The sequence below is a fragment of the Jaculus jaculus genome, chromosome 13, assembly GCF_020740685.1.
Source record: "Jaculus jaculus isolate mJacJac1 chromosome 13, mJacJac1.mat.Y.cur, whole genome shotgun sequence".
Taxonomy (NCBI): Eukaryota; Metazoa; Chordata; class Mammalia; order Rodentia; family Dipodidae; genus Jaculus; species Jaculus jaculus.
Window position 1 is genome coordinate 72923374 of NC_059114.1, and position 143869 is coordinate 73067242.

The window sequence follows — 143869 nt, forward strand, 5'->3', positions numbered from 1 at the left end:
AGGCACTTGCCTGTGAAGTCTAAGGACCCAGGTTGGATTCCCCAGGACCTACATAAGCCAGATGCACAAGGTAGCACATGTGTCTGGAGTTTGTTTGCAGTGGCTATTCTCAGTGTCTGCCTCTCTCTCTTTCTCTCTCTAATAAATAAATAAATAAATAAACTATTTAAAAATAGTATGAAAAGCCAGGTGTGGTGGAGCATACCTTTAATCCCAGCACTCGGGAGGCAGAGGTGGGAGGATCGTCGTGAGTTCAAGGCCACCCTGAGACTCCATAGTGAATTCCAGGTCAGCCTGGGCTACAGTGAGACCCTACCTCAAAAAACAAACAAACAAAAAAACAAGTATGAAAGCCAGCCCTTGTGGTGTAGGCCTGTCATCCCATCTTCTCTGCAGGTTGAGGTGGTGGTGGTGGTGGGGTCACAAGTTCAAAGCCTGTCTGGGCAATTTATCAAGACTCCATCCCAACTATACTATAAAAAGCAAAAACAAGGAGGCTGGAAATGTAGCTCAATTGTAAATCATTTATATGTGCAAGGCCCTAGGTTCAATACCCAGCACCACAAAAAAAGGGGAAAAAAATGTAGCCCATAATGAAATATGCAAATTCTAAGGATGTAGCCAGAATTGATAAATGATTATCTAGTATAAGATACTGTGCTTTTCCAGGATCTATGATATTGTTAAGAGTACAGTTTTTTGCTGGAAAGCTGGCTTAGCTCTTAAGGCAGTTGTCTGCAAAGCCAAAGGACCTAGGGTTTGATTCCCTAGGATCCATATAAGCCAAATGCACAAGGTGTCTCATGTGTCTGGAATTCGTTTGCCTTGCTACGACTGGAGGCCCTGGCATGCCATCTCTCTCTATCTGCCAAAAAAATTTAAAAATGGGCTATGGAACTAAATACAGAATTCTTAAAAGAAGAAATACAGATGGCATATGAACATCTAAACAAATGTTCTACATCCTTAGCCACCAAGGAAATGCAAATTAAAACTACTTTTAGATTCCATCTCACTTCTGTCAGAACAGTTATTATCAAGAAAACAAATGACAATAAATGCTGGGGAGGATGTGGAAAAAGAAGAACCCTTCTACACTGTTGGTGGGAATGTAATCTGGTCCAGCCATTATGGAAATCAGTGTGGAGGTTCTGGAGATAGCTAAAAGTAGATTTGCCATATGACCCAGTGATAGCACTCATAGACACATATCCTAAGGAGTCATCTCACTACTTTAGAGATACTTGCTCAACCATGTTTATTGCTGCTCTATTCACAATAGCTAGAAAATGGAACCAGCCTAAATGTCCCTCAACTGATGAGTGCATAATAAAGACGCAGTACATTTATACAGTAGAGTTCTATTCAGTGAAGAAAAATGAAATTATGAAATTTGCAGGGAAATGGATGGGCCTGGAAAGGATTTTCAGCGCCAGAGATGGGATACCTTCCAGTGAGTTATTGGCCAGGGAGGTCACTGACACCCCAAAATATTACACGCCATTGCCGAGGGCCTTGGTTTCCTAACAGGAATAGATGATAAGACCCTATTGCTGAAGACTCCACATACTTGGCCTGCAAGGTCATTGAGAAATCCTGCTGGAGCTGAGCTGAAAATGTCCTCTGTGTAGACCAGCTGACAGAAAACTGGAAAAGCTACACTGCATGCAGTTCAATAAGAGAGAAAGAGAGAGAGAGGGGGGGGGGGGAGAGGGAGAGAGAGAGAGAGAAATCACCAGTGTAGATAAACAATAGTGGACACTGCAAGCCTTGAGTTTGGCCAAGCAGGCCATATGCGCCAACAAGTACAATGGTGACATGTCTATTATGGGGGAAACCAACTGTTCTCTAATTGGATTGGAGGCCTGCCCCATGGGAGGGAATACATGCCTGATACTGAAAACCTACAACAGGGGTAGTCATGAGCCCTAGGGGTGTAACATCTGCTGGTATCTGGCTAAATGTATATTCTATACTCACCAAACTTCCCAGTAAGCACTTCTGTTACTGTTCATGCTCATATATTAATGCTACTCTCACTTTTGCTTAGAGAAGCTTTTCTTTTCAGATGGCAGTGACCTTGGGATGACTCGGAAGGCACCATAGCGCTGATAAGAAGTGACAGAGGAGTGCTCAGCACTGAAACATCTCTATCACACCTTCCAAGGCTCAGGGTCCACTGCAGAAGAGGTGGTGGAAAGAATGTAAGAGACAAAGGAAGGGTAGGACTCCTTACAATGTGCTCCTCCAGACACAAATTAGCCTGAATATCTATGACCTCACAGTGCCTGACACTACCTACACAAGACCATCAGAATAGGAGGAAAAGACCATGACATCAAAATAAAAGAGAGACTGATTGATGGGGGGAGGGTTATGATGGAGAGTGGAGTTTCAAAGGGGAAAGTGTGGGGGGGATTACCATGGTTTATTATCTATAATTATGGAAGTTGTCAATAAAAAACATAACAATAAGTAAATAAAAAAATCTATAAAAATAAAGTGGGTGGGCTGGGTATTTGTGAGTTTTAATATTTTTTAGAGTTGCCATTACATTCACAACTCAAAACTATAATTGTCCATAGGTTCTATGGCTGACAGATCTTAATTTTTGAAGTTATCTCTTTTAGCCTGGGATGAGCACCACTTTCTCCAATGTTCTTTTAAAACTATTTATCTGATTGGGCTGGAGAGATGGCTTAGCAGTTAAGCGCTTGCCTGTGAAGCCTGAGGACCCTGGTTGGCTCTATTCCCCAGGACCCATGCTAGCCAGATGCACAAGGGGGTGCACACATCTGGAGTTCGTTTGCAGTGGCTAGAAGCCCTGGCACACCCATTCTTTCTCTCTCTCTCTTATCTGCCTCTTTCTCTCTGTCTGTTGCTCTCAAATAAATAAAAATAAAAAAATTTAAAAAATAAAAAAACTATCTGATTCTCTCTTTCTGTTAAATAAATAAATAAAAATATTTTTTAAAAAACTGGAGAGATGGCTTAGAAGTTAAGTGCTTGCCTGTGAAGCCTACAGACCCTACTTCGAGGCTCGATTCCCCAGGACCCAGATGCATAAGGGGGCACATGTGTCTGGAGTTCATTTGCAGTGGCATGCCCATTTTCTCCCTCTCCCTCTTTCTCTGTCAAATAAATAAATAGATAAAAATATTTTTTTTTAAAAAAAAACCTATTTCTCTGGTGTATCTAGGGTGGATCCCAAACTAATGAAATTGAAATAGCTAAGATAATGACATTCTGTCCTAACTAGGCCTTGACTTGACTTAGCTAAGATGGCACGTTTGTGCCTGCCAGGGCACCTTCAGTTACAAACTCCCTAACTCCCTGGGAGGGCCATGTCTGCATTGATAACACTTTCATGATTCCCCACTGTCTCAAGCATGGTCTAGATGTGTAAACAAGCTAGCTCCCGGATGTCTGAGTGAGACAACTGCAGTTCCAAGGTTGCCCTGACCTGCATCTGACACTGATATCATCATCATCATCATCATCATCATTTTTGGGTTTTCGAGGTAGGGTTTCACTCTGGCCCAGGCTGACCTTGGGATTCACTATGTAGTCTCAGGGTGGCCTTGAACTCACAGTGATCCTCCTACTTCTGCCTCCAGAGTGCTGGGATTAAAGGTGTGCACCACCATACCCAGCTTTTGATATAATTCTTTTTTATGGTCTTTTGACTTTAAATAATGCTGTACCCCTGAGCACCTGCACTGAGAGTGAAGCTAACCCTCATAGTCGCTGGCTTAGTAAAAAGGACTCTCAAGTGGCTTGAAAAAGCATGGAAGTCTGTAATTCTCTTGCATGGGCTATAACATTTGGAGGTCCCAGTGACATTCCCCATACCCACGGGACTCAGGCTAGCTCCAGACTTCCCTGGGCAGGGGGAGGTTACAGAAGAGATGCTGCCTGAAGATGTTCCAGGGCTCTGTGACTCACACTGAGTCCAGGGAGGTCTGGAATGACTGCTGTTTTCCAAGAGATAAGAATGGACTGGGTCCTTCTACATTCTCCTAGGAGGTAAGTTTGTACACTGATGTCAGTTCTGGTTTGAGGGAAACAAGGACAGACTTTGTGGGGAACCTTCCTGTGAGCTGTGAAGGATAGACCCTATGGGGAACCTTCTTAAGGGCAGGAGAGGAAACACCTAATGAAGGTGTTCCATTGTCCTCTAGCATTATATTGGGACACCAGTAGTGGAGGACCCAGATATCTGGTTCTGCCTCTCAAGATAGACCCCATGGGTTTGGTTCTGTTTGTGCATGGTGTTGTAGCCAGCTTCAGTTGCTAAGACGAACTTCCAGACCCAACACAGCTTAAGGGAGAAATGGAAGCCTATAGATCCAGGGGAAGTTCCCTAATGGCAGAAGCTGGCATCCTTTGCACAGATCCACACAGAGAGAGAAAAGCAAACTCCATCACAACCATAAGCAATAAGACTCCAGAATCCCCAGCAGAGCCCAGGCACTTGGCATACCTTCAGACTCGAATGCCAGGTCAGCCCCATATCTTAGGGCTAGACCCTAGGATCTACCCACAGTGACGTCAAGTTACAAGCTTTAATAAAACTCCTGAGTCTATTGGGGGGACATCCATTCAAACTACCACACATGGCTAGTCAAATTACTATATGAGAGATAGATAAGATCTTTTAGAGCTAAGATATTGTACCTGCTCTCATGGAATGACTGTTCTTGTGAGTTTGAGTGTATGTATGGGCAGTCCAATTGACCAGTCTTCTGGTCACAAAGTGGACTGCCAGCTCCACAACTCGGATTGGGATGCTAATGATAGTTACAGGGTTTGATTGGTCCTAAACGAGCTGTAGTCACTTAATATAGCTTAGTGGTAGCAGTTCAGAATCCACCTATGCTAAGAAGCACTAAATCCCCTCACACCTTGGGGCCAGGAGACAAATCTGAGGATGAAGTGAGTTCTGCCCAAGACAGTGTCTGTCCTGGGGGGGGGGGGGGGGTCTTGTCCTGTGCTGTTACTCTGTATTCTCTTTTTGTCTGTCTTGAGGACAGGTGAGCTGGACTATCCTCTGAACTCACTTTGGCTTAATGGTGACCAGAAGCTCACCCAGAGTACTCACCTCTTCCTTGAGGGAGAGCTCCACTGCCCTTGTTGCCTGTGCTATGTCAGCAGTGCTATTCCCTGTTTGAAACTGCATTGGCAGTTCCAGTAAGATACTCCCTTGAGTTTGCCTATTGCTTGTTCTGCCCTTTTTCAAGAGAGTCCCAAGTTGTCTCCTTTCCCTCCTGGGTTCACCGCCCCTAGCTGGGAATTTGTGGCAGTCGTTGTAACTGCTCAGTTAGGTCACCTCAGGGGGAAATGACCGTCTGGAGTCTGCATGGAAAGTGTACTTTGTATGAGTGTGTGTGTACGTGTGTGTATGTGGCTCACAGCCCTGAGGCTGCAGAGTGACTTCTGTCACTGGGCAGCGCGTGCCCAGGAAGGCCTTGTCTTTGGGTCTGTTCTGCAGCACCAATACAGTGGGATATTCACTGTGGGGAAGTCCTTCACCAAGCCCACTGTCCTGGACTACAAGATCAAAAACATCCTTAAAAGAGGAGACTTAGGAGATTATGATACTAAGATAACACTAGGAAATTTCAAGCCCTCTGTGAGTTAGGATGGTCAGCTTTTAATGTTGAATAGCACCGAGAGGAAACCCTGAATGTAACTAAGATTATACACAAAGGAAATACAAGATTCTCCTATTCTTAAAAAAAGTTGTAAAATGACAAGGTCAGAGACATGTCCTGTAGCCCCGAGAGAAACCCAAAACTCTCCCTGGAATTTAAACAACTCAACACAGCTCAGCTGGAGTCAGGTCAGAAGCTTCAAGACCAGAGATTGCCACCCCTTCCCCCCCCCCCCCCACCACATACAGCTGCTCTAAACTTACTCTCCAGTAATGACGTACTGACAGACAAGCCTTGAGAATGGTTAGGCCCAAGTTTACATAAAAGGGGTAGAAGACATTATACAAAAATAATCAGAAAAACCCACTTCAGAGAGAGGGAAAAAGCTTTTATTGAAGTTTTACACGGAAGTCCCGAACCCTGATTGTGTTGGAGTTTTACCTTTTAAAATCTTTTGTTTAAATTCTCCTCACTGTAGGGGGGGGGGGGAATTTATGGTCTGTGCTTATAGAGCTATCATTCCTTTCTGTCAAATCACATTAACTACAAATTGTTATCTCCCAAGAAACAGTAGTCAGATATTGTCTAGAAGGGGTCAAGCCAAGAGTCAGTTCCTGTTTCACTTTCACTGTATGATCACATTTTTTTTTAAATCTCTTAGTATATTGACCTTTATAATAAAAAAATGACCCAAAAGTTTCCATCTCAAAACTTCTAAAAGTGATTTAATTGCTTCAGTAAAGTGACAGGATACAAAATCAACAAACAAAAACCAGTAGCCTTTCTATATGAAAAGTACAAATATACAGAGAAAGAAATTAGCAAGGCTGTCCCATTTTCAGTAAAAACAAAAAATTGAAATACCTTGGAATAATACAAACCAAGAATGTGAAAGACCTACATAATGGAAACATAAAAAAAGTTAAGAAATCAAGGAGGGCTTGAGAAGATAGAAAGATTTACCATGCTCCTAGGTAGGTAGAATTAATATTGTAAAAATGGCAATTCTACCAAAAGCAATATGCAGATCTTATGCAATACCAATAAAAACTCTAGCATCATTCCTCAGAGAGACAGAAAAAAATGATCTCAAAATTCATATGGAATGGCATCAGGCCTCAGATATTCAAATATGTCCTCAGCAAAAACAACAACAAAAACCTCTAGAGGACTCACCATACATGATCTAAAGCTACATTACAAAGCCATAGTATCAAAAACAGCATGGCACTGACATAAAAACAGAAATATAGACCAATGGAACAGAATTAAAGAACCAGACCTTAAATCAAGTGACATTTACTTCTCCACAATTATTGCAGTCCATCACTGAAGTTCTATTCACAAGGGGTGCCTTTTGGGAGCCTCAGCTTTTGGTTCCCCAATTGCCCACCTTCACTTTTCACTTTGTGCTCATGGCAGGCTGTTGTCCCATGTGGCCAAGAGGCTTTTTCTTATAGTCTTACAGATGACACAGGCATGAAGGCAACTCTTCAGGAGAGATTATTTATCAGAACCATTAGGAAAGAACCTCCTAGATCATCTAAAACCCATTAGCTATTATGATCGGGTCACCATCTATGTATGTATTTTCTTGTATGTGACATGACATTTACAGGTGATATGAATATTATACCTAAGGTTGAAAAATAACAGTTTGCAGGTAAGAAAACAAGGGTGATTATTAACCATATATATAAGCCAAAGTCAACTGGAAACCTCAGAGCTAAAAGGATAACCAACATTTCAGTTCCTGCTCTCGGGTCAAAAGGGCACAGGAGATGATGGGACACTTCTAGCTTCTGGTAAGTTATCTATCTTCTTCTTCTTTTTTTTTTTTTTTTGTTTGTTTTGGTTTTTCAAGGTAGGGTTTCACTCTAGCTCAGGCTGACCTGGAATTTACTCTGCATTCTTAGGGTGGCCTCGAACTCATGGCGATCCTCCTACCTCTGCCTCCCAAGTGCTAGGATTAAAGGCATGCGCCACCACGCCCGGCTCCTATCTTCTTGATAAAGGAGGACATGGACAGCCAGAAATGCTGTATCAGGAGAGTCACATCAGAGTAAAACCATTCCTCTAGGCTTCCCAAGAGAGGAAGGGCCACTTGGTCAGCACAGCCTTGACTTATCCTAGCAGATGACACCGTGCTGAGAGTCACAGAACTCCTCACAGGTCCCTAAAAGTCTCTTCTGCAGAGTCACAATGGACCTCTAAAGTATAACATATAGTTATTTTGGCTGCCTACATGGTCTTAAAACACCCAGTAAGAGAATAGAATCACAAAATATTACAATCTAAATAAATATCCAGACTAATAGCCTCTCTTGTCTGACACTGGCTTACAGTCCTAAGATCTTGCATTAATTCATGTTTTCTTCTACCTCTGTCAGGTCCTGATTAGTCAGCCACTTCTTTTCCTTTAAATAAAAAAAAAAATCAAAAATTGTCCTTACTGTTTATGTTGATCTGATAGTTATTTATTTGTATTAGTTGGATTTCTCCTTGATATGCACTTGTTAAAAAGTGGTATATCACTAAGGGAAGATCTCAGAGCCTAGCCCTAAGGTACATTTGGGTCAAAACTGGAGCCCAACCCTAAGACATAAAAACTGTTCTGTTTGTACTTGCTAATGTTCTTGGTTCTGGTTGTTTGATGGTGTCTCTTTATTTAGGTGTATAGAGGTAAGCCAGATTCTCCTGCCATTGATGATACTTTCTTAGTAACAAAATGGGCTGGAGAGATGGCTTAGGGGTTAAGGCGCTTGCCTGTGAAGTGTAAGGAACCAGGTTCAAGTCTCCAGGTCCCACGTGAGCCAGATACACAGGTGGTGCATGCCTCTGGAGCTCTTTTGCAGTCACTAGAGGCCCTGACATGTCTATTCTCTCTCTCTCCCCCTCCCTTTTTGTCTTAAATAAATAAATAAATAATTGTAACACAAGGGGACCCATATACCCTTATGGAATTGAGCCCATACCCTTCAGCCAAGAGATATAAATTCAGCACACCAGAGTCAAGAAGAAAGTGTCCTCAGCCAATTGTGGCAGTTAACAGGTCACCAGGGACCCAGCAGGTCCTCTCAAGGTCAAGCTCTGGAGGATTCCTGCCCCTGGCAAGGAGACTATGGGCCTGCTCCAGTCACTCCAGAAGCTGACTAGTCTACCCACGGCAGATGCCTAAGGAATTCAACATGGGATACCAGGAAAAATGGACACAATCCACCAGTCCTGCGGGTGTGTACTGTGTCTGGTTAAAAAAAGAAAATCATCTGCTTCTTAGAGCAGTGTGTATCCTGATAACCACTGTAAGTTGGAGATCAGCAGACACATGGTAAGGATGCTAACTCTCTCTGCTTGCTGGCCCCTCCTGACACTCCTCATGGTCCTTCGGATGGGCTCTTACATTCCTAATATAAAAAGACCAACTTCACCTCTAGGGACACCTTACGACTTTGCTCACTGGCCTAGCTGCAACCCCGCCCCCACTTGTAGTGGGGTCCTATCCTCAGAATTCAGTATATAGCCCTCAACCACCGTCAAGGATTTGAAGGTCCCTAAAAGAACTGGGGTTATGCCCATAGCTAAGATAACACTTAGGGCACCTTTCAGTTGTAAAGTCCCTAACAAGATAACTCCAGGCTATGTGAATGAAAAAACTGCAGTTCCAAGGTTGTCCAGACCTGCACTTGACACTGATCTCATTATTTCTTATGTTCTTTTGCTTTATTTTTAATTTTTTTACGTTATTTTTGTTTGTTTGTTCCTTTTTTTTTTCTTTCTTGAGGTAGGGTCTTACTCTAGCTCAGGCTGACCTGACTTTTTTTACGTTCTTTAAAAAAACGCTCTATTCCTGAGTTTCTCATTAAGTGTACTTTCAGGCCGGCTTAATACAAAAGGCTTGAAAAAGCATGGTGGTCTGTAAATTCTCTCCCGTGGACTGTAACACAAACCTTTGGGTAAGTTTAGGGGCAATGTAGGAGACAACCTGGAAAGGCAGTGCCCTTCCATTATTTTTAGCTGCTTCAATAGCAGGCCCATGACAAGCAGGAGCTCTCAAGGTCGTGACTACAATTCAGAACTGGAAGGCAGGAGCAAAGGCCTGCAAGCATTGGGAGCTGCGGACCAGGACCCAGGGAGCAAAGGGGAAGTGCGCAGACTCACCAGCCCTGCGCGCCAGAAGGAGGGGAGGGCGGGGGGAGGAGGGGGCGGGGCCTGAGATGCTACGGACCAGGAGCTGGATAGGCAGGGCGGGGCCGGAGGAAAGTGCACAGGGAGCGAGGTTGGGTGGGCGGAGCTAGGGGGTGCGTAGGGCGTGACGTTGGGTGGGCGGAGCTAGGGGGTGCGTAGGGCGTGACGTTGGGTGGGCGGAGCTAGGGGGTGCGTAGGGCGTGACGTTGGGTGGGCGGAGCTAGGGGGTGCGTAGGGCGGGACGCTGGGTGGGGGGGGCTAGGGGGTGCGTGGGGCGGGACGCTGGGTGGGCGGGGCTAGGGGGTGCGTAGGGCGGGACGCTGGGTGGGCGGGGCTAGGGGGTGCGTAGGGCGGGACGCTGGGTGGGCGGAGCTAGGGGTGGGCGGAGCGGGACGCCGGGTGGGTGGAGCCAGAGGTGCATAAGGCGGGACGCCGGATGGGCGGGCCACGCTTGTAGGCGGGGCTAGATCAGGGTGCCGAGAGGGTTCCAAGGGGCGCCTAGCTGGCTCTTGGGTGCACTCGGCTCCTGGCTGGCGGTGTCCAGTCTCGGCCCAGGCCCTGGTCAGGTCCCGGAGTTGCTCAGTTGGGCGCCCGAGGGGCGCGATGGCTCTGCGCGGCGTCAGGGTGCTGGAGCTGGCCGGCCTGGCCCCGGGGCCGTTCTGCGGCATGGTCCTGGCGGACTTTGGCGCTCAGGTGGTGCGCGTGGACCGCCCGGGCGCCCCCGGCGACGTCAGCCACCTGTCCCGGGGCAAGCGCTCGCTCGTGCTGGACCTGAAGCGGCCGCGGGGGGCCGCGGTGCTGCGGCGTCTGTGCGCGCGCGCCGACGTGCTGCTGGAGCCCTTCCGCGCCGGTGAGCCGGGCTCCGAACCTGCGGCCGGCCGCGCCTGCTGCCGCCGACGGGGCCGCCCCGAGCCCGCCGCTGGCTCTGTGTGTGTGGGGAGGGGGTGTGTGCGCGCGTGCGTGCAACGGACGTGTCTGCATTTGCCTCCCGTGATTTCTTGGTTGTCTTGAACTCTCAAAATCTAATGATTCCATTTACCAATTGGGAAGTCTTGTACCCTCCAAAGCTATCCTCACACCAGAGTTCCTTAAATGCTGGTGTTCCCAAGCTCTAACTTTACTTTGGGCTCTGAAAGAAAAATAAACAAAAAAAGAAACAACAATAATAACAACAAAAACCCATTATCTTTGGTTTTATAGATTTAATGCTGTCCAAATCTGTAACTATCTGGCTCTTCTAGAGTGTAGGCCTTCACCTGGCTGTCCCACAGGCCCTGCAAGCGCCACAAATCCCAAATCAAGCCTTTGCCCTTTCCTTTTAAAATGGCATTTCCTTGAGTGTTGTCAACAAATGGAGTCAATATCCACCTAATGTGGTTTTTATCTGATTAGCTATTCCTCCTCTTTAACCAAGAACTGGGGATTCCTTTACTTGGCTACACCTGTTGCCACTGAAGATAAACTCTAGACTTGTGCACAGCTTGGTGCATCTGGTTTAGGTTGGGTACTGGGGAATATAACTCAGTCTGTCAGGTTTTGCAAGCAAACACCTTTAACAGCTGAGCCATCTCTCCAGACCCATGATCCTTTTTAAAATTTTTATTTATTTATTTGAGAGAGTGGAGGAGAGAGAAAGAGGCAGATAGAGAAAAAGCGTGCGCGCTCCAGGCCACAGAGGAACCCCAGACACATGTATGTCTGGCTTAGGTGGCTCCTGGGGAATTGAACCTGGGTTCTTTGACTGTGTAGGCAAGAGTTTTAACTGCTAAGCCATCTCTCCAGCTCCCATGATCTTTTTAAAAAACTCTTGTTTGGGTTCCGTCCGTTCTCAGTTTTGGAGTAATCAATTACAAGTCCAAAGCATTGTCTGGAAGGTAACGAGAAGTCTGTAAATTTGGTGAATAGAATGTGAGTGGGATAGCAGACATATTTAACTGTAACTTATTTAGTCATATTTGAAAACGGTGACAATATTTGGAATTACATAATAATGTAATAAGCCCCCAATTGAAGATGAGGATGGGTCAACATGGAGAGGTAATTTGCTCAATGTCTCCAAGTGACTCCATTTTAGCTGGCACACCCACAACAAATATTGTTAGTGGTATTACTCGCAAGAGTGCTGTCTCAGCTGGTTGTGGTGGTGCACGCCTTTAATCCCAGCACTTGGGAGGCCGAGGTAGGAGGATCACCATGAGTTCAAGGCCACCCTGAGACTACAGAGTGAATTCCAAGTCAGCCTGGGCTAGAGTGACCCTACCTCGAAAAACAAAAACAACCAAAAAAAAAAAAAAAAAAGTGCTGTCTCATGTTCATCACAGACAAGTGATTCTCCATTACGCTCTCTTGAAAAATGATTCTCTCTCTTAAGGTGTGATGGAGAAACTCCAGCTTGGGCCAGAAACTCTCCTGCAGGAGAATCCGAAGCTCATCTATGCCAGGCTCAGTGGATTTGGTCATTCAGGAAGATTCTCCCATGTGGCTGGCCATGACATCAACTATTTGGCTTTGTCAGGTATGTGGAAAAAAAAAAAATTGTTGTTCACCTCAGATTTGTTCCCAATCAGGATTGCAGTTACATTGATTAAAAGGAATTGACAGATTGGTTTGGATTCTTACAATGGGCATTCTTGAGTTTTTCTCTCCATCTTAACACATTTGAGGGGTCTAATAATCTCACTGGGAACACTCATTTACAGCTGTGAAGTCAGCTTTCAGAGAAGCCTCCCTTCCCCTCCCCCCAAGGAGGTGAGAAAGCTGGTGGGGGTGGGGTAGGTCACTCTGCACCTTGGGAACTTTGACTTAGCTAGATTCTGAGGGTCCGTAACTAAGATCATTTCCTAAGTCTTCATCTCAGAATATAAAAAATGCTTGAGATGTTCAGGTCCCGCTATCACTTAATGAGAATTTTTGACTGTGAGAACCCATTTATGGCCTGATTATGTATTTCTAAGAACTATGAATTATTGACTAAAAGAAATCTCAGATTTTCTGTGAGTACACATTTAAAGACCAAAGAAAAAGTAAATATAAACTTTGCTTTTCAAATCAATTTATTATTTCATCCCTTTTCTTTTTTCTCTCTTTTTCTCCTCCCCCTCCTTTCCCCTCTTCTCTTTCCTTCCTAGCAGAAAATGTATGTCAGCCTAAGATGAAAAAGTCAATTACTGATTAATTTGCATAAAAAGTTGAAAGTAAAATACACTTGCTAAGGTCATTTGGATATAAAGGAAGAAGAGAAATTTGAATAATGGAAATTTACTCTGACCTTTCTACTTGTTGAAAGTAACTTCCATAAAGACATTGCAAATCCAGTGAGGATAAAATTATTTGTATTATATCAGTATTAAAATCTCTAATACATAAAAAATAGTTATTATAGTGGTAGAAAGCTGAAACTAGGTGTTGTATGAGTTTGTTTCTTTTTCATGTACTATGAAGAAATACGTTGTGTTTATCACTCCGGACAGAAAGGCACTGATAGATATATCAGAAGCACCCCATCCAATCTAAATTGTTGAATCATAAGGTTATTTTGTTAGTGACAGGAACACAAAGTGGCTCAAAGACAGCTAGAACCCTTGAGGTGTTGTCTGGTCAATTTACTCCGAGCTAAACTACCAGTGAGTCCCACCCAGTCAAGTATTTGCCTCTTGTATAACTTCGGGAAAGAGCCAGAGGACCTGTGACCCTTAGGAGTCTCCTCTTCTGCTTTAAGGGATTTCTAAACAGACTCTTGCAAGAGAACATAGCTGCTCTTTTTCAAGACAAGGTTTTTTTTTTTTAATTTAATTTAATTTTATTTTATTTTATGAGGTAGTGTCTCACTCTAGCCCAGGCTGACCTGAAATTCACTATGTATTCTCAGGGTGGCCTTGAACCAACATGGCGATCCTCCTACCTCTGCCTCCTGAGTGCCGGGATTAAAGGCGTGTGCACCCGGCAAGACAAGTTTGTTCACCTAAAAAGAGAAATATTCACTGAACCTGTTACTAATGTGGTGTGAGTCATATTGCATATCAATTCATTTGTGGAAGTTAACCTAGAAAATGAAGGAGATCTGTCACCTCACCAGGGAAGTTCATCTTAAAGGATGATACAGTGCAATCAACAGTAATCTGAAAAGACATCCTTGTTCTTATCCATAGAACCAGCAAATGTGACATTATGCCATGAAAAGAGTCATTACAGACAAAATTCTTCACATGTGGAAATAATCTTCATTTACTCAGATAAACTCAAGTAAAATAGCACTGCATTTGTTTTCAATAAAAAATGGAGCTACAGGGCTGGAGAGATGGCTTAGCGGTTAAGCGCTTGCCTGAGAAGCCTAAGGACCCCGGTTCGAGGCTCCGTTCCCCAGATCCCACGTTAGCCAGATGCACAAGGGGGCGCACGCATCTGGAGTTCGTTTGCAGAGGCTGGAAGCCCTGGCGCGCCCATTCTCTCTCTCTCCCTCTATCTGACTTTCTCTCTCTGTCTGTCGCTCTCAAATAAATAAATAAAAAATTTAAAAAAAAATGGAGCTACATTATACTGTTTAAGAGTCACAAATAAATTGACAGTAATTATTTTTCCCATAACTTAGTGAAAATTTAACAAAATTTTGAACATGTCAGTTATAATAAGGGTTTTAATTTTGTTATTTTTATTTGTGCAGACTGGGTTTCATTATATAGCTCAAGCTCACCTGGAGTTTGAGGTCCTCCTGCCTCAGTCTTTTAAAAAATATTTTATTTTGCCAGGGTGTGGTCGTGCACGCCTTTAATCCCAGCACTTGGGAGGCAGAGGTAGGAGGATCGCCGAGATTTCAAGGCCACCCTGAGACTATGTAGTGAATTCCAGGTCAGCCTGAGCCAGAGTGAGAACCTACCTTGAAAAACCAAATATATGTATGTATGTATGTATGTGTGTGTGTGGGCGTGTGTATGTATGTATATGTATATATATGTATATGTATATATATATTTTTTTTTTTTAATTTTTTTACTTTATTTATTTGAGAGAGAAAGAGGCAGAGTGAGGGAGAGAGAGAATGGGTGCGCTAGGGCCTCCAGCCACTACAAATGAACGCCAGATGCATGTGTCCCCTTGTGCAGCTAGCTTACGTGGGTCCTGGGATGTTGAACCAGGGTCCATTGGCTTTGCAGGCAAATGCCTTGACCACTAAGCCATCCCTCCAGCCTTCAGTCTTTTGAGTGCTGGGATTACAGGTGTGTGCCACAAAACATGGAACCTGTATTGAAGGATAGTTGTTTGTAAGAAGGCTGCATGGGTTCAGGTTTTTCTTTTTTTATTTGTTTGTTTGTTTGTTTTGAGAGAGAGAGAGAGAGAGAGAGAGAGAGAGAGAGAGAGAGAGAGAGAGGGGGGGGGGGAGGATTGACACCAGGGCTTCAGCCACTGAAGTAGAACTCCAGATGCTTGTGCCACCTAGTGGGCATGTGAAACCTTGCATGTGCCTCACCTTTGTGCATCTGGCTTACATGGGATCTGGAGAGTTGAACATGGGTCCTTAGGCTTCAGGCAAGTGTCTTAACTGCTGCGCCATCTTTCCAGTCCCTCCTTTTTTTTTTTTTTTTTTTTTGAGCTAGGGTTTCCCTCTAGCTCAGGCTGACCTGGAATTCGCTATGTAGTCTCAGGGTGGCCTTGAACTCACAAGGATCCTCCTACCTCTGCCTCCTGGGTGCTGGGATTAAAGGCATCTGCCACCATGCCCGGCCCCTCCCTTTTTTAAGGTATGGTTTTATTCTAGTCTAGTTTCACCTGGAATGCACACTGTAGCCCAGGCTGGTGATTCTTCTACCTCTACCTCCCAAGTGAGTGCTGGGATTCATGTCCAGCTTGGGTTTAGATTTTGAAAAACATTGTGTACTAGTTTTTATTAAGGTTAGTGACTAGAGAGATTGTTTATTTATTTAAGATATTTGTGCATGTAAAAACATTTTTATTTTCGTGTGTGTGTGTGTGTGTGTGTGTGTGTGTGTGTGTGTGCATGTGCATGATGGTTTCTTGCCACTGCAAGTATATGTCTACCTGGTTTTATGTGAGTGGTTTGGGAATTGAGCCCAGACAGGCAGGTTTTGCAAGCAAGTGCCTTTAACCACTGGGCCATCTCTCCAGCCCTTGTTTGTGTATTTATTTAAAAGAGACATCAGGGCTAGAGAAGTGGCTTAGCAGTTAAGGCACTTGCCTGCAAAGCCAAAGGACCCAAGTTCAGTTCCCCAGGACCCATGTAAACCAGATGTACAAGGTGGCAAATGCGTCTGGAGTTTGTTTGCAGTGGCTGGAGACCCTGGCGCACCCATTCTCTCTCTGCCTCTTTCTCTCTCAAATAAATAAATTAAAGAAAAGAAACTTAAAAAAATAAAATAAAGAGACATTAACTTTGTGTTTACTGTCGTAGGTGTCCTGTCAAAGATGGGCCCAAGTGGTGAGAACCCGTATCCTCCGCTGAACCTCCTGGCTGACTTTGGCGGCGGCGGTCTCATGTGCGCGCTGGGCATTGTGCTGGCTCTCTTCGCCCGCACACATTCGGGCAAAGGTCAGGTCGTTGATGCAAACATGGTGAGTGTTCCTCAGATGATGGCCCTGCCACTCTTTCCCAGTTATGACATATGGGTGCCTCCATTTTTTCTGAACAAGATGAGAAGAAATAAGTGTAATTTAGCGTTCAAATCCTAGTAACCAAGGATGTTCTTGACTTTAAAATAGCTTCGCCCTGTGTACACGACATGGAACCATCTGTGGCCTCAAATCTCTTGACTTTTTGCTTGTGTGTTGTGCAGTGTGGTGTATGTACATGTATGTGTCCTTGCACGGCTACGTGCTCACGTGCGGCAGGAGGCCCTCACCTACGGTTACTGGAGCATGGTGTCAGTTCTCTGGATCCATGGCTCTTCCGCCTGCTCACACAGTCCCTTGTGTCCCACTTTGAAGGACATCTTGGGAGGTGGATGTAGGATTTAATTTTTAATCCCAGCTCCTGGCCCAGACATGGCACAGCCTCAGCATGAGCCGACAGCAAGAGAAGCATCCACTGTACCACGAAGTGTGGGCACCGTGCCTCCCTGTGCCTCTCCTGCACTGGGCAAACAGCTTTCCGGGAGAGGTGGCCACTGCTGTTTGCTATTGAAGAGTTGAAGGCTCCAGAGGTTATGTGCCTCCTTCTGAAGCAGGTGTCTAGAAAGAGTCAGAAATTCCACCCCAGGCAATTGGACCCTATAAATCAGGGCTTTCAATTGCTCCCTTCTGCTGCCCTCTCTGGGGACAGCCTGTGCCATCCTAAGGAAACCAACTGAGGGGCTGGAGGGATGGCTTAGCGGTTAAGGCGTTTGCCTGCAAAGCCAAAGGATCCCGGTTTGAGTCTCCAGGACCCACATAGGTCAGATGCACAAGGGGGCGCATGCGTCTGGAGTTCGTTTGCAGTGGCTGGAGTTCCTGGCATGCCCATTCTCCCTCTCTCTCTCTCTCTCTCTCTCTCTCTCTCTGCTTCTTTCTCTCTCCTCTCTCTCTCAAATAAATAAATAAAATATATTGAAAAAAAAAAGAAATCAACTGACAACAAATGAGGTGCTGGGGGTTTAAGAAATATTTATTTTTTTATTTATGTATTTTTGAGTAGACACTTTGTGTGGACACACCATATGTTACTACCATCATTTCCCTCCTCCCTGCATCCATTCCACTGAAGACCCTCCTCAGTGGGGTTGCTGGTACTGACCATGCCATGCTGGTTATGGGTTGGGAATGCAGCAGCCAGTCATTGTGGGGGAGGCAATGCCTCTGTATATTCTCTTCCATCCTGTGGCTCTTACAATCTTTCCACCCCCTCTTCTACAACTTCTCTGAGCCGTGGTGGGTGGGTTTAAGTCTACTTTAGTGGTGTGCTCTTAGCAACTTCTGGATTTCTGCTCTGGTACATTCTGAGTATGCTCAGTGTCTGTCTCCTCCACCCTGGTGCCGGTTATCAGGCTCACTGTGGAAGAGCAGCACTCTTGCTCATTTCGCCAATTCTGCTGTGGTTTCATCTGGGCCCTGGCTGATGTGCTCCTTCCACGGAGTCAGCCATCTAAAACTTTAAAAATATTTTTATTATTTATTTTCAAGGAGAGAGAGAGAATAAATGAACTCCAGATGCATGCACCACTTTGTGCATCCGGTTTTATGTGTGTATTGCGGAATTGAACTTGGGTTGTTAGGCTTTGCAGGCAAGTGCCTTAACCCCTAAGCCATCTCTCTAGCCTAGAAATTATAATTAATAAATACATGTGGTTATTTATTGTCAAATATGAATAAACTAGGATTTCTGGTTTTTTATATTTTATTTTATTTATTAGAGAAAGAGGCAAAGAGAGAGAGAATGAATATGGGTATGCCAGGGCCTCTAGCCACTGTAAACAAGCTCCAGACACATGTGCCACCTTGTGCATCTGGCTTATGTGGGTCCTGGGGAATCAAATCTGGGTCCTTTGGCTTCACAGTCAAGTGCTTTAACCACTGAGCCAACTTTCCAGCCCAGATTTCTGTTTTCATCTGAAGTTACCTAATTAGCTTTACTCAGTGATTAGAAGATAAAAATGTTTAAGTGTATGTGAAAGCATAAACTTTCTTCAGGGTTCGTGCTTTCCTTAGGAGATCATCACTCATACGAACAGGATCAGTAAGTCACGTTCCTCACTTCTTATCACTGTGAGCCCTTGCAGAAGCTGACTGGGGGAGGTAGATGCCTCCTTCTTATAGACCACTAGCTTTGTGTCCTTTTTGCAACAGAATCCTTGGCCCAGGCTAGTCTGAAATGAGATGGACCCTGTCTTTTCACAGTGCTGTTTCCTTAGAAACCATGGAGTTAAGGTAACTGTGGAGTGGAGAGTATGTTTTGTTATATTTTCTCCACTGTAGGTTGTGAGTGCTCATGACCTGGGGTTCTGGGAATTGTGAGCCACCCAATGACATGACAGAAAGGGCGTAAGAAGTTGCTGGGAAAGCCAGGCTGTGTGCACAGTGAATGGGTGAGGGAAACATGCTGGCGTAGCCCCTGCTAAGCCCCAAGATGAGGTCAGGATGTTTCCTGCTTTTCGTCTGTTCCCACAACCTCCTGCCATGCTCAGTGCATTCCACTGGCCACAAAACACAGCACAAGCACTTTGTTTCAAGGCTTGCTCAGCACACAGTCCTGAAACTATTCACACTCGAAATGGGCTCAGCACAGTCCTGAAACTATTCACACTCGAGATGGGCTCAGCACACAGTACTGAAACTGCTCACACTCGAGATGGGCTCAGCACACAGTTCTGAAACTGTTCACACTTGAGATGGGCTCAGCACACAGTCCTGAAACTGTTCACACTCGAGATGGGCTCAGCACACAGGCCTAAAACTGTTCACACTCGAGATGGGCTCAGCACACAGGCCTGAAACTGTTCACACTCGAGATGGGCTCAATACACAGTCCTGAAACTGCTCACACTCAAGATGGGCTCAGCACACAGTCCTGAAACTGCTCACATTCGAGATGGGCTCAGCACATAGTCCTGAAACTGCTCACACTCGAGATGGGCTCAGCACACAGTCTTGAAACTGTTCACACGAGATGGCCTCAGTACACAGTCCTGAAACTGTTCACACTCGAGATGGGCTCAGCACACAGTCTTGAAACTGTTCACATTCTTTGGCAGAATAAGAAAGTCAGGTCATTGGTGTTCAGAATATTTCTCCATGCAAACTGTACATTTCACTGTGGAGTGTCCTGATCTCCTGTGGGTCCACTTTGGGTTCCTTTGTTGACTGTTCGTGCCAAGGATGAAGCCTGAGTAGAAAGCAAGCCCTTGCTTATAGTATGTGCTGACTTGTTGTATTTTGCATGAGCAAGCCCAGATGTAGATCCCTATTGAACAATAATTTTTTTGATAGTGGTTCAATAGCAAGGTAAAACTAATGCAGAATTGGAGAGAACAGCTTTAAAGTTTAGAAGTGAGTGTGAATAAGTTCAATCTCTGATTTGGAAGAATTTTATATGGGGCATATGTCATTATATAAATGTACACTATAAAGCATAAAGGTTAAATTTAAACAGTGTGCATTTTATGTGTATATATATACACACACACACACATACATATACATATATATATATGCATGCATGTATGTATGTATATGATGCATGTTTATACATGTGTGGAAATAAGTATAGCAGTTATTCTTTTATTTCCAGAACAAAACATCTGACTGGAAGCAGCTTATGAAAGGAGAGGGTTTATACTGGCTTACAGTTTCAAGGGGGAGTTTCGCCATGGCAGGAGAAGGAAGGTGTCTCACAATGTCATTTACCAGTAGGGCAGATGCAGCAAGGGTGAGCTTCTTGGCATTGGCAAGGGTGGGCTGGACTACTAAATCCCACGGCCCAGCCTGCAGTGACACACTGTCTCCCACAGGGCTCCTCTTCCCAAAGGCTTCAGCTGGGGATTATCCATGGGACTTAATCACAAACACACAAGGCTATGGGAGACATTGCTACGTGCTCACTCTTGGAAAGGGACTCTATGGTACGGTGGCCTCTTCCATTAGATCACTGGAGTCCTTAGAACTATACAACTTTCAGGAATGGGAAGTTTTCTACATTGGACAGCCCAGTCAGTGCCTTTGACCTTCAACTTTGAGTTTGTGGTATTGACTCCCGTGCACATGAGTCCACTCTTGTTACTTGGGGACTCAGTGGTAGTGTGGCATTCCCAAACGAATGTGCCTAAACTTAGAAAACCCATAAGCCTGCCACCCACATGGTTATAATTATTTTGTGACTTACTGGTGATCATTAAAGATAAGGGGTTGGAGCGAGTTACCTTTAAAATGTGATCATTTCATGTTCCTATGTTGTTCATAGGTATTGCAATTATGTGTGGACTTTTACAATCCCTGTGCTTTGTTTTAACTTTCTGTCCCAGCAGTTCTTAACATGCATAAAAGTAGAAGGACTCCTTTGTACCTTTATTCAACTTCAGAAATCATCAACATTTTGTCAGTGTCATTTCCAAGAAAGAACATTAGCAGCTCTTTGCAAGTCTTACAGTATTTCCTGAACTGAACAACACAGCCAATTTTATTCTACTGGAAATCTTTCTTAATTTGCATAAATACCAAAGCAGATGTTTAGCCAAATATCATTTTTGTGTACTCGAACATAAGCAATTTGACAGGCAGATATTCATCCCGGTTTTGCGCTCTGGGTTCATCATGGGCTCTGCTTCCTCAAAGGTGGAAGGAGCAGCATATTTAAGTTCTTTCCTGTGGAAAACTCAAGGAGAGGGACTGTGGGATCAGCCTCGAGGACAGAACCTGTTGGATGGAGGGGCGCCGTTCTATACGACGTACCGGACGGCAGATGCGGAGTTCATGGCCGTTGGAGCCATTGAGTCCCAGTTCTATCAGCTGCTCCTCGACGGTGAGTAACCGTCTGTAACTTCCCACATCCCCCTTTGCTGTGCTTTTTAGCTTCTCTGTTGGGACCTTTAGAATTTCATGATGTCTTGTAGATCCAGCTTTACAATTAATATAACTGTAGCCATCAGTATATTAAGGGACATTTCCCTATCTGTTAACAGGTCATTTTACCACTCTAGAATATAAAATAAGTCAGGGTTTAAAAACTGTAACTATCTCTTTTTCACTTTGATTACATTTCATACACTATGGATGTTTACCTTTTTATTTTTGGTTTTTCGAGGTAGGGTCTCTCTCTAGCTCAGGATGATCTGGAATTCACTATGTAGTCTCAGAGTGGCCTGGAACTCATGGTGATCCTCTGCCTCCCAAGTGCTGGGATTAAACGCGTGCGTCACCACGCCTGGCTTGGATATTTATCTTGCTGTTTTCTCTGTGCGTGAGGCATACTCCCCTGCTGGTTTGCATGCCTCACACTTGTTGGAGTTGGGCGTTTTGCACAGTGAAGGCAATAACTCTGGAAATCTGGTCATCCCTTCTCTCCCTCAGTGCCTCATCCAAGACCTGATGATGTTTTGCTGTTTGTTTCTGAAATGATTTTCCTCCACTAAGTCTGTACTTCTTGGCATGTGTAGCCTCCGAAATCTGCCCATTGAACTTAGTATTTAATGATTGTACAGATAGCCTTAAATGTCTTAATCCAGTAACACTTCCATCCTTTTCTCTAATGGTATGTGCGCCTTTTCCCTTGTGTGGAGCCTCAAGGTCAGCCCGCGGTGAGCAGTTCAGGCCTTCCTCAGCCTGTGGGTACTCTGTCATGTGTTCGTAGCTTTTCTGTCTGTCTTTCTAAGTCTTTTTACATTCTCTTTAGTATGTTAGTTTTTTTTCTTTTCTCTAGTCTTCTTTGGATATGCCATTCCAGTTTTTCTCTTGAAGATTTATGGTCTTCTTAATCCCAGCAGGTGACATTATCTCTGACACTTGTGATGCTCAACAGTGACCACTTGGCTTGTTTTCTAAAATGGCCTTGGCAGACTGGATTGCGAGAGTTTTTTGTGTGAAGTTGGCTTTTAGTAAAATTTGTTAAAAGTATTTTCAAGGCTGGAGAAATAGCTCAATGGTTAAGGCACTTGCCTGCAAAGCCCAGTGACCCGGCTTTGACCTTTTCATGAAGTTGTCAGCTGGGCTAAATAGACCAGTTCTCTGGGGACGGGGTTTTGGGAGCTGCCATTTCACTTGATTCCTGTGGTGGCTTTACCCTGCTGGTTCTCAAGACTGCCCAGAGCTGGGGGGACAGGAATGACCTTAGGAGTTGGACCACCAAGTACCTTGCTCTTACGGAAACTCAGCTGCCTTGAAGTCCTTGGGTCGTGGCAGACTTGGAGTCCACTTCCAGAGTTAGGGAAGAGGTGGTTCCGACGGCCGTTGTGAGTGTTCATGTCGCTTTGATGTGGGAGCAGACGCGGCAGGGCCTGACTTTGCCAGTGCAGGGTCTAGCCCCCTCTCGGATCTGTCTTCCTGCTCTTGACAACATCTGCATCTGGAAGACCTTTCAGATGTGGGCGCTGCCCCTCGGGGAACGAGCCACTGTCGGTACAGGAAGCGAAACAAGGCTATTTTAGTCTTTGTGTTCTCCAGACCCCCACTCCTGCCTCCCGCCTTGTGGGTTGTCTCATCTGAGCCTAACCTCTGTAACCCTCTTGATGGTGTAGCTACCTTCCCCTTGGCTCCCCTAGCCTTTTGAGGTGCCCTGAAACTCTTCTGTCCTCAAAGTTCATCTGAAACCTCAACTGACAGGCAGCACCTGATTTTACATAATTGCCAGTGCCTGTGTAAAGGCCTCAGTCCTTTCTTCCTTTCACAGTATTTTAAAAAATAATTATTTATTTATTTTTATTTATTTATTTGCAAGCAGAGAGAGAGAGAAAGAGAAAGAAGAAGAAGAGAGAGAGAGAAGAGAAGAGAGACAGACAGACAGAGAGAGAATGGGTGCACCAGGGCCTATAGCCACTGCAAACAAACTCTAGATGCATGTGCCTCCTGTGCATCTGGCTTACATGGGTCCTGGGGAATCGAACCTGGGTCCTTTGGCTTCTTAGGCAAACACCTTAACTGCTAAGCCATCTCTCCAGCTCCTACTTGCTCATTTTATAAGCTTTTTTAATCACAGAATTTGGAGCAATCAAGAAAAAAGAAGCAAACAATACACAAAGGCTCCCCCAGATTGTAGTGATACCTAAAGCTGGGGCTGCAGTCTGTCTTGGTATTGAATGGGACAAGTAACTACACAGAAAAAAAAGCTACTTAAATCTGCACAGGTGGCTAGTCATGGTTGTTCAGAACTGTATGAGGTCTTTCTCTTTTTTACAGATTATTATTATTTTTTTGCGAGAAAGAGGCAGAGAGAGAGAGAGAAAGGGAGAAAGGGAGCGAGAGAGAGAGAGAGAGAGAGGGAGGGAGGGAGGGAGGGAGGGAGGGAGGGAGGGAGGGAGGGAGAGGGAGAGAATGAGCATTCCAGGGCTTTTACCTACTACAACAAACGAACTCCAGACACATGCACCACCTTGTGCATCTGGCTTACGTGGGCCCTGGGGAATTGAACCTGAGTCCTTTGGCTTTGCAGGCAAACACCTTAACTGCTAAGCCATCCCTCCAGCCCCTGCATGAGTTCTTTGTATTGCCAGTATCCTCCCAAGCCCTAGGAAGAGCCATGGTTTTCATAGTTCTATAAGGACCTTTGGGGTTTTCTGAAGCACTTACATTAGCCACTGCTCTTCAGCCCAGCAGAGAACAACAGGATGCTAAAAGTCAAATTAGCTTGTTGATTGGTCTAACTAAACTTTACAAAAAATATTCCTGGGGCAAGGAGCCTTTAATTATTATTATACTCTTAAATAGTCACATGTAGGAAACCTTATATGAAAGACGAAAAGTGATGTTTATACCAAATCCCAGTAAAGCGGTCCTTCATGTATGCAAATGCTCCTGGACTTATGATGGTGTTACAGCCATCCAGGTAAATCCATCATCAAGTTGAGAACATTGAGAGTACATGTAATAATATCTCTAGTGTACAGAGCAACATAAAGGAGTGTGCTCTGAGCATTTCTATTAGACTGCAATCGGGGAGAGTCATCTAACACAAAGCCTGTTTTATAAAAAGCTGATGACTATTCCATGTAATTTATTGAATACCAACAATGAAAGACAATAGCTGTGTGGATACACTTTCATACCAATGTGAAGTCAGAACTCTTGGCTAGTCTTTGTGCCTTTGTTCCTGGTTCAAATCCCTTCAAGTTCTTATTTAACTGAAAATGAGAAATGAGTATTTTAAAGGTGCATTCTAGCACTTGAGGCTTCTTTCTTGACAATTGAGATAGTCATGTATGCAATTGTTAAATGTTAAATGTTATTTTCTATGGAGTTTGGGTCTATTACCTGCATTTATTTTAGTTCAACAAGGCAATAGCATCCATTTTTGAAAACCTACACAGGAAAAAGAAATCAATTTCTGGAAAGGAGACCATTCAAAGCAGACTTCTTTTACTGAAATGTTAGTGACAAGCCTGTTTTTTAAATTTAATTAATTAATTAATTTATGATACAGAAGGGCAGAGAGGTAGAGGGAGGGGGGAGGGAGGGAGAGAGGGGGGAGGGAGGGAGAGAACGGGTACACCAGGGCCCCTAGCCACTGCAAACCAAACTCCAGATGCATGTGCCACGATGTACATCTGGCTAACATGGGACCTGGAGAATCAAACCTGGGTCCTTAGGCTTCATAGGCAAGTGCCTTAGCTGCTAAGCCATCTCTCCAGCCCAAGCCTGCTTTTTAAAAATATTATTTACTTATTTGAGAGAGAATGAGGGAGAGGAGGAAGAAGAGGGAGAGAATGGGTGCACCAGGGCCTCCAGCCAGTGCAATCGAACTCGAGATGCATGCACCCTCTGGTGCATTTGGCTTACGTGGGTCCTGAAGAGTCGAACCGGGATCCTCTGGCTTTGCAGGAAAATGTCCCAACTGCTAAGTCATCTCTCCAACCCCAACAAGCCTGTTTTGAATTATGTTAGCACTTCCACCCCTGCCTCTACAGCCATTGGCTCCAACTTGAAGCGACTGATTTTTTTCTTCTTTCTCTCAAATCATTTCAGAAGCCCTATAGAACATGTTACTTGGGATGGTATCACAGACTCAAAAGTCATTTACTTTGATTTTAGTCACTCTTCTTGAAGCATAGTAATTTAAGAAATTGCAATCTCCCCCCCCCCCCACAGGACTTGGACTCAAGTCTGATGAACTCCCAAGCCAGATGAGTGTGAAAGACTGGCCAGAAATGAAGAAGAAATTTGCAGATGTGTTTGCAAAGAAGACCAAGGCAGAGTGGTGTCGGATCTTTGATGGCACAGATGCATGTGTGACCCCGGTGCTGACCTTTGAAGAGGCACCCCACCATGGTCACAACAGAGATCAGGGCTCATTCATCACTGATGAGGAGCAGTGTTGGAGCCCCCGCCCAGCGCCTCGCCTGTCTGGCACGTCTGCCATCCCGTCTGCTAAAAGGGATCCTTTTACAGGAGAACACTCTGAAGAGATACTTAGAGAATTCGGGTTCAGTGAAGAAGAGATTCATCAGCTGCGCGCAGAGAAAATCATTGAAAGCAAGAAGCCCAAAGCAAACCTCTAACTTCTAAGCTCACAGCACAAGGGGATTTGAATGCTGCATTTCACACACTGTGTTATGGAGGTGTGGCAGAGCATTAATGAGGTGTCCGACTAATCAAGGAACATCGAAAGACTGATTACATACTGATGATTGCACTCTGAAAAATGATTATCAGAGCATCTGATTTAGGAAAGTTTTGTGTACTTGTAGTAGTTTCTGGCAAGTTTTCTGCCTTCAGATTTACTTGACAAAATACATTTGTTGTTAAAATGCTTATATAGCTATAATATATCTTAAATGAATTAAGATAAAACATTGTTTATCAAATAAAGGCGTTTTCCGTGTATACTGTGCTTTTAAGTTTGTCAACACTTGGCTGGACCTATAGCTCAGTTCATAGAATGCTTATCTGGCATGCATGGGGTCATGAGTTTGATCCCCAGCACTATAGAAACTGAGCATGGTGGCACACGCCTGTCTTCCCCGTACTTGGGAGGTAGGAGTGGCACAATTAGGAGTTCAGGGTCGAGTTTGACTACATAGCCCAGGCTACCTGAGACTCACACACTTTCATCTGTGAAAGCTCTCAAGAAAGCTCTTTGAGCACACCATATGTATATGGCACTTTCTGATATACTGAAATATTTTGGCCTCTACTGTTTGCAAGGTGAATGCCATTATAGAAATCTGACCTGGGGGTTGGAGAGATGGCTTAGCGGTTAAACGTTTGCCTGTGAAGTCTAAGGACCCCAGTTCGAGGCTTGATTTCCCTGGGACCCACATTAGCCAGATGCACAAGGGGGCGCATGTGTCTGGAGTTCTTTTGCAGTGGCTGGAAGCCTTGGCATGCCCATTCTCTCTCTCTCTGACTTTTTCTCTGTCTCTCTCAAATAAATAAAAATAAACAAAACATTAATAAAATAAAAATAACATAAAACAAAAAAATCTGACCTGGCGTTTGCAGCTTAGTAAAGACATCCTTGTGTCCGCGTCTTGGGTTCACATGTTCGTAGTGGTCTGAGGTTTCCTTCAGATGCCTTTGCGCCCAGGCCAGTCTGCTAGATGCTGAACATCATAGCAGCTGGCCTGTAGGCCTACTCACATTACCTGACTGTAGCCCTTTTCTCAGTGGCTTATGCTATCATCCAGTTGTCTGTCGGGCTCCTCCTCCTCCATATCCTGCTTCCATTCCTGCCATGAGTCCCCTGTGCTTTAAATATAAAATACATATAAATATATTTATTTACTATATTTAAATATAGTAGTCCCTCAGCTTATCCTTCGAAAATCATAGTGAAAATGTTTAAAAGAGTATCTCAAGGGAGCCAGAAGGCTGTTGGGGGAGCAGAATTAATGTCTGGGAATGTGAACTCTTACACTGGGCAGGGGAAGATGTGAACCTCTGACCTGAGGTCAAGGCTGGTCAAGCCATTAACATCTGTTGGGGCTGTGGCGGCGACTCTGCCACAGACGTTGGGCCTGTTTGTCACTGAGATCGTCCCAGCTGTCAGGCAGGTTACTCACTGATGTGCAGCTCAGTGTTGGGATAGTTTCTCAGCACCGGTCATTTCATTTCTTTTTTTTGTTTGTTTGTTTGGTTTTTGAGGTAGGGTCTCACTCTAGCTCAGGCTGACCTGGAATTCACTATGGAGTCTCAGGGTGGCCTCGAACTCACTGCGATCTTCCCGAGTGCTGGGATTAAAGGTGTGCACCACCACGCCCGGCCAGCACCAGTCATTTCTATTTACGTGTGACTTGTGGAATTTCCCTCGTCCTCACGGTCCTTCCCTTTTACAAACCTGCCACCATCTGCTTCCTGAGGGTGGTCACTCACAGCTGACCGTATCTTAGTTCACAGCTTGTAGTTCTGACACCAAAGAAAGTCCCTTTGCTGACCTCGTTTCACTTGGGCTCTCTCTTAACGTCACTGTGCGGCGAGCCCTCTCCTGACCCGTCTAAGATGCAGCCACCCCTTCTATCCCATCACTGCTTTATTATTATTTTAGGCGTTCTTCACATGTCAAACTGCTACTAATGTATTAATACACATTTACAAGAATGGAGCTTTATGAAGGATTTTGAAAATGGTATTTGTTAAATTTCTAGTTTCTGAAATAGTGCCCAAATCCATCGTTGAAACTTAATATTTATTTATTTGAGAGCAATGTATAGAGAGAGAGGGCAGGAGAGAGAATGGGTGCATCAGAGCCTCCAGCCACTGCAAACGAACTCCAGATACATGCACCACCTTGTGCATCTGGCTTACGCAAGTCTGGGGAATTCAGCCTCGAACCTGGGTCTTTAGGCTTCACAGGCAAGCGCTTGACTGCTAAGCCATCTCTCGAGCCCCGGAACTTAGTACTTATTAAGTGACTGAGTCTCAGTGGAAAAGTACTGTCAGGTCGGCCTTAGCCCTTGTTTCTAGCCCCTCTGCACACCTGTGCATGTTTTGTTCAGGCCCAAGGATGACTGGGCCATTTCCCTACCTATCTTGGTGTCTAATATCACTACTTCCATTTGTTTTCCCTGCCATGATACTTATGGGTAACCTTTTTGACACCAAACTGATATTTTTATTTATTTATTTATTTGCTTATTTATTTAAGAGAGTCGGGGAGAGAGAGAGAGAGAGAGAGAGACAGAGACAGAGACAGAGAGAATGGTTAGCCCAGGGCCTCCAGCCACTGCAAACGAACTCCAGACACATATGTCCCCTTGTGCATTTGGCTAACATGGGTCCTGAGGAATTGAACTAAGGTCCTTTGGCTTTGCAGGCAAACGCCTTAACCACTAAGCCATTCTTTCAGCCCCAAACTCATATTTTTAAATTCTGTAAATTCTTTAGTGGTGCTTTTTTTCCATATAGAATAAAACACAAGCTTACAAGACATATAGCTTTTTACAACAAAATTTCTACCCAGGTGGTTCATTCCATCCTGAACTCCTGTTCTCCGGCACCTTGAAATTTCTACACATGCCATGGCCTCTCTTGCTGCTTTTCCCATATACAAAATCATATTTAGCACTAAGAATGCCACTTTTGCTCCAGCCAGCAAAGTGTATCCAGCAAACTTGGACGTGGCTCAAACACAGCCTTCTGCATTAAATTTCCTGCTCTTCTCAACCTTAGGGTGGCTTTACACAGTGAGTGTGGACTTTGGAGCCCAGAAGGCCTTGGGTGGGGTTTATATCTCACTGTATTGTTGTGATACTGCATTCAAAGCTTGTGACGTGCCCAAAGACATCCTGAAAGCTACTAATTGTGCGTTCCTTCTCTTTGAACCCTTCCTAGGGTGAAGTTTGTTCAGATGTCCAAGGACATATTTGCCTTCACTGGTTTATAAAACTTCACTAGGCTATAAGCTTATAGAGTTGTGGTTGTAGTATATAGATCTAATTATGCCTGGGCCAAACTCTCAGAAGTTTGAATGCATTGAGTCTAGGTTAAGATCCATAAATTTCTATAGTTTCAGGGTGCTTATACTGTTCCCAGTTCAAAGATTGCACTGTGGGCTGGAGAAATGGTTCAGTGGTTAAAGGCATTTGCCTGCAAAGCCCATTGATGCGGGTTTGATTGCCCAGTATCCACGTAAAGCCAGATGCACAAAGTGGTGCGTGTATCTGGAGTTCCTTTGCAGTGGCTAGAGCTTCTGGCACCTCCAAATTCTCCCCCTCTCTCTGTCCTCTTTGCTTGCAAATAACTACATTTTTTAAAAAAAAATTGCACCTTGGTTAGATTAGTGTTTCTATGTTAGTTCTGTCATTGTTGGGATAAAATTCTTGACAATAGTAACTTAAGAGTATAACAATTGACTTTCACTCACAGTTTCAGAGGTTTCAGTCTATCATGGCAAGGGGGGAGGGCATGCCAGAGCAGAGCAGTTCCCATCACGACAGACTGGAAGCAGAGGGGAGCAGTGACAGAGAGAGTCTAGTGTAACATCTAGCCTCCAGTTACATAGCTGTGACCTCCTCAAGGCTCTACTTTCTACAGCTTCCCCGCCTCCCAAGAGTCTGTTCAAAATCTGAATCCACCAATGAATCAAACCACTCACTAAACTAGATCCATCATTATTTAATGATTTAACTGCCCTGACACACCAAGGGACATGCTTCACTAATCTCCCAGCTGCTTCTAGATCCAATCCCTCTCAACCATCATAAGTAGCATTGTTCTAACAGATGGATTAGTTTCTTTTTTTTACTATGGTTAATGTTATCTTAAGCGCTCAGAAAAATATCTATTGAATGGATTGATGAAAGAAAAGACAAATGTAAGTTGGCAAAAATCTTTGTATAGTGACAGTAATTCAAAGAATATTCAAGATGAGTCATTTTATAGGAAAACTTGAAATTCCCTAAGAAACCCAGAGTTCATATGTGAATGTATTCAGACACTAGTCTTCTGAACTTAATAATATTCAAAGGTTTTTTAAACATTCTTAGGAATAATGGTTTGTACATTTAATATAAAAGTGTTTGGACTTTCAAAAATTTAAATACAACTTTTTAAACCAACAGAGGATATATAAATTTTACTTTATCCTTAAAATAATGACACTAAAACAATTGTCTTGTGACAGATAAAAAGGATGCATCCAAGCAAAATATTTGTAAACAATTTAAAAATATGTCTAAAAATTTTTGAATTTTATGATTTATGATATTTGCAACTTAGTGTTATGACATTTGAAATTCTCACTAAACACTTATTATCTTGCTTTGTTTTCATTATCACCTTGTGTTATTTTCTGAAGAAGGATTTCAAACTGTTTAGCTTTCAGGTTATTTAAAGCCTGAATCTACCTTTTTTTTTTTTTTCGAGGTAAGGTCTCACCCTAGCTCAGGCTGACCTGGAATTCACTATGTAGTCTCAGGGTGGCCTCGAACTCATGGCAATCCTCCTACCTCTGCCTCCTGAGTGCTGGGATTAAAGGTGTGTGCCATCATGCCTTTAGAGCACAATCTTATGCTGAAAATGCAAAGTCCCTCACCAGTAGCTCCCGGGCTATTCGGTGGATGCCAAGTTTCAGTGTGGTTACTTTGTTCAATGGAGACCCAACAGCCAAGGCTGTCTGGTGGAAGGTGGATTCACAATGGTGATGTAGTCACTGCCACTGGCACCTCTGAATGAAGAGAACTGGACAATTCTCTGACTTCTTCCCTGCCACCCCAGGCTTCTCACCAATGCCTCTCATTAGCTAAGCCTACTCAGAAGCTGTAGAGCAAAGGAACCTGGGAAATGTAGTCTCTTAAGATACAGAGTATGGGAGAGAATAGATGTGAGCAAACAAGGCAGTGATTGGCACTACACAACCCAGTGCAAATACCGATTTGTTAGTGAATATTTATTAGGGACCGATGAGGTGCTAGATACTGGAGATACTATCATAAGCAAAGTAGACCCAAATCTCCGCTCTGAGGGACAGCAAAGACTAAAGGAAATGGAAGAAACCCAGACCTATTTCATTATCAAATCCACTAAGTGCAGTGAAGGAAAATGCGAGGAAGTTATGGGACAGCTAATGACTTAGAGGAAGGAGGAGGTCTCCTGCTGTTTTCAGTCTACTTACTTGGCTTGTGAGCTGTGTGTGTAGAAAACGTGTAGTCAGGAAGAAAAGAATTCCAGATCTACAAAACTAAGTTAATGGAGACATTGGCTTGTTTACATTTTGATCAGTGTGTCATAAGGCTTTTAAAAAAAAAATTCACAGCTATATGAAGGATGAGTATAATGAAAAAGAGAGAATTCCTTCAGAAAAGTATTTCAGCATGCTGGGGAGCCCAAGGGCCCACGGCACTAATCTCCTTCATACTTTCCAGTGCCAACACCCCCTTTTGCTTCTCATCCTAACTTGTGATCTTAGAGGCGTGAAAGAATTTCAGCCCCTCCCCCAGCCTGGTCATCTCTGCTGCTTGCCTAGCTCAGCCGGCCTCCATGTCAAATCCAGTTTGGAGTACAAGCTGAGAAGCACGCAGAAAGGTCTCGCTTACCCGGTAGTCATGGGTGGCGATGGTGATCCAGGTGGCACCCACGCCTACCAAGCTCTAGCCGATGAGGATTGTCCCTTTGACCCCATGGAGCCACCCAGGAGGCCCACGGGGAAACTCATCATGCATAGCATGGCCATGTTCGGGCGGGAGTTCTGCTATGCGGTGGAGGCAGCGTATGTGACCCCGGTGTTGCTCAGCGTGGGCTTACCCAAGAGTCTGTACAGCATGGTGTGGTTGCTCAGCCCCATCCTGGGATTCCTGCTGCAACCTGTGGTGGGATCAATCAGCGACCACTGCCGGGCCAGGTGGGGCCGCCGGAGACCCTACATCCTTGCACTGGGCATCATGATGCTTCTTGGCATGGCCCTGTACCTCAACGGAGATGCTGTGGTGTCAGGTGAGTGGATTACATGAGCTCGATTGTCTAACTCTGTTGGAGGAAAATGTGCTGTTCTTTAATGTCTCACAGAAGCTGGTGAGAACTTGTGATCTCTCCTGGGATGCAGTGAACTTCTGCTTTAGAGTGCCCGCTAGTCTGTGGCCGAGGAGCCCTTACTTCTATAGACGTTACCATGCATTGTCTTTCATTGTTGTGAGCATTTGAAAATGGGATTGATTTTTTAAATCAATTTCACCAACTTAAATATTTTGCATATTTATCAGTTGAGGTGTTATTGAACCCTTTATGCCCTAAAGGATACTTTGTCAGATTGCCCAGCTGATGAATAGCTCCAGAACCATTTGCAATAAATCACCTGTGATGTACAAATAAGGGTTAATTCTGCTCAGGAAAGCACTCTTGCTAGCCACAAGTCAGTGCCAATTAATTGGTTCTCAGTGGCAGTACATTAATAAAAGGAACATTAAATTGTAAAGAATGGGATATAGTTTTAGACCATTACCTCTGGGGCCAGCAGGATGGGTGCTATGAAACAGGATAAGCAGGTTTCATTTCTGTATATTTAAGAAGAGGCATCAGTGCATAAATGTAGGGTGTTTCTATAAGAAAGGACAAAGAAACTGCTATGAATAGTTACATTTAAGCATTGGAAGTAAGAAAGAAAGGGTGGGCTTCCTTTCCACTTGTCCATTTGTGCTGGAGTGTTTAAAGGGGTGCACATATTGCATGATCTGCGTAAGTAAACTGTAAAAAAGGAAACAACAATGCATTCCTTGTGCCATATTGGTGAGTGAATGGAGCATACAGATAAAATGAACCATACTTAGCTTTTAAGGGCGATGAGGTGACTTCTTTAACTGAAAGGATCCAGAGAAAGTTGGCCAAGGAAGGAAATGTACGTATTCCATGGTCTCATTCACCAGATCTCTTCCAAATTGTAGCTGGCTGGCCTGCAGTGTCTACATCACTAAGAGGAGGAATGCACACTCTCAGGTGTTCCTCAGGTGTATTGAATAGGAATCTTGGGAACTGGGGCCAGCAACTTGTGTTCTTACAAAACTGTTCAAATGATAGTTAAACATTCCAGACTTTGAGAAGCATTGCATTTGGGTAGGTGTGTGCATAAAGGAATATCTCAGAGGACAGCCATCCTCGGGACTGTGATTTAGAGGATTATTGTTATTCTATTTATTTTTAATCTAAAGACATACATCACATCTCAGAATTTCAGATAAAGCATACAATCCAGTGCTTTTCATAATATTCACAAGGCTGAGCATCCATTACTACTCTGTATTTCTAGAATATTTTCATCACTTCTCCCCTTGCAAAGAACCCAATTCCCATTAGCAGTCACTTTCTTGTAGTCATCATGTGTTAGGTGCCCACTAACTTACTTTGTTTATATATTTGTCTTTCCTGTGTATTCAGTTGTATTATTATTTTTAAATCTTGAAAAAAATAATGAAGCCATATTTATATAAAAAATGAAAATGAAGTCAAAGGCAGATGATTTGATGATAAAAAAAAATAATGTGGACCACTCTAAATGGGATTTAGGAGACCGATGCTTATTTCTCTTTTAGCTTTGGTTGCTAACCCAAGGAGGAAGCTGGTATGGGCCATAAGCACCACCATGACGGGTGTGGTTCTCTTTGACTTTGCTGCCGACTTCATTGACGGGCCCATCAAAGCCTACTTGTTTGATGTCTGTTCCCACAAGGACAAGGAGAAGGGGCTCCACTATCATGCTCTCTTCACAGGTAGGGGAGAGTCCCAGAAGCCTCCCAGGCTCTGCGGGCAGGGAGATGCTTCTGTGGAAGGCATCCAGGGTCTCTGCACATGGAGACTTTTGAATGAATGGATCAGTTGATGGGATGATCCTATCACGTGGACCCCTAACTCTCAGTGCGTTTCTCTGAATAAAGTCAGCTCGTGACTCAGGGAGGAAGAGTTTTTCAAAAAGGAAGTTCATGGCAAGAGCTTTCTTTGGCAATCTTTGTGGAGGCTCATAAAACCGCAATGAAAGAAGCCTTGTGCGCTGTGCTTTGTTTGTAAGCAGCAGATCTCAGATATCAGTAATGCGGGGTCAACTTTCCTTGGGCACTTGTTGGGGGGCCCTCCTCCAGTTATGCCGATCTGATGGGTCTGAGGTAGGGGCCTAGACAGTTACATATTCTAACAGGGACCCCAGATGATGTTGAGGCAAGTGTCGTTTGAGCTACATTTTAAAACAAACATAGAAATAATCTAAGCAAGCAAAACCCTAACATCTTGAGATCTCTTATTTATCTAAAGAAATCAACCTGTTAGTTTGAAGACATCCATGCCAGGCAGAGAGTGGTGGTTCTTTCCATCCCTTTGGGCTGTTGGCAGCCTTGCTTTGTTGCCAGTACGTCGTTTGTTTAGAGCAGAGCTAATGAAGGACACCAGTTAGCAATGTTGCTAGACTAGGTGTTGGCACATTAAATGAAGGCAGGATTCTAGGCCAGGAGCATTTTTTTAATATCTAGGGGGTGGACTCTGCCAGATCACCCTAATTTATTATCTTCCTAGCCAACCACGTGTACTTCCATAGCCGTGTAAGGCCTCATCTCCAGAGCCGAGAGGAGTCCTGCACATGAACTGGGTTCCACTTTTGCCGTTTGGGCAACATTTGAATGGTCAAAATGCAAAAGAGAAGCTTCTCCAGCAGAGCAAGCAGTTTTGGACCCCTTTAGTGACAGGCAAGGGGGAGAACGAAGCTCAGCCCCATCCGTCGCTGGCCCCCACCCTCCGCGTGTGCAGGGAGGTAAAAGTCCCCGGAATGTCATCAGGGTTGGAGATCTTTCCTCACCTGTCCTCTGCCCCACAACCTCAGTGCCTCACTTGGGCTTCCAGTGCCTTGCAATTTCTCACCTTTGACTCTTACTCACCTGTGCCTTCCACCTGCATGGGCTTTACCCTACCTGGTCTACCTGGCGGTCAGCCAGTGTATTTCAAATGTCTTCACTTATGATTTTCTTCTGGTCTATACATATAAAACTTTCATGAAATTGTTAACACATTGGAACATGGAATTTGGAGTAACCAAAAATCTGTATTCCCTGGGCCATAGTCCCTCATATTTGGCTCCAGAATAATCTCTTATTCCCTTTGAGGTGAGAGATGGGTCTTTTACGTGTACAGCTTTCTATACGTAAGATTAAAAAATCTAGAAATTCTCCAGTGGCTTTGTTATGATTAACTATAGCACATTATAATAAAACAAGGATTTGGAGGGTACACATTAGGGGAGTCAAGTTCGAATCTCTATTCTTTCACCTAGCTATACAGAACATATTTAATCCATTAAACCTCTACCCTGTCACCTGTAGGACCTTGGGTAAGTATTTAAGCATTGATTATACAAGAAAAAAAAAACCGATTAGTTTTAAGTTTTCTCGATTTCTGCAGTTTCAGCATTCACAACAAGACACCAATGCAAAGTCAACAAGTTAAGATCTTAAAAATGCATCAACTGGAGGCTGGAGAGATGGCTTAGTAGTTAAGCGCTTGCCTGTGAAGCCTAAGGACCCCAGTTCAAGGCTCAATTCCCCAGGACCCACGTTAGCCAGATGCACAAGGGGGCACACGTGTCTGGAGTTCGTTTGCAGTGGCTGGAGGCCCTGGCGTGCCCATTCTCTCTCTGTCTCTCTCTGCCTCTTTCTTTCTCTGTCACTTTCGAATAAATAAATAAAAAGAACTTTAAAAAATGCATCAACTGGTTCTCACAAGCTAACACCAGCATGGTCTAGTAACCACTGCTTCCAAGGATCAGCTTTCACATCGAAGAGTAGGAAGCACATCACCTCTTCATACCTGAGCTGGGATAAGTGAAGATGTCTCATCCAGGCCTGATGACATGTGCAAATTATTTGAAAATTTCTGTTCCTTGTTTATCGAGCACCCGTACTATGCAGCACACACTGCTCCAAGGACTGTTTGCTGTAAAAGTGTGGGACGAGGTAGCTACCACTTCCCAACTTTCCAACTTTATGGCCAAATGACCTCTGTTCTGTTATTTCTGATATTAGAATAGAGATCTCTTGAGCCAGGCGTGGTGGTGCATGCCTTTAATCCCAGCACTTGGGAGGCAGAGGTAGGAGAATTGCCATGAGTCTGAGGCCACCCTGAGACTACATAGTGAGTTTCAGGTCAGCCTGGGCTAGAGTAAAACCCTACCTTGAAAAACCAAAAAAAAAAAAAAAAAAAAAAAGAATAGAGACCTCTTTATTGCTGGAACTGTCCCAATGCTTACGCAAGACTGTACTTTTGTGAGTTTTTAGCAATGGGTCTATTCTGATGTGTTCTGCTGACATTAGCATGTGGTATGGTATCTGTGAATCATGGAGTTTGGCTATGTCTTGCTTCTGGCTCTTACTATAACTTGTCTAAATTCTGGAATTTAGTTCTTAGTTGGTTTTCTAGTCTCTCATTTCTTCCCATTCCAAAGGAAGCGAGTGGCAGCTTCCAGATTCATCTTCTTAAAAGCTAATTATCACCAGGCCACACTCTTGCTTCTTGACCAGTCATGGCTTCCTCTTTGCATCATGAATAAAGAACATTTTTCCTATACAGGACTCAAAGCTCCCACACACATATTCACCCTGTGCTTCAGACTTTACTCCCCATAACTCCCTCCATATTTTCCAGGCCCTGAAAAGTCTCTCAATGCATTCCGAGGGCAGAAGTCAGGTCTGTGTAGCTCAGTGCATCCATGGGTCTTCTATCATCATCAGCCACCTTGTAGATGTCAAACTTAATACTAATGCGACTCACCAAGATCCTGCCCATTTCTTCTCTAGGTTCTGGTTTTTTTTTGTTTGTTTGTTTGTTTTTTTGTTTTTGTTTTTGTTTTGTTTTTGAGGTAGGGTTTCACTCCAGTCCAGGCTGACCTGGAATTCACTGTGTAGTCTTAGGCTGGCCTCGAACTCATGGCGATCCTCCTACCTCTGCCTCCTGAGTGCTAGGATTAAAGGCGTGCACCACCATGCCTGGGTTTTTGCTCACTTGGGAAGTCCCTTTTACATTCTTTGCCCGTGGAGATCCAAACTGCTCTGGAATTTCTAGCTACTTCCCAGGGTCACTCTTCTAAATTGCAGTTACACTGTACATCTCAGTTGGCCTTGAACTTGATCCTCAAAACAATCAAAGCACAAGTTGATTGAGTAGGTGAACATAAAGTGGGTCTGTGGGTGGCTGACTCAAGCAGAAGACAGGGTGTATGTAGTTGCACATTCTGAAACTGCACCATTTCTGGAGGCTGTGGGTTGGCCCAGTGTGACATGCTACACTGCTGGCTGGCCAGCGTGAACAGCAGGGATGTGGATTTCACAGCTGTGGAGGGTGGAAATCCTAGATCAAGGCATAGACAAGGTTGGTCCCTGGCAAAGCTTACCTTCCTGTCTTGCAGACAGCCGCCTTCTTGTTGTTCCCGCTCCTCTGGTCTCCACCCTGGCAGCCCCAGCATTTGTTCTTCTAAGAAAACCAGGCCTTCACAGAAAAGCAATGCCAAACACCTTCCTCTCCTAGAGCAGCCCAGGGGACTCTCACCTGTTTTAGGCTTTGGCATACGTAGCATGCACTGTGGGATCACTCGTAAGCTGCAGGATTCCTTGTTGTGTATATAAACTTCACATATATGGAGTAAAAAAATAACACGCAGTCTGTTACCCTGCCTTGCATGCACGAGAACCCCTTTGAATATACGTGCACTTAGCAAACAGGTGACTGTGGCTTTCTCTCCTCAAAACCAGCATTTTCTGACACAGGCATCCTCAGTGTCAGGGCCCATTTTGATTTCCATTAATGACAAGGTAGCATGCACCCCAGGCATCCAATCATCCCAGTAACTTGAAATTCTTTTCATTTGCTTCAGAGATGTACTTGTGGCCCAACATTTCTAAACGCTTTGCAAATTATTGTCCAAGGGCTCATTGCAAAACGATTTCCCAGTATACTTTGGACATCTCTCTGTCTGCTAAAGAAAACATTCTACTGGCTCCCAGGGAGCTGTTTTATTCCAGTTTTTGTCTCTCCCACTGAAAGGTAACGCTGTCCATCCACGGCGCAGCAGGAGCCATTGTGGGGCCGATGGATCTACTCCTGTCCTCTCAGGAAACAGTGCTGGGCTCAGCTGAGGCTATGGAACCCACTGGGCCAACAAACCCATGTTCATTGTCAACACAGTTCTCTTTGTGCAAAGAGCTTCTAGGCTAGCATCTTTCTACTCAGTGGAACCTAACACTTTAACGTCATTAACAATGAGCCCCACCCGTTGTAGAAGGCTTGCGTGAGGCATGATGGGAAATCCTAGCTCCTCCCATTAACTGCAGATCAAACCTTAGAATTTGGGGATATTGTTTCCCTCAAGGCTTGAGTCTCTACAAAATGATGATCAAGAATCTGACAAAAGGTCACAGGTTCAGTGAGGAACTATACAGTGTATCAAATACCATATTTTATATTCAATTTTTTTCTTCCCTAGGCCTGCAAAAATTGTATTTCTATTGATGTTTCAGTGAGAAACTTGCCTCCTGTAAGTCTTTGGAAGAAGCGTGGGAAGCTTGGAAGACTTAGCTTCTTTTTTCTTTAAAAAAAGTTCCAAGTATGTACAAAAATACTAACATGTAATGCTCTGCTTGGAAAATAATAAAAAAAATACTGAAAGTAAAGAGTGTTAAAATTGAAGTTTGAGACATTGCTCTTTTGACTAAACCTTTTTATTTTTTGTTTTTATTTTAGAGAGAGAGAGAGAGAAATTGTCAGGGCCTGAGCCACTGCAATGGAACTCCAGATGCTTGTGCCACCTACTGGGCACATGCGACCTTGTGTGTGCCTCATCTTTGTGTGTCTGGTTTATGTGGGATCTGGAGAGTCAAACATGGGTCCATAGGCTTTGCAGGCAAGCACTTTAACTGCTAATCCATCTCTCCAGTTCTTGACTAAACCTTTTACACAGTGAAAAGGAGCCCCTTTCATGTTTGAAGTTATTTTAACTTTTTCTCATTCATGAATAATTGCTGGATGAATGGTTTTCTTTCATCAACTAGGTTCTCTTTGAAGTTTCTCTCTGAGGGAAGAAGCTTTCATGTTCTCATTCAGGAAGCTTGGAAAGGGCACAATGAGGGCAGAAACCAAGGGTTCAGAAAGTTCATCTTGTGAGTGATAAGGCTGACTTAAGCCAGCATGATGAATGTCTCCAAGCTATCATCATCATTTTTTTCCATTTTAACGTGGCCAATACAACTCCTAAGGAACCTCAAAGACACATTAGAGAAGACATCCCTACAGGACACTTTTCTCCTTTTGGTTTATTTCTTTTAGTTTCTGGAGTCAACACTCATTTGTACTTACCTATATGTTCCAGTGATATAATGTATTAAGTACATGTATGCAGTGTGCAATGATCAAATCAGGGGAATTATCACTTCTGTCTTTTCAAATGTTATCATCTCAATATATTGGGAGCCAGACAACAAGTTGTTCTAGACTCTGGTTGCCCCACAGTTCCACAGATTAGGACTAATTCCTTTGAGCTCACTTAGTTTGGAACCCACTATCAAGCCTCCATCCCCCCTCACCTCTCCTGACTGCTACTCTACTTTTTACTTGTAAGTGGCCAATTTTATTTGAGCTCCAACAAAGGAATGAGAATTCACAGTATTTCTATTTCTGGGCCTGGCTTGTTTCACCTAACATAATGTCCTTAGGAGGATTTGCTCTTACCTTTCTCTGCTGGAAATTACAGTGACTGTGAGCATAACTTGCTCCCTGCTTTGTTATAATCTTGGATTACAGAGTGTGTGTGTGGGGGGGGTCGAATAGATGGCCTCCAATATATTCAGCTTTTTATTTGTTTGTAGTTTGCATCTGCAGCCACCTGGCTGGAGGCAGTGCCAGTGGATAGATCTTAAGGTGTAGTGGTAGGTTTCAGATTTCAATCTAAAGATATGCAAAGTGTGCCTAGCTAGAGTTCCTGAAGTGTGTTGTGGCTTTTGGCTTTTAGGTTTGTGCTTTTCTCTCTGCTTGGTCCTGTGAAAGCAGGCCAGCTTCTTCTGCCATTTATAGAACTTTCCCTGGATCTGTAAGCTTCAATAAATCCCTTCCTCCATAACTGTGCTTGGTTTGGAAGTTCATCTCACTGAACCTGAAACTGTCTACCACACAGAGTCTCTGCTCACAAATGCTCTAATCATTACTTCAAATCATATTATTTATCCACTATTGTTGTCTGCTTCTACATCCCTGACTGGCAGGACCATTGTCTTTCTTGTTCATTCCTCTGTTACCAGTGTTGTGAGTAGTGCCTGGAGTTTGAAAGGCGCTCAGTAAATATTGATGGGATGAATGTTGTATTGTAGCATCCTCTTTTTGTTTTTTAAACAGATGATTAAGTTTGTGTTGCTGGGAGGTAAAGTGACAACCCAAGCTCACACAGCTGGCTGGGATGGTAAGTGAGGGGTCAAATCCAGCCAACCATCTATCCAAAGATGTAGCTTCTATCTTGGTTTGCAGTCCTCCAAAAGTTGATCCTCAAAGATGTCTGGACACAGTTTATTTGGGAAGCGAGTCCAGAGAATAAGAGAAAGAAGACTTTGTGCAACAGACCAGTGAGGCATGATGCAGTTAACTTCTACTCCGGGTGACTGCCCTCCACTCTAGGACCCCGAGGAACTGTATGCAGTGCATCTCAGCACTCTCCATCTAAGGAGAGAAGATCAGGACATACTGCACCACCACTGATGCAGGGTTGTTCTGTGGGATGTGTGTTGTTGAGCCGCCGCCTGTGTGTGAGGTGAGATGTGGCCTAGCAGTCCTGTCCGCAGAAGCTGCCAGTGTAGGGGGGAAGACAGCTGAGGTGTGCAGTAGCTCACGAGGGGTTTCCTCCCTTCAGTTCATGATAATAGCCACTCTGGAGCTTTGATTCTCGCCTGCGGTAGTGCTCCGTTCTTCCTGGATACCACCAGGAGGAGCTAAAAGCATTTTGCAAAGTACTCCATTCACCTTATGGGTGCAATGAGCTGTTGTTAGAGCTAGATATAATAAATAGTTCTGGGCTGGAGAGATGGCTTAGTGGTTAAGCGCCTGCCTGTGAAGCCTAAGGACCCCGGTTCGAGGCTCAGTTCCCAGGTCCCATGTTAGCCAGATGCACAAGAGGGTGCACGCGTCTGGAGTTCGTTTGCTGTGGCTGGATGCCCTGGCGCGCCCATTCTCTCTCTCTCCCTCTATCTGTCTTTCTCTCTGTGTCTGTCGTTCTCAAATACATAAATAAAAAATGAACAAAAAATATTAAAAAAAAATAAATAGTTCTATGCAATTAAAGAACTAATTCCAGTTAGCTCCAAAATGGTCCCAGAATCAGGGAAATCATTAGATGATATGGACATTCATTTCGAATCCTTAAGCAAGAAAAGAAACAGGACTCACATTTTTATGTGGATTGTCAGAAAAATGGAAAGTTTCTGAACTGGGTTTGCGATAGTTAGTGTTATGCTCCAGTTAAGAAACCTATTTTGAGAAAAATGATGACATGATTACAGTGAATGCTTTAGTGTGAACCATTATTACATTAGGCACATTAGCACAAATTAGAAACTTTCAGCAGGAGCCAAAATTTTAATCTCAGGGCACATGCTATCGATATTTATTTGTTAAAGTAAGAACTGTATGATTGTAGCATCGGCTTACTGCAAATGTTCTAGCCTGTAGCACAGGTAACCAGTAAAAGACAATGGTGAATGAACACATCTGTATGTGACTATGTCTGGATGTGAATTCCAGAATCCAAACTTAATTGAATTGCTTCGATATTGACACCCTTGACACAGGATAGTGACACTTGGCCTCAACAAGTAACAAATGTTCTCTTTCCCCAGAGGAGGCATCCAAGCTCAGGGAGGTTGGAGTGTAGAGGTTTGGTTGGAAGGATCTAGGTGGACTGTTATCTCTACACACTGGCATTTATCTGGGTCCCTATTGTCTCACCATAGCTCTCTGGTCAGGTTGAACTATCACAACTATCACATTCTCATCTCCAAGGCTCCCTAAGGACTAGGAATTCTCAGCTCCCTCCATGACATCAGCTCTTCCCACACATACCCGGTGACAGCCGGAGATCATCTCTGTGAGCCGCAGATTCTCTGTGTGACTGAGTGCCCTAGTGCCCAACGAAAGGATGCAAATACAGTTGATGTTCCTTATGGTTGAAGTCCATATGCACAAGATTTCCCACTCCAAAATTGTATTTGCAATGCCAAGTCAGTAGTTGTATTGTTTGTGGTTCTTTTTAAAAAAATATTTATTTATTTGACAGAGAAAGAGGGAGAGAAAGAGAGAGAGAGACAGAGAGAAATGAGCATGCCAGGGCCTCCAGCCACTGCAAATGAACTCCAGATACCTGTGGCTCCTTGTGCATCTGGCTAGTGTGAGTCCTGGGGAATCAAACCTGGGTCCTTTGGCTTTGTGGGCAAACACCTTAACCACTAAGCCATCTCTCCAGCCCAGCTTGTGGTTCTTTAAGGAGGCATATTTGAATCACCTAACATGCACATTCCCAGGTGACGTGACACTCTGCTTTCTTGTTTCGATCTTCATAGTCTATAAACAAATATTCTTACGTGGCACATTTACTGCCATGACTTTTGTATTTTTGTGTTCTTTATTGGAGACTTCATTTTATGAAATGGCTCTGAATAGCCAGGTGTGGTGGGGCAGGCTTGTCATCTCAGGACTCAGAAGTAAGAGACAAGAGGATTGCCAGTTCAAGGCCAGGCTAGGTTATATTGTGAGACCCTGTAGCAAAGAAAAATTTATAACGGCTTATTTATTCATTATAAATTTATAATTTATAATGAATATGGTGCTGAAATGTTTTTTAATGTTCCTAAGACCAACAAGGCTGTGATGTACTTTGTGGAGAAAATAATGTGTTAGATAAGGTAAATTCACACACAACTTATAGAGCCATGGGTCATGTGATCAACATGAGCGCAAATTAGAAATAAATATAGTAAAAAAAAAAGTCTTTGAACAGAACACACAAAACAAGCTTCTGTGTTGACCAGTCACACGTGTTCAAAGGCTCACAGGAATTTCACCTTTTATCCTCCCTGTGAACAGCAGTGCACTATTTTCTGTGGTTCCTGGCCGCCCTGGGGCCACTGGGCATTGGTTTCCCTGGGGCATCCAGGCGGCTGCAGAGCAAGGTCTTGAGTGGCCGTGAGTATGACCGGAAGAAACACCTGGGAGACTGTGTCAGAGGACAGCTCGCTAATTTGTCAGTGGAATGGACTGATAAGTGTTCATGTAGTGGCCGGAAAAGGAACGGAGTATGGGTCACAGGGGAATTGGCTGTGTGGGGGCTGCTGGCTGCTACCTCATTAACATACAGGGTTAGGGTGGGGCAGGATCACAGGGGGATTGGCTGTGTGAGGGCTGCTGGCTGCTACCTCATTAACATATAGAGTTAGGGTGGGGTCGGATCACAGGGGGATTGGCTGTGTGAGGGCTGCTGGCTGATACCTCATTAACATACAGGGTTAGGGTGGGGCAGGATCACAGGGGGATTGGCTGTGTGAGGGCTGCTGGCTGATACCTCATTAACGTATAGGGACCTTCCAAGTGAGTGGTAAAAGGTCATATGGCCACCAGGAAACCAAAACTAAGTCTTAGCAGGATGTCCAGGTGCCCCAGGCAGGCGGAAGGGAGTGGCCTCACACCTGCCAGTCTTGAGGCAGATTATCTGGGTCTAGGCTTGCTGCAGCCTCCTGTGGCCTGGGCCTCTTAGCCAGGCCTGACAACTCAGGCCTGGTTAAACCTCCAGTGGCCTGGGACCCTCAATTGTGCCCAACAATTTTCTACTTCATTATTGGTGGCAATTTCATTAAAAAAAAATAACTAATGTGAGTAACGAGCAGCACTTTCCTCAAAGGGCCATCTTAAGGACTGAATGTGTCAGTATGTGACAAATGCTTAGAATGGAGCTGGACACACAATAAGTTTATATGTCTGAAGTCACTGCATAGCCAGTAAGATTCTTTTTAATATTCATTATTGCATGCGCTTAATTTTCTGTTCAGTGTCTTCTTCCCCTCCTCTGCTTCATAGCTCCTCTCCCCTACCCTGTGTTTATCCTCCCACACCCCAAATTCCCCTGTGACTTTCAATCTGCTGCTACCATCTCCATCCTTCTCTCTTGAAACCCCTTTGCCCCTTCTCATAGGGCCCCTTTTAGTTTCCTGGTCCCTACATGCTCTGTTCTTGGCAATAGCTATTCATTCTTTAGTTGAAAGACATCAGTCTGATTCCATTTCCTTGTTACTAGGAAGAGTGCAGCAATAACACTGATGCTGATGAGCAGTTCTCTTTGTAGTGAAGTGTAGGGTGATCTGGGTAAATGATGAGAAGTGGTGCAGCTGGGTCACATGGTAATTCTAGTTTAGCTTGTTTGAGAAATCTCAGTGCTGATTTTTCACAGTATCTGCGCCAGTTTTCATTCCCATCAAGAGTGAAGAAGGCGAGCCGGGCGTGGTGGCGCACGCCTTTAATCCCAGCACTCGGGAGGCAGAGGTAGGAGGATCGCCATGAGTTCGAGCCCACCCTGAGACTCCATAGTGAATTCCAGGTCAGCCAGGGCTAGAGTGAGACCCTTCCTCAAAAAACCAAAAACGAAAAAAAGAGTGAAGAAGGCTTCCTCGTACATCACATCCTTTGTAGCTTTAGTTATTATCTCTCTTCTGGATGAAAGTCATTCTGCCAGGTTGAGATATTATCTCAAAATAGTTTTCATCTGCATTTTCATGGTGGTGAAAGGTGTTGAACACTTGAAAATATTTACTGGCCATTTGTTTTTCTTCTTTTGTGAACTTTCTGTGTCATTCTTTAGCCACCCCCACCTTTGTTTTGATTGGGCTATTTGTTTTGGCACTGTTGAGTTTGTTGACTTCTTTGTGTAGTCTAGATTTTAATCCCCTATCACATATATATATCTGGCCCTGTTCTGCGGGCTGTCTTTTCACTTGGTCAATTGTTTCCTTTGCTGAACAGAAACTTTGTAATTTCATGATGTTCTTTTTGTCAGCTATTGACTTTATTTCCTGGGCAGCTGGAGTCCTGTTCAGAAAGTTCTTAGTCTTATATCATGAAGAGTTTTCCCTACTTTTTGCTCTAGAAGTTTCAGAGTTTCAGACCTCATGTAAGGTCTTTGATCCATTTTAAATTGATTTTTTTTTTTAATGCAGAGTGAGAGATATGAGTCTAGTTTCATTATTCTGTGTGGGAATATCTAGTTTTCCTGGTACCATTTGTTAAAGAGGCTGTTTTTTCGTCAATAACTTTTTTTTTTTGCATTTGTGTGTGTAAATGTCAGGATCTTCTGTTATGTTCTACTGATCTGCTGGTTTTGTTACTATGGCTAGTAATACAGCTTGAAATCAGGTATGATAATAACTCACTGTATTTTTTTCTAAGAACTGCTTTGATTATCTAAGGTCTTTAGTGCATCTGAATGGATTTTAAGATTGCTTTTTCTATTTCTGTGAAAAAAAAGCACTGATATTTTGATGGGAATGGTATTGAATTCATAAATTGATTTGGTAAGAGCTAGTTTTGGTATATTGATTCTTCCAATTCATGAGCTTGGGAAATCTATCCATCTTCTAATTTCTTCAATTTCTCTCTTGAGTGTTTTAAGTTTTCATTATAGAGGTCATTCACTTCCTGGATTGGATTCATTCTTTGATATCTTATTTTAAGTTATCTCTAACTTTATTAATTTGGGTCTTTGCATTCTTTCTTTTGTTTTGGCCAAGGGTTTATCAATCTTATTCATCCTTTCAAAAGAACACTTTGTTGTTTCATTGATTCTTTATGTTGTCTTTTTTTTTTTTCAGTTCATTGACTTTTACCCTGATCTTAATTATCAGCTAGTATTATCTAGGGTAGTAACCAAATAAAGGTACAACAGAAAGAAAAGTTATAGAATAATCTCCTTGTTGGACACAGGTACAAAAATTCTCAATAAAATATTTGTAAGCAGAATTAGAGTATATCAAAAGATTATCCATTATGATAATTCTGATTTACTCTAGAGAGGCAGGGATGATTCAACATATGCAAATCAATACATGTAACATATAAATAGACTTCAGATCAAAAGTCACATGATCATTGAAACAGAAAAAAGCTTTTGACAAAAATCAAGCACCCCTTCATGGTAAGAGTCCTGAAGACAAAAATCCAGCACCCCTACATGGTAAGAGTCCTGAAGAAGCTAGGAATAGAAAGGACAAAGGACATATCTCAACATAATAAAGGCTGCATATGACAAATATATAGTCAACATTATCTTGCATGGGGAAACCGTATAGTACTCTTCCACTAGAACCAGGCACAGACAAAGGGCGTGCACATTCTCCATTCTTATTTCATGCAGTGCTAGAATTATTAGCTAGAGCAGCAAGCAAGAGAAGCAAGTGAAAAGGAAACAGAGGAAAAGACCTTAAAGACTCCACCAGTTAGCTCTCAGAATCGAAAAGCACTTTCAGAAAAAGTGGCAGGATACAAAATTCCTGTATTCCTTCAGGTCTCATAGCCTTAGCAGGGTCTGGCTGTGAAATGCAGCTGTGGATCCTTGTGCTCTTGAATTTGCTAAGCCACCCAAGGGGCAAAAGGCTGCTCTACCTTCACCTCCAAGTGCAGGGTCTGCTCTGGAGCAGGGAGAACACTGCTGAAGTGGTTGACCAATCCATGTGCACATGCCATGAAGGCTCAGCTGTATTTGTGTCTGGGAAGACCCGTTCCCAAAGCCCATCTACGGAATCTCCCATCAATGTCTTTTGATGATCGAGGCATCTTTTTTTTTTTTTAATTTATTTATTTGAGAGTGACAGACAGACAGAGAGAGAAAGAAGCAGACAGACAGAGAGGGAGAGAGAATGGGCGTGCCAGCGCCTCCAGACACTGCAAACGAACTCCAGATGTGTGCTCCCCCTTGTGCATCTGGCCAATGTGGGCCCTGGGGAGTTGAGCCTCGAACTGGGGTCGTTAGGCTTCACAGGCAAGTGCTTAACCGCTAAGCCATCTCTCTAGCCTGATCTAGGCATCTTTAGTCTGCCTTCCTTTGGAGTTAAAGTTACAGGCAGCACACTGTTAGCCTCTTTGCTTGTGCTGGGTCACTGCTGAAAGCCCCTTAGCTCCCCAGATTTTCCTAGTAGAATAAAAAAAATGACTTATATTTCTGTTCATATGATGAGTTCTTGTTTAAGTTGTATCACAAGTTCCAAAATATGACATCTGTCTGCTAAAGCCAATCATTCTCATGAGCTTATCTCTGGACTGTTTGATGACAAGGTCTGGTTCCATGAGGATGGAGCCAGCTGGACCACTTTCGGGCTTTTCTTTGTGAAAGCTTGTTATCTAATGTGGCAGCAGATGTCTACTGGATGGCCTGGCTTACAGCTTGTCCATAGCCTGGAGATTAACTTTAGAAGCCCAAAAAGCTGATCTTGGCAGGGGTTTGGCTGTAGAGATAGGAGGTAGTGAGTGGTGGAAGTATCCTGGGTGTTGGTGAATTACAGCTAAGATGACTTGGCTTCGCTTGGGAGAGACTATGGTTGAAGGCACAATCCTTAGCTTATGCAGAAGACAGAAAGAATACCCTTCATGAATCCCTACAGCCCCCTGCTGGTCCTTGTCATGCACGAGCACGTAAATACTTAAAGCATCACCATTTCCTTCCAGTGCTTTACTGTGCCATTAGGAGAATTTCCTCAAACTCTCAAAATTCCTTCCAGGCAGGTCCTGTTGTGTGGTTGTAACACGCGGCTACATTCCACAGTAGTCATTGAAGTCAAGCACTTTCGTGTCTCTGGCCTCCCCTTCACTAAGAGAATGGAGGAACCTAAGAGAATGGAACATATCAAGAGGTGACTTAATTGATTAATGAGGGAGCTAATAAGAAAGAGACATAAAAACAGTTCCTAAAGCTCTTGTAGTGTGTATATATATATATATATATATATATATATATATATATATATATACACACATATATATATGTATATATATATATATACATATATATATATATATATATATATATATATATATATATATATATATATGCACACACACACACACACACACACATAGTGTGTGTGTGTGTGTGTATAACATATGCAATCACTTTAAGATGCTTTGCTACCTGCAATCCCTGGCTGGGAAAACAAGACCAGCTTCCTGTTTCCAGGGAAACCTAAGGTCACCTGGGTTACAGTCTGGGTCCTAGCTAGTGCCTCTGGGCCTTCGTGGCTCTAGAATAGAGGCTGAATTATGTAAAGTTGACCTTTTCCTCTCCCCACAAAATTGGTTAAAACAAAGAAAGAAAAAAATACAAAAAGTGGAAGCTTCCTGTGCTTTTGGATTTTTAGAACCTCTCTCTCTGACTTTGGACCCACCATGTCACCTTGGTATGGTGCTATAACTCTCTCTCTCTGTCTTTTTTTTTTTTTTTGAGGTAGGGTTTTACTCTGGTCCAGACTGACCTGGAATCCACTATGTAGTCTCAAACTGGCCTTGCTCGAACTCATGAAAGTCCCCCTACCTCTGCCTCCTGAGTGCTGGGATTAAAGGCGTGCACCACTACACCCAGCTTTATAGCTCTAAATAAAGCTTAAATTCTAAAATGTTATTTCATCCAACTGCTGCTCTTCTGCAGTTCTCTAGTTCTCTTTACATAGTGTGTATCTCTCTCTCTCTGTCTGATTAGCAAAAGGGGTAAAAAATGCCATATTAGATACAAACCTGGTTAACCTTAAGCAAGAAAAATAAAAACAGGGCTGGAGAGATAGCTTAGTGGTTAAGCGCTTGCCTGTGAAGCCTAAGGACCCCGGTTCAAGGCTCGGTTCCCCAGGTCCCACGTTAGCCAGATGCACAAGGGGGCGCACGCGTCTGGAGTTCGTTTGCAGAGGCTGGAAGCCCTGGTGCACCCATTCTCTCTCTCTCCCTCTATCTGTCTTTCTCTCTGTGTCTGTCGCTCTCAAATAAATAAATAAAAATTAAAAATATAAAAATAAAAAACAAAAACAAAAATTGTAATTCCTCTATATACTTTCAACTTCTGGAGTGTTCTGTTCTGTTTCCGCAGTGGAGCCCCCAGAGATCCTCAGGAGTACATAAGCATGAAAGACAGAGCTTATGTGTTGAATGACAATTTGGCAGTGATTGACTTATTTATAAAAGATAAATAACTTCAACAAAGGAAAGTGCAAGTTTGTCAAAGGGTCAATTTTTGGTCAAAATTTATCACTTGGGCCACACTGCATACTTTCAAGCCCTGAAGGACATTTAGCAATGTCTGGAAACATTTTCAATGATTAAAAAAAAAAAGTAAGGGTTACGTGAACCTGGTACCAGCACAAGGGTGAAGGCGATAGATACACAAAACACTCAACTCCTACCAAACCAGAGGTCCAGAGACACAGAGGCTTCCAAGACCTTACACTGGAGTAGACCTAAAATGGACCCAACATGGCTCAGGGAAATTTGCAGAAGAGGGGGCGGAAAGAATGTCAGAGTCACATGTTGGGGAATGATACACAGATGCTTTGCCTCTTACCCATAACCCATGGCTAACCCCACAATGCATGACTCACATTCCCCAGTGAAGAGGGTCCCTGCGGAGGGTGGTGGGAGGGGGGCAGACAGGGAGGAGGCTAAAGATGGTACCAATATGGCTGTATACACACTTTGTACATACTAATAAAAAAAAGCCAAAAAGGGGTGGGGGAAGCAGGATGGTGGCACACGTCTTTAATCCCAGCACTTGGGAGACAGAGATTGCTGTGAGTTCGAGGCCACCCTGAGACTACATAGTGAATTCCAGGTCAGCCTGGACTAGAGTGAGACCCTACCTCGAAAAATTTTTTAAAAAAAGTCAGGGGAACATGAATACATTCTTGTTGATTGATTGTTGCCTGGCTTCAAAGGTCTTCTAACACACTTTGTTAAGCAAACAAAACCACTGCCTAATTATGACCATGACCCTCAACTCTTCCCTCTGAATGACTAGGAGTGTGGCTGCCTTTGTCTCAGATCCAAGACATTTCATGAAATTGGTTATTTATCTGTTTATGTATATGCTCATTATCCACGATTAGATGATACATTCTTTGTAGTTAGAGAACGTAGCTCTTCATTACATCCCACTGATCATGATTTTCCAAAATCCTACAGTAAATCTCTTCAGCTCTTGGAGAATGAAAATGACACCTTGGTTTTCGAATTCAGTGATTAGACAGTTGATTATCTATAGTTTCTATCTATGTTAAACTGTGATGGACTACAATGTGAAGTCCATTCCTCCAATCTAGACAGATTAAGATTCATCCAAGCTTGTGCTTTTTTATTTCTTTTTTCAAGGTAGGGCCTGGAATTCACTACGAAGTCTTAGGTTGACCTCTATCTCACAGCGATCCTGCTACCTGGCTCTCCTGGGTACTGGGATCAAAGGTGTGCGCCACCACACCTGGTTTAAGCTTGTATTCTTGATTTGTGTCATCTTAAGAGCTTTAATAATAGACAAATATCCATCAGATAATTTATTCTTATTGTTGCAAGAAATTGACTTGACTTACGATGCTTTTTAGGTCAAGTATTTAAGTTTTAAAACACAGAATAGAGAGTGTAGTTTGGAAAGATCATAGCATTTCTTTTTTTGTTTCAACATTTTCTTAAACTGGGAACTTTAGTAGACTATACATTGGTCATATCCTCACCAGGCTGTATCTATAATTTTGCCCCCTCTTCTCTCTCCCCTTCCACTGAAGACCACAGCATTGCTGGTGGTGCAGCACTTGCCATATGTCTGCCATTCTCCTGATCTGCAGTCAGACACACCACCATTGACATCATGAGGTCACGTGTCTGCCACTATCTGGAACATCTTAATTTTCAAACCATGACCTTAGTAGTAGGTTACTCTTCTATTACTACTCCGTTAGAGGTGAGGAAGCCCAAGGTCACAGCAAATAAATGCTAGAACTGAACTTGAACCTCCACTGCCAGGCTACAGATGTCCTAGCTTCTGGCTTTATTACCTCTTACAGCCAGGCTGTCCCTGCTGTCCCTGGGGGGGGGTTTGTCTACTGAAGGGGAGGGCCTATTTGAGATGGAAAACGGAGGCGAATTGCTAAATATCCTAATGCGTCTTGTTCTTGCTTTTCAGGTTTTGGAGGTGCCCTGGGTTACCTTTTAGGTGCCATAGACTGGGCCCATCTGGAGCTGGGACGAGTTCTGGGCACTGAATTCCAGGTCATGTTTTTCTTCTCTGCCTTGGTGCTCATTGTGTGTTTTATTATCCACCTGTGCAGTATCCCCGAAGCGCCACTTAGATATGTTCCAAAAGACATCTCCCCACAGCAAGCCCCCCAGGACCCTTCACTGTCGTCAGATGGGATGTACCACTATGGTTCTATTGAGAAAGTTAAAAATGGTTATGTAAACCAAGAGCTGGCAATGGAAGGAGAAAAACACCAAAGGTCTGCTGAACAGGTAAAGATCCAAAATTTTCTTTTGTTCCTTGAGGAAAACATTCTTGCTTTTTCTTTTCCTTATTCTTAAAAAAAAGAAATCAGTTTGTTTGCTTTTTTGATGTGAAGAACTTTGTGAAGTCTGTTAAATGAATTTTTAAAACCCCAATAGCTATTATCCCTTGGAATGAAAACTTTGTATCTCAAAAAAGCATGTATTTTTCTTTGATCTTCTTATCTCATACTCCTTTCAGAGATTCAAACTAGGGAAGGTGACAACTGTAAAACGTTAGACACTATGAGAACCCTGGAGGCACCTTCAGGCCAGAGGAAGTATTATCTTAGATTAGGATTATAAATTATGTCTTTGTTCCTCCAAATGCTGTGTTCTTGGGTTAATGACTGGGCTAGACATGCATATTTTGCGTTATAATGACTTCACTGGCTATTCCTTTTAGTTCATTTTTATTAAGCTGGGCAATAGATCCATTTGCTTCAATTTAAAAAGAATCATTTAGCCAAATATCAGAGAAATTGGTCCAGGTTTAGAAGAAATGGTCAGATTAGAATTATGTTGAGACCAAAATAGAAGCTACAAATCCATGGGACTGTTAGTTACGTCAGCTACATTTCCAAAGCTCAGAAGCCATAAGGAGCTGGTAGCTGCTGCAGGAAGAGAACCTTTCCACGGCTGTAAAAAGCTCTACTGGACCACGCAGATCCAAGGGCTACATCCTGAGAGCTGAGCTCCAATGAATGAGCACAAAGAACCAGTTCATTAGCATAGACATAGGATAGCATTCAAATCTTGATTCCTGTACCTGGCTGGTCTGTGTTATTCACTCAGTAAGTTACTCACATGCAGTGGCTGTCAGAGAGCCTAAAGATGAAGAGTATGTATGTCCTAATTCTAGCTCTACCACCTTTTGAAGATAGAGGGAGAGAGAGGGAATGGGCGCACCAGGGCTTCCAGCCTCTGCAAACGAACTCCAGACGCGTGCGCCCCCTTGTGCATCTGGCTAATGTGGGACATTGGGTGTTTATATTCCTGTAAAATGAGCAAATAATTCTGTTTTCAGTGGCATTGTGCATTTACCTGAGATAATCCTTGAAAAGTCACATAGGGTGGTTCCCACTACATAGTAAAGAGAAAGAAAACTTTAGCCATTGTTATTATGAACCTTCCAGAAAGTGCTATAAGCACAAACAGGGAAAAAGATCTAGACTAATAACTTACAAAGAAGCTCAGTGAACCTCAGCCCTCTCTTAGCTCAGCTTTTCTTGTTGGGTTGGTCAATTTCCAAAAATTATTGTAATGTTAAACTAGTATAAAGGTATAAATGTATTTTGAAAATATTTTATTTATTTATTTGTTAGAGAAAGAGAGACAGATTGAGTGATTATGGGATCACTAGGGCCTCCTGCCACTGTGAACAAATTTCGGACACATGCACACATTGTCCATCTGGATTTACATGGGTACTGGGGAATCAAACTCAAGCAATCAGCCTTTACAAGCAAGCACCTTTGACGAGCCATCTCTCCAGCCTTAAATGTATCTTTTAAAAATCAGTTTATTTATATATATAGTGTGCCAAACACTGGCATGGGGAAACTGGCTATAATACCCATAAGCCTGCCTCCAACAATACACTGCTTCCAGGAGGCTTTAATTCCCAAATCTCTATCAGCTGGGAACTTAGCATTCAGAACACCGAAGTTTATGTGGGACACCTGAATCAAACTGCCACATCTACCAAAACTAAATCATGAAGAGATAGAAAATGTAAGCAACATTTAAGTTAACTGAATCACCAATAAAAAATATACCTATCTGGTTGGAGAGATGGCTTAGTGGTTAAGCGCTTGCCTGTGAAGCCTAAGGACCCCAGTTTGAGGATCCATTCCCCAGGACCCATGTTAGCCAGATTCACAAGGGGGCGTAAGTGTCTGGAGTTCGTTTGCAGGGGCTGGAGGCCATGGCACGCCAATTCTCTCTCTCTCTTTCTCTCTCCCTCTTTCTCTGTGTGTCACTTTCAAATAAATAAACAAAAAATTATTTAAAAATACACCTATCTAATAAAAACTAGGATGTGATAGGCTTCAGTGGAGAATCCTATAAAACATTGTAAAGTACTATCAGTTGTTTTCACACTCTTTAAAAAAAAATCAAAGATGATAGAAAACCTCTAAAATCATTTATGAGACCATAAATGTAGCAATCCCTGTCAAAGTGCCAATGATATTTTTCAATAAAACAGAAAATAATTCTAAAATCCACATAAAATCACAGGGATCTGAGATACCCACAGTCATTTTGAGTAAAAAAGTAACAAACCTAGAGCTATCTTGCTACTCTAATATAAAGTATAGTAATTAATAAATAGATAATAGCATTAAAAACCAGAACGTTGAAAATCAATTCAGTAGAAATCCCAGACATTGGACCTCAGGTTTGATCTTTGGCAAAGATGCTAAAACTCACAACAGAGAAAAGACACCCTTTTCAATGCATAGTACTAGGGAAAAAAGAAACAAACCTATGTATCTTTCTGAGGATAAATGATATTAGATCCTCATCTCATACCATCTAAAAATCCAAGTGAAAGGGATTGAAAACACAAATGTAAGATATGAAGCTATGAAACTACAGGAAGCAAACATGGAGAGAAAGCTCCATGATCTGAGTCTGAGCAGAGAGATGTTGGGTCAGTTGTTACTCCAGAGTACACACCGTCAACAGGGACAGACAAATGAGATTGCATGAAGCTGAGAGGTTTCTTTTACTTAAAAAAATTTTTATTAACAAGTTCCATGATTATAAAAAATACCCCATAGCAATACCCTCCCTCCACCTCCTTTCCCCTTTGAAACTCCATTCTCCATCATACCCCCTCCCATCTCAATCAGTCTGAGAGGTTTCTTATGACGAAGGCAGAGGGATTGATATCCAAAAGGAACTAAGCTCAGTATCTAGAAAACAAGCAATACAATTAGAGCAGGAACAAACAACCCAAGACACATTTCTCAATACGCGTGTCTAACAAGTATATAAAATTCTCAGCATCACCAATATTAGGGAAATTCAAAGTAGAGCCACAATGATATATCTCTCCACACACATTAGAGTGACTATTGTTAAAAAGATGATAAGTGGTTGATAGAATGTGAAGAAAGGGAAGTTCTTATGTATTCCTGAGGGTAATGAAACTTGACACTTCCATTATGGAAAACATTATAGCAGTTCCTCAAAACTTAAGGATAGTACTACCATGTAATCCAGCAACCCAGTGATATGAAATCAGTTTGTCAAAGAGATATTTACACTCCTATGTTTATTGCAGGACAGTTCCCAGTAGCCAAGGCATGAAATCAACCTAGTGCTCATCAATGCAACATTGGATGGAGTAGAAAATCCTGCCACATGTAACATCATAGATGAATCTTGAGGGCATTGTGTTAAGTGAAATAAGCAAGGGACAGAATGACAGCTGCTGCATAATCTCATTTTTATGTGGAATGCAGAATGTCAACCTCATAGGTATAAAAAGTGAATGGTGGTTACCAGAGGTTGGGAAAAAGAAATCGTAAAGAGTTACTGGTCAAAGAACACAAAGTTTTGGTTGGATAGAAGTTAATAAGTTCAATGGAGCTATCATATAGTTAATAAAACTATATTGAATACTTACAGATGACTGAGAAATTTAAAATGTTCCCACCACAAAAGTAATATGAGGACTGGAGAGATGGCTTAGCAGTTAAGGAGGTTGCTTGAAAAGCCTAAGGGTTGATTCCCTAGTACCCACATAAGCCAGATACAGAATGTGGTGCATGTGACTGGAGTTCATTTGCAGTGGCTGAAGGCCTTGGTACACCCATTCTCTCTCTCTCTCTATTTGTTTCTTTCCCTCTTTTTAAAAACATAAATAAGGGCTGGAGAGATGGCTTAGCGGTTAAGCGCTTGCCTGTGAAGCCTAAGGACCCCGGTTCGAGGCTCGATTCCCCAGGTCCCACGTTAGCCAGCTGCACAAGGGGGCGCACGCGTCTGGAGTTCGTTTGCAGAGGCTGGAAGCCCTGGCGCGCTCATTCTCTCTCTCTCCCTCTATCTGTCTTTCTCTCTGTGTCTGTCGCTCTCAAATAAATAAATTAAAAATAACATAAATAAGTAAATAAATAAAATGTTTTTAAAAAGTAATATGAAATTAAAATATGTTAGCTATCTTGACTTAGTTACCCTGCAATGTATACCTATACCAAACTATGCAGAAAAGAGGGCTGGGAGATGACTCAGGGTTTCAGAGCTCCTGTTGTGAAAGCATGAGTGCCTGAGAGGGCCTGAGACTGCTTGGGTTGGTACCCAGCACCCACATAAACAACTGAGCATGCCCCTAACCACAGACCTGTGGGGACCAAAGATGATAAAAAGATTCTGTCTCAAGGAACTAGACAAATAAATAATGAAGTACAACCAAGGTTCTCTTGTAGTTTTCACAAGTATGTGGACACACATCTGTACACACAAGTGCCTGCACCACCCATATCACATTGCAACACTGCACACACCTGAAAAAAGTTGCAGAAACATTTTTGCTTTTCTCCAGTATATGCTATTTGCTTTTCAAAGACTTTATTTTATTTATAATACATATATATATATACAAAGAGAGAAAGAGAGAGAATTGGCACACCAGGGCAATTGAACTCCAGATGCATGTGCCATCTTATGTGCATGTGAGAGCTCGTGTGCAAGCATCTCCTTGTGTGTCTGGCTTGCATAGGTTCTGGGGAGCTGAACCTGGGTCGTTAGGCTTCTCAGGCAAGTGCCTTAACCACTAAGCCATCTCTCCAGCCTTGCTCTCTCTCTCTCTCTTTGATAACAGCTATTCCAGTGGGTATGAGGTGATATCTGATTGTGGTTGCACTTTGCATTTCCCTAAAACACTAAAATGTGTGTAATTTTCAGTTGTCAAGTAAAACAGAGAAAGAATCGAAAGGAGAGTCAAGTAAGTAGCTGCGAAGCTCAGGTAGACTGTGGCCAGGAGAGAACTAGGTAATACGGATGCTAGGTAAATCCTTTGAACTGCCTGTTGGGAGGAACAGTGAGTGAAAGGTTTATGGCATCCACCCATTGAGGGCATTTACGCTGTGGAAGACAAGGGGCAAAGTGGTTAGGGTAAAAATCCATCAGAAATCTGGGGTAGGCAGTCAGTATAATAAAGGCAAAATTTCTAGGGATAATCAACAATGCTGGCTAATATGTGCTGCTAATATTTCAGAAGCATCAAATCAAAGTCTTAATTATGGATGGATCCCACCTAAATTAAGGTATGGAAGTACAAATCACTCTGGTTAAAAAAAAAAAAAAAAAGACACAGGGCTGGAGAGATGGCTTAGTGGTTTTCAGGAGCTCTCCAGGTCCCACGTAGCCAGACACACAGTGGCACAGGCACTCAATGTCACACACGCATTGTAAGGCGGTGCACGCATCTGGAGTTCTTTTGCAGCAGGCTGAAGGTCCTGGTGCACCCATTCTCTCTCTGCCTCTTTCTCTCTCTCTCAAAAATGAAATTAAACACAAATTCTAAAAGCATGTATAAATTCACTTCTCTTTCTTGTAATGGTCCAAATGAACAGTGGTAGGATGATCTAATGATCCCACGGGGCTTCCGTACCTCTTCTGTTTTGTTGCTGTGCACTTTGAGCAGGTAGCTTTCGTTTTCAGGTTTACAATGGCTGGTCCATTCATCACTGTCAGGTCTGTATGTCTTCCAGCAGAAAAGAAGAAAGGGAAAGAAAGACACGTTTCCCTTCTGGACACAACTCAAATAGCAAATGTCACTTTTGCTTACCTATTTAAACAGTTGGCCAGATCATAGTCAGGTAATGTAGGTATAAGTAGGTATAAATCGGAAATGTTGCCAAGAGTGCGAAGTCATCCACCCAACTGAAACCTCGCTTCCTTACACAAGAAAAGGTGACCAGGTAGTGGGTGTCTGTGGTGGTTTGACTCAGGCGTCTCCCATAAACTTAGGTGTTCTGAATGCTAGGTTCCCAGCTGATAGAGAGTTGGGAATTAACACTTCCTGGAGGCAGTGTATTGTTGGGGGCAGGTTTTTGAGAAATATAGCCAGTTTTCCCTTGGCAGTGTTTGGCACACTCTCCTGTTGCTGTGGTCCACCTGATGTTGGCCAGGGGGTGATGTCCACCTTCTGCTCATGCCATAGTTTCCCTGCCATCATGGAGCTTCCCCTCGAGCCTGTAAGCCAAAAGAAACCTATTTTTCCCACAAGCTGCTCTTGGTTGAGTGGTTTCTACCAGCAATGCGAACCTGATGGCAACGGTTCCCATTGTTAGTTGCTGGCAGTGTGGTGGTGGTGCCTTAAACCAGTGTGCCCATATCTAGTATCTCATCCTGGGAGTGGTACCTTTACCCACTGAGCCCAGGTTCTTCATCTTTAAATTGAAGGTAACTACTGTTTTTTTTTTTGTTTTTTTTTTTTTTGTTTTTTTGTAGAGTAGTTTTCTAAGACCTAAACATAATATTGAAGGCGAAAACACCCATGTTAGTGATTTACAAAGAGCAGTTGTTACATATATAAATCTACTTTATGTTTATTTATTTATTTATGAGAGAGAGAGAGAGAACGGTCATACCAGGGCTTCTAACCACTGCAAATGAACTCCAGACACATATGCCACCATGTGCATCTGGCTTACATGGGACCTAAAGAATGAAACCGGGGTCCTTGGGCTTCTCAGGCATGCAGCTTAGCCATCTCTCCAGCCCTGCTTTCTGTTTTAAAGCATCACAAATACAGTAGTAAAATCTAGGGCATGATGGCTTTGGGGAATGTGTTTTTAAGAAAATATTTAGATAAATATAGTTACTGATTCTTTTGAAATGAATGGTTTTATTTTCCTCAGGCATTCCCTGCCTTGGCCTGCTGACTCCAGGGCTCTTCCTCTTAACTTGTATATTCTAATATTCAATATGCCATAATCACTAGTGAGAGCTTTTAAAATTTTTTAAAAATATTTTATTTATTTATCTATCTATTTATTTATTTATTTGAGAGAGAGAGAGGAAGAGGCAGAAAGAAAGAGAGAATGGGCATACCAGGGCCTCCAGCCACAGCTAATGAACTAAAGACACATGCGCCCCCTTGTGCATCTGGCTAACGTGGGTCCTGGGGAATTGAACCAGAGTCCTTAGGCTTCACAGGCCAATGCCTTAACCTCTAAGATATTTCCCCAGCCCTGGAGCTTTTTTTTTTTTTTTTTTTTTTAAACCTCCTATGCCTGTTTGCTGACTTGTCTTCTGGTCTTTGCCATCTGATGGCAAGGAATGTCTTGGCAGAAGCATCCTACCCTTGTTATTTACCTCAGTGCCTGGCATTTTGAAAAAAAAAAAGACCACCGATTCTCCATTAATTATTTGTAGAGCAAAAATGGTTGTGTGCAATACGTCTCTCACTGGAATTTGGGTAAGCAATAAGAATGACAGAATGTGGACTGGAGAGATGGCTTAGTGGTTAAGCGTTTGCCTGTGAAGCCTAAGGACCCCGGTTCGAGGCTCGGTTCCCCAGGTCCCACGTTAGCCAGATGCACAAGGGGGCGCACGCGTCTGGAATTCATTAGCTATGGCTGGAGGCCCTGGTCCATTCTCTCTCTCTCTCTGCCTCTTTCTCTCTCTGTCTGTCTGTTGCTGTCAAATAAATAAGTACAAATTAAAAAAAAATAGGTGGAAGGAATAAGTTCAAGAGATTTCTTGTATAACATGGTCACTACACTTAGTTTGTAGTTAGTGCATTATATGCTGGAAAATTCTAAGAGACTAGACTTTAACTGTCCTCACAGATAAATTATAAATGTGAGAAGTAATGTATGTATACATATTTTAAAACATCATGTAGGGAGAAATGGCTTAGCAGTTAAGGCACTTGCCTGTGAAGTGTAAGGCCCAGGTTTCACTCCTTAGAACCCACGTAAGCCAGATGCATATGGTGGCACAGGCATCTGGAGTTCTTTTTATTCTTTTTTAAAAAAGTTTTTATTAACATTTTCCATGATTATAAAAAAATATCCCATGGGAATTCCCTCCCTCCCCACCCCCACACTTTGGAGTTCTTTTGCAGCAGCTAAAGGCCCTGACTTGCCCATTCTCTCCCTCCATTCCCCACTTTCATAAACAAATAAATAATCTACAAAACATGATGTGGCATGTATGACTTTCGTCACTCAGAAAAAGAGTAAAAGGTAAAAAAAAAGTGCAACAAACTTTAGTAGTATGTGTCACATATACAAGAAGATACAGGCTCCCCAAACCTATTATTTTATTTAAGAAAAAAGCGAGCCGGGCGTGGTGGCGCACGCCTTTAATCCCAGCACTCGGGAGGCAGAGGTAGGAGGATCGCTGTGAGTTCGAGGCCACCCTGAGACTACATAGTGAATTCCATGTCAGCCTGAGCCAGAGTGAGACTCTACCTCAAAAAACCAAAAAAAAAAAAAAGAAAGAAAAAAGCGAGAACATGAAGCTTGGGAGATGTCTCAATGGATGGAGACTACCTAAGGTTGGACCCCCGAGCCTACGTAAGGAGCACTAGCATCCTTAATGCCAGCATGCCCCCCGTGAGAAGGTAGGTGGAGACCTGAGAATACTCTCAGAAGCCTGCCAGCCAGCTGGCTTGTAGAATGTAGTGGCAAACCAGGTAGAAAGTGAGAGCTGGCATGCGAGCTTGTCCACGTGCATGCCTGCCCTTGCCCACATACAAATGTGCACACATAACACATACTTACACACTTACAAAGAGTTTTAAAATAGAATTAAAAGCAAAAAAAAAATGTCTTAGGCTCAGATTGAAGCATATAGCACTTCCCTTTCAAATGTATGACTTGGAACATCTCCAAAAGTAGGGTGGATGTGCAGCTTGATAACTGGGGTTTTTTATTTGAGAGTGACAGATAGAGAAGGGGGGGAGAGAATGGGTGCTCCAGGGCCTCTAGTCACTGCAAATGAACTCCAGATGTATGTGCCACCTTGTGTATCTGGCTTAAGTAGGTCCTGGGGAATCAAGTCTCGAACTGGGGTCCTTAGGCTTCACAGGCAAGCGATTAACCGCTAAGCCATCTCTCCAGCCCTCCCTTTTTTTTTAATGGAAAAAGGCCTGAATTATTTCAGGGTACCAGCTGGATTCCATAAATTCTATCTCCTGTTCCTTCACAACAAAATCTGTGTGTTTAAATACTTGGATAGCACTCTCCTTTTGAGAATACTTTTGTGGAATTCTCTTCCCCTGACAATTCTGAGACTTGATCTCATATTAAACCCATCACCTTCCAGTTTGCAGCTGGTGGTGGCATAGAGTCTCTGCAGTAAAATGACTCCCAGGGGATCGGGGCCATTGGAAGGGCTTTTCCAAGGGAACTGATGAGCCAGGAGTGCGATGCCAGCTTGGTTTTCATTCTGAGTTAAAACACTGAAAGCGGCACTGAATATTTCTATTTCCAGATCTTACAGAAACACTAAGCATAATTAAAATGTTCATATTCATTTTTGAAAAGTAGGAGAAGTTAGGTTAACAATGTATGCAGGCTGAAAACTATGAATACGGCAGAAGCATGAATTCATGAGTGGAAAACGGCAGAATGCACATTGGTTTTCTCGGGTGTGCAGCTTTGGGTAGGGGGATGTGACGGCGGCGGGAAGACAAGGCACTTGACCTGAAGCACCCCATCAGGAAAATGCAGGAGTTTGCACTGCATTAGCTACTGTCATCATTTATTTTGCCAGGTGCCATTTTGGGCATGTATAAATTCATTTTTTCTAATTGCAAGGGAATGTCTTTTTTATTTTATTTAAAAAATTATTTTTTACTTATGATTAAGGAAATAAACTAGTATAGTCATGATCAGTGGGTTAAATACTGCCAGACCAATGAAGTTAGCTGGACATGACGGTGCACACCTGTAATCTCTGCACTTGGGAAGTGGAGGTAGAAAGATCAAGAGTTCAAAGTCAGCTTCTGAGTAAATTCAACACCAGCCTGGAGTATAGGAGACCCTGCCTCAAAACAAAACCATGACCAATCTTGCTGAAGTTGAAACATAACAACAAGCCTAAGATGGGTGAATCTAATTTTTACTATAAAAAAATGTAAAAAACCTTAATTGTATACGATTGTTATAAAACAATATGCTATATAGTTAAAATAGAAAAAAATACTAGGAAACTAATAAATATACCAGGTAGGTCTCAATTTCATTGTCAAGATTTAGAATCAATAAAAAGCTAATAAGAAGGATGCATCACCCTACCTCAGCTGATGTTTACATTTTCAGTGTCCTGAGAGCAGCCGACTGCTTAATATTCTAATATTTCTTTCTTTTGTTAGATGGCAGGATGTTAAAGGCTGTTACGCTCTTTGTATTTTAACACTTGCATCAATAGTTTAAAGTTTTAAATTCTCTCAAGCTTACTAAAACAAAAAAATTATTTTGCCATCTCGCGTTAAGATCATCTCAGTCTAAATGATTTGTTTTAAGATCCTAAGGGACAGTCATAGAGTCTTTCCTATGCCCCCTTCTATTTCCAAAGCCCACAAGTTCCATGCTTTAAATCACTTCTCCTGCTTCCAACAGGAGAAAACTCTCTGCTTCCCAAGGGCTTGTGTGATTCTCCCAGATCACCGAGGTCATTCCACTAACTAGTAACCTTCACTGTATCTTCCATATCCCTTTGCCACATGACAGACCATAACCGTGCATAATTAAGGGACAGAGTTAATGAACTCCAGCTTGAATTTGGCTCACCATGGTTAAAGGACTATAATCCAGAGCCAGCTTAGATCTGAGCACTGCCCTCCTGGCCAGTCCCATTCCAAGACAGAGTGTTGCATGGCATGTCTCTGATGTCTTCTGAAGCTAGCAGCCATTTCTTTCTTTCTTTCTTTCTTTCTTTCTTTCTTTCTTTCTTTCTTTCTTTCTTTCTTTCTTTCTTTCTCTCTCTCTTTCTCTCTCTCTCTCTCTCTCTCTCTCTCTCTCTTTCTTTCTTTCTTTCTTCTTTTCAAGGTAGAGGTTTTTACTCTAGCCCAGGCTGACCTGGAACTCACTATGTAGTCTCAGGGTGGCTTCGAACTCATGGTGATCCTCCTACCTCTGCCTCCCAAGTGCTGGGATTAAAGGCGTGCGCCACCACACCCTGCTCCTAGCAGCCATTTGTAACCTCTTTGCTCTTAGGTCACAAAAGGCCCCGGGGAACCGCTGAACAGTGACTTACTCTTAACAGGATACTATGAGCCTCTTTTATTGAAGTCTGTGAGGTGTCACCTGTATGTTTATGCCATGTGATGGACAGGTGACAGCGATGTCGTGAGGCTGCTGCTCTGGCTCCTCCAGCTGGCTGGGCGTCTGACTGACGGTTATGCCTGTGTCATGGTTTGTTCCAGACTCAGAGGACAATGACCATGAGGTCTCTGCTGAGGGCACTGGTGAACATGCCTCCCCACTACCGCTGTCTCTGCGTCAGCCACCTCTTCGGATGGACTGCCTTCCTATCCAACATGCTCTTCTTCACAGATTTCATGGGCCAGGTATGAGCTTGTCTGTGTGTTCTCCCTGGCCCATGCACTGACCCCTCAATCAGTGCACGTGAGTTTTGGGGCTGTCCTCTGGAATGGGTACAGAAAGGGTATAGGAAAGGGCACCTTTAAGAAGCTGGCTTCCCGACAAGTTCTAGGAGCAAGCCTCTACACCTTGTGAGGTTGGGAGACACTATGAACCCTGCCAGCACTTGACCAGATGCAGCAAAGAGAAGAAAACAGAGGTGCAGCCGTAGTGGCCATGGCAGGCTGCATGAACGAGGCCCCGAATGACCTGGGGTGACTCACAGTTTCAGAGAGGTCAAGCAGGGGGCCGAAAACATTCCGGGTGGGAGTAGGAATGGCATCTCCAGAGGTGAGTCGGAAGTAAGTTGGCTGTATCAGAGAATGTGTGGGAGAATTGCCCAGGCTGGAAGGGGCCAGATGTTGGAGGGGAGGAGGGGCATTAAAGGCTCCGAGGGATAGTGTTTACACATTAGACTTCCTAAAGGTCTCCGAAGGAGGCCTGAGAGATGAAAGGAGCAATTTCGTGAGCAAATGAGCTGTGCCCTAGGAAAAGCCCGTTCTCCCCAAGAATGGAGAAACACTGGGAAGGCTCCTCACCACACTTCATGTGTAGCTGGAGCAACCTTGCACCTCTTTTGCAGATCGTGTACGGCGGGGACCCCTATAGCGCACACAACTCCACGGAGTTTCTCACCTATGAAAGAGGGGTGGAGGTTGGATGTTGGGGCCTGTGTATCAACTCTGTGTTTTCTTCCCTTTATTCATGTAAGTATCCTTCTCCTGAGTATGTCTTCTAAAGGGTTCTGACCTGGCAGAAACTAGATTTTGTTTGTTTGTTTATTTATTTAAGAGCGACAGACAGACAAGAGCGAGAAAGAGGCAGAGAGAGAATGGGCGCACAAGGAATTCCAGATGCATGCATCACCTTGTGCATCTGACTTATGTGGGTCCTGGGGAATCGAGCCTCGAACCCGGGTCCTTAGGTTTCATGGGCAAGCACTTAACTGCTAAACCATCTCTCCAGCCCCCTCCCCTTTTATTTTCCAGGTAGGGTCTCATTTAAGTTCAGGTTGACCTGGAATTCACTGTGTAGTCTCAGGGTGGCCTCAAACTCACAACGATCCGCCTACCTCTGCCTCTCAAGTGCTGGGATTAAAAGCACGCCTCTATCTGTCTACACACATATATATTATATTTCAATGTCAGTTTTCTTCTTTGTAAAAATATTGTTGTGGGTAGTTTAGACATAAAGTGCCCCCCCCATAGCCTCACGTGCTTTGGATATTTGGTCCCCAGCTGGTGGCAAGTTGTGAAGTGGAGCTTTGCTAAAGGAAGTTGTTTCTGGGGAGGATTTAGGGGTGTTAAATGTATCCAAGCTCTCCTTGCCAGTGGTAGTTCAGCTCACTCTTGCTGCTTCCTGCCAGCTGCTGTGGCAAGAAGTGACGCCTAGCCTCTGCTCTGCCATGCTTTTCCTGCCACGGTGAAGCTTCCTCTTGAGACTGTAAGCCAAATAAACCCTTGCCTCCCACCCACTGCTTTTGATTGGGGTTTTCATTCCAGCAAGAGAGGCTAACTACAATAATTGTTTGTGTGTGTGTAATATATATATATTTATTTATATGGTTTTAGTTAGCATACAGATATAACTTACATATAAATTAGCATTTTATTTTTTATTAATTTATTTGAGAGAGAGAGAAAGAGAGACACCAAAAGATAGATAGATAGATAGATAGAGAGAGAGAGAGAGAGAGAGAGAGAGAAAATGGACATGCCAGGGCCTCCAGCCACTGCAAACGAACTCCAGATGTATGTGCCCCCTTGTATATCTGGCTTACATGGGCCCTGGAGAGTCAAACCGGGATCCTTTGGCTTTGCAGGCAAATGCCTTAACCACTAAGCCAACTCTCCAGCCCTAAATTAGCATTTTTAAGATAGACTTTGTTTTTGTTGATCCTCCCCTTAAGTATTGGATGCTTTTATCTATGTACATATTAGAAACTTTGTTGTGTGCATTAATCATGTGTTGGTCACATTCCCCTCCTCCCTGCCCTATTCCACTGAAAATCCTGCTCAGGGGGGTCACTCATATTCACCATGGGGTTACGGGTTATGAGTTGTGAGAGCAGTTGTCAGTCATTGTATTTGAGAGAGGGAAGGGGGGGGAGACAGAGAGAGAGAGAATGGGCGTACCACAGCTTCCAGCCACTGCAAATGAACTGCAGATGCACGTGCCACCTTGTGCATCTGGCTTACATGAGTTCTGGGGAATCGAACTGAGATCTTTTGGCTTTGCAGGCAAGTGCCTTAACTGCTAAGCCATCTCTCCAGCCCATTTAACTTTTGTCCATTTGAGCATTCTTGTTTTATTTTCAAAGACTGTCTAGCACATACCATTTCATTGGTCTGGCTTGAATGTCTTTGTGAATTTTATGGTATGTGAATCTTAAAGTGCATGTTACTTTTAGGCTAATTCGTGTTAAAAGACCTGTGTGTGCAATGATTTATTATTTCAATATTTTTATAAAGTTTATACATGTATAAAACTATGAAATCTTTACCACCATGAATTCAAACCAAATTTTGATTTTAGTAGTACTGGCCCAAAGGTAGAATACTTGCTAACATATGTGAGGTCCTACATTCCATTCCCAGTACCACTGAGAAAAATGTTAGGGGCAAGGTGGCCCTGCCTATAATATCCATACTCAGGAAGTAGACAAGTCACCTTTACGACATAGCAAGCTCAAGGCCAGCCTGAATTATAACACACACACACACACACACACACACACACACACACACACAGAGAGAGAGAGAGAGAGAGAGAGAGAGAGAGAGAGAGAGAGAGGGAGAGAGAGAGGAAACAATGCTTCTAAAATACCAACAAGCCCTAGTCAAGGGTCTTTATGGCCTTTGTGCAGCAAGATGAATCTAGTCCTGAGTGTGACACTCACAGATTTTCACAGGCTTCCCTGTCTGCTCCTCCATGAGCCTCATCCCCATGTCAATGAACCACCCTCAATGATCCATCGAGCCTTCCTTATCCCAGGACATTTTCCAATGCTTTTACCTTCTTCTATCTGAGCTCCTCTCCCTGCTTCCCCATCTAGATGTCTGTTCCTAAACATTCACTTGGACTACCTTAACTGTTGCTTCCTTTGTGAAATCAAATTTGTCCTCCTGCATCCCAACCTACCCTGAGCAGAAGGAATCATTCTCTTTATTTCAGAGCACACTGGATTACTCCCTCTTATTTTATGGCTTTTTTTTTCTTTTGATTTTTTGAGGTAGGGTCCCACTTTAGCTCAGGCTGACCTGGAATTCACTATGGAGTTTCAGGATGGCCTCGAACTCATGGTGATCCTCCTACCTCTGCCTCTCGAGTGCTGGGATTGAAGGCATGTGCCACCACACCCAGCTTATTTTATGTTTACAATAATTTATATTTATTTATTTGTTCATGACACAGAGAGAGTGTGTGTGATAGAGAGAGAGGAAGGAAGGAAGAAGGAGGGAGATGGAGGGAGGGAGAGAGAGAAAGAGAAAATGTGTATGTTCCAGAGCCTCCAGCCACTGCAAAGGAACTCCAGATGCATGTGCCACCTTGTGAATCTGGCTTATGTGGGTCCTGGGGAATCGAGCCTCGAACCGAGGTCCTTAGGCTTCACAGGCAAGTGCCTTAACCTCTAAGCCATCTCTCCAGCCCTACTGGCTTTTTGATGTGTCACGTAATATCAGGTGAAGATTCAACATGTAAATCTAGGCGGGGCTCTACAGAGCAACCTGGATGCTAGGCTGGGGACGTTTGGGGATAAAGGACTTGCTTTTGACTACTCCTTTCCTACTACCAGGCACCCATGGCCCAGTTAGTTTAGCAGCACTGAGCACTGACAAAGAGCCGGCTTGCCTGTCCTATGCTGGTATTCATGCCTGATGCTCACATCCGTCATTTTTTCCTACTGAAGACGGCGCTCTGGGAGCAGGTGCCTTCCCTATGTACGAGGCCCAGCCGAAACAGGCCCCTGAGAGTTATCGACTTCCCTTCACCAGCATTCTCCAGACTTTCAGTCTGTGTACCATTGTTACTTGCATGTCTAACTGTGTCTGCTCCTCGGCTTTGTCTTGACTTGCCTACATGTTTGAATAAGACCTGGTTGTTGATGGTATCTTTCCCATCCTTAGACACTTTAGATGAAATTTTCTGCATAAATATAATCGTTCAACAGACAGGCTTGTCAAGGCTTATTATGAAAATGGACCTTACTTCGCACTGCTTCTATTGTCAAGCCTTAGCAATAGCACTCCAGGCATGGGGGGCATTTATTTACCTTGTCTTACGTCTAGCAACCCAAGGCAGCGTTTTGTTCCATAATTTGTTCAAATGTAATACAGATTTTGTGGAGGTTTTTCTTTTTTTTTTGCCCATGAAGCTTAAGTCCAGTAATAATTCAGGGAGCTATGAAACATTTCATTCATAATAGGAACATTTCAGGTACCTGTCCTTTTTCCTGTGCTTCGTGTGGTCTAGTAGATTGAGGTGTGAGGTAAACAAGTTAATTTAATAAAGGGGATCACCGAGTTCAAGGTCAATCATTTTCAGTCTACCTTGCACTTGCTGAGATAGTAATAGTCACATGAATTGAACACTTTCCATGTGGTCAGCACTGGGTGACAAGTTAAAACAATAAGTGCCTATGTGAGGGAGCCAGCCTTGGGGAACTGTGGGGACCTCTTACCAGCCCGGGAGGAGTTGACAAGAAAGGGAAAGTGTCTGCAGAGAGCTGCTCACGTCATTCTTCATGTCTTCCTTACATGTACACACCACATTCTGGTGGGGGATAGCAAACTATGAATGGCTTAGATCACTCTATAAAATCTGATTGTTTTAATTTCCCCACCCTGACCTTGGGTGGCGGGGTCAGTATAAGCATGCCTTGTCCTTTAGGTCCCTTTGGGCCAGACTGCTCTAATCAGAATAATCATCACTTCTACTCAGTGCCTTGCAATACTGAGATCCCATAGCCATTATGTACATTCAAGGGACTCCTGAAGAGTGTCTCTTCCCTCTCTATGGAAAAAGAAACCAGCAAGGCAATTTGAAGCTACCTTTTATGCTAAAGATTTAAGCTGGATCCCCAAAGCTAGCTATCAGTTGTCTTTTCTTTTTTCTTTTTTTAATGAGAGTAAGAGAAAGAGAGAGAGAGAGGGAGAGAGAGAGAGAATGCACCAGTGCTTCTAGACACTGCAATTAAATTCCAAACACGTGTGTCGTCACCCTGTGTGCATGCATCACCTTGTGCATCTGGCTTACATGAGTTCCAGGGAGTCAAACCTTGGTCTGTGGGCTTCGCAGGCATGTGCCTTAACTGCTAAGTCATCTCTCCAGCCCTAGCTATCTGTTTTCAATCCACAGATGAGGTTCTTTGGTTCCCAACTCAGTATCAAAGGAAGTCTTCTAAAAAATGTGAATCTTCAAAAGAAAGGTGAGGCACTGCCAGCTGTAATTTTCCTCTTTCTTCTCCCTACAGACGTTCAGAAAGCTTTGGTATCCTACATCGGATTAAAGGGCCTTTACTTCATGGGGTATTTGCTATTTGGCCTGGGGACAGGATTAATAGGACTGTTCCCAAATGTCTACTCCACACTGGTCCTATGTGCCTTGTTTGGTGTGATGTCCAGCACACTGTACACTGTGCCCTTTAACCTCATTGCTGAGTACCACCATGAGGAAGAAAAGGAGGTATGTCCCCTTTGAACCTCTGCCTCCCTCACCCCAAGGCTCAGGGAGGAGAGAACTGTTGAAACAGTAGCCATGATAGCCGTGCCTAACCCATCATATCTACACAGAGAACCGCCAGCCCTGTTCTTCCCTTCCCTCCTTCTTTCTCTGAACCCTGGTACACTTGGTGAACTTTCAAACAAGAACTGGGGCTCCTTGTCTGATTAGAGAAAAGGAGGCTCAATGATGAGAAATCAGCCCACGATCCCAGAGAGACAAAGAAAGGGAGACCCAGGCCTTGTGCAATGACCTCACAGGTCCCAGACACCTACAGTCATTTTGGACGCTCACAGTGAAGGCCTTTCAGCCCCACGCACTGCACAGTGACACGGGAGGCTTTCCTGAAGTTGGAAGTCGTAGGTAAGGAACTGAGAAGCAATTTTCGTAAGTGTGCAGGAAGAGAGTCAAGGCTGAGAATCCATCTTCACCATGCTTCCTGGAGGGGTGCTGATCTGCAACTCAGAATTCAGGCCAGAGAGAAGGATCCTAAGTCATCATGAGAACACCACCATAGGCATTTCTGCTCTGAAAATATCACTTCTTATCAAAATGCATATTTTCTCCATGCACATAGGCTTAAGCATCCTTAAGCAGAGCAATAATGTAAAAAGTAAAGAAAAGGGTGAGATTAATCCATCTCAGCTTGACACTGCAAAATGCTGAGCATGCCTATGTGAATATAACTCCAAATTCCCTTTATGTCATTTGATCTGGCTGGGCAGCGGGGAGTTAAGACCTCTCACTCAAACTGGGCCATGAACGTCTTTATCCGCTGAAAAACATGGCTGCCAATGTTGCAATGCATGATGGGGGTGGTGGCATTGTTAAAACGATAGTGAGCATGCAGAATGCCCCCCTATGTGGAGAGGAGTTACCTGTTATCAAAGGGAGCAAAAAGCCACAAAAATACATACGTTTTCGACTCACAGAAAACTAGATCTAGGGCTAGGAAGACGGCTCAGAAGTTACAGGCACTTGCTTGCAAAATCTGACAGTCTTGACAGAGTTCAATTTTCCAGCTACCCACATAAGGCAGACACAAAAAGTGGTGCAAGCATCTGGTGTTTCTTTGCAACACAGACACACAGACAATAATAATAAGAAGAAGAGAAGAAGAAAAACTATATTCAAATCCTACTTCCCCTACTTTAAGACTATGTGACATGAGGAATGTTACTCAGTCATTAAATAGCACTTAAAACGTGTTCATTTGTAGATGTGGTCATGCCTTCACATGGCTTAGTAATCACAATGGTATACAGAAGGATATATTGTGAGGTAGCTGCCTCTATGATTTTCCCATCTTCCCTCCTCACCCCTGTCATGGTATGTTACTACTTTTGCTAGTTTTTAAAATTTATCTTTCCAGTCTTGTAAAATGAAATCCAATTACATATGAATATATTCTTCTTCTTTCTTTTTATTTTATTTTTTCGAGGTAGGGTCTCATTCTAGCTCAGGCTGACCTGGAATTCACAATGTAGTCTCAGGGTGGCCTTGAACTCATGGCGATCCTCCTACCTTTGCCTCCTGAGTGCTGGATTAAATGTGTACACCACCACGCCTGGCTGTTTTCACTTTCTTAATTCAAAGGGTCGTAACATGCATTTATTTTTCTGTACAATGCTTACTGTACTTGGTAGTAGAGGAAATCATCATTGAAACTCTCAGGGCCTGGATTTTCCTCATTCATCAGACCAGACTAATGACATTGAGGATATGAACTGGTAGAAAAGTAAACAATGCTTAGTGTGATGCCTATCAAATACTTCCTGAGAACTCAAATGATAGCAAGAGTTACTACGATGTCAGGGGCAGAGATAACAATATCTAGGTAGCTGGCAAGAATGAGATAAAGCACGAGGCATAGTGTGTAAGAGACATCAAGTGGCAATGTAAACCAGTTCAGATCAAGCATTAAATACCAAAGCAAAACCTGATAGCCAAATAACCACATTTTAAGGGGTTAAATTGCTTCCTATGTTGCTTCTTGGAAGTTTATAAATAATTTTAATGTCCTTTTGAAAATATCTGAATTTTTAACACTAAGGAAGAAAAAATTTTGGAATTGACCCTCATTTAATTTCAAATACATTGTATTCAATGATTAACACACATATGTGTTAAAAACTGAGTTAAAGACATCACAAGAAGGGAAGACAGCATCAGGCCAGAGGGTGGAGTTTCCTGGTGGTCCTTAATCAGGGTTTGCAAACTGTGACCTGCTGGTTAAAGGCAGCCTTTATGAGCTAGGAAGTCCCTTTTAAGTTTTTAAATAATTGAAAAAAAAAAAAAAACTCCAAGAAGGATCATGCTTTTTGACAAGTGAAAATAACATGAAACCAAACACGACCGACGTTGAGGAGGAGGCTGCTTTTGCTGTCAGATTCAAGTATTTACAACCAGGAACTCACGAAGCATAGAAGCTATTTTCTGGCTCCTTCCTGCAAATGTGTGCCAAGAGATGTCTTAGCGGTTAAGGCATTTGCCTGCGAAGCCAAAAGACCCAGGTTCGATTCCTGAGGACCCATGTAAGCCAGATGCACAAGGGAGCACATGCATCTGGAGTTCATTTGCAGTAGCTACTGATGCACCCATTCTCTCTCTGTCTGTCCTCTGTCCCCCTTCTCTATCTTTTCCTCTCTCTCTGCTTGCAAATAAGTAAATAAATAATTTAAAAAAATGTGTGCCAACCCTCAGCCCTACGCTGCAGTTTCTCGAACAGCCCATGTTCTTTCTGTGCTTTCTTTGCAGAGGCGAGAGGCACCCCGCGTGGACGTGGGCAGCAGCGGGCGAGGCAAGGGCGTGGACTGCGCGGCCCTCACCTGCATGGTACAGCTCGCTCAGATCCTGGTCGGAGGTGGCCTGGGTTTCCTGGTCAACGTGGCCGGGAGTGTCATCGTTGTGGTGATCACAGCTTCTGCGGTGGCATTGATTGGCTGTTGTTTTGTGGCTCTTTTTGTTAGATATGTGGAGTAGGTCTTTAGAGAGACATTGATCCTCACCTCAGACAAGTGAAATCCATGGCCCGAAGCCAAGTGTTTTCTGAGGCTCTGCACGCTGCACACCCCGTGTTGGGGTTTCAGCCGGGTCATCTGACAGGCCTTACTCTGAGCACTCTCATGCACAACAGCCCCATTTCCAGGCATCATTTGTCCTGACTGAGCCTGCATGAGCAGGTGACAAAGGGTCAGTGTGGTAGGCTCACCTGCCTCAGTGAATCTTCTCAGTGCTCCTCAGTGAAAGGGTGGGAGAGGAATCGTCTCTTTTCAAAAGTGATGCTTAGCTTTGATATGCAATATTAACTTTTGGACAAAAACACAGCAACCCATGCAGAATTGAGGAATCATGCATTTTACCAACCCAAACACTGGAATTATTGCTGACAATTTCTTTTATGGCATTGAATCCATATTTAATCCACTCATATTTAATTCCTATTAACTTGTGACATCCCCATCAAGTCTGCTTTGAACATCTTATGCTTAAACACCTACCACTTTAAAACAATTTATTTTGTTGACACAGTAAAAATATTTCCCTTGGGCTTAGTGGCTCAGGCATTTGCCTGTGAAGCCTAAGGATCCAGGTTCAATTCCCCAATACCCATGTAATCCAGATGCACAAGGTGGAACATGAGTCTGGAGTTTATTTGCACTGGCTTGAGGCCCTGACATACTCATTCTCTCCCTGTCTATCTGCCTTTTTCTCTCTCACACACAAATAAATAAATGAAACAAAAAAAAGTTTTCTTTTGAGTCTGGGCTTTTATTTCATCCACACCACAATCTACAATCTTTCATGGAATAACCCTTGAGTTCCTCCTACCATCTTTTCTCCACCCCTTGCCTCCAGCTGGGATCCTCTCTTCCTCCAGCTAAGCAGGTTTTCTCCATCCATCCCCTTCAATTGCCTCACCTGTGGGACATTTTCAGCAACTAGAAGACACGCGTTGTTCAATAGGAATGCTAGGGACTTTAGGGCCTGCCCACCCGAGTTTGAACCTTTCCTGCTCAGTAGCAAAGTAGCATCCACATTTATCTGCAAACATCTACATTTGGGATAATCATTCCATTCTCAGAGTGTTGGGACAGCTAAGAGCACACACCTCATATGTAGAGTACTTAACACTTCCCCACCTTTGTGAGTGCAGCAATCTTGGCGGTGGCTGCTGCTGCTGATCTCCATCTTAGCACCGAGGCACCAGTGAAGGCAATGGAGGTCATCTGAAGTCACACAACCTGTGAGTGGCGGAGCTCAGCTTTGAAGCCAGGGCTGTGGTTCTGCTGCTTTCAGTAGGGACTGGACCTAGACAGGTGGCTGGTGCTTGGTCAGCGTTCAGTGAAGGGTATTGTCGCTGCTACCAAGATCTCATCACCCACTCTCTTATCCTTAGGTTTGCTGCACAACCTCAGGCCCACAGGACCAGAGTGGGATGGGATTTTCCTGCAGGTGACTTTCTAGCTGACTAAACCCTTTGGAACTGGAGGGGTGTTTGGAGAAAGGAAGTGATTGAGGCAGGCTTCTTGGGAAGAGAAAGCATTCTCAGGTTGGTCTTAGGAAGGCTTCAGTTCATCATCCACTCAACTGCTTAGCATTTAAGAAACATCGGCCTACTCCTGACACTTCCAGGGTCGAGCAAGGCAATGAGGGCCGGCCTCCCGCTCCACCTTCCCTCCTCTCCTTCCAGAATGAAGAACGTCCTCATGTGCGTTTCGAACATTTTATTAATTAGTAACTTTACTGTATGGACAAATTGGGTGTTGGGCCCATTCTCCTCATGTCTTCCTTTCATATCCCCTCTTCCCCACTCCCACTCCACTGAGGGCCCTCCTTACTGGGGTTACTGGTATTCACAAAGGAGTTACGAATGCAACCGTCGTGGTACTGGCACCAAACCAGACGCATCGATCAGTGGAATAGAATAGAAGATCCAGGGATAAGCTCTTGTAACTATAGCTACCTGAACTTTGAACTTTTGACGAAAGGGCCAGAAGGGGCACAGTGGAGTGAAGTCGGCATTTACAATAAATGGGGCTGGGGAACCTGGACCAGCCACGTGTAGGAGAGGGAACCTGGATCCTCTTCTCTCAGCCTGCACAAAAATCAGCTCCAAATGGATCAAACGCTAAAACGTTTAATCATGTGCATTTTGACTGAGCACATCCAATGTCACCCAAGCTCTTTCACCCAATTCATACCAACAGTCACCACTAGCCACCCGTTTGTGCCTAAGGGCACATAGACTGAGCAGGGTGCTCAGCCTTTGGAGTGGACTCAGAAGAGACCCATCAAGTCTATAAGTAGCCTCAGCGCTGTCCAGATGGGGAATTCTGGGCTCTCCTGTGCTACAGAACACTCTAGAATGTTGAGGACATCCCATGTGATGCAGGGAGGTTTTTGTTGGTAGGGCTTTCTAAAATGCCAGGTAGGGCCCTTGCTGCTGAGGTTTAAGGGCAGTTGTGGTGACTGCCAGCCTAGAGGTGCAGCTAGAGGAGGGTCCTTTGTCACCGTGCATGGCAGACTCCCTCCCCTCTGTGTTTCTGTCCTGGTCTCAGGCTGCTGCTGGATCCCGTTACCTCACACTCTCTCCCTGCTGCTGCTGCTCCTTGGACTTCTGCCTTGTTGCTGCAATTCCTTAGTCACCTCTTTCTGGTTAAAAGGGTGTTACTCACTTATCAAGCCTGAGCCTGGGGAAGAACATCTGACAAGAGCCCTATGGCTCTGACCCAATGGCCTCTTACAAGGCTCATATGGAATCATCTACATGGTCCAGAGTAATGACACTGGATCATGTCTCCAAGGACATTTTTGGTGGTTGAAGATTTAGAAATGAATGAATGGGTCCCTGGGAAGATGTCCAATTACTGAGGACCATAGGACCTGGACTCCAAATTAAGTCAAATATAGTCCTCACTCATCAAATACAGAGCACAGTCTTTATTAAAAGTGAGGTCCCCTGTCTCTCTCTCTCAAAAATAAAAAGAAATAAAGCATTTTAAAAAAGGGTTGGAGGGATGGTTTAGCAGTTAAGGTGCTTCCCTGCAATGACAAAGGACCAGGTTCAATTCTCCAGGACCCATGTATGCCAGGTGCACAAGGTGGCACATGTATCTGGAGTGAGTTTGCAGCAGCTGGAGGCCCTGATGTGCCCATTCTCTTTATCTATCTCTGTCTCTCTCTCTCAAAATAAAAAATAGTAACAAGCATAAAAGTGAAGTAATTGGGTTGAACATCAATATTTGGCATCACATGGGCTAAGGTAAGGAAAGGAGTTGCAATAGTCTCCTCCCCGCCCCCCAGACACATACTCAAATGTAGTATACAAACACTTTACTCATTGAGCTCAACTCCATCAAGGGTTGAATGAGTGGATAGAATCCTATTTAAAAAAATCCTTTGCCTACCTCTAAAAACCTACAAATTAGCTATCTTTGGCAAATAACATATACTATCTGGAAAACTTCTGATTCTCAAATAAATAACATGAATATAGGGGTAAGGGGTAAATCTTTATTTTTTTTTCCTTCAAGGTAGGGTCTTGCTCTAGCCCAGGCTGAACTGGCATTCACTATCTAGTCTCAAGATGGCCTCAAACTCACAGCAATCCTCCTACATCTGCCTCTGAGTGCTGGGATTAAAGGCGTGCGCCACCATGCCCAGCACGAGTAAATATTTTCTATAGTAATCCTATGGGAGAAGACAAGCTACATTGCTTCATTTCCTGCCTCTCTTCACTAAACTAGCTGCTGCCTCTCTTATATGCAGGCCTCATTGGTCTAAATGATATCAATTCTATTCACACTCTATTGGCTTATCTGAAATAATATTTTGGTCAAAATTTTGATTCCTCTGTGCCCATTGGTCTTGCTTCTATTTTAACTTTGTTGTGACATTCAACTCCCTCTTTTCTACCTTATCGTGCTGGGGTCCATGGTCTTCTAAATGAAGACCAGGCTCTCTGCCTCATGACTTGAGCACCCAGCACAGGCCTTAGTACACAATAGGCACATGGAAGGTAATTATCGTTTGCACCTGACTTGCACACTTCCATGGCAGTCTTTCCTTCAACTTCACAGAGTTCAATGGTCTCAGTCTTCCTGCTGCTTCCTGAAACCTTGGGCTTTGAATATGAATAAGGTGACCCCTTGTCCAGAGCTTTTTAAAATGGAGACTTTGCCTCCAGTCCCCTCTCTTTTCTTTCTTCAATGCCCAGAGTAACAGAAACACACACTCCACTCACTTCACCACACTTTCAAGAGTATCCTGAGCTACCTGCAAACTATTTCACTGTCAAAATTGAACCGACAAGTCACCGTAACCTCAGGCAGTGTTTACCGTCAATGTCCATGGGTATAGCAGCTCTTGTTGCTTCCAATGTTCACTTTTTTCATTTGTCTCTGTTAGACTGATTGCTATTAAGTAGTACTGTAAATAAACCCCAGAGACAACTAATGGAGCCACTTTGAAACAGAAGCATTAGTCTGTGTGTGTGTGTGTGTGTGTGTGTGTGTGTGTGTGTGTGTGTGTGTGTGAAAATCATTGACTTCTCAGGACACTGCAAGATTTGCTTTTGGTGGAAAGTCAAATGATCATTTGTCATTGTGATGCACAAAGTGGGGGAGCAATGACAGAGGTGTCCCACGTTTTGGGTCTTAAATCTCACTCGTGACAGAAAAATTTCAACAAAATTACTAGGCAACTCTATTGCTTATGAGGTCCTTTAGCAGACACAGTCTTCTAATTTTTTTTAATTATTATATTAATAAGACCTCACCACAGTAGAAGGTACCTGCTTAGCAGCCTCTGAACCCCAGATCAGCTTTCAGAGCAAACAGTAGCACCTTTATTGATCTTGGCAGATGGAAGAAGAGACTGATGTTTGATCTCTGTTCTCAGAATAGCCTCGGGAAGGACATGGTGAGGATCTTAATATGTTAAATTGCCACAAGAACAGAACTGTCATGAGAAGTGTGACTCATTCTCCGAGGCAACCCCATGGCTGTCCCTCATGCGCAATGTGAACAGCTAGAAGGACTGGAACGTGGATAGGGAAGTATCTATTTGAATCCTTGTTCCTTAACATTTCTTGTTAATGATATGAGCAATCTTATTTCCTACCGTCATCACCAATGACATTCCTGTGATCCCCTTGGATCAGCCTCCCCAGTTCTCTCTTTCCTTTAGGACAGATTTTCACGTGAATTTTGCATTCTCTGATCCACACCATCCCTATCTGAAAGCTCAGACCTGAGCTTCTAGGAATTTTGTGTGCAGGAAAATCATGCATAGATCGATAGCACTTTTTCCCCTCTCCTTAGCCTCCCCCAAACCTCACTGAGCTCCACTGAGCAGTCCAGAGTCCCAGTCAATCCCTTCGGGAAGAGTGAGGCGCCTCTGCTCCCATCACAGCATGTCAAGATGCTTCCCCCCCAGCTCACCTGCAGTAGCAGCAGCAGACCCCAGTGTCCCCAGGGATTCTGTCCCCAGTAGCACTGTCCCGGGTGACGAGGCTTCCGGGGCACGGGGACTGTATTTCCCGCTGGCTCGTGAAGAAAACACACATTTTGCTTTAGAGACTGAAGTCTGGAAATGTTTCTCTATGGCAGGACTCGAACACGTTTCTCTCTCCTGTCCTGACACCACTCCGCAGACAATCTGGTGAGGCGACACCACTCGGTCTCTGAGACGCCCCAGAGCCAAGGTAGAGCTGAGCTTGTGCAGGCTAGCCCTGCTCAGGATGACAAAGAATACCATAGCTCCTATGGGCGCCTCTCCCGCTTTATTTATTTATTGTTTTGTGCCTGTTTGTGTCCTTCTTTTCCAAATTGAAGGCTCCCAGAGCAGGCACACGGGGGGTGCACTCCTTGCTCAGGACAGACCCCATAAAGGTCGCTGGACCACTCGCTCAGTTGGTCATGACAAGTAGCCGAGTCTCTCCTCTGCGTCCTCATCCTCATCCCTACTCCTGGGCACACCACGCTGCCCTGGGTGGACCACACAAGGAGAGGATGGAGTGGAGAGCCTCGGCTGATGGCTAGGTCTTGAGGGGTGAGCCCTAATATGCCACCTTCCTCTTTTCCCCTGATTTTCAGCCTCCCTCTGGTCCCTCTCACTGGCTCCTCCTCCAAGCTTTCCTACATCCCTAGGGGCTCCGCTCCCACCCCCCTCCAGCCTTGGAAATCCACCCTCCTCTCTCCCTTTCCCTGGAAGACCTCCTGGCTTTGTAACCATGCTGTGATGCTCGGCAGGCCTCAATAGGCTGAGCTGCTGGGCAGCAGGTCATAGCGTGCCCCGCTGTAGACCACTACGCCGGGAGGGTGGTAAAGCAGTTCGGGCTCTGCGGCGACTCGGAGCGGTGCCAGGGCCTGCAAGCCGTGGTCCTCGGCCTCGGACTTCGTGGTGGCCGTGAAGGGGCGCATGCTGGTGAGGGACGGCGACGTGATGCGCCGCAGCAGGTTTTTGAGAGCCTTGCGGAACTCTCGGCGCACCAAGCAGTAGAGGACCGGGTTGAGGCAGCTGTTGGAGTGTGCCAGGCACACGCTGATGGGGAACGCGTAGACCTGGCACAGGAAGTACTCCTGGCTGAAGGGCACCGCGTTGAACTTGATGAGGATGCTCCAGGTGGTGAGCGCCTGGTTGGGTAGCCAACACAGGAAGAAAGAGAGGACCACGATGGTCACTGACTTGGTGACTTTGGAGCGTCTCCGCGAGCTGGCTGCACTCAGGGCATCCCGGGATGTCGCAGCTGCTCCCGGCCCTCCTCCAGTGGCCACCACGCGGCGGTCGGAGATGAATCGCACCAGGAGCAGGTAGCAGAGACTGATAACGCCCAGCGGCAGCACGAAGCCCAGCAACACCTTCTGAGAGTGGTACAGGCCCAGCCAGAACTGCCTGTCACAGCCCAGCCAGTGATCGGGGAACCGCACCAGGCACAGCTCCTCGCCCATCACTCTGACGGTAGTGGAGAAAACGGCGTTGGGCAACGAGGCCAGCGCGGCCAGAGTCCAGATCAGCACGCACAGAGCTTTGGCTGACAGGCAGCGGCTGTGCCCCAAACTCTGGCAGCAGCAGGTGCCCCCAAGGCCGTGCCCACGGGTCCGGTGACTCTTTAGGGCCGAAGCCACCGTATGGTAACGCGCCACACTCATGGCAGTGAGGAAGAAAACGCTGGCATACATGTTCATGGACGTCACGACCGACACGATCTTACACATGGCCTTGCCGAACGGCCACTTGAAGTCCAGCGCGTTCTCCACCGCCCAGAAGGGCAGAGTGAGCACGAACTGGAAGTCCGTCAGCGCCAGGTTAGTGACGAACAGGTTGATGGAGGACTTGCGCCAGCCCCGCTTGCTCTTCATCAGGTAGAGCACCAGCAGGTTCCCCGCCAGTCCCAGGGCGCAAACCACCCAGTACACGGCGCTGATGAGGACCCTCACCCGGGCCTCGGTGGTGTCCGCGCCCTGGCTACCGCCGCTGCCCGGGGGATGCCCTGGTGCCGCGCCGTCGGGCAGCTCCAACCCCAGCTCCCACCACAGGTCCTGAAGCTGCAGAGACCCGTTGCCGCTGGCGTTGGATGCCTCCAGAAGCTCTGGCATCAGAGCTAAGAATCCCGAGAGCTCGTCGCCTGCAGCCGCTTTAGTCATGGTGTCGGTGCCCCTAGGTCATGTTTGGGGGGATGGGAAGGGGTCTGGGACGCAGAGAAGAGTTCCGATCGTCGGGGTGTTGGTCCACTCTCCCCGGAGGGCGCGCGGGCCCGGCGCGCTCACAGGAGCTCTCCAAGTGGCCGCTGCGGAGCGTCCGCGCCCTGGGCGCGAGGGGAGCTCAGCGTCTGCTCCACCGGGGATTTCGAGTGGTGGCCAGGAGCGCGGTTCTTAAGGCGAGAGGCCGGCCAACAATGCTCCTCCAGCCCAGGTCAGAGCCTCCGGGTCCACCCTGCTGTAGAAACCCAGACTTACCCTTCTGTTTTCCCCGCGGTCACTTGGACACACCTTGCCGCTCCTGGGTCCACCTCTTTCCTTGCCGTCACCTTGGCTGCCTTTCCCCAACTCCCAGGGGAGGCTGGGAAAAGGCGTCTGTCTCTCTCGGATTGCTGGAGGTCTGCGGGGGTCTCTTTCTCGGCTAATGTCAACTCCCAGCGAGTTACTGGAGGCGCTGACCGGAGTTACCTTCACACACATCCATCCCCGCGCCGGGTCCCAAAGAGCATGCGCGATCCCCCACTCGCCAAGAACGGCTGCTTTCCGGGGTGCTGAACCCCGCCTCGCTGCTGGCCGGCCGGGAGGAGGCATGACAACTCCCCCTTTCCTCCCCAAAATTTCAGAAGGGGAGAGTCCTAATCTTTTATCGTCTCGTGATGGAGAGACTCCTTTGCGTTAGCCTTCGGATGTCATGATTAGAACTTATTTTCCAAAACAAGAGAACTTATTCCCTTTCCTCTGTATTTCACCTGAATATTAAATATTATTTATTAATTTGAATATTAAAATGTTATCATTTGATGAAGGATGATTCTAAAGATGTACATTTTCCTGCTATTTCCCTTTAAAAAATTAACAGTGACCCCCCTTTCGTGCTTAAACCTCCCAGCTGCTGTCTGATTGGCAGAACTGTGGAGTTCGGGGTTCGCCTGGCTCGGCCTTTGGAGTAGTGAAGGTGAACTGCCAGTTTCACATGTGTTAGACCTCGGCCCTCCCCCCACCCCGACGGAGGATGGAGTTGGGGACTAAAAGGCTGATTTAGGACCACCAGCTCCCCTATCTTCACTGCCATCCATATCTAAACTTTCTATTGTATATTTTCAGACCAATGGCAGCGAATTCTAACCAGCTTTCCAAGGGAATGAGTGACGACCTTTAATCACTTCTCACTGCGCGTGGATTACTTAAACGTCAGGTTAACTACTCTGATGTAAAATTTATTTATTTGGGCTGGAGAGATGGCTTAGCGGTTAAGCGCTTGCCTGTGAAGCCTAAGGACTCCCGTTCGAGGCTCGGTTCCCCAGGTCCCACGTTAGCCAGATGCACAAGGGGGCGCACGCATCTGGAGTTCGTTAGCAGAGGCTGGAAGCCAAATTACACTTTTAAAGCAGGTCTTAAAGAACCTGAAAAGGTTTCTTTGCTGATGGGATTCAGCTGGAAAAAAAAAATATGTTAAAAGGGCTGGGGAGACGGCTTAGTGGTTAAGACGCTTGCCTGAGAAGCCTAAGGACCCAGGTTCGATTTCCCACGACCCATGTAAGCCAGCTGTACAAGGTGGAGCATGCTTCGGGAGTTCGTTTGCAGGGGCTGGAGGCCCTGGCGTGCCCATTCTATCTATTTGCCTCTCTTTCCCTCTCTCTAAAACAAATGAAAAATATTTTTAAAAGTATGTTAAGCCAGGCATGATGTCACGCCCTTAGTCCCAGCACTAGGGAGGCAGAGGTAGGAGGATCAACGTGAGTTCAAGGCCATCCTTAGACTACATAATGAATTTCAGGTCAGCCTGAACTAGAGCGAGACCCCACCTCGAAAAAACAAACAAACAAAAAAAAGTATGTTAAGCATACAGTAATTGTTCTTTTTTCTGGGGTAACGCACAGCCTCTGACTTTACTTATAGGGAATAAGAGGTAACAACAGGAGAGAAAGAGAAAAGAGGGTAAACAGAGAGAGGGAGAAGGGTAGGAATAAAGGTAGAGAAAGATAGGGCACGGGAGAGGGAGAGATGACTCCTAGGGAGTGAAAAACAGTATTGATTCCAAAGCACACCTTGTTTCCAAAGCACAGTGCACTATAGACACTGCACTGCTACGTCTTGCCGCTAGAGGTCGCTAGGGCTTTAGTAAAAATCACAGGAAACTATTTCTTTGATTAGTTGTTATCTGAAGATCCCCCCTGAACACCCATAGGCTGGTTCTGCAGACATCTCTTCTTTTTCTTTTTAATCTTTTTGTTTTCCTCTAGTTAGTAGACCTAGTCTTTCTGCACTGTTCGTTCTACAGAAAAATTGCCTAGAACATATGACATGAAATTGTCAGGAAGTATATATTAAAAATTGGGCAGAAATTATATAGTTTCTACATAATCCCCAGTCTTTCTTAGCGTCTCCCCCCCCCCCCCGTTGACATTAATGTCTTGCATTAGTGGGGTACATTTGTCACAACTGATGAAATAACATATTATCACTAACTAAAGTCTACAGCTGACAGTGGGGTCCATTGTGATGTCCATTCTGTAAGATACTTGTACCCAAGGTTATAGAATAGTTTCACGATCCTAAAATATTTCACTTGTTCATTCTTCCATTTCTTCCTCTCCTGGGAACTCCTAGAATTTACTGATCTTTTTTCATTACCCACATAATTTTGCCTTTTCCACAATTTTATGTAGTTGGAATTATATCCTATGTGGCCAGTTTAGATTGGGTTCTTTCACCTAGCAATATGTACTTAAGGTTTCTCTTGTCTTTCCTTTATTTCTCTTTTTTAAAATATTGTTTTTGTTCATTTTTTATTTATTTATTTGAGAGCGACAGACACAGAGAGAAAGACAGATAGAGGGCGAGAGAGAGAATGGGCGCGCCAGGGCTTCCAGCCTCTGCAAACGAACTCCAGATGCGTGCGCCCCCTTGTGCATCTGGCTAACGTGGGACGTGGGGAACCGAGCCTCGAACCTGGGTCCTTAGGCTTCACAGGCAAGCGCTTAACCGCTAAGCCATCTCTCCAGCCCCCTATTTCTCTTTTTTAAAGGAGAGGGGCTTATTTTGGCTCACAATTCGAGGGCACGTTGATCATGCAGAGAAAGCATGCAGGGGGAGCAGCCCAAGGCTGTGGAATTGGGGCTTTGTTCGTCTCTGGTTAGCTCAGGAAGCAGAGAGAGAAGCGTGCTGGTGCTCAGCTGAGCTCCTTACATTGCCCCCCTCCTGCTATTCGGTACAGGACTCAAGTACATGGCATGGTGCTGCCCACATTCAGGGCGGAGGATCTTCCCTTCTTAGTTAAACCTCTTCAAAAACACGTTCACAGACGTGCCCAGTGATGTGGACACCATTTCATGTCCCTGCTTAGTAACCACATGCTCACTTTCCATTTTTTTAAATTAACTTTTTGTTTATTTTTATTTATTTGTGAGCGACAGGCAGATGGAGAGAGAAAGAGGTAGAGAGAGAGAGAAAGAGAGAGAGAGGGAGAGAGAGATAGAGAGAATGGGTGCTCCAGCACCTCCAGCCACTGCAAACGAACTTCAGAAGCATGCGCCACCATGTGTATCTGGCTTATGTGGGTCCTGGGGAATTGAGCCTTGAACTGGGATCCTTGGGCTTCACAGGCAAGCACTTAACTGCTAAGCCATCTCTCCAGCCCTCACTTTTCATTTTTTGTAGAGTTTTATTTATTTATTTGCAAGTATGGGAAGAGAGAGGGGGGAAGAGGGGGAGAGAGAGAGCGGTCAGCTGAGAGACTGGGTACACCAGGGCTACCAGCATTTGCAAACAAACTCCAGAAGCATAAGCCACAGTGAATCTGGGGTTACATGAGTACCGAGGAATCTAACCCAGGTTGTTAGGTTTTGAAGACAAGTGCCTTAATAGCTGAGCCATTCCTCCAGCCCGACTTTTCATTTTTTTTTTAAATGCCATTTCTTTTCCTATCAAATTCGGTCTGTTTTTTTTGTTTATATTTCAAGAACTATTAGAAAGCAAAGAAACCTAAGGCTGACACCCAAATCACTCTGTGCTTAGGTTTTTAGAATGTCCACATTAGTGCTACATGCCAACACACACAAACAGCCTCCTTGTTTTCCTGCTTTAGTCCCATACATGGAGCCATCTACTTGATATGTCCCAAGTCACACAAACCTTGTATTTTATGAAGACAACAACAGGAAGTTGATTAACTCATCACATGGACATTGGTCACTTGTTGGGCACTGGGATAAGTTGAGAGTTGTATAATCAAAGCATAAACCCTTTATTTTGAGCCTCTCTGGAACACATAATCTAAACAAGTGTGTGGTTTAGTAGCATCTGTGACTGTATTTTTTGTTTAGTCTTGTGCATGATGAACTTACCTAGACTGCAATGCTGTGTACCACGTGAGGGCACAATAATTTTAGCTCCTTCATTTCCTTCTTTAGGGGGAGTTACACACTGCTCTGATGGGCTATTCTAAGTTTAGATCTTGGGTGGGATTATGTCAAGTTTTGTTTTGGAATAAACCTTTAAGGAGGAAAAGTCCAGAGTGCCACATTACATGCATGTAATGTGTTTCTGTATTCTTCCACTCTGAGATCAGAATCAGGTTGTGATGGAAGTAGACAGTCCTTTCTCCTGGATGCCAGCTGGACATGGAATCTTGATAACTTTTCCCAAGCTACTTTGAATCCTTAAAACCATGTGAGCCATGGGAATTCCCTAGTAAGGACACAATAATGACACACTTCAGTGTATAACTACTGGAAACTCATAAGTATAGAATGTAGAAATCACCAGCTTTCACCCTGGCTTTTTGCCGAGGAAGCCCGAGGAGATGAAAGGATTTTCCCAGGATCTCACTGCTAGAAACTTACCACACAAGGTCTAAACCCTAATTCTCTTTATCCTCACATACCATAGTGGGTTTATTCTTCAGTTTCAAACTTGGTGAACTTTCCATGTTTTCCAACCATGGAGGAAACTAATGATTCTCCATATATATATATATCTTCTGATCTCTGGGCCTTAGATAGCATTTTCCATGGAAAAATAGAGTTTGCAGAGGTAGTTGCAGGTCTTGAGATGATCGAGGTGGTCATGAATTAATTAGATGGGTACAATTATTTACAAAGGAGGAGTCAGGATCAGAGAAGGTAATGCAGCAGAGGGGCTGGAGAGATGGCTTAGTGGTTAAGTGCTTGCCTGTGAAGCCTAAGGACCCCAGTTCGAGGCTTGATTCCCCAGGACCCACGTTAGCAGATGCACAAGGGGATGCATGCATCTGGAGTTCGTTTGCAGTGGCCTGAAGCCCTGGCATGCTCATTCTTTCTCTCTATCTGCCTCTCTCTCCCTCTCCCTCTCTCTCTCTCTCTCTGTCACTCTCAAATAAATAAATAAAGAAAGAAAGAAAGAAAATGAAAAAAAAAACAGAAAAAAATGAAGCAGAGATTAGAATGGTGTTCTTTGAAGATGGGGAGGAGGAGGCTGCAGACTAGAAGTGAGAAGCTGAAAAGAATCAGGTTCTAGAACAAAACAGCTCCACCAATACCTCCATGTACTCCAGTGAAACTGATTTAAGAATTTTGATTCTCAGAAGAGGATATTTTGTCTTGTTTTAAGTCACTTCTTTTGGGGGTAACTTGCTGTAGCAGCAATAGGTAACCAATATAAGATGTATGCATAAGCCTGGCTTGAACATTTCATGCAGAAAAATTGAGCAGTTCTGAATTAAATATATTTGCTCATCTTGGCCTATTTTATTTATTTAAGGGAGACAGAAAGAGGCATAGATAGATAGATAGATAGATAGATAGATAGATAGATAGAGAGTGGGTGTGCCAGGACCTCAAGCCACTACAAATTCCAGATGCGTGTACCACCTTGTGCATCTGGCTATATGGATCCTGAGGAGCTGAACATGGGTCCTTTAGCTTTGCAGACACCTTGACTGCTAAGGCTTCTCTCCAGCCCTTTACCTATATTTATATCATTCAGCAAATTTTATTAAACACCAACTTTGTGTTAGGCACCATATCATAAGCTAGGTACTCCATAATAAACACAATCTATTCAAGCTCACATCCAAATAGGTGGCACAAATATTTATGAGATATATGATTATAATTACAAAAAAGAAAGCAAAGTAAAATCAGTTATTAACCACGCACAGCGACCTTTGAACCGCCTGAGCAATAGTTACTTAATTCCAAAAGTCAAATCTCTTCAAACGGAATATTTTAAAAATCAAAATTCATTTCTAATAACTATATAGATATCAATTGAAAGAAGGTTATTTTTAAGGTTATTTTTCTTCTAGAAAACTATTAATAACTGGTTTGTTTTATAAACCATAGGATCTTTAGAGAAAGAAAATTCAATCACCATGTAAAGGGACAGAAGAGGGAGAGAGAGCATTCTGGGTAGAAGAAACAATGTGAGTAAAGGTTCCATGCAGGAAGTGACAGGGAGATGACCAAGTGCTCAGGACATAGGGGAGCAAGAGCTAGAAAGGCCAGCCACACAGGGTGAGTCAAGCAGGGCCTGACCAATGAAACTCAGTGTTCAGCTTTCCAGCAGTAACAGGACACTGAAAAAAACTTTAGGAAAAATAAAAGCAGCCATGCCAAACCAGTTTTGTATGTGCAAGCCATGGTTTTCGCCATGTCGCGAGGACAGTGGAAAGGGCAACGTTGAATGAACATTTCTAGCCAATTGGGAAGGCTAGAATTCCGGCTGTACTTTGAACTGGCGTGGCTCAGAGCAAGAGAACTTTACCTGGATATGTCAGGAATGGATTATGCAGTTCACTGTGGTCTACTTCCTAAAAGCCGTGGGCAATCAAAAGCCCTTCCTTAACATTCTACGCTCCACATCTGGCCAGGAAGAGATGCCGAGAGGGTGAAGGGAGAGGATGGCAAATTCAGATTGGACACATAAAATTGAAGATAGCTGACAAGCCACCGAACTGAGATGTCAAGTAGGCAGTTGGACGTATGGGCGTGTAACGCCAAGAAGCACGTAGCAGAACAGTTCAGCTTCGGCGCTGATGAAATTGTCCAGAGAAGAAAAGCAGTCATTGAGTGTGGGCGCTGCTGAGGGTAAGAGGACAGGCAGAAAGTGACAGACCTGGATCTAACAGCGAGAATGAGAATAAGGGCTAGGAGGAAAGTTGGGAGATGAGGCCCGGAAGCCAGGAGAGGTGACAGATGTAAGAGACAAAGGGGCCGCTGCATCTAATGCTGCCGCCAGGCGAAGGACGGTAACAGCGGCCAATATTAATAAGGAGCCTTGGCAAGCTTCAGAGGGGCTTACAGCAGAAGGATGTTGCTAAGAGCCAGCATTCTGATGTGACTAACCACGTAGCCATGGAAAAGGTGATTGGCTTGTGATAACTAGGGAGACTCAGCAGGAAGGACATACAAGAGTTTACCCAAGTTCAGTTAGCAAGTTAGGGACAGACGTAGGACAGAACTCAGAGGTAATTGGCTAACACTCTGCTGTTTCAGGCTCTGTGATTTCAGGTGAAAACATTCAATCAAGAAAACTGCCAACAACAACAATAAAAAGAATGAAGTCAAGAGTTGGGGCCTCTTTGGATTCTCAGCTTGCACGGCGAACCCGAGAAATCACTTTAGTCTGAATTATAGCTTCCCACCCTTGGAACTATTGACGTTTGGAACCAGATAATTCTTTGTCGTGGGAGGCTGACCTGCACATTGTATGATTCCTGGCCTGTACCCATTAGTTACCAGCAACAACTCCCACTCTTGTGTGACGACCCAGAAGGCCTCCAAATATTCTGAACTTTTCCCTGGAGCAAACACCCCCTCCTCCTCCATTGGTGAGAAACTCTGGCCCCGACTAACATCTGTTAGGATTATAAAAGAGACTGTGGAATGACCCACTGTGATTCGGTCCCACGTCTAGAACAATTAAGCACTGACGAATCCTTCTAATAGAACATTTGATCTACTTTCGTTTCTTTTTTTTAAATTTTGTTGTTGTTGTTTATTTATTTGAGAGCAACAGTGAAAGAGAGAGAGGGAGAGAGAGAGAGAATGGGTGTGCCAGGGCCTCCAGCCACTGCAAATGAACTCCAGACGCCTGCGCCCCCTTGTGCATCTGGCTATCATGGGTCCTGGGAAATGGAGCCTCGAACTGGGGTTCTTAGGCTTCACAGGCAAGCGCTTAACCACTAAGCCATCTCTCCTGCCCTACTTTCTTTTTTTGAGGTAGGATTTCACTTTAGCCCAGGCTGACCCAGAACTCACGTAGTCTCAAGGTGGCCTCAAACTCAAGGCGATCCTCCTACCTCTGCCTCCAGACTGGGATCAAAGGTGTGTGCCATCACAGCTGGCTCTGGTCTGCTTCCTATTTATTTATGCATGTGCATACATGTATGATGAGTATGTGTGTAGCCATGCACATGCACATGCCATGGTGTGGAGTGCATGTGGAGGTTAAAGGTTAGCCTTGGGGTGTACTCCCTCCCTCTCCCCCTTGTTATTTTTTTTTTTCTGAGGTAGGGCCTCACTCTAGCTCAGGCTGACCTGGAATTCACTTTGTAGTCTCAGGGTGCCCTCAAACTCAGGGCAATCCTCCTACGTCTGCCTCCCAAGTGTAGGGATTAAAAGCGTGCACCACCACACCCAGCTCTTCCACCTTATTGGTAAGATGAGGTCTTTCCTATTTTGCCTCTGCTGCTTGTGAACTTTGAGATGTTTCTGGATTTCTGGCTCCATGACCCCTCCTTGTATAAATGCAATATGATCAAAGATGTATGTGTGACACTTAGCATCAGGCTTTATTTATACGGGTCCCGAGGAGGATCTAACTCACATCAGCAGGCTTGCAAGCAAGTGACTTTAACCACTGAGCAACTCTCCCCAGCCAGCAATCCTTTGGTGTTCTTCCTAAAGCCACAACAGAACTGCTAATGCTTTTTATTTTATTTTATTTTATTTTGGTTTTTTGAGGTAGGGTCTCATTCTGGTCCAGGCTGACCTGGAATTCACAACGTAGTCTCAGGGTGGCCTTGAACTCATGGAGATCCTCCTATCTCTACCTCAGGAGTGCTGGGATTAAAGGAGTGCACCACCACACCAGGCTTCAGAACTGCTAATGCTTTTAAGGACATTTTATCTGAGTAGTCCTCCAACCAGTAGATCTTTCCCTGGGAGCAAGTAGCTCTGCCTCATATATTATGGCCAAGACTCCCAGTCTTGTTGGGAAAAGTTCAAGAAACCTAGTCCTCCATCTTCAGTGGAGTAAGATAGTCTCCAGTTTCTGGGTGCCCACCACCATCACTGCTGTGCCAAGAGATGTTGGGGTGATGGGGAGCCTTGACCCATATGGGAGGACACTCTGCCCATCATTGTTCTCAGTCTATTTTGTTGGGCTGTGCCCTTTGCATGCTGTTGAGAGGTGTGAGCAAGAACCACCACAGGGCAGCCTGAGTCCTTAGGAGATGCTGTCACCACACAGGACCCTCCACAGCTGCTGGAATACCATGCTGGAATACCAGCATGCCTAGAAAGATTTTTGTTTTGGGGCTTGCTGTCTGACACGAATCACAGACCATGTGCAAGAATTTATAGTACCACTTAACTAAACCTATATTGTGGATGAACAAATCCCTTTTCAAGTAAATTCCTCTTCAGTAAGACCTAAAGAAAGTTCAAATAAATCATTTTAATGTAGAGTGCTCAACCAGCACTTAAAATCTCTAAGAAAAGAGGCTTATGGCATTAGGTACTGTTAAAATAGTACCAAAGCATGCTCTTTGTCCCATAAATTCTTTCTGCAAAGTTGGATAGTGTACAGTTTGTTGATATGGCTCAAGAGTGTGGAAAAACCTTGTGGAAAAACGAAAAGAGGGATGCCTTTCTCACTAGTGTGGATTTAAGCCAGTCATGGTTCATGCTCCATGGACAGTCTGTCATGATGCGTGATCGTCAGGTTTTATCATGGTGGATGTCTAGTTGTCAATCTGTTTTTCTGGGCTGGTGCTGCCTTTGTTAACAATGGCTTCAGAAATGGTCTCCTCTTTCTCCCCATTACCCCATATTTCAGTCTCATACTTCATCCCTGTGTAAAATGCTACCATTTCAAGAAAGCCTCCTCTAATTTATTGAAAACAGGCATTATTCCCCAACTATCAGCCTGTTTATTAAGGCATGCACCCCATGTAAGGAACACTGTGGCTTTTTCTGGACGCTTCCTTTTTACCAGAAAGGTATGTGTCATCACCATTGTTGGAATGGAAAAGTACACCACATGCTTTTCAAAAAGAAGAAAGGTTAAAGAGTAATGATCTAGGCTTTCATCCCAGAATGATAGAAGAAGACCAAGAACTTGTATCTAGGAGATAGGAGCAGAGAAATCTATGCAGAGCCTCAGCTGTGTTAGGGATTCAATTTCTAAAGATTTGAGTTTAAGTGGATCTCAAGAGCACCTGGAGGCAAGGTGACTCCCGAGTCTTAGGGGAGATGTTAGATAACAGGTATGAATACAGGATCTTCATAACCAGGCTACCCACTGTGTGCTTTCTTGCCAACTATGATGGTTAAGGTGTTGTCAACCTTGTATGTTTAGTAATCCACAGAAATCCCTTTCTGGTGGGTCTCCAAGGTTGTTTCCAGGAAGGATTAACTGAAGGAGGAAGTCCTTCTCCCAGAGTGAGCTTTTGACAGAGAAAGAGAGAGAATGAGCGAGAGAGAAAGACAGACAGAGAAAGAGAGAGAATGGGTGCCCCAGGGCCTCCAGCCACGGAAAACGAACTCCAGACACGTGTGCCCCCTTGTGCATCTGGCTAACGTGGGTCTTGGGGAATCAAACCTGGGTCCTTTGGCTTTGCAGGCAAATGCCTTAACTGCTAAGCCATCTCTCCAGCCCTCAGAGGGGGACTTTATATAAGGAAGCTCTGGGTGAAAAGAGCCCCTTCCTTCCCCCTTTCCTTCCTTCCTTCCTTCCTTCCTTCCTTCCTTCCTTCCTTCCTTCCTTCCTTCCTTCCTTCCTTCCTTCCTCCCTCCCTCCCTCCCTCCCTCCCTCCCTCCCTCCCTCCCTCCTTCCTTCCTTCCTTCCTTCCTTCCTTCCTTCCTTCCTTCCTTCCTTCCTTCCACTTGGCTGCCAGAGCTGCTTGCAGCCTTCCAGAGTGGACTGAAGAGCAGCATCAACTGAAGACCTGTGTGGGTTGAAACCCAGCAGCTCCTCAGGAACCTCCAGGCCTTCAGTGCCGGATCAGGACTGCTGAGGCATCTGGCCACATGGACTGAGCTGCTACCAGATACTGTGATTCTCTGCCTGAAACTACTATTGGATTACCATCAGCCAGCCCAATAAATTCCCTTTTTAATATAATTCACTTCCCACCAGATACAACGTCCCCAACAGTGAACCCAATGGACGCTTAGCCTACTTCTCCATCTGCGTGTTTTGGTGCATTCTCTCTCTTTCTGGGTTTTTGTTCACCAGGTTGCCTTTGATCCATAGTTCTCACCCATCCCTGTTGTCTGACGGCTGAACCAGTAGTTTCTCTCAAAGATGCAACTCACCCATCGTTTCTTCTTTGGAGGATTTTGCTATTCCCAGTGTTCCCAAGAGAGAATTACTCTTCCCATGCTCCCATAGGACTTTGTGTGACTGTCTACTATAGTGACTAATATTCCCTCAAACACACAAGCTAAATACATCTTGAGAACTGTAGTCATGTCTAATCCATATTTTTGTGTCATCAGCTCTTGACACAATGCCTGGAAAATCCTCAGCAGTTTGAACATGGATGAGTCATTAATTCTAATTCTTTCCTAACAACTAGCATCCATTTAACAATAAGAATGCGCCTCCCAGTTAGAATATCCCACAGTAGCCTGCTTTATGGAGATCTGCTCTCCATGCCCTTCACACTCATGACCTGAAACTACCATCCCCAATGCACAGGAAGCATGATTTCTGCATGTGCACAGGACTCATCTTCAAAAGGGAAGCATCTCTATTTAGTATAATAGTCAAGGGATCCCAGTGAAAGAACTAATGGGGATTTAGTCCCACAGAAGATATTAAAATGGGTCTGCATTACTTCAGAGCTTTTTGGGGACAAAATAAAAAAAATTAATTATTCTAAAACAAATTAAATCTAACTTAGGGCTTCCTTAAGGTAAGGAGTTAACAAGACTTCTCAGTTTTGGTGACTTTTTCTTTTCCTGGGTGTTACATGGTCCAGAGATCAGCAAGAACAGCCTGGCACCTTCACTCTGTGGGCACACGGCTGCTGTCATTCCTTCTCCAGGTTCTAGTGTGCCAATGAAGTGAGCAGCTCCCCAGGCATCTCCCCTCTCCTCATGCCGAGCTCAGGTCCTGATAACTCTGTGGAGGGTCTCAGTTTGGCAGCCCTAGTGCCTGGCACTTAGGGACACCCATGCAGTCATCTTAATTCATGGATACTGTGTGACAGCGTAGTTAGTGGCCTCCTGTGATGTTTAATCTTCCTCCAATTCCAGACCCTAGGGTCCACAATCTTCTGGGATCAAATGCATCCTTTATAAGTGAACTCTGTCTCTTCTGTTGCTAGGAAACAACTCAACCCAATTATGGTAAGCCCTCTAAAATATCAGTTATCACAATATACGCTCAGCCAGCAGCACCAAAATCACCTTGGAGCTTGTTAGACACGTACAACTTCTGGCCACACTTGATACCCATTAATCAGAAACTTGATCTGGGACCTAGAAATCTAGGTTTAGCAAGACCATCTTATGACTTTGATATATGGAAGTTTGCTATTCACTGATATAAGAAAAATAAGTAGATTTTAAACTCTGTGAATGAGGGAGGAAGAAAGAGACAGAGGGAGATAAAGCAAGCATGAGAGAGAGAAAGAGAAGAGAGAGGGCTGGAGGGGTGGCTTAGTGGTTAAGGCATTTGCCTACAAAGCCAAAGGACCCAGGTTTGATTCCCCAGGGCCCACATAAGCCAAATGCTCAAGGGGGCGCATGTGTCTGGAGTTCGTTTGCAGTGGTTGGAGGCCCTGGAGTGCCCACTCATTCTGTCTCTCTCTCTATCTTTGTCAACTAAATAAATAAAAATAAAATGTTGAGAGAGAGAGAGAGAGAGAGAGAGAGAGAGAGACTAGCTATTTGTCCTCTTGCAGAAAGCTCAGAGCAACATTAAGGACATGAGGGCTGGGGTGGTCACATAGGAATGGGGATTGACTATTTTTTTTCCTTCTAAGACTGTTGGTGTCCATGAAAGAAAACACCAAAACATGTTAAAGTTTATCATCAAGGGCTGAGGAGAAAGCTCAGTGGGCAAGAGCACTTACGACTTCAGCCTGAGGGCCTGAGACGACCAGGGTTCAACACTCCAGTATCCACTTAAAAAGCTGGGCATGGCTACTGTTGCAGTCAGGTTCACACTGTGCTATTTGCATCGAGCTGTTGATTGGAGAGACCTATGAGGTTCCCCAAACATGACAGGCTTCTGTCAAAGTACATGATTACCGGCCCGAGGTGAAAGGTAAGATGCTATTGCTGAAGACACCCTTTACTGCTGACACAGAACATGGAGAGACCTGGCTGGAGTCAGAAGAGAGCCTGTCCCCAGGTAGTTAGCCCATCTAGAGCTGGAAAGCACTACATGAGCTACTGGGGGAAAGTGGCCAACAATGGTGTGAGCAAGCAAGGGTCTAAGCTACTCAGAAGCAACCAGCCTAATAAGAAGCTCACACCAGTGCAACGGTGGCTCTCAGCCTTGGTGGGTAACCAATGGCTTTCTGATTGGCTAAGAGATCTGCTCAGTATACAAGAGCCCATATCTGGAAGTGGGAACCAGGTCAGAATCCTATGGAGACAAAGATTATGCTCTCCAATGTCAAGCTCCTACTAGTCTTTTTTAAAATAATTTTTTTTGTGTTTTTAAATTTTAAATTAATTTATTTATTTGAGAGAGCAAGAGAGAAAGAGGCAGAGACAAAGACAGAGAGACAGACAGACACAGGCAGAGAGAGTGGGTGCTCCAGGGCCTCCAGCCACTGCAAACGAACTCCAGACTCATGTGCCACCTTGTGCATGTGGCTTACGTGGGTCCTGGGGAATCAAACCTAGGTCCTTTGACTTTGCAGACAAATGCCTTAACCACCAAGCCATCTCTCCAGTCCCTACTAGTCTTTTTAAAAACATTTTTATTGACAAGGTCCATAAATACATATGAACAATATACCATAATCATAAGCCCCTCCCACAACCCCTTTTCCCTTCCCAAGTCTTCCCTCCACTGAATTTCATCTTCTTTATAACTAGTCCCTCTTCCATTTTGATATCATCATCTTTTCCTCCTATTTTCAGGTCTTATGTAGGTACTGTCAGCAACTGCCAGGTGATGAATATCAAGGCCACTTTGTACCTGGATAACAATATTGTAAGCACTCCTCCCCTTCCTTTGGCTGTTACGTTCTTTCTGCCACCTCTTCTGCAATGGTCCCTGAGCCTTGTGATAAAGATGCCTCAGTGCTGAGCACTCCACTGCCATGTCTCAGCACTTTGGTGACTTTTGAGTCACCCCAGTGGTCACAGACATCTGAAAAGCAAACGTTTTCTCACCAAAGTGCGAGCAGAATTAACGTATGGGAATAAACATAAGTCTTTAGAGGATGGTTTGGTGAGTATAGTATATCCATTTAGCCAGACAACAGTTTCCCCTCTAGGACTTATGAGCTCCCCAGCCATAGGCTTTTTAATACCAGGCAGGAATTCCCTCCTGGTACTGATGCCTTCATGACCCCAGGGTGAATAACTAATAATTCCACTGAAGAGGGACTTGTGGAATAAGGGTTGGGAGAGAGAATGTAAGAAGGTAATTTGAGGGGAATATGACCAGCGCATGACTCGTTCATATAGTAAAGTTCTTAATGAATAAAAATAAAAATTATTTTAAAACTTTGATGAACAAATATGTCTACAGTAATAAGTTAAATCCTTAGAGTACATGTCAAAGACTGGTATAGCTGGGACATTTGGCAAATCTATTTTTAGTTGTTTTAGGAATCTCCATGCTGATTTCCACAGTGGCTGGCTGTACCAGTTTACATTCCCACCAACAATAGAAAAGGGTTCCTCTTTTCCCACACACTTGGCAGCCTTTCTTGTCATTTGATTTCTTTCTTTTTATAATTTTTTTGTTTATTTTTATTTATTTATTTATTTAATTTTTTATTAACATTTTCCATGATTATAAAATATATCCCATGGTGGGCTGGAGAGATGGCTTAGCGGTTAAGCGCTTGCCTGTGAAGCCTAAGGACCCCGGTTCGAGGCTCGGTTCCCCAGGTCCCACGTTAGCCAGATGCACAAGGGGGCGCACGCGTCTGGAGTTCGTTTGCAGAGGCTGGAAGCCCTGGCGTGCCCATTCTCTCTCTCTCCCTCTATCTGTCTTTCTCTCTGTGTCTGTCGCTCTCAAATAAATAAATAAATTTAAAAAATATATATATATATATATCCCATGGTAATTCCCTCTCTCCCCACCCCCACACTTTCCCATTTGAAATTCCATTCTCCATCATATTTATTTATTTATTTATTTGAGAGCGACAGACAGAGAAAGAAAGAGGCAGAGAGAGAGAGAGAGAGAGGAGAGTGGGCACACCAGGGCCTCCAGCCACTGCAAACGAACTCCAGACGTGTGCACTCCTTTGTGCATCTGGCTAACCTGGGTCTTGGGGAATGGAGCCTTGAACCGGGGTCCGTAGGCTTCACAGGCAAGCGCTTAACCACTAAGCCATCTCTTCAGCCCTCATTTGATTTCTTGATGATAGCCATTCTAATAAGGGTGAGATGGAATCTCAGAATAGTTTTAATTTACATTTCCCTGATTGTTAAGGATGTATAACATGTTTTTACAAGCATATTGGCCATTTCTAATTCTTCTTTTTAGAACTTTCTATTCAGTTCTGTGGCACATTTTTGATGGGGTTGTTTGGTTTCTTATGGTTTAGGTTTTTTCTTTGGGTTCTTTGTACAGCATAGATATTATTACTCTGTCAGATGTATAGACGGCAGAGGCGTTCTCCCATTCTTCAGGTTGCCTCTTTGCTCTATTCACAGTGTCCTTTGCGGTACAAAAGCTTTTTTAATTTTATGAGGTCCCAGTGGTTACTTAGTTCTCTTACTCCCTGAGTGACTGGGGTTCTATTGGGAATGTCCTGCCTATGCCTATATGTGGAAGGAAACAGTCTTTTTAACAGAAGAGTATCTATATGGGCCAAAACATTTCTCGACTATTCTCCACCAAGTCATCCACTCAACACTCATCTTCTGGTCAAATATTTACCAGGTTAATCTTTGAGGGATATGCAGAAATGTATAAAACAGAGTCCCAGTACATATATATTTTATAATCAAGTGAAAACCAATCCAAAGCACCTAATTAACTTGTATCACATTGCATGAGATACACTTCAGTTTTCCATTTTCTAACTTGCTCGATAACATCATTTCTTCCAAGTCTCTCATAGGCTCCCTTAAATCTTGCCTGCTAACCTGTATATTCAGTAGACTTATCCTGTGCACCTGATTTTCTCACAATGGATTTCAAAGACTTCACTAGTCTATTCATAGACAGCTCCACCCTCTCACCTTTAAAGGTAAGTCACAACACATTAATCTGATCATAGACACAATTTTACTCTCGCAAGTGCTCATGAATCAATGCAACTCTTCGATCTGCAAGCTTCTCAGGAGACCTGAGCAGATTTTGTGTGACAGCTAAACAAGTCATAACCCTGAGAGCTGAGTGTTATCTGCAGTGCGTAGAGGGACTATGAAGCAGCAAAGGAGGCTTCCTTGCTGCCAGGAAGGCCAGATAAAGGTATAACAGGAGCTCTCAGCCCTCGGCACCTCTCTTATGGTTCTCATGGAAAGAGGGTCCTGAACACAGTTTTGCTTTCTGTGCTCGGATAAATTCAGGTGCCAACAATTATTTCTCTCATTATTGCGGAGGCAACTCAAACTTCTCTTCAGCAGCATGGGTAAGCTATGTTGAAATGCTAAAAACACAATGGAGAAATCGTTCAGCTTTACCTAGGGATAAGTTCTAAGTTGATATTTTATGATGTCAATGAATATTTTTTTTTAAAGTCACTTTATCCAGAGGTATAACACATACTGTTGACTGAAAAGTAATCATTTTGGTACTTAGGGTTCTTGCTCTACTGGTTCCAGGGAAAGATCTTCAACATGCATTAGTAGTAGAAGTGCTTCTGCAAGATTTTAGGCTAGAAATTCATGGCCACATTTTCTATATCTTTTTTTTAAAACTATTTATTTATTTGAGGGAGAGAGGGAGATTGGGCATGCCAGGGCCTTTAGCCACTGCAAATGAACTCCAAATGCATGTGCCACCTTGTGCATCTGCCTTACGTGGGTACAGGGGATTGAACCTGGGCCCTTAGCATTTGCAGGGAAATGTCTTAACCACTAAGCCATTTCTCTAGCCCTTCTAGCTTTTTTTTTTTAATGGTCAATAGATACTTAGTGTCAAGGAGAGTGAGTTGACCAATTGTGGCATAGCCATATAATGGAATGCAAAAGGAGCAACCAAAACACAAGACATCCATGCATCTCAAACAAGCCTGCCCAGTAAAACAAGGCAGAAAAAGCATGAACCTTTCTACAACCTCATTTATACCAAATTATGCAAAATGCAAAAGAAAATGGTAGTGATGGAAAGCATAACAGTGACTGCGTAAGGTTGCAGATGATGCAAGTAAAAATAGGAGAAAGGGCTTCCAAAGAAGCACCCAGAAACTTCTGGACACACACACACACACACACACACATTATTGTTATGGATAGTGTTAATATCATAGTGATGGTCTTACATGTATGTATGTTTCAACAGATGTAAAATTTTAGAGTTTAAATACTTTCAGTTTATCTCATGTCAAATTATAAAGCTATAAACAAAGTGAATACTATTGTTATCTAAACTGATTTCATCTACTCAGTTCACAAGCCCCTTGGGGACACAATTAACACCCTCATTGATCCCAGGAAGATACTGAAGAACAGTGATACGTATGAGGGCGTGATTTGATAGGACCACAGCAGAGCACTGTGACACTCAGCTGGTCCCCTCTCTGAGGTTGGGACCCCATGACCCTTGGCTTTTGGTTGAGCTCAGTGAATCAAGAGAAAGAAGAGTGGAGAAATCTAGAAGCTTAGATATTCCCTGGCACTTCTATTTATTCCCGGAACCACTAAGTGACAGAATTTTTCAATTGGTTAGACTTCAGGGATGCTAAGTTATATTTACCGGTGGATCAAGTTATTATTCCATAATTGAATAAACTCAGTCTTTGGTCTCTTCTGTTTGTGTCTGTCATGATTTTAGGTCAATAAACACAGGACTCTTCTTCCATCCTGACCTTCAGTTTGAGCTAGTAAGCTGTTTTTCTTTTGTAGAAGCCTTTCTCATTTAAATTTGTTTTATATTACATATTTTTTTGTGATTCTCCTATCTCATTAGCCACCCTCCAGCCTTATTTGTCATTTTTCTTATTTCACAAGCTTCTAAAAAGTAGAATACCTCAAAGTTCAACCATCATATGCCTTTATGTCCTGCTGATTTCACTCCATGTCATTGTGATGCATGGCTATCAATGTCATCTATATGCCCATGACAATAGTGTTTTCCTCCAGCCTGGGCCTCCCTCTGAACTCCGGTCATGAGTTGCTAATGGCCTATTGATGTTCCTTCTCAGATGGCTAAGAGCCTCAGACTGGGCTTCCTTCTTTCTCCATATCTACCAGATCATTCACAGTTTTCCCCTCTCAACTATCAGGAACTCTAACCCTTATAATCACCCATGATATCTGGCTTTCTCTTATATCACATATCTAGTTCAATTGAAGGTCCTGTTGGTTCTATCTTCAAACTAAATCCAAACTCTGACCAGTTCTCACATGTCTTTTGATACCATCTGATCTAACGCACCATTATTTTCTTGCCTAGGTTGATTCAATAAAGTACAAAATTTTCTTTTGTGCTCCTGCCTTGTCTTTCTTCTGCAGTAATTCTCAGAACAGCACCCAAAGAGAACTTTATACATTAAGTCAATTCTTTTCAACCAATCCTCTGTTCAAAACTCGCCCAGTGATATCTTAACTGGTTTGGAGTAAAACCAGCCCTCGATGATAAACTTGAATATGTTTTGGTGTTTTCTTTCATGGACACCAACAATCTTAGAAGGAAAAAAAATCCCTATTCCTATATTACTATCCCAGACCTCATGCTGTTACTGTTGCTCTGAGCTTTCTTCAAGAGGACAAATAGCTAGTCTCTTTCTCTCTCCCCTTGTGCATCTGGCTTATGTGGATCCTGGGGAATTGAACTTGGGTCCTTTGGCTTCATAGACAAATGCCTTAACCACTAAGTCATCCCTCCAGCCCTCTTTCTCCCTTGCTTGCTTTATCCCCCTCTATCTCTCTCTTCCTCCCGCATTCACAAAGTTTAAAATCTATTTATTTTTCTTACATCAGTGAATATCAAACTTCCACATATCAAAGTCATATCATGGTCTTGCTAAACCCAGATTGCTAGGATCTAAATGACCTTCCCAGTGTTTATGCCATCACTCCCTGCCCCACTGATACCCTGTAGCCACATGGAACCCCTTGTTTTTTTAAATTTTATTTTTGTTTATTTTTATTATTTATTTGAAAGAGAGAGAGAGAGAATGGGTGCATCGGGGCCTCTAGCCACTGCAAACGAACTCCAGATGCATGCACCACCTTGTGTAGTTGGCTTATGTGGGTCCTGGGGAATCGAGCCTTGAACCAGGGTCCTTAGGCTTCACAGGCAAGCGTTTAACTGCTAAGCCATCTTCTCCAGCCCGAACCCCTTGTTTTACCTTGAATTTTTTTTAATGCGTCAAAGCCTTTCTCTACTTTGCTGTTTCTATTTCCTATTTCCACTTTGCTCAAATTCTCATTTCCGTTAGGTTTCTGATAATATCTTATTAGGGAGACATTTGTGAATCTGTCATGTAAAATAGTAATTCCCTTTGAATCACTCCCTGTCCTACCTAGGCTGCTTCTTGTCTCCATGGATGCTACTACTGCCTTATACATTATACATTGGCTCATGTTCTATTCCTCTTTCTCCCACGACCACCACCTAGAGCATACGTAAGCATAAATAAACCTCACAATGCTTTTACCCATTGCTGTGTCCCCAATGCTTGGACACAGTACACAGTCAGTAAAATAACTTGAATGAATAAATAAAGTTTTCTCTTTTGCTCAGACTCCCTTACACATTCTTCCCCTAATTTCTTCCTGTCACTTGTAACAATGGGTATACTATTTTTAATTCATACTGAACTTTCGAGGCAGAATGCCAGAAAGGACATTTATGCCCATGAGGTTCAGGACCGACATAAGACCAGCCTGGTGATGGTAAGTCCACAGTTGCCAGCCCTGGTGCTCTTGCTTATTTGCTCAGAGAGCACCATGTGTAGGTGCTAAATTAACTACCAACATCCAAAATGCATGTGCCTCATTAGTAGGCTCCTCATTTTCAGTTCTATGGCATCTCCATCTAGTGATAGATTGTTATCAAGAATGAGAACACACTAGTGTATCTGTTTGTTTGTTTGTTTTTTTTAATTTAGAAACTATCCCCAACTTACAGGAAAGTTAGAAATGGAAGTAAATTGTCAATGAGTTGCTCCATCACTTCCCAATATCATTATGCATATCTACAAAACACAAGGATAGTCTTCCATAATCCCAAGCATTACAAGCAGGAAATCAATCGTGATACAGAATCACCATCCAGCCTCTAGTCCCTTTATCAGTTTCTTTCTCATCGCTGTGCATAACATCCTCGGCAGAAGCAGTTCAGGGAAGGAAAAGGTGACAGTTTTGAGGAAAAGACAGTCACGGCAGGGAAAGCCTGACAGGAGCAGACACCCAGCTCACATGTCACATCAGCAGAGAGGAAGTCGTGCTCAGCTAGCTTTCTTCTTATATGCAGCCCAGGACCCTGACCCATGGAGTGACACCGCCTAGGTTTAAGGTGGCTCCCAATCACGAAAAAGACAGCTAGAGGTTAACTGTCATCGTCCCCTTTTCAAGTTTCATGGACCCAATGATGTCCTTTGCAGTATTTAATCCAGCATCATGTGTTGCATTCAGTTTCCTATCTCCTTAGTTCTCTATCTAGAAAAATTGCACACTTCCTTTAAATTTTGCCACCTTTAAAATAAACACCAGCTGTTTTGCAGGGTCCTACTGTTTTGTTGCTTTGATGTTTCCTCATTAGTTGATCCAGGTTATGGATCTCTGGTAGAGGTATTACATCAGTGATGTGCTTATTCTCATTTGCATCCCACCAGTTAGCTTTGGTTTTGCTGGGCTATAGTACTGATTTTGTTTATGGTGTTGGCCTGCCCTGATTAAAGTGGTGTTTTCTAGTCGTTATCACCCTGTACTATCCTCTTGACCTTTAGAATTAATAAATGTTTGGGAGGATATGTTTAAATTTTCATGAAGTTTTCTTCCTCAATGTTTCTATTAACATATTATTATATTAATAGTATGTGTTTGTGGGTTATTGTTTTGATTTTATTAGGAAGGACTTACTACTATTATATTTTTTTCTACTGAAATTTTCCTATGTTTCACTAATGACATCCTTGTCATGCCAGTTCTTCTGTCCCACTGATACCACTTCATTGTTCTTTCAATAAAGTTCTTTAGGCTTCTGAACAGCCAAATGTTTTGGAGGCATGTACTGTTTCCTAAGGGTCAGAATTGGACACTTTGAGAAGGAGTACTAGTCTGTTTTTTTACTTTAAAAAATACTTTATCTATGAAAAAGTGAAAGAGAGAGAAAGAAAATGGGCAAGCCAGGGCCTTTAGCCACTGAAAATAAATTCCAGATGCTTGTGCCACCTTGTGCGTCTGGCTTACATGGGTACTTGGGAATAGAATTTGGATCCTTAGGTTCTGTAAGCAAGCACCTTAACTGCTAATCCCTCTAGTTTATTTCAGAATGAAATGGTAGTTAGAATTTGAGGTGTGGTGTCTGGTGCACTCACTGCTTTAAGGGTGCCATTACTCTAACAATATTATGTAGACAGGTCTACGGAATATATGTGTTTATACAATGCTACTCATGCACATTCCTATTTTTACTTCAAGATGCACATGTACAACAATAGCTATTGAACTTTATGTTTATACTTTTCTTTATAGTCAAAGAGAAGCTTGATTCCTTTTAGTCTTATTATGTATATTTATTTGATAAGTCTTTCTGTATACAGCTGCGGTGGTTTGAATTGGATGTCCCTCATAAATTCGTGTGCTCTGAATGCCTGGTTCTCACCTGGTGGCAATTTAGGAGGTGGAGGCCTGCTGGAGGAGGTGTGTTATTGGGGGTAGGCTTTGCAGTATTATAGCCACCTCTTCCCTGTGAGGGCTCACTCAGTTCACTCTCTGTTATTTTCCACTTGCTGTGATTGTGATATCCAGCTTCTGCTCTACCCTCTTTTTCCTGCTATGCTGAAGCTTCCTCTAGAGACTGTATGCCAAAATAAACCCTTTCCTCCCACCCGCTGATTTTGGCTGGGTGCTTTATCCCAGCAACATGAGAGTAACTAGAATAGCGGACAATTCCAGTCATCAGCTGTGACTATCATCTCATCTGTCTGACTCTGTTCATATTTTGACACCTTGCTCTAGAACATTCCCTCAGATGGATATGCTTCTGCAGCAGACAGCTCCACATGCTGGGAGGAACACCCAACCAAACACAAGTTTATAGAAGGAAGAGATTTATTTCAAGCTTACAGAATCTGGGGGAAGGTCCATCAATGGCAGAAGAAGTTGGATCCCATTCATAAATTCATTAATAAATTCAAGAGGGAGGGAAGGAGAGAGAGAGAGAGAGAGAGAGGGAGAGACCACCCCCAGCTAGCAAACCCCCCAAATCCAGCAAACAGGGACTCTTGCAGAGGCCAAACCTCTCTGCACCCCTCGGGCTGATGTTCATATTCACCCCCAGTGACACACCCATCTGTAGCAGGAGTCTGCCGGCTAGATTGAAGCTGTAAACACAATTTGAATAAAATGCCAGTGCCCATGGGAGACACATTGAAGATGTCACACCTTTTCATTTGCTCAGTCCCTGGTATCATGTACTGGGTCAGGAAACCTGCCTTATTTATATTGCCCAGGCTCTGGCACCTGCCACAGTCTATTTCCGGTCACCTATCACCCTATCACTGTCCTTAGGCTCCCTCTGGCAGATGTCCCATGCGACCAAACTAGTCACATTTTCTTTCTTTCTTTTTCATGCAAGAGAGAGGGGAGGGGTGGGTGTAGCGGGTGCTCCCTTGTGCGCATGTGTGACCTTGTGTGCTTGTGTCACTCTGCATCTGGCTTGCGTGGGACCTGGAGGGTTGAACATGAGTCCTTAGGTTTTGGAGGCAAGCCCCTTAACTGCTAAGCCATCTCTCCAGCCCCCACATTTTCTTTTGATTAGGCTTAAGATGACCTACAAGCCAACAATGGTTTCAACTTATTGCAGCATTTTGATGCAAAGCTGCACATTCATGAGAAGTTTGCTGTTTTCTATGAGTAAGCTGTATGCCTCATTAATAACTTTTCAGCAAAAGAACATTTCTATGCCACTGTTTCCTTACTTAAACCGATTAAAGCTTCAGAAAAAATGATCCAGCCACATGGCACCATCTACCTACAAAGCCAGGTAGCTTTATGTAATGTGCTGTGGACAGATTTCAGGGTTTTCATGGTGAGCCAAGATAGCAAACTTGCTGAGGATCAAATGGGTTCTGCTAACTGTTGCCCTAGCCACCATTTAATACAATTGCTTTGCAAAAAAAAAGGGAGCCTGAAGTTGACTAACACCTGCCCCCTACCCCCATCTTATTCCGAGGGCAGTCAAGAGGTTTGAAAGAAAATATTACCCATAACAACAATATGTAAATATATCACTTTGGACAACAATGTTTTTTGACATCTAAGAGAGAGTTAAAGCTTTGAAAGTTCATGGATCCTGAAAAATCATAGAGGAAGGCTTGTGTTCTCTCTCTGGTGTGGATTTAGAAAAGCACTTTAGAAACTCTAAGGTATAATACAAGGGCCTTTATATACTTTATATACTTCTGGTATATAAACAGAATTAACAGATGTGACATATCTTTTTGTATTCATTGATGATTTCTGAGGCCAGATCACTATTTTTTTTTTTTTTTTTTTTTGTGGAAGTCAGTTTCTTTCTTTCCAGTAATAATGACAGGCCTGAAAGCTATGGTGAATTAATTTCTCTTTAATGTTAGCCATATCTTGTACTATTAGGAAAGTGTGACCAGAGGAGGCTCTTGAAATTTGAAGATTTTTGTCATAATTTGTATTTTTTCATGGAAAATACTTCAACATAATGAATCAAGTTACCACCCAAGGCACTGTGATGATGCCAAAGCAAATACTAACATTCTTATTTCAATAAATATTTTATTACTATTTATTTGAGGGAGAGGGGGAGGGAAAGATAATAGGTATGCCAGGACCTCCAGACACTACAAACAATATCCAGATGCATGCGCCACTTTGTGCATCCAGCTTAGATGGGTCCCGGGGAAATCAAACCCGAGTCCTTTGGCTATGCAGGCAAGCGCCTTAGCCACTAAGCCATCTCTCTAGCCCATCTTATACTCACTACCTTTTGTAAATGAACCCTATGCAAGGGACCAACATGTGAATCCATGTGGTGACTCGGCGATTTCCCTCAGTGTTTTAACTTCACTGCTCTACTCCATATGTCCATTTCACAGCAATGTGATCTTAGGCAAGTTATTAAACTGTTCAGTGTCTCTATGTCACACAGATAGTAGCCTCCTATCAGGACTTTTAAGGGGAGTAAGTGAAGTAACATAAACACAGTAAATGACACAACAACCAAGTGTGGGCAATGTCAGCAAATACTCACTGTTAACAGGGCTCATTCCACTCTTGTGCCTATCCTGGGAGTCTTTTATTTTTCTCTAGAGCATCATGTCAGGGAGGTTTAGAGACTCAGCAGTGATCCCCAGTTCTGTTTTCTATAAGGATATAAATGGTAGTCACCACAAGGGGTTGTTCCTTCTCACATCACCCTCTTGAGGTACCAGGCACAACACAAGGGCATTGATGGGACCCTTACCCCATTCAAACCCAGCATGGTCTTCAGAGTAGGTGGAGAAAGCATAAGAAGGATGAATTTAGAGTTGAAGAAGTTGCGCTGCAAGGCCAGAGCGTTCAATGCATTGCCCCTGATATTGGGAACTCACTCGAAAGATCCTCAGAGGTATTTGAGATTTTTGGCTGATGGATACATTTCTTCTCCAGGAGTGACCTTAGTCTTCAGATGACAACCTGTTTTGTGTATGTGTGTGTGCAAATGCATGTGCCCCAGGTTCATATGTGGAGAGGCAGAGGAGAATATCAGGTGTCCTCTGGTCTCCAGCCTTATTCCTTGAGAGGCAGTCTGTCACTGACCCTGTAGCTGCTGTTTTGGGGTTAGATTGGCTAACCAGTGAGCCACAGTGATTCTCCTGTCTCTGCCCCGTCCACACCGGAATCATAGGTATGCATGGCCGTGCTTGAGTGGTTTTGCATGGGTGCTGGAGTTTGAACTCAGGTCCTTATGCTTGTATAGCAATCTCATCCAGTGAGCTATCTCCTCAGCTTCTGTTATCCAGGTTGTTCTTAAAAGGAGTAAAGTGAAGGGAAATTAAGAGAAAAGGGAGTGCAGGGAGAAGGAGGGATGAAGGGAAAGATTACAGGAAAGGAAAATAGGGAAAGAAATACAAGGAGTTTAGCCCACAGTGGTTCTTAATGACCTTCCAAATGCTGACCTTGTGTGTCACCGTGCATATCAGGTCTGCATCTCTTCTGGTTCAGGCAATCTACCTAACGTTTATGTGACAGGAACAGGGCCTCCTTGACTTTCCCACCAGGCTGCATAACTTGCTATGGACATGGCCGGGGTATGTAAGGTTGCAGGTCAGACCAGGGCTCGTCAGCTGACAAGGAGACGGTCCTGGAAGGTAAAGGGGGGCTCAGCATAATCAATTCTGAATGGAAAAGGAGGAAGAAGAGAGTCAGAAATGTGCTATGTGAGAAAGACTCAACCTATCATTGCTGGTTTTAAAGATGGGGGAAGAAGGCGAGGGAATTCCAGGAGCTAGAAGCTGGGAGAGAGTAGAAAACAACTTTCCCTAAGACCTCCAGCCAGGCATGGAGCCGAGCTACCTTCTAGCTTTCAGCCCCAGTGAAACCTGCTTCAGATCTCCAAAACCAAACCATAAATTCATGTTGTTTCTAAGATAGTGACTATGTGAATTGGTACTAGCACCAGCAGGAAACTAGCAAATTGCCCTCAGAAAGTCTAGGCATATATGTATCCCAGTGTGAAGTCCTGAGGGCTCATGCTGGACCTGAGGGGCCACCTTGCATTTGGACCCCTGGGGTTGCCTTGGCTGGACTGGCCCTATGCATGCAAAGCTGGGTGAGCTGGTATCCCAAAAGACTTGCTGAGGCATGTGGTTGGCTGTCAGCCAAGGAAACCTCCAAACGGGGGCCAAATTCCTTCTGAATGGCGTAAGGTGGTCTGTTTCAATCCCGAGGTGAGGAATTTTGGCTGAATTATCTCAGTAAATTCTCAGGATGCCTGGTGATCCCTGGTTTGCGCAGTTGTCTCACCCATGAGAATGCTTGAACCTCTGAATGGGATGTGCCCTCTCCCACCGGGGCAGCCTGTGTGGGTAAACTCCAGACATGCCTCAAGGCCTCGTGGGCTACTGGGTCCACTTTGCTGTTTGCCCTGGGTGAGAGGTGAGCTAGGAAGGCTGAGTTCTGAGAGTGGGAAGGCAGGCAGTGACCTGGGGCTCTTAACAGCGCCTTCCAACCGCGCGCTCAGTCGCCTCCTTGTGCAGATGAGGGGACTCCGGGCTCCAGCCAGCGGGGTAGCTCGGATCGTGTTCCTTGGGGCGGCTTGGCACCGAGAGAAGTCTATTGGCTTTTAAGTGGAAGTCTTTGATGGCCTTGGCAGAGGTTCCCAGGGAGTTCCGACTGGGTGGGGTGTCTGGACACGATGCTGGGGGGGGGGCGGTGCTGAGCTAAAAAGTGGGGCTCTCCGGGGCCCATCACTATATCAGTATTTGTGTCTATATTTCGGCTGATGTGTAGGCGGAAGGGGGGGGGGCATGCTGGGAAGGAGGGCCCTTTCACTGGCTGCTTCTTCCAGAGTTGGCTAGGGTGGCTGTCCCAGGTCTCCCCTCTTTAGCCAGTTGGTCGGGGACTATGGGCGGGGGGGGGGGGAAGGAGGAGTGAGAGGAGGAGGAGGAGGAGGAGGAGGAGGGAGTCCCGGAGGAAGATGCACGCACGGAGCTGGCTGGGCTGGGGGCGGGCGAAAGGAGAAGGGTGGCGGCCTGGGGTGGGTTGAGCCCTCGCTCTGACCCATTCCACTCCCAGGCCCAAAGCAGACGCTGTCAGCGGATCCACTCCCCTTTTCTGGAGGAAGGAGGGGATAAAAGGTATCTAACCCTTGTCTGCTTGAAAAAAAAAAAAAAAAAAAAAAAGACAGAGAGCTCGCCCGGGCTGTGTTGCAGCCGGCCAGTCCCCTCCCGCGCCCGGACCATGCCCACCTGCATCTTCCTGCTGAGCCAAGGGCAACGACTGGCTTTCTGGAGCTGAAGGCTAAAACTTTCTGACTGTTTCTTCTCCTCCAACAACTGAATGAGCCATGCCATGTGCTCGGAGGAGCTGGCTTGCAGACTTCCCCACCGTGGTTCTACTATTTAACTTTGGGGCGCTTTGCCATGGGCGATCACCACCTCAGCCAGGCCCAGTTCGCTTCCTGGACCCGAGGCAAGGTTAGTGGCTTTTATCCTACCCCCCCCCCCCACATCCCTCTTTCTATTTCCTTTACAAACAGTGGTGGTTTAAGACATGTGGAACTTGGTCGGCGCCTTTTTCCCATCCCCCCCCCCCCCACTGAGCTAGGCTGAACCCACAAAGCCATTTAGCTGAGTCAAAGGAAAACTGGGCTGGGGAGGGGGGTGACTAGGTACCTGGGCTTATTCTTAGGATCCATGGATGGAGAAAGACTGTCCTGTCGCGCCGGCTGACATTGCTTGGAAGGCCCTAGAGATAGCTTGGTCTCTGTCTGTCTGTCATCTGACCCGCCCTCCCTCCTCCTATCCCTCCCCCCAACACCTTTCCCAATGCTGTCCTGTTTCAAGCCTCTGTCACATGGAAGCTTATTTTTATGACAGAGTGCCAGCTGCTCACGGGCTCTCCTAGAAATATTTCCGTTAGTTTTAAGCTCCCCGCCAGGGAAAGGGAAATGTGATTCCGCTCCCCTGCTGAGCACCCTTGGCTGTGTTTGGCTTTCTTGGAAAGATGTAGGGTTTTGTGTTTTTAACATGACAGTCCTGGTAGGGCGTGGATCCACCTCCTCCGGGGTCTCACTTTCCCCTTGCTTACTCTTTTCTCTTTCCAAACCACTTGTGGCAGAAAGCATTGGAGGACTTGTGGCAGCAGTCTGTAATGATCATTCCTCAAGCAGTGTGGTTCGTATAGGCAAGGTGGTGTTGATGGTGCTTTTTTCTTTTCTTTACTTTTTTTTTTTTTAATAGGACTTAGAAAGTAGGAAATGTCCTGTTTCGTGGGACTGCATGGTGCCTCTGGAGGAGGAAAAGTTAGAGCAGCTCTGCTTGTGTGTGTGAGTGAGTGTGTGTGTGTGTGTGTGTGTGTGTGTGTGTGCGCGCTACCCCATTGCTAACATCTTCCTTTGGGGAAGCTGGAGTTTGGAGAGTATAAGAGCCTTGCAAATGATGAAGCAAGATTTGAACCAAGTAGCCCGACTTTTAAGCACGGAGGCATGCTTGAGAACAATAGCCGGGATGACGTGTGTGCACCACACGCGCACGCTGCACTTTCCTAAGCCCCGTGATTGCTGGTGACTCGGGCCCTCCACGGTGGTCTCATATTCCTTCAAGCCCCAAAGGCCACTTGGTTGACATCACTGGCCTGTCCGTGTTTAGGAGATGGCGAGGCAGGGTTTTCGGTCCACATGGCAAAGTTTAAAAACAGCTGGGGGACTCCGCAGCTGTAGCTTTAAGACCGGTCCGCTGGGAGTCCCTCTGTCCCTTTGCTTGACTTGGAAGCCAGAGCCCTACAGGCGCTGGGGTTAGATGTCAATCAGCCCGCGCTCTCTCCCGTGTTAAACCGCCCAGATACCATCTCGGACCCCACGTTTAAAACAGCAGCCCTTGTTTTTCGTTGCCTAACAGTCCCTTTGTGAGGTCTCTGGTCTGGAGCAGTGCAAACAAAGGCTGCAAGCCCTTCCCAGGGCATTCTGACACAGTGTGGTTCAAACACACAGTCTCCTGGGTTGCTTTTCAGCTCCCACATCTTTGTAAGGGAATTCAGCCTGGGGTGGAGCAGACTCTGCTGGGGCCTGGCTTGTTCCCCTCTGGAAAGTGAGAAATGGCTGCTTTCCTTTGGCATTAAATTTTGTTTTTTTTACAGTTATATGCTGAGAATATTTGGTATTTAAAAAATGGCTGTAAAATGCTCCCAGCTCATGATTGATGCACATATATTTAGTTGTAAAAATGATTTTAATTTTGGGGGCTGGAGAGATGGCTCAGTGGGTAAATGTGCTTGTCCTCAGAAGCCGATTCCAGGCACCCATGCTGAGGGGGAAGACACATTAGGATTGCTGGGTGTCACTGGTCAGCCAGCCTAATTGAGAAACAGTGTGAGCTCTAGGGTCCGTAAGAGATCCCATCTCAACGAAATAATATGGGAAAGCAACAGATGATGGCATCTAACACGGAGTCCACACACGTGTACACACCACACACTCAGCAAAAATGATTTCAGTCATTTTTTTTTTTTGACCAGTAACAACTATTTATTTTTAAAAAATACAAAGAAAAGACTGCCATGCAGCTTGATTTCAGTCTTTGAAAGCCTCACCAATCCTCATTAGTCAAGTTACAAATAAATCCACGCTTTGTGCTAAGGAGAAATTTTTAGGTAGAACTCCATCTAGAACCAGGGAAGGGGTGAGTGAGAGGGAAGGGTAGGAGAGCAAATAAGGACAGAAGTTTCTAGAACTTCTTGGGAACAGCTGGTCTGAGGTTGGCTTGCAGAAGACCTCCTATTTCTAATTTGACATTTTTGAATGGCATCCAAATCGTGAATATTCAAATTTGTAAATTCAGAGAGCTTCTCATTCATCTCTATTTTCACAGCTGTGGATCACTGAGAGGTCGAGGGGGCAGTCTTTTAATCAACGTGTATTTATTAACCACCTACTGAATGCAAGTTCACCAGGTGGTTGTAAGGAGTTTGAGTAGTATCTTACAGTTGGAAAGAGATCCACATGCCAGATAACCTTGGAGATTCCTCCTGGTTCTCAGGGTTGGTTGGATACAGTCAAAATTTAGTTCTAGGCTAGAATAAGCTATTGTACTTGCCTAGTATAATCTAGGGTCTTATACCCCCAAATACAATTAATACATAAATAAACTTATTAGTCTTAAGAAAGTATATGGAGACAAATATAATCCTCTGTAAGAGAGATTTGACTAATGACTGCTTTTCATATCATTTAGTTGTGATGTAAGAATGTGGTATGTCTTCTCCAAGGTTTTTTAAAAAATATTTTATTTATTTGAGAGAGAGAGAACAAGCACATCAAGGCCTCTAGCCACTGCAAAAGGACTCCAAACACACATATCATTTCATGCATCTGGCTTACATGGATGGGTACTAGGAAATCGAACCTGGGTCCTTAGGTTTCACAGGCAAGTGCTTTAATGGCTAAGCCATCTCTCCAGCCCCCAAGGTGTTTGCTTCACAGCTAAATATCAGAACAATGTTCAGCTTCCCCACAACATAATTACTCTTTTCTATGGCTGATAATATCTCTAATTTAGGGTTATCTTTATACAAACACTTCTCAACATATGTTGTTCAGTCCCAATAAACCCATTACAAGTTGATAATGTCACTATGAAAGCATCTTTATGTTTTTGTTTATTTTTAACTTATTTGAGAGTGGCAGAGAGAAACAGAGAGAGAGAGGAAGAGAGGCAGGCAAATAGATAGAGAGAGAATGGGCACACCAGGGCCTCCAGCCACTGCAAACAAACTCCAGATCCATGCGCCCCCTTGTGCATCTGGCTTCCGTGGGTCCTGGGGAATTGAGCCTCGAACCAGGGTCCTTAGGCTTCACAGGCAAGCACTTAACCACTAAGCCATCTCTACAGTCCCTCCCAAACATCTTTAACACACCAATGTTAGGCTGTTATAGTTTAGCAAATCTATACACTGTGGAGAAGGGGTTGTCTCCCCTCATGATCATGGGGTGCCTGGGGCCTGTGCTGGCTTCTGTTGCCCAGAGTAGTGACGATATCTCTCCCAATTTCACTCGCTGGGAAAAGGTCAAAATTCAAAGTAGTTGTGTGCCACGCCACCTCCGGTGGAGTCTGCCTGACCTGTTCACCAGGCCGAGGCGAAAGCTTCAAGGAAGAAAGCCTCCTGGAAGGACGTGCATTCTCCAGGCTTGTGGTGCCTTTTGCTGCTCTCTAATAGCTGTTTGCTTCATCACTACTGTTCTGTTCCTGACACATGGCAGCAGCATGATGTTCTTTCACAATTTAGTAAAAATTAGATATGGAACAGTTTCCAAAAATTGAGTCACCTGATGGTGTGACGCTTCCTCCAAAGACCCCGCTGTTGTTTCAAGTCATAGTCAGAATTCCGAGGACCAGAACCAATCGATGAACCATCACCTTATACGGGAGTGTATAGGAATGGGGATACGCTAGCAAACAATGGTGGGAAACATGTTTCTTGGTAATCTTTAACTTTTGTGGACAGACTTGCTAGGTCGAGGCTACCTTGGTGCTTGCTTACAAAAACACAAAGAGAAAGCATAAGGAAACAACTGGGATCCAATTATGAGAAGGCAGGCTTTGATACACCTACATTCTTATGGCATGGTTCAAGGAAGAAAATATATTAGAGTTATGACGTTGCCTTGTTAGAACTTTCGTTAAAAATACTTGATACTTGAAGCAGACTATTCATAGAAATTGTACTGCATGAATAAACAAAGGCTAAGCTTATGCAGCCAGAATTGTATATAACCTGATGCTCTACTTCAGTAAAATACACACAGATACATTAACCTTGTGTGTGTGTGTGTGTGTGTGTGTGTGTGTGTGTTTGTCACTTCGCCCACTCCTTGCCCACCTCCCAAGGCCCTGTTTTCCCTCGGACTGGTGGTCCTGGCTTTGCCAGTCTGTGGCAGTTGTGTCCATACAAAGTTTCTACTTAATTAAAAAAAAAGAAATCAAAGTAGTTTGTACTATGAAGCCACTGCTTTTGTAACATCATAAGGTAGAGAAGCCATAAAGCAGACCACTGTAGATCAAGAGCCACCTGAACTGTTTACAAGGTGCCAGTCACTTCTGTGGTCTGGTTGGCTCTGTTCTGACAGCGCTGAGACGTCAGCAGGCCGGGTACTTTACTGCATGCTGGAGATGGGCTTATAGGCGCACAGGCCTGTGAGAGAACAGAAAGAAAAATCTGAAATCGCTTGTTAATGCTGTTTGGAAAAAATCTACATGACAGAAGGTTGTTTTTTGTTTTTGTTTTTGTTTTTTTGGTTTTTCGAGGTAGGGTCTCACCCTAGCCCAGGCTGACCTGGAATTCACTCTGTAGTCTCAGGGTGGCCTCGAACTCATGGCAATCCTCCTACCTCTGCCTTTTGAGTGCTGGAATTAAAGGCGTGCGCCACCATGCCTGGCCAGAAGTTATTTTTTTAAAAATGTTTTTATTCATTTACTTGCAAGCAGAGAGAGATAGAAGAGAGAATGGGTGTGCCAGGGCCTCCAGCCACTACAAATGGTCTCCTGATGCATGCACCACCTTGGGCATCTGGCTTGATATAGGTACCGGGGAATCAAACTTGGGTCATAAGGCTTTGCAGGCAAGCGCCTCAACCATTGAGTCATCTCTCCAGCCCTAGCTTTTTCTTGTCAATGTAGGAAAACTTCACCATTATGCCATTTATAATAAGCTATCTGGTTGCAGATGCATTCTTGTAGGGCCGGTGAACACATCTAACTTCCTGTGGCATCTTTGATAATTTTGAAGAGACCTAGGCCCCTCTCCACAGCTTGTCATATGTTAATTTCCCTAATAAAAACAGATGTACGGATCCAACAACCCACGGAAGATAAGTATGGAAATAACCCCTGTTACGGGAGTTTCATTGCCCTTTTTAGCAGAGTCCTAGAAATTCAACTGTTCTTAAGAGAGAATGGGAGGGAACACATACGGACCATGCTCTCTTTAGCTGCACCACACATGACATTGGCAACAGCACAGGGACAATGAGCATGCCACTCTGAAGGGCCATGTGCCAGCTGATTAAATGTCCTCTGAAAAGATCAATAGATTTCACCTGACCCATGTGAAAGTTGGGTAAATATTCTCTTATGTTTTCATAGTCCCCTAATAAGCAGCCCAGCACCTTTCATGCCCAATCTTCTTCTCCTATTTCTCTGTAATGAGAAAACAACATAAACAACCTAAATTCCAAGAAGAAAATGCATGCCTTAAGTATGAGCAAATAACAATTTTTATTTTTTATACATTATCTTCAATACTTTGTTCCAAATTCATATCAGTCGATTCATATCAGTAGCAATTGTAGTAGACAGTTGTGTTTTGTTTTGTTTTTCAAGATAGGGTCTCACTCTAGCCCAGGCTGACCTGGAATTCAGTATGTAGTCTCAGGGTGGCCTCGAACTCACGGTGATGCCTCCCGAGTGCTGGGATTAAAGGCATGCGCCACCATGCCTGGCATAGCAGACAATTTCTATTATGTATCCTGTTATAATCTATCATTCTCTGTTTTTATATGTCTACATAATAGCCATGATTATTAAGTATATATTTTGATTTATCAATTTATATAAATTTTCTACATAAAATCTTTTTTTTAAAGTGTGAGTTTGATTCAAGGTATGTTTGCTATTCTCTGTTTCATGACAACTTGCAATTACCATAGCTGTTTTCCAGGTATAGCACACCATTTTCAGCCCTACAGTTTTGTTCAAAAAGTATAACATTTGATTCTGAACTTGTGTTTTTCTTAATGTGGTTGGTTTTAGTTTGTGCTACTCTTAAATTGGGCATTAATGGCTTTTTGGAAAAATGATCTGTTAGGGAAAAAAATCTTCTTGATTTTCTGTTTTGATGGAGATGCAGACACTTGCAATGTGACAGGGTTTTAAAGTGAGACAGTTTATTTTGTCTCAGCTCTGCTAAGACCTTAAGAGTGAGGGGAAAAGGAGGTTATTTCTCATCCATTTATACAAAGACTTTCTATTCCAGTTATACAAGGCTTCCAGAGATACGGCGTGACCCTAAGCTCCCCACTTACCTTTCTTCTTATTTTATTTTCATTTATGTGACAGAGAAAGAGGGAAAGAGAGAGAGAAATGGGTGTGCCAGGGCTGCAAACAAACTCCAGACATGTGTGCCCCCTTGTGCATCTGGCTTACATGGGTCCTGGGGAATCAAACCTGGGTCCTTTGGCTTTGCAGGCAAACACCTTAACTGCTAAGCCATTCCTCCAGCATCCCAACTCCCCAACCCCCCAACCTACCTTTCTTGTGTGTATGTGAGGATGGCCTAAAAGTTAGTAGAAAGGTATTGCAGAGACACTTTACTGAAGAGAAGATGAGAGTGCCGGGGAATTCCCCTCACTGTTTTCCCAAGCTAGGGCAAGGGAGGAGACCTTCCGAGATCTCAGAGAGTTTCATGTGCGTCTGGGGCACACTGAGACCGGCAGGTGAGCCAACAGTAGCCAAAAGGCTGGCTGGGATGGCAGCTGGTGCCAGAGCCAACTATAAGCGTGAACTTCCCAGCAATGCTGTAACTTCCCTGACATCAACATCACGTGGATCACACTTATTTCCTCTGAGCTACATTTAGACCCCACGGAAGGCAACCTGGATCAGTTTTGAAATGATACCAAAGATACTTTGTAGAGGTCGAAGGGCTTTCCTACAGGGGTGGTGGGCGGAAAGGCTGAGGGTGGAGGAAGAATTGCTCACAGCGAGGGACTCAGGAAACCTCCAGTGTCACAGGTGTCCCAGGTCCACGCAGCTTCCTAGGGAGAAGCAGTCAGCATCTCAGCTCACCTGCTCTCCTTGGCCAGAAGACAGGATCCCTAGCAGAGGGAAGCTCTTTCTGCCACAATACCCCTCTAGTGCTGGGGCCCTGGAGCAGCCGGAGACAGCACTGTGTGGTGAGAACTGCGGGTGGGCCTCTACTACTGAAGGTGGGTAGGCCCATCCCTCAGAGCCTGGCCATTCCTCTCTTCATGCAGATCTGAACTTGGAAGGGTGAGGAAGTGCCAAACCTGGATTGGTCCAGACATTTCCTAGGGAGTATGTGGGAAGAAAAGAGAGTAACACATCAGTTATACTCTTCAGCTCACGGAACACTAGCATTATTTATTTGCACAAAGGCTCTCCTTTGTTTTAGATATCAATGCTTTTTTTTTTTTGGTCCTTACTCCCTACTCCCAATCCTCCCCCATGGAAAACCATTCTAATGAGTTACGTATGTAGTTTTGTTTGCATGCATTCTAGGAAGGTTTCTACTATTGCATGGTTATACTATCCCCTTTCTTTCTCTCTCTGTCTCTGCCTTTCTCTCTCCCTCTGTCAAGAAAACGTTATTTTGCTACGCAGCCCAGAGTCTGCTTTGCTTACTCTGCAATCCAGAGTGATATTTGAAAAGATAAAAATACCTCCCAAGGGCTGGAGAGATGGCTTAGTGGTTAAGAGCTTCCCTGTGAAGACTAAGGACCCCAGTTTGAGGTTCAATTCTCCAGGACCCACATTAGCCAGATGCACGAGGGGACACACACACGTCTGGAGCTCATTTGCAATGGCTGGAGGCCCTGGTGTGCCCATTTGCTCTCTCTATCTCTATCTGCCTCTTTCTCTCTCTGTCTATTGCTCTCAAATAAATAAAAATGAACAAAAAAAATACTTCACAGTGCCTAGCAATACCTACACAAGACCCTCATAATAGGAGAAAAAGAAGATGACATCAAATTAAAAGAGAGACTAATGGAGAGAGGGAGGGGATATGATGGAGAGCAGAGTTGTGAAGGGGAAAGTGGGGGAGGGGAGGGAAAAATCATGGTTTATTGTCTGTAAGCATAGAAGTTGTCAATAAAAAAATAAAAATCAAAAAAGTAAAATAAAATAAATATGCAGATGGAGTTGAGATTTAAACTGGAGTGAGTCAAAAAGTGTTTATGTTCTTGTATGTAGAAAAAGTATCTTCATTTTGCATCTTGAAGTTTTGAAAATTAATTTTTATTATTTATTTGCAGGGAGGGAGGGGAAGGTTGGAGGAGAAAGAGTGTGTGTGAGAAAGAGAGAGAGGGAAGTATAGGTGCACCAAGGCCTATTGACCCTGCAAACAAACTCCAGATGCATGGGCCACTTTGTGCCTCTGGCTTTATGAGGGTTCAGGGGAATGGAGTCCAAGCTGTCAAGTTTTGTAAGCAAGCCCCATCCACCACTGAACCATCTCTCCAGCACTTCATTTTGCATCTTTAAAGCAGCAATTTTGATATTTTGAGTCAATACCTCAGATCCTGGTATGTTTCTTCACCATTTTGTTTAGGGTATTTTGAAATTCCTTTAAATAAGCATGGCCACATCATGAATCATTCTGATGCTGTCGTAAGTGTGAGGTTGGTTAGGGTATGTGGGATGAGTTCACTGTGTTTTTAGGTTTTTCCTCTAACCTCACTTAGTAGGAAGTTCCCAAGGTATCGTAGCATCTTGTTATAAAGACTGAGTGATTTAGATCACTCAGTTTAGGCCGGGGACTTGCCATGTGGAATTTCAAGGCTTATCTTAAGTTGTCTCTGATAAAGTGACTGATACAGTGTCAGTTCCAACTGCTGCATGTCATGGAAGAGGAAGTGCTTTGAAAATGTGAATGGCTCAGGGAATTTAATGTTGACAAGTTCGTATGGGGGAGGAAGTTTTCTAACTCAAAGTCAGCCGTACTTTTGCAGTCAGCAAGGTAAGAGTCTCTCACTCCAGTGGTAGTGCGTTTGTCTTACTCAGCCTGGCTTTCATTTTTATTCTCTGTCTCTTTTTCTTTCAGAGCGTTTTATCAAAACCTTGCCCGAATACCACGTGGTGGGGCCTATCCGTGTAGATTCCAGCGGGCGTTTTCTGCCCTATGGCTTACACCATCCTGTCGTCAGCAACAGAAGGAAGAGAGCTGTGGATGGCCCCGAGGACTGGGTGTACTACAGAATTTCACACGAGGAGAAAGACCTGGTTTTTAACCTGACCACGAACCAGGAATTTCTTTCCAATAGCTATATTGTGGAGAAGAGATATGGAAACCTGTCTCATGTTAAGATGGTGTCATCCTCAGGCCCACCCTGCCATCTCAGGGGCACAGTTCTCCAGCAGGGCACGGCGATAGGCACGGCAGCCATCAGTGCCTGCCACGGACTGGTGAGTGCCCAAGTCCCTCATCTCCCTCCTCTGCCCCGAGCCCTGGGAGTCTGGCCTGTGGACCCTCTATGAACAGGTTCATGGCTGTATCAGCATGTGCCAATTTGTGATCCTCGCATCCAAAGGGGTTGGGGAAATAGTATGTGCTAAAAACAAAAGGCAATCCATTTGGGAGGTGCAGAGAATCGGGATACAGGGGCTTGGAGGAGGCAGAGAAAAAAAACTCCAGCTGGAGCAAGGCTGGATAAGAGGGGAGATTTGAATTGGGTCTTCAGTCTCCAGGGCAGACCTGAAGCTTACATTTTGAGTGGCCATTGCCTTCTGAATTAGGAAACTGATTGGGACTGAGCGAGACTCACAGGTACTAGGCTATCATAGTTGACTATATGGATGTGGTAATCGGACTTCCTTTGGTCCTCGGCTGTGTCACCAGATCCTGCTGTGCTTCTGTGTTTTTCACCTGCAAAATGGAAACAATAATAGCAATAGTCTCGGGGGCTGGAGAGATGGCTTAGCGGTTAAGCACTTGCCTGTGAAGCCTAAGGACCGCTGTTTGAGGCTTGCTTACCCAGGACCCACGTTAGCCAGATGCACAAGGGGTCTCATGCATCTGGAGTTTCTTGACAGTGGCTGGAGGCCCTGGCGCTCCTATTCTCTCTATCTGCCTCTTTCTCTCTCTGTCTGTTGCTCTCAAATAAATAAATAAAAATGAACAAAAAAATTAAAAAAAAAAAGAAATAGTCTCAGAGCAGGGGATGGCAAGCTAGGACCTACTGGTTGTTCTCATAAAGTTTTATTGAAACACATATATACCAGTGAATTTATATATAATCCACAGTTGCTTTCAAACTACAAAGCAAAGGTGCATAGTTGAGACTGGTACTATGTGATGCAGAACATGGAAATATCTATCCAGCCTCTATGGGAAAAGTTTGCTAAGCCCTGTCATGGAGTACATAAGAACTAAGTGAATTGCTACACATATCTAAGTCTTAGGAGAGTGTTAAGTAAATATTGACACCCATTGAATGTTAGCTATGATTCTTATATATTTTTATGGTTCTGATACACTGGGCCACTGGCACTGGAATATCTGATTTGTGATGAGGTTTGGGTACATTGTGCCCTTCCTCCCCCTCCTTTTTTTTTTTTTTTAAAGAACTGAAACTCCCTCATGTACTTTCTGTTTTTAAAGATATTTATTTATTTATTTCAGACAGAGAGGGAGGGAGGGAGGGAACGAGAGAGAGAGAGAGACAGAGAGAGAGAGAGACAGAGAGAGATAATGGGCACACCAGGGTCTCTAGCCACTACAAACAAACTCCAGATGCATGCACCACCATGCGCATCTGGCTTACGTGGGACCTGGAGAATTGAGCCTGGGTCCTTAGGCTTAGCAGGCATGCACCTTAATTGTTAAGCCATCTCTCCAGCCCCCTTCCTATATATATATATATATATATATATATATATGAATGATGTGTGTGTGTACATATATATATATATATATATATATATATATATATATATATATATTTGAAAAAGTTTATTATAAATATTGAATATGTTTACTATAAAAGATAATATAAACACCAATTCCCCCGGTCACATACTTTATCTTAAAGTACGGCCAAGTTTATCTTTCAAAATCTAAACCTGTACTTAAAAGAACATTGGTAGGGATGGAAGTAAGTGGTTTAGTAGCAAAGCACTTACCTGCCATACCTGGGATCTAATTATTAAAGAAAAGAAGTAAGAAAGGAAGAAAAAGATGATGCCTTTGTTCTCTTACTTCTAGTTGCAGCCACAGTGATGGCTATGGCAACTGCCTGGGGAACAGGGCTTAGGAATCCTGTGGAGGTATCTTGGGATTTTCTTATGTTGAGTAGAAGAAACCTCATCACTCACAGTGTGTGTTGGGGGTGACTCTGGGTTAAAAGAGTCTAGGGATCTGGAGGTCATGATGGAGTTAGAGACTGGCCACGCAACGCAACGTGCACGTGCTCCAAATCTCTTCGCCATTTACTGCCCCTTGGCTGAGATGCTTTCGTCCTGGAGGAAGCTGTCATATATTTGCATACTTTGGCTTTGGTGGAATACCATGGGAAAACTCAGGCAAAACATTGCACAATAGTTTAATTTTTCTGAGGAACTTTTGGAATGAATTTCTTTTTGGGGGGAAATGAAGCATTTGGTCTTTTTTCTGTAAGCCTGGCTTTTCAAATATCGAGATTAACTATTGCCCCTACTCAATTCACAAACGTCCCCAAATCAGTAATAGGGCCCTCTTCCTTCTTCCCTGGCCTCATGATTGTTTAGTTCAAATGGGGAATATTACCTGTATCCAAGGTCTTCATGCCCTGGGAGCACTCTGATTTCACACCATAGCTTCCCTTGTGACAACAGAGCCACCTGATCCTCTAAGACCAGGGTAACAGAAGGAAGTGCTCCTGGTCTGGAAGTTACTGCCACATAGAAAAGAAGGAGCCACGGGACAAACAGGCAAAGGCCACAGCACTCAGGAGATCGCTGATGTGGGAACCCATGTCAATGCACTGAGCACATAGATTACTCTCATTCTCATAAAGCCAGAGAACGCTTACACCCAGGTGCCTCCCCGTGGGGTAGCGCAGGGAGGTCTTTGGAGCTGCTGAGTAAGCATCACCAGGAAGCTCATTAAGAAGATAGACTGGGAATGGAGAGATGGCTTAGCAGTTAAGGTGCTTACCTGAAAAGCCAAAGGACCCAGGTTCAATTCCCTAGGACCCATGCAAGCCAGATGCACAAGGTGGTGCATGCATCTGGATTTTGTTTGCAGTGGCTGGGTGCCCTGGTGTGTCCATTCTCTCCCTCTCTCTCCCTCTTTTGCTCTCAAATATATAAATAAAAATTAGGTTTTTTAAAAATGAATTGCTGTGAGTTCGAGGCCACCTTGAGACTACATAATGAATTTCAGGTCAGCCTGGGCTAGAGCAAGGTCCTACCTGGAGAAAAACAAAACAAAACAAAACAAACAAACACACAAAGATGATAGAATATGGGCTTCATCCCAGATCCAGTGCACCAGAAAAATCAGGATGTCATTTTCTCTCTCTCCTTCTCTATCTCTTCTTCTTTCTGTCTGCAGTTTTACTAAAATATGTCACTTGCATGCACACAATCCACTTAATTAAAGTGTCCAATTCAATGCCTTTAAATGCATCTGTGGATTTGTGCTGCAGTCCCCCAAAATTTTAGAACATGCTCGTTAATCACCGAGAAACCGGTAACCCTCAGCAGTCACTTCCTAATTCCTTCCATCCGCACCCTTGGGAGCCACTCACCTCCATGCTGGCTCTGGAGCTCTGAACTCGAAACTCCACTAAGCAGCTCTCCAAGAGACCCATGCTCATGGAAGTTTGGGAAGCCCTGGCCCGGGGTGACCATTCCAAGTCCTGGCTCAACGTTAGAATCACTTGGGAGCTATGTGTAAATGAATATGTCATAACAAAGCCCATTTCTCTAATATACTAACCATAAAATAATTAACAAAATGAAAAAAAAGTGCCCATGCTCTGGCATCCTAAGCCTTAGGTGTATTCAGTTGCTCTGATGGTGGAGCCAGACATTAGCCATTTTAAAAGCTACTCAGGTGAGTCTAATGTATAGTTGGTATTGCTGACATTGGGTTAGCGAGAGAGGGTATTGATTAACAGTATTAGCTATTCTCCCTAGAGGTTCTAACCAGCAGCCACCGCTGACAACCACCGATCTAAGTTACTCCCTACTTTCAACTTGCTTTTCAAGGGATCCCAAAGAGCCACAAATACCATGTGGACATTTTAAGAATCAGATTTGAAGATCCCATCAATTATAGGAGAACAAAATGGTAGCCATTTGATTATAAAGTTTAGAGCCAAGTCATTGACTTTTCCAGAAGCACTCCACTTGGGCTATCTTGGAATCTCTCATATATTGTTTGACACTTAATATGTAGCTATGAAAAAGTGCCGAAAGAGAATGTCTTTTCTATAAACGTACCATTTGGCTGACTGTAAGCTCGGTGGCAAATATAGCAAAATTATTCATGTCCTCCTAGAGTGAGACCAGACCGATTTGATTCCCTAGGGCTAATATAAGCCAGATGCACATGAATCTGGAGTTTGTTTGCAGTGGCTGGAGGCCTTGGCACACCCGATCTCTCTCTCTCTCTCTCTCTCTCTCTCTCTCTCTCTCTCTCTCTCTCTACCTGCCTCTCTTTCTCTCAAATAAATAAATAATATTTTTAAAGAGCAGACAACTGGGTGTGTCACTGAACAACAGCAGGGAGGAAGGACAGTGAGCTATGAACCCCCAAGAGGGCTGCACTAGTAAGCCTCAAGAGCCACCCAGTGACACACCTCCTCCAGCAAGGCTCCACCTCCCAAAGGTTCCACCAGCTGGGGATGAAGTATGAGGTTTAATGGTGAGGCTGTGGGGGACACTTACTTTCAGACCACCACAGGACACGATCATGGGGATTAGGGCATCTGCCTGTCACTTTTGAGGCACAGGATTGGAGTGTTCTTTCCTTCAGGTAGGGTCATCTGAATATGACCCTGGGGGATGTGTTCTCCTTGTGTTGTTCATGATGTGAGGATCATCCAGTCACCCTTGGAGCAGACCCAGATGGTTTCCAACTGAAGACCTTAAGAAAGTCACCTGTTTGGTTTGATGCTCTAGGGCAACTTTCTCCATTAAAAAAATAAAAAATCTCCTCCCTCAGCTCTGCCCCCATCCTCCTGGGGGCAGCATCTAGATCCAATCAGCTCAGCTGCCCAATCGGCTTGCCATGGCCACCATCCCTTTCCCCCCTAGAACTTGAGTAACTTTGAAATTACAGAATTCGTTTCGCTTGAAAAGCTTAGTGGATGTGTTCTATTTTGAGTTGTTTGGTGGATAAAGTCTGTTCTTTAATCAGTAAGAATTCAGTCTTCGCAAAAGAAAGAGAGAGTCCCAGTGGGGGTGATTTGGTGTTGGCTGCTGGCAGGGGCCTAAAAAGATTGGTTCCAAATTAATTTGTTGTATTTTGGTTCACATTTCTTCCCTGGAAGGATAGTGAAGAAGGTTATAGAGTTCATATTCCCACATCACACAGAGTTGGGGTGGTGATTTTATAGGGCACTTCATTTTCATCAATAGCTAGCTTTAGTCACCTTCAGTACCATGTCTCTGGGTCTGTTAACACATTTTGGGGAGGGAGGCAATGGGCATTATTTAATTCCTGTTCACATCTCTTAGCCATAGCCTCACTAAAGTGAATACTTTAGTTCTTGGCTCTGTCATAAACCCTTGCCTCAATCCAGGCCCCAGTGGGGAATGAGACACTGGTTCCTGATCTGAAGAGCTAGTCATGGGTTTCCCAGGGCCATCCAGCTGTCACTTGCGGTCACCTCTGCCTTCCAGTTTTCCTTTCTGATTTGGCACAGTGCAATTTCCTTTTTGGTTTTGAACTCTGGTATATACTAAAATTTTGAACAAGGTAGCATTCAAGCTTTTTTTTTTTTTTAAGTCTAGCTTGTTAATTTTAAGGTAGTTATGGATTCCTAAGTGGTTCTAAGAAATGCTATTGATAAGATGGGTGTAGTGCCTCATGCCTATAATGCGGGCACTCGGGAGGCTGAGGGAGGAGGATCACCATGAGTTTGAGTCCAGTCTGGGCTACAGTGTCGCAGGACAACCTTGGCTAAAGTGAGGCTCTGCCTCAAAACAAACAAGCAAACACATAAAACAGTGAATAATAGTTTACGCTCAATAATAAGTGCTATTAAAAAAGAAATATTATTTACAGAAAGATCCCATATAACCTGCACTTACGTTCCTCTAATGGCAACAATCTTGCAATATCACTATATGATATCACAGGATTTGGATATTAACACAGCAAGATGTCAAGTGTTTCCATCACAAGAATTACCTCATATTGTCATATAGCTGAAAAATTTCTCTCCTACCTTCATCACCTCCTTATGTTTGCATTTAAGGCCGTGTGATAAATTTTAAGTTACTTTTTGAATGAGATGTAAGACTTAAAGAGTGAGTCATTTCTTTCCTCCCATGCCCTCCCCTTCTTCCTCCATTTCTTCTCCCTCACCCCCTCCCCTTCCTTTTGTACCTGTGGATTTCTAGTTTCTCAAGATCCCCATATTGAAAGACTAGCTTTTCCTCACTAAGTTTTCTCTTACACTTTTGGAAAATTCACCTGAACGTATTACTGTGAGTCTATTTCTGAGGTTTAGGTTCTGTTCCACTAATAGTCCACAGTCTTCATTACTGTGGACTTAAGCCTTGAAATCAGGTAGACTGAGTTCTTCCATTTTATTCTCCTTTTATGACCTACTTCCCGCATTTATCTTTGTATCTTTCTGTGTATATGTGAACGTCTTCTAAGTGTAAGCATCTAACTCAAATATCTCCTCATAATTTCCCACAGTTTATTACCCTTTTCCCATGAAATCCCAAGTTTCACGTGTTCAGAGTAACACTTGATCTCTCCACTTCAGTCTTCCCACCTCTATGCACGTCACCATCACTATTCAGTTGCCCAGTGCCAACCCTCTGGAGTCATCTTATCATTGACTTCTCTTTGTCTCTCACTCACATGTGGTCTTGTCAACAAATCCTGTCATCTCCATCGTCAAAATATGTTCAGAATCTACATTCCTGTCACCAGCACGGCTCCCAGCCTGGTCCACTTGTTCTCAACAGGGATAGCTTTTGTCCACAGGATATGTTTGGCAATGACTGGAGACATTTTTGTCACCGTCACGTAGGGCAGGATTGCTTCTGCCACGTAGTGAGAAGAGACCAGGGGTCTTGCCACAATTTCTTCCACAACGAAGGATCACATGGTCACACACGATCAGATATCAGTAGTGCTGAGGATATCTCCTCTCCTCTGGACCCTGCCTTGACCTCCCCACTTATCCCATCTTGTTCACATGTGTTTACCAGTGTTTTATAATCAACACTCAGTAGATGCTGGAGGAATGTGGTACTCCACTTCCCTGTGGATTTCCCCAGCCCGAGGCTTCAAAATTAGATTATAGTCCTTCAACAGTGGCCCAGCCACTTAACATCATCATGCAGTCTGGTCGCTGAGCTACTTCGAGATGTTCAGAGAACTCACTGGTCACGATGGCAGCATGGTGTGTAGATGCTCTGGCCTTCCACCCTCGCGAGGACGTCAGAAGAGACACTGGGCTCACCTTTAATTCTGAGACTGGCTCGGTATTTTCCTTAGTTTTGCAAGGCACTTTGTATACATTTCATAAAGACTTTAAAATAAGATTTACATGTGAGTGGAAGGAAAGTAGCATGTGATTAATGACCTGCAAGTTTTACTTATCTTGGCTGGGCTCAGAATCTGCACTGAGCTTTAAGGAGGATGGCATCCATCCGTCTGCCTGTTTACCCATCCACTCACCCACCCATACATCCCAGTTCGAGGCCTTCCAGGTTTGGTTATTCTCGAGAAATACCTGCTTGCTCCAGAAAAGCCCCAGCTCTAGGCTCCAAGTCACACTGTGCTGTGTGGACATGATGTGCCTGAAAAGATGCCTCTGTCCAGGAGGCCATGGGGGCTGGAATCCAGCTCGAGCTCTGCTTGCTGAAACAAGTGATGACTCAGGGTGGAAATCAAGCCCTGACTACAGGAAGGAAAGAGACTTTTGTTAGCAATTCATTTGTGATGTATTATTTTGTAATTTGTCTGTCTAGATGGGACGCCTTTATTAAATTCATCTCTTTGTAGAGGCACCTTTTCAAATGTCATCTGCTCCCCCATGTACCTTCTTGCAATTTGTACCAATGTGTTGTTATTACAATGCCCTCTGGGCCCATTATCCACAGGATGTTACAGAGCTTTGTGGTATCCGGATGACAATCACCTGAGGATTAGATGGGCAATAGTCATCATCCTGTTTCCCAAAGCCTGAATGGTTCCACCTCAAATAACAGTGTGAGGGTGTGTGTGTGTGTGTGTGTATGTGTGTGTGTGTATCAACATACCCTTTTCCAATGAGCTGTAACAAGTCCTCACCAGTTTTCTTTCTCAATATCTCCTTTAGTATTCAAGGTAAAGAATAAGCCTGAATTTATTTTTTGACACACTTCTGCTCTCTAGTAAGTAACTGATGGAGCAGGTAAATAAAGGGTTAGATCTTATAAATCTGTGTAGAAAAAAATACTTCTCAGGCTGGAGAGATGGCTTAGCAATTAAGCCCTTGCCTGTGAAGCCTTAAGGACTCTCAGTTGGAGGCTCGATTCCCTAGGACCCACATTAGCCAGATGCACAAGGGGGCACATGCATCTGGGGTTCGTTTGCAGTGGCTGGAGGCCCTGCTCTCTCTCTCTCTCTCTGCCTATTTCTCTGTCTGTTGCTCTCAAATAAGTGAATTTAAAAAATATTTCTTTCATACACACAAAGCTGTGTTTCTGCTGCAGTACATAGTTAATAGTCATGTGATTGGCAACCCTTTATTTCCTTGTCTAGCCTCCTTGGCATTGAGGACAAGAGAGCTTTTATTTTCTCTCAACAAAACAAATGAAATGTGTGCTCCAAAAAAAAAAAAAAAAAAAAAGAAAGAAAGAAAGAAAGAAAGAAAGAAAGAAAGAAAGAAAGAAATTGATGCACCCATTCTTAAGACAAGGAACAACCTGGAGCTGTGACAGTCTTGCAGCTTTCATCATCAAGCTCCCAATGACTACAAACATACAGCATTACAAGTTTTTAAATATTTCATTTTTATTTATGTATTTGTGATAGAGAAAGGGGAAGAGAGAGGGAGAATGGGCACACCAGGACATCCAGCCACTGCAAACAAACTCCAGATGCATGTGCCACCTTGTGTACCTGGCTTGAGTGAGTCCTGGGGAATCTAACTTGGTCCTTTGGCTTTGCGGGCAAGCACCTTAACTGCTGAGTCATCTCTCCAGTCCAAATTGTTATAATTTTGACTCCTTAAACTCACTAAGCCCTGTCCTCCTAAACAGCAAGGGCAAAGCATCTGTGTGCCTTCTAGGAGCGAGGATAGGGGCATGTAAAATACCTGTGCCATGCATTGGTGCCTCTGCAGAGGGAGGGATGGGCATCAGGCCATGGTCTCCTTCAATTCAGTTCTTGCCCCAGATGGGAAGTCCTGCGGCTTCCCTTTTCCATACACACAAAGAACATAGCTGTTCCTGCCCTCTTGTTCTTGAATTCTGGCAGAATTCTGGTGATGTGGCAGAGGAATGAATTCGCTGGCAGATCTGTGTGGAAAAGCTTGCTCTTGGGGCTTCTTGCCTGGCTTCCTGATCCTGAAGGGGCCGGGGCTCATTTGTAGAAGAAGCCACTCATTTGAGTTTCAGCTTCCTTTGTGTCACTGTGTCACTGGGGGGAGGGAAACAAATGCTCTGTTTATCTGACTCTGGGTTCATGCTGAGGAATTCTCCCTGACTCCTGACCTTTGGAGTCGCCTGGTCAGACCCATGCTTACTCACACATGAAACACTGAAACTGGGCCTCAGACTGGTGGAAATTCCTCTCTTCATTATAAATGCTTTGTGCTACAGGCTCATAAGTACATGTGGAATTTTATTATTTTTTTTCCTCCCTTTCCTTTGTCTTTTTCTACTTATTTATTCAATAGTGTCATTTTCTAGGTTCTCATCAGGATAGATTGGAGTTGGGAAGGAGAGAACCAAGAGAGCTGTGCTTGGAGAATCAGCATTGTTTCATGCTCTGCCTGGGCCACAGGTTGGGGGGAGAGGGGCTCAGGGGCCCTCTCTAGACTCAGCAGTGGCTCTAGGGAAAGAAAGAAGGAGCCTCTGTTGTTACTGGAGACAGGAATTCAGATATTCCATTATGGAGCTAATAATTTTGCTAAAGTGTTTACACAAATTCAGTATACAGACACGACTCCTTTCTTGACATCTCTGTTTTGGGAACTTTATATCCCACTGTTGTTTACATTACAGAAACTGAAGGCTTAGTGTCCGGTCTCATTTTAGATATTCATGCATTAATGTTTCTGCTCTTTTCAAACTTCTGTTTATTTATTTGAGAAAGGCAGATGGAGTGAGTGGCAGGGTGGAGAGAGAAGGGGGGGGATGGGCATGTCAGGACCTCTAGCCATTGCAAATGAACTACAGACACATGTGTTGCCTTGTCCATTTGGCTTATGTGGGTCCTGGGGAATCCAACCTGGGTCCTTTGGCTTTGCAGGCAAACACCTTAACTTCTAAACCATCTCTCCAGCCCCAATTCTTCTCTTTTTGACCCAATATGAATCATAGTTTTAGGTAGTTTAAGTATTAGAGATACTTAGTTCCTTTCAAAAATGTCTCTGTTGACTGATAGATATTAATAAGGATTTGAGAAAATGCGAAAATAGGACTGAATTTTATATCCTACATAATTGGGGAAGATTTACTTTCTTTTTTTAAAATTATTTATTTATTTATTTGAGAGCGACAGACACAGAGAGAAAGACAGATAGAGGGAGAGAGAGAGAATGGGCGCACCAGGGCTTCCAGCCTCTGCAAATGAACTCCAGACGCATGCGCCCCCTTGTGCATCTGGCTAACGTGGGACCTGGGGAACCGAGCCTCGAACCGGGGTCCTTTGGCTTCACAGGCAAGTGCTTAACCGCTAAGCCATCTCTCCAGCCCAAGATTTACTTTCGTGTTGGAAGTCATCTTTCAGCATGACTTGACTGATGATACTACCTACATCCTACTCCCTACACGGAGCAATTCCACTTGATTTGGGGGTCAGGATCAGGATCAGAGGCCAAGACCTAGTTGAATTGCTTAATAATTTTATGATCTTACACAAGACTTTGCCTCCTGATGTCTGTTATTTTAGGTGAGCTACATCCTTGTGGCTCACAGATTAGAAGAATGGGCATCCCATGGGAGCTCATAATGCAGATTCTTAGATCTTATCTATTTCCTGAGTTTGACCCATATGTTAAAATGACTTATATGTGCATTACAATTTAACACGCTGACTCATTAAACCCAACCATACTAATTCTAGTTTATTTTACCCTGGTATGAGTTGAAACCTTTGGAAAATTATTTGCCTGGAAGCCTAAGATGATGTTTATGCAATACAGCCGGGAATGGTGTTGACACAATTAATGCTGATAGGTGCAAGGGTATGTGCTAATCACTTGTCCATCACTGTGACAAACATCTGAGATAAACACTTGAAAGAGAAGAAGAGATTTAAGCCATCTATAGGCTTCGTTTTGGGCTCGTGGCAAGGCAGAACATCAGGGTGCAGAACTCATGGGGCAGCACACTTCTCACCTTCTGACAGATGAGAAGTAAAGAGAGAGAGGAGAAGGGAGTGGGGTTCCAGTATTGCCTTGAGGGTGCACCTCCAATGACCTAACTTTTCCACATATCCCCACTTCCTAAGTGTTCCACCACCCCCCAAACAACACCATTGCCTGAGAACCAAGCCTGTTAGGGAAATAGTATGGAATGTCCTCTTCCGAAAAGCACCATCAGCAATGAGCCAGGTTTTCAACATGCGGGCTTCTGGGAGGTGCTAATCTTATCAATGGTTTAATCTACTGAAAATTTCATACATGAGTGGACTATTAGGAGGTGGGACATGATTAGATTAGAAGAATGTGGCTACAGTGGTGTGTCTTTGAAGGATGTGTCTTGTCCTTGGTCTTTCTTCTCTCTCTGATTGTTGACTGCCATGAACTGAGCAGCCTCCTCCACCTCATGCTTCTGCCACCATGATTTTCTTCCTTGACTCAGGTGCAAGGTGATGGGGCCAAACCAACCGTGAACTGAAACTATGAACTAAAATTCCTTTAAGTTGTTTTCCTCAGGTGTTTTGGTCACAGTGATGGGAACCTTTGGCACATAGGTCTTTGTGGTACATTTAAAAATCTAAATCACTGGGCTGGAGAGATGGCTCAATGGTTAAAGGTGCTTAATTGAAAGGTTTGGCATGGGTTCACTTCCTCAGTATCCATGTAAAGCCAGATGAACAAAGTGGCACATGTGTCTGGAGTTCATTTGCAGTGGTAACAGGCCTTGGCATGCCCTTTAGTTCTCTCTCTCTCTAGTAACTAAAAATGTTTTTAAAGGCTAGAGAGACTTCTCAGTGATTAAGGCACTTGTTTTCAAAGCCCAACAACTCAGGTTTGATCCTCCAGTGCTCACATAAAAGCCAGATGCATAAAGTGGTACATATATCTGGAGTTCATCTGTAGTGGTAAAATGACCTGTCATGCCAATTCTCTCTTTCTTTTCTCCCTCCCTCTCTCTCTCTCTCTCTCTCTCTCTCTCTCTCTGTCTGAGGGTTGGTGGCACATGCCTTTAATCCCAGCAACTCAGGAGGCTGAGGTAGTAGTATAGCTGTGAGTTTGAAGCCTACATAGTGGATTCCAGGTCAGCCTGGGCTAGAGTGAGACTGTACCTTAAACAGAAATCCTATTTTGAAAAATCCAAATAATAACAGCATAGAAAAAGAATCTTAAATAATTTAATTCAGAAAAAGACTGAGATCTTGCAAAGCAAAATAAGAATGGTTATAGTGGCCAAACCAGCCCTTCCTTCTGCCCTTTTCTGCTTTCTTGTTCTTTGTATTGTTAGGTTTGGATTCATGTTTTCATTGTAGGCAAATCTTAACACAACAGCTGCTGGTTTTTCTCAGCTTCTTTTATTCTCAGCTGTCTGAGAAGCATGGCAAGCAGTGTTTAGCTCTTTTGGCATCTTCATCTAAGAGGTTGAGAAAAGACAAGCTTTCAGAGACAGACAATGCCAGATGGGACTATTTATCCCTTCATTGCCACCCACAGAGGGGTAGGCCTTATGGAAGCTAAGTTTGGGTTAAGGAGTGAGGGGGACTTGATGTGGAGATATTCTCTCAAGGTTGTTAAATTGAACATTGCAAGGTGGTACTCAAAGTCTGGGTATAAAAGGGGGATGGTAAGATGAGAGTCGGGTTTCTTTCTCAGCTCTTCAAGGAGGCTGTCCATGCAGACGGGGCTCCTGGAAGCAATGCACCTGGTACCTAAAGAAGGCAGAAGACATGGTCCATGTTTCTAGTTTTGGCCACCTTACTTCATGTGAGTTCTATGTCCTTGAGTAAATGAACTGGCACTTCAGACAAGATGGACCTGTTTCTCTTTCCACTCTTTATAACCAGTTCAAGTTATGTATGATTTTTTTTTTTTAAAGACTTCAAACAGCCAAGCATTGATGATCTTCCTCTTGGTCTGGGGAGATGGTTCAGTGGATAAAGTGCTTGCTGCACAAGTTTGAGTATCTGCGTTTGGATCCTCAGACTATGTGTAAAGCCATAAGTTGGTATCTTGAATTCCTGTATGCCCCCCGGAGAGAAGGAAGGTGGAGATGGGAAACTTGCCCCAAAGCTCATAGGCTAGCTAGCTTGGCATTGGCAGCAGTGAAAAAGAAACTAGAGATCCTGCCTCAAACAAACTGGGAAAGGAAGAAGGATGACCCAAGTTGTCCTCTTACTGCCACAGAAACACACAATGTCATACATGTCATTCACATACACACATCATACATACACAACACACCCAAAACATTTCCTGTCAAAGAATGCAGGCAAACAAACATGACCTCATATGATTTTCCCCTAAGGGGTAAATGCTGTTGCACTCACTGATTTCCCTCCTTGAGGCATTTCAGGCATTTATTTAACACTTCCTACCAGATGTAATTTTCTCTCATTTTCAGACTGTACATTCCCACTTAGACATTCCTTCATAGTTCTGTAGTTATACTGTCTGGGGAACAATAAACTACTTTGAGAAACAAAGTTATCAGAGATATAAAATTTAATAGTAAACAGTCCTATTTTACAACTTCCACCATTGGGTCATCAGATGTCACTGTTTTTATTCCTCTACCCCCCCCCCCCCACTTCATTTCTTCTTGCAGAGCGTTCTTTTTTTTTGTTTTTTAAGTTTACCACTGAAAATTTCTGTTCTGCTCCTTCATTATTTTTGGCTCATCTATAAGGATGGATTTTTCCTGGTGTTGGGAATTTTTGGCTTTTCCTTTTCTTCTTTCTTACCTTACTTCTCTTTCTCTCTCTCCAAGTGTGTGTGTGTGTATGTGTGTGTGTGTGTGTGTTTATGTGTATGTTTGTGTAGAAGTCAAAGGTCACCCAAGGTCCTTTCACCAACTTTTACTTCTGTTCTTTCTCATTTTGTTCTTTTTTCTTTCTTCCTTCCTCCTTTTTTCCTCTCCCTCCCTTCCTTCATCCCTCCCTCCCTGCTTCTCTTCCTTCCTTATTTCGCTTCATTTTGAACCTTTTTTTAAAAATTAATAACATATTTTGGCTGGGTGTGGTAGCACATGCCTTTAATCCCAGCACTTGGGAGGCAGAGGTAGGCTTGCCATGAGTTCAAGGCCACCCTGAGACTACATAGTAAATTCCAGGTCAGGCTGGGCTGGAGCAAAACCTTACCTCCAAAAAAAAAAGAACATATTTTGTATGGATACATCATATGTTAGCACCATCATTCCCCTCTTCCCTGCCCGTATTCTGCAGGGATCCCTCCTTGTTGGGGTTGCTGGTATTCCCCATGGAGTTGTGGGTTATGTAGGCTATGTATTGTGGGAGCAGTGGTCAGTTATTGAGGGGAGGTGGTGCCTCTGGGCATGAACTCTTACAGTCTTTCCAACACGTCTTCCACAAAATTTCGTGACCTTTGGTGGGTACGTTTTAAGTCTACTTCAGTAGTGGAGCTCTTTGGAGTCTCTGGATTTCTATTTTGAACATTTTTAGAAAGGAATACAGTGATAGTTAGCTAAAGTAAAACTTAGGGATGATCAATATATTCTTATCCCTTCTCTATTCTCTACAAAGCTTGATTGGAAAAGGGTTACTTATGACAGAGCTTCCACATAAGACCAAGTTTATTGGAGCTCTCTCTCCCCCACTCTCTCTCTTCTTTGTCACCCATGGGGTCTCCCCCATGAGTGGGTACACACAGTAGTCATTAAATTCTTTCACATTGATCTATAGCAAGTACATATGTGTAAATCAGCAGTGTGTGTTGGAAGAGATGACTGTAGAGTAAGTCTGTGGAAAAGAGTCACCTGAAACTATGGTGCAGAATCAATGGATGAGACCCTTTAAGGTTTATTCCATATTGAAGGTTGTAAAAGCACCTTGATAGTCATTTCTTTCAAGTTGCCCTAGAGTAGAGGGTGCACCTGAACTTGAGGGATAGATGGTATGTAGAGAGGAATAAGCTTCCTTTCTGGGTATATTTTCTTCCTTCCCTTTTTCTCTTTCTTTCTTTCTTTATGAGTCATTTCTGTTTGAAAGATACTGATGACAGTTACCTTCCTTTTCATTTTATATTTTACAAATTTCTCTTGGAAAAAAAACCTCTCTTACCAGTTAATTCTATTAATTCAATTATTTTAATAAAGAGATTCAAGTTTAAAAACTAAGCTTTTCTTCTTTTTTACTTTCATTTCTAGATCAGTGCACTGTGATTTAGGCTTAAGACCTCAGTCAACTATTTTGTGATTTAGCATTGAGCTCCCTTTGAATTGGGTCACCTGGACATTAATGTCCACATATTCCTATCTAGCCAGGAGTTATGAAGGAAGCCTCTAACCATGCAAGATAGAAGCTTCATTGTCTGTGAAATAAAGGCTGAATGATTTCTAAGAACTAATAGAGCTCAGGAACTCTGATGAAGACACATTCCCAGATGTGAAGATGTGTTCAGATGTAAATGTGTTTGTTTGGTTGGTGGTTGGCTAAAAGCCTCTCTAAAAACTGAGACAGGAGATGCATAGTGAGAAGTGGTTCCTTAGCTCACATTCACACGGGCAGCAACTCACACTATAATTCTTCCTGTGCTCCATGGATGGTGTGGAAGGAGAATGGTGTTAGTATCAGAACTTTCCCTTTGATGAAATGACCATTTTGATGGGGAAAGGAATATAGTATGAAGAACCTGTTTCGATCTTGAATGAGTTGAACTTCAGCCATTATCTCTGAAACTTTGGATAAATCTTCTCTGAGATTGTAGAATGGGCCAATAATACCCATTTCCTTTGTCGGTCATGAAGATTACCTGTGAAATGCATTTGTAACACAGCATAGTGTCACACTAAGAACTCTGGTTCTTTGGAGAAACTGCTTGTCCTGCAAACATGAGGGCCCAAGTTTGGATTCCCAGCACCTAGGTAAATGCTGGGTAAGGTGGCATGTCAGTGCTGGAATGAGGAAGACAAGAATATCCTGGGGGCCTGTTGGATGTCTAGTAGCCAATTTAGTGAGCATCAGGTTCAGTAAGAGGCCCTATATCAATGTGTGTGTGTGTGTGTGTGTAGAGTAATTCACCCAGAAGGTCCGTGCACATGTGACATGGGGCACACATACAAGACAGCACTTCAGGTCCTATTCTCAGATCCCTTTATGTTGGTTTAGTGCTTAACTGTTAGCATGGCTCAGAGGCCAGCATGGGAGTTCTCTTGTTGCATAGAACCCCTGATCTCCAAGCTGTCTCCTCTTCCTGGAACTTGATCAGACACAGCTCTTGGTGGCTGTCTTGCCTAAAAGAGTAGCAGATGGGGGAGAGTAGAGAGTAAGGAATTCTTAGTAGCTCAGAGAAGCTATGTTATTAATCTAGGTCATCGGGATAAAGAAGCAGTGTTAGCCCAGTTTGATGAGCTGTGTTTGGCTTCTGACCATCCACTGAGCTAAGTGGAGTAAATTCCATCTTATCTTTTGTAGAACTTGTTGTTCTGTGGTTGAGTCCAAAAGCCTTTAAATCCCATTGAACAAACAGTTCCTGAATCAGACCAAAGCTCTGAGAACTTATCAAGAGTATGTGTTTAGTTTCGCTGTGTTTTCCACATGCTTCTGGAAGACATGAAGGAACATGAGATGAAACTTACCCTACTCCTGTCAAGATACCTAGCTTCACTTGCAAAAGCCTTTACATGACACACCACCGAACTGCTGAATGTCATAGTCTTTCTCATTGTCCTACTGAAGATGGTGGAGGAAGCCATGAGATCCGGAGTCACAAGCAGGACCATCATGCTGGAAAGCATGCATTGGAGCTACACTGCATTGGAACTGCACTGCATTGGAGCTACACTTAGAATATTGAGCAGAAGGATGGGAGAAAATAGCAAGCTAAAAAACCCAATTGTATTACTGGCCATGGGCTGTGACAACCTTTTAATGTTTGGTTTCATTTTGACAATGGAGGAGCAGGGGGATGTATGAACCACTGTGAAAGCCAGTGTTCAGTGGTTGTTTATTTTAGGACTTGATAAACTCAGTTCTACAAATACACAAAACATCCAGGAAGTTTTGGAGATTGTGCATGGCACTGGAGTGAAAATACCTGAATATATATTTCACACAAAGCAGAAGAAATCTTATGTAACTCATAAATAGTTGTGAAAAACAGAAAGTTAGCATGGACTCATTACTACCATCTAACATTCAAATGCCATTCAGGTTTTGCTAATTGTTTAATAGTATTTATAGAAAAAGGGACACAGAGTTACATGTTTGCAAATTTAGTTGTCAAGTCTTTGATCCTTTAAATTTAAGATAATCCCTTAGTTTCTTCTTGGCTACTACCATCTTGGCCCTTTTGAAGATTATGGGACAGTTTTGTTTTTTTCAAACTTTATTTTTATTTGTTTATTAGAGAGAGAGAGAGAGAGAATGAGCACACCAGGGCCTCCAGCCACTGCAAACAAACTCCAGACACATACGCTCCCTTGTGCATCTGGCTAATGTGGATCCTGGAGAGTTGAACCAGGAACCTTTGGCTTTATAGGCAAGCACCTTAACTGCTAAGTGATCTCTCCAGCTCTGGGATAGTTGTTTTGAAGATTGTTGCTCATGCTTTGGTTCAGATAAAATGTGGGTGGGAGAAATAGCCAGAAGGGACCCTAAATCTTCCCACTGTATACTCTCAGATGTTGGATATTTTTCCTCAGTCCTTTTGCTGAGGCTGCTTATTTTGGTCACATGATTTAAATCAGATCTACCAAGTTTCTTTGTTGTAAGATTAGTATTTAACTCCCTGCAATTAGTAAGAATCTAGGGGAAATTCTGTGAAATTATATGAGCATTTTACAGTTTTTCAGTTTATATTTAATATAAAGTCTTATTTTGATTATTATCTATGGTGATGCTTGGTTCTTTTCAATTGGGCTGTTGAAAATCCCTTAAACCTGGCCCTTTTTTTTAAAAAATTTATTTATTTATTTATTTGAGAGCAACAGACACAGAGAGAAAGACAGATAGAGGGAGAGAGAGAGAGAATGGGTGCGCCAGGGCTTCCAGCCTCTGCAAACAAACTCCAGACGCGTGCGCCCCCTTGTGCATCTGGCTAACGTGGGACCTGGAGAACCGAGCCTCGAACCGGGGTCCTTAGGCTTCACAGGCAAGTGCTTAACCGCTAAGCCATCTCTCCAGCCCTGGCCTCTTTTGTTAACCTTTTAATTTGAGAAGAAAGATAAAAGAAAACAACAAACTTCAAAACCCACCTGTATTACTAATTGTGGGCTGTGACAACATTTTAGTGTTTGGTTTTGGCAATGAAGGAGTACTCTTTGAGGTCCCTCCTACTTTCTGGAATAGTGAGATGTTCTCAGCCTGTGTTGTAATTGTCCACCACTAAGAGCATTTCTCCAAGGAGCCTTGTGTTTTCTCCCCTGACGGAGAGTGGTAGTTAGAGGCAAAGACCTTCACGCTAGATGTCCTCATTATTGAAAGTGTTGCTCCTTTCAATGGGCAGAACTAAGAGACGTGTGTGTATTTATATATACAGATTCATCATATGCATTTCTATGTAATGTATGTATACATGTAATCACAATACAATTACAGCTATAGTTATTAGTGGATTTATATGCATATGATGTTATAGATTTATGCTACTACTGTCAATTCCAAAACAACACAGTATTCATTCAAATTTCTCCCCTTTCCATATTTATGAAAGTACCTTTTCTGAAATGACAACTCCAATTCCTATTAACTCTTGGTCAGGTCCCCTGTTTACAACCAATATACTATCTCTTCTCTCATATGGGCGATTTTCTCAACCTACATCCTTTTGCATTCCATGTTGGCATCCCCACATGTCTGGTTTTTTTTTTTTTTTTTTTTAGGGCTGACGAAATGGCTTAGCAATTAAGGCATTTATCTGCCTGTGAAGCCTAAGGACCATGGTTTGATTCCTCAGGACCCACATAAGCCAGATGCACAAGGGGGGTGCATGTGTCTGGAGTTCATTTGCTAGAGGCCATGTCATGCCCATTCTTTCTCTCTATCTGCCTCTCCCCCTTTCTCTCAAATAAATAATAAAATATTTTTTAAAAGATTTATTTTTATTTATTTATTTATTTATTAGAGAGAGAGAGGGAGAGAGAGAGAGTGAAAGAATGGGCCCACCAGGGCTTCTAGCCACTGCAAACTAACTCCAGATGCATGCCCCACCTTGTGCATCTGGCTTACATGTGACCTAGAGAATTGAACCTGGGTCCTTAGGCTTCATAGGCAAATGCCTTAACTGCTAAGCCATCTCTCCAGCCCTACCTCATGCCTTATATTCAAGTCTTCCTCGCCCTTCTTGGGCATTTTACTAATTCTAGCCCACCAAACATTGTCTCCAGTGGCCATTCCCTTCTTGTGGGATTTCTCCTATCACTGCAGTCAGTACCCTCATTTTGTTCTTGCTGAGGATTTGTGGACTGTTACCCTGCCCTACACATCCATGTATCTATCACTGTGATCAGGCTCTGACATTCGGCTCTGGTCTATCTTAGCTCTCCTCCCACCTTCACCTCCCTCCCTTACGCCACGTAGATGCCTAAGAGGGGGTTAGTCAGCAGAGGGCCCAAAAGAGGGAAGGAAAAAGATACAACACTGTCTGCCTGCTCCAGCAGAACCAGAATTCCGCATCTGATCCAGTCTCGTCCAATCATTTCTCTCTCTCTCTCTCTCTCTTTCTCCCCTCCCCTCCACCCAGGTTTGCCTACCCCTTCCTGAGGCCAGACTAATCAGCTGTACATCAGGCTCACCTGAGCCTGAGGATTAAAGCCCACCACATTAAGATTATAAATAGGTCTTTACTAGCAAGGAAAGACCCCCCTTTTTTGGCTTTTATCTCTCCCGATCTCCTAAGTACCTGCTGTGGTTAGCCCCCCTTATCTTGGCCTGACTGGGCTGAGATGGGGGGACCTCTACTCTCACATTGGCTCCCTATCTCCTCCTGCCTTCCACATGACAGAAGCTCTTTGTACTTTTTCCCCCTCTTTTCTTATCTAAATCTAATAAAGTGTCCCTAAGTCTTACCCTGTAGTCTATGGATTTAATTCTTTAACGTCATAAGAAAAAGATCCAGCTAACACCCTAAATTTATTGGTTCATTGGATTTGGCAAGGAGCCCCAAAATTCCCGTAACAAATGAGATGGGGGGTGGACACCTACCCCCTCATGTGCTCTTTACCCACTCTTGCTTTCTACATGGCAAGAGCTGTCTGTACTTTTCTTCTCTTAATTTAATAAAGTCTTTTATTAAGTGTATTGGTTCATTGGCATTGGCAGGGAGATCCAAACCTCCTGTAACACCCACTTTTCCCTGTGCTGATTGAGAGCTCGGGACTGAGCTCCTCTGAAATGGAAGGTGCAGTATCTTTCCAGTCTGTTACCCCGTGCTTCTGGAGTTAGGCATTCTTAGCTCTACTTTGATGCTCACCAAGTCTGGCTCCACATATTGTAGCTTCCTCGGCATTGGTGTCCTGCCTCACAGTCTGCTGTCACCTTGGCCATTGGTGTGATGTCCACTTTGCCAATGCCCCGGTGTCTCCTAGCTTTATGTAGGTCCCATTTATAGTGACCCTTTGAGAAGGAAAGCTTTTATCTTTCTATAGAAGTTCCCTTGTCCTAGGGGACCATACTGAGAGAGGAAGATTGAGGAAGCAAAGTCTCTGTGGTGGTTTCAATGTGGATGTATGTGGAGAAGCTTATTGGCACCTGGTACTATGTCTGCCTCCCATTTCCCTGTGTTTTTCCAGCTTCCCCCTTGTGTTTTCTCAATAGGTATTTATGCAACACTATGGATATTAAGTAAATTTTGTGCTAATTTCAGCACAAAGAATTTCTGCTTAAAAGTTGCAGCGTGGACAACTTTAGTTTGTTTTAAATTCCTTTGGCTCAGAAAAGCTTTTATATAAAGGGGATTTATACTTTTACTAATTCCCCTTTTGTGGGTAGATGCAATGTTGGAAGTTTACTTATAGGACAGCCATCTTTAAAGAACATTCTGATGTGCCCAGCCATATGACTTGAAATGCTTCTGTAAGTAAAACACCCTTTAAAATTTGGAACATTTATACAAGTTGGAGAGGGAGAATGGAGAAGAGTAACATAAAAAGAAAGTGACTCAAAAGGCATTAGGAGAGCATTTTTCACTTCTTTGTGTAGACTCGCCACAGGTTTTCTCTCTCTTGTGAGTCATAGATGAAAATTTCTCGTTATCTATTGGGCCTCTCTGCCTAGGTATCCTGATAAAGTAAGATCCTAATGCCTTTGCTATGGAGACAAGGAAGGCGTTGCTAAGAGCTGGTTAAGGAGTTATGACTGTATTGTCCCAATGTGTGGGTGATGTTATTGCTATTTACCTGGGTGTCCAGGTGTTCTGGGGACATCATGGAGTCAGAAAGGTGATGATACAGGATGAAAACAAAGAGGTGTCCGTCATGGACTACGATGGTGAGCAGTAAGAACAAGCAGTGAAATCTATGATGTGCTGTCTCATGTGACCCTTGCTGAATGTCTCTGCTGAGGAAAGAAGCTTTTATTTTTCTAGAGAAGTTCTCTAGGGAACTATACCAGGAGAGGAGGATTGAGGAAGCAAAGCTCCTGTGTTTCTTTGAATGTGAATATCTGTCCCCCATAGCTTGAAGATTTTTTTAAATTTAAATTATTTATTTATTTATTTGTAAGCAGAGATAGAAATGAGATAGACAGAGAGAGAATGGACATGCCAGGGCCTGTAGCCACTGCAAACAGACTTCAGACACATGAGCCCCTTGTGCATCTGGTTTACGTGGATCCTGGGGAATCGAACCTGGGTCCTTTAGCTTCGAAGGCATGTCTTAATGGCTTAGCCATCTCTCCAGCCCCCTGAAGTATTTTTGATTTAAATTTTCAACTTAAGTTTCCAGCAGTCTGCTGAAGAAGGTGTCACCGTGGGGAGGGGGCGTCTTGTGGTCCGGCCCTAAGTGTATAAAGAGCAGTTGGAGCTCTATGCGCGGTGCGTGTGCTGGGGTTGGTTTTTCTCTTTCTGCTGTGGATGCATGCTGGAGGGAGCCATCTATTTCCACCATGACTGAACTTCCTCTAGGTTCTAGAAAACTGTGAGCTTGAGGGGCAGAAGGTGGTGGGAGCGCATATAGTGCCTTGACAGATAAGGACTGCAGAGAAAGAGAACCCAGTATCCATAATGCTCAGGTTGTTATTGGCTCAAACACATTTTTTTTTTGTGCTGTCTTTTCCTCCCAGTTAGTCACTGTATTCCACCCTGGGGAAACAGTAGAGAACTTAGTTCCCTGGAATTGCAAAGCAAGAGCCGTGCAGGAGCATTGCGTTAGTAAGCTTGCGTTGCTGTTTTCTTGAAGAACTGCAAGTGAGTGTCTGTAGGCCCATGTGTGCACAGGCGTGTGTGTCTGTAGGCCAGATGACAAGCTCAGGGATACTTCCTCAGGAACACCCAACCCCAGTGGCTGGGAGCTCACCAATTAGGCTAAAGTGGTGGCTTAAGTTTGACAAAACTTACGTGAGGAGCTTCACTTTATAGATGGGGAACTGCTGCAGAGGGAGACTGGACACAGCTGTGAGGTAGCGCCTCGGGCTGATGCCAGAGGCAGGCCATTCAAATCCAGCTGAGTGTTATCTCATGGGAGGGATATAACTGTGTTCTTATTTCTGCAAGTTATAGTCACTTGTTTAGTGTAGGGGACACATTTGAGCTTAGGAAATGACTTTCCTCATTCTGTGGTGGGCTCTCATTGGTCCCCTAGCATCCCCTACCGTCTTCTGTTCCTTCTCTGACCTGCCACAGGCTCTCTTCCCTCTCTATAACCCAACTGCTGCTGTCCTTCCATCCCCTTGATTGTCCATTCTTCTTCCTGTAAGCACCTTTTTGTGTACTATGCACCTTTCCTTACTCTCTCTTCCCTCCTTCCTTCCCTCCCTCCCTCCCTTATTTTCTCCTTTCCTCCCTCTTCCTTCCTTTCTCTCTCTTTCTCTGTCTCTCTTTCTTCATTTTCAAGTCTTCCATGTTGGCCTTTATTTATTTATTTATTTATTTATTTGAGAGCGACAGACACAGAGAGAAAGACAGGTAGAGGGAGAGAGAGAGAATGGGCGCGCCAGGGCTTCCAGCCTCTGCAAACGAACTCCAGACGCGTGCGCCCCCTTGTGCATCCGGCTAACGTGGGACCTGGAGAACCGAGCCTCGAACCAGGGTCCTTAGGCTTCACAGGCAAGCGCTTAACCGCTAAGCCATCTCTCCAGCCCCATGTTGGCCTTTTGCCTCAGCTTCCCAAGTGTGGTAGTACAACACAGACACGCCATCACACTTGACCTACACTGCTTTCTTTCTTTTCTCTCTTAACTCCTACTGTGATGTCCTGTTTCTTTCTGGTATGCGAATCTGAGCAACTATCTTCCATGCTTCTTGAGATTGGATGACTTTATTCCATTCCATTCTTCAACAATGACCCCAGAGCTTCATATTCCTTAAATTTATGTAGACACTGCCGTTCGTGGAAGCTGGCTGTCCCATACAGGTCTATATGAGGCATTGATAGAGTTTCTTGATTTCCAAGGGTGATGAGTCCTTTCAAACATGAGAGATGTTAAATGGAACTGCAAAAACAGATATAATGCAATTTAACCATGACATTGTAATGTTCCAGCTTTTATGTACTGGATTGTATTGTCTATATAACTTTCAAATTTCTCAAAAACAAGTTTTCAAAAAGGCTGACCTTGTTCACTATTTTCCTCTGGTAAAGATTTGCAAATAAGGTAAAAGACAACAATTATCATATGCTTCAAGTAGCGCCGACCAAGAAAGTCACTCCAGATGGTGGGAGGATATTGAGAAGTGCTCTTGAGTGCAAGAATCCTATTTGGTAAGAAACAATGGTATTCCTGCCTTATAGGGTCAGATTCCTACAAGAAATGGAGGTTTTTCAAGAATCTCGCGGTGGATGCAAGTGGTTGATTGTGAAAAGGAATTTATTTGTGTGGGTGTGGAGAGCAGAGTCCTATGATGGCTTCCCCACCCACCCCAACACATGTTTGAAGTAGGTAACTAAAACCAGCTACTCAACCGAGGCTGGCTTAACACAGGGAAAGTAAGACCCCTTCTCTCTTTTCAAAATCATACCTCAGTCCATCTGTGTTCATAGTGATTCCATCTCCAAAGTTCAAGATCTTAGCCATCCACTGCCCTCATCTGTCCACACCAAAGCTCTAACCCATGACCCTTCCTCCAGCTGGTCTCATCCCTTCTACACAGAATATCCTGAGTGAACTTCTGGAAAATACTGAGGGTCTTTTCTGATTGCTTAAGCCACTCCAGAAGTTTTTTTTTTTTATTATTATTATTTTAATGTTGTCATTCCTACAGGAGCCAGCTCAACCCCTTTTCTCTACATTCTTGTTTTCCATTATATTAGCCAGTTCTCCTTCCTGGTCCACGGGCTCTTGGCCTAGACGCTGCAGGATCTTTCTTGCCTTACTTAGCCCTGTGTGTGTAGCTTTGGCCAGAATATTCTCTGCTGACATCTAGTTTCTCCTCATCCTTCAGTTCTTAGCTTACTTTCACCTCCTCTGAGACTCTGCTGACCACGTGGGTCACTGTCTGTCCTCCTCATTCTTCCCTGTTCTGCTTTTCCATTTCTTTCCTCGCCAGCACTTTCTACAGAACAGAAGTTGTCTTACTTTGTTGGTTCCCCAACTGGAATGGAAGAGCCCTCTCTACCTCTGGAAGAAGATTCCTTTCTTGTTCTCTTAGTCTTCACAGTCCGAGTCCTTACACTTAATCACTGTGTAAATGAAGGTCTGCTGGCTGAATCTACTCCCAGCTTCCCAGGCTGTGCAGCTGAGTGTTATTCTGTCATCCTAAGTTAATATGCCTCACCTCTCTGAGTATTTGCATTTCGTGCCAGGATATTTATGGAAAGCTGACACCAACATGGAGAGTGAATCACATGTTGGAGAATGTCTGGCTTTGAGGGGAGACATTTTTCTAGGGGTGGAGGGAGGGGCTTCCCTAAGCCTTTGAAGACATTCCAAATTGCCACCATCCCTTCCTCTAGGCTAAAGGACTTACTCTCTGGCTGCTGAGCACTCTCCAGACTTTTTATCCCCCCCCCACCACCAAAGGAGACACAGTGGGTGTGGCTTATGGGTTCCAGATGTCTGTGCTTACCTACAGTCTGGTTTTTCACTTATTTGAATAGCTTATGATAAACTTCGGAAGCTTACAATGCCTTTGTTTCTCATCTAGGTCTTCACATTAATTGCCTAAATGGATGGGATAGACAGATATAGATAGATAGATAGATAGATAGATAGATAGATAGATAGATAGATAGATAGGTTGGGCTGGAGAGATGGCTTAGGTGTTAAGTGCTTGCCTGTGAAGCCTAAGAACCCCAGTTTGAGGCTTGATTCCCCAGGACCATATTAGCCAGATATACAAGGGGCACATGCATCTGGAATTCATTTGCAGTGCCTGGAGGCCCTGGCACACCCATTCTCTCTTTTTCTGCCTCTTTCTCCCTCTGTCTGTCGCTCTAAAATAAATAAATAAAAATAAACAAGATTAAAAAATTATTAAGAAAGATAGACAGGTAAAGCAAAAAACACATGGATAGTGTCACCAATTTGACTTTAAATTCTAGGAATGCAAAACAAACAAGTCTCTTACTGATGTGGGTTTTCCAGTGCTGTGAATTTTACCTATATCTGATTTCCCCAAGACCCAGTTATATCAGCTCTAATGTGGGATTAGATATTTGTGACCTCTACTCATGGGTTAAAACCCTAACTTCCAAGGTGGTGGCATTAGGAAGTGGGCATTGGGAGATAATAAGGTGGTGAAGGTGGCACCTTCATGAACAGTCTGGGAGATGGTTAGCTGCTTCCAGAGTGTGAGGACACAGTGTTTAGAAAGAACCATTTATGAGCAAGGAAAT

The 143869-nt window shown here is 43.9% G+C and overlaps 4 protein-coding genes across 5 annotated transcripts in view; 3 read left to right on the forward strand and 1 right to left on the reverse strand.

Moving 5' to 3' along the window:
- The first annotated feature begins 10333 nt into the window (after nucleotides 1-10333).
- Amacr (alpha-methylacyl-CoA racemase) lies at nucleotides 10334-26285 on the forward strand. The gene is made up of 5 exons (XM_004652517.2): nucleotides 10334-10689; nucleotides 12211-12354; nucleotides 16243-16403; nucleotides 21090-21276; nucleotides 25551-26285. The coding sequence occupies exons 1-5, from the start codon at nucleotides 10443-10445 to the stop codon at nucleotides 25958-25960; spliced, it is 1149 nt and encodes a 382-aa protein (XP_004652574.1). The 5' UTR covers nucleotides 10334-10442; the 3' UTR covers nucleotides 25961-26285.
- A 5583-nt stretch (nucleotides 26286-31868) lies between these two features.
- On the forward strand, nucleotides 31869-72932 carry Slc45a2 (solute carrier family 45 member 2). Its single transcript, XM_004652518.2, has 7 exons — nucleotides 31869-32330; nucleotides 33920-34096; nucleotides 51580-51905; nucleotides 63328-63471; nucleotides 64128-64251; nucleotides 69018-69229; nucleotides 72023-72932. The coding sequence occupies exons 1-7, from the start codon at nucleotides 31943-31945 to the stop codon at nucleotides 72245-72247; spliced, it is 1596 nt and encodes a 531-aa protein (XP_004652575.2). The 5' UTR covers nucleotides 31869-31942; the 3' UTR covers nucleotides 72248-72932.
- A 2915-nt stretch (nucleotides 72933-75847) lies between these two features.
- On the reverse strand, nucleotides 75848-80447 carry Rxfp3 (relaxin family peptide receptor 3). The gene has a single exon (XM_045132837.1). The coding sequence runs from the start codon at nucleotides 79912-79914 to the stop codon at nucleotides 78523-78525; it is 1392 nt and encodes a 463-aa protein (XP_044988772.1). The 5' UTR covers nucleotides 79915-80447; the 3' UTR covers nucleotides 75848-78522.
- Nucleotides 80448-107580: 27133 nt separating this feature from the next.
- Nucleotides 107581-143869, forward strand: part of Adamts12 (ADAM metallopeptidase with thrombospondin type 1 motif 12) — a 293075-nt gene continuing 256786 nt past the window's right edge. For both annotated transcript variants that reach the window (XM_045132353.1, XM_045132354.1), the window contains exons 1-2: nucleotides 107581-107869; nucleotides 117228-117589. In XM_045132353.1, coding sequence (XP_044988288.1) covers nucleotides 107740-107869; nucleotides 117228-117589 — 492 coding nt within the window. In that variant the 5' untranslated portion in view covers nucleotides 107581-107739. The remainder of the gene's footprint in view (nucleotides 107870-117227; nucleotides 117590-143869) is intronic.

What these genes read in the sequence shown, in the direction of transcription:
- Slc45a2 (XM_004652518.2), top strand. Translation starts at nt 31,943, where the DNA reads ATGGGTGGCGATGGTGATCCAGGTGGCACCCACGCCTACCAAGCTCTA. An exon ending in GTTTTCTTCCCTTTATTCAT is followed by an intron (nt 64,252 to 69,017) that starts GTAAGTATCCTT and finishes TTCTCCCTACAG; the next exon opens with ACGTTCAGAAAGCTTTGGTA. An exon ending in ACCATGAGGAAGAAAAGGAG is followed by an intron (nt 69,230 to 72,022) that starts GTATGTCCCCTT and finishes CTTTCTTTGCAG; the next exon opens with AGGCGAGAGGCACCCCGCGT.
- Rxfp3 (XM_045132837.1), bottom strand. Translation starts at nt 79,914, where the DNA reads ATGACTAAAGCGGCTGCAGGCGACGAGCTCTCGGGATTCTTAGCTCTG.
- Amacr (XM_004652517.2), top strand. Translation starts at nt 10,443, where the DNA reads ATGGCTCTGCGCGGCGTCAGGGTGCTGGAGCTGGCCGGCCTGGCCCCG. An exon ending in GCTGGAGCCCTTCCGCGCCG is followed by an intron (nt 10,690 to 12,210) that starts GTGAGCCGGGCT and finishes CTCTCTCTTAAG; the next exon opens with GTGTGATGGAGAAACTCCAG. An exon ending in CAACTATTTGGCTTTGTCAG is followed by an intron (nt 12,355 to 16,242) that starts GTATGTGGAAAA and finishes TTACTGTCGTAG; the next exon opens with GTGTCCTGTCAAAGATGGGC.